The sequence below is a fragment of the Anomaloglossus baeobatrachus genome, chromosome 2 (genome assembly GCF_048569485.1).
Source record: "Anomaloglossus baeobatrachus isolate aAnoBae1 chromosome 2, aAnoBae1.hap1, whole genome shotgun sequence".
NCBI classification, from domain to species: domain Eukaryota; kingdom Metazoa; phylum Chordata; class Amphibia; order Anura; family Aromobatidae; genus Anomaloglossus; species Anomaloglossus baeobatrachus.
In genome coordinates, this window is record NC_134354.1 from 275,885,490 (window position 1) to 276,029,668 (window position 144,179).

Consider the following 144,179-nt stretch of genomic DNA (forward strand, 5'->3'; position numbering starts at 1 on the left):
GTGTCACTTACTGAGCTGTTTGCTATATCTGCAGCAGAGAAAACATTGATTTTAGCAAAAGACAGCAATTATACAGAGCTCATGAATATGCTGGACTACCTGGCAGCACGCCAAGCAGTCCTGTAATGATAATCTACTGCTGATTAACAGTGATTTTATCAAAACTATACTAAGCAGCCCAGTAAGTGACACACTAGTACAAGTGACAGCATTTATAGAAGACACCGATCGATCCGCTTGAGCTGCTGAGATGACACTGCTCTACACTACTGCCACCCGGCTCACATTGTAGTCCTCACTGCATCCCTCAGTCTCTGAGCCATCATTGGCTTCAAGACATCCTAGTAGCACATCTTCCGTCAGCCAGACGTGAAGCAGGGTTTACACACAAAGGCTCAGAACTGCTGATGTAGGCACTGCTCTCTTAATCAAAGAGCAAAAAGGTCCCAAGCCCTGAAAGCTAGCATCGCCCTCACCAATCATTGACGGGACACATTCCATTACCACCGTGTACATCAGCAAACATTAGTCAATTAGTACAGAGTCAGCCTTTATGAATCAGGGCCATACGTCCAATTGTTTCAATAAACCGCTTACTGGAAAAGACAGACAATATGGCCCTGATTCATCGAGTGGCTTTTTGTACGGCATGTAGGAATAACATGAAGCAAAGAGGTGCACAACAAAAATTAACTAGTAACTAGAGTTGAGCGAGTATCTAATTATTCGTAGTCTCTATACTCGTAACGAGTACTGGCTAATACTCGCGTATTCAGGCAAATAGTGTGTGCAATGCAAGTCACTGGGGAAAAGTCAATGTAAAGAGAAACCCAAATGCTGTACTATTCATGCGAGTAGTGAATAGTGCGGAATTCGGGTTACTCGTTACATTGTGAGTGTTTCCCCATTGACTTGCATTGAAATTTGGAATGAATATGCGAGTATTAGACAGTGCTCGTTATGAGTATAGAGTACGAATAGGTAAGTACTCACTCAACTCTACTAGTAACCTTTGTGCCATTAGAAACGTTGCCGCTTTCCATTAATTTGAGGGGCGGGTGGATCAGTGCCCTACCCCCTGCTCCAGCTTCAGCTGCCCATCTTGGAAAAGCTACTTGAAACTTGTGTGAAAATGGCAATAGCAACAGCATTTTTACAAAACTCTGTTGTGCGACCATTTTGTGACTTCATGTCAGTTTTCTGGTGTGAACACTCACCTATCGGCCTCTAGAAGTCTAAAATAGCTCCAGTGGTCAGTGTGAAAATAAAAAGATAAAAATGGTAATGGTGTTAATAGAGAATAATAAAAAAAAATAACCTTTTTTTTAAAGGTTTAAAAACTCTTGTAAGTCGATACCTGATAAAAAAAAATGGTATTTTTCCGATGACATTGAAAAATAATGTAGAGGTTATTGTTTTAAGAGAATAAGTAAACTAATCTAAGAAAGTTATCCTAGAAGGAAGGAGCTCAGGAGAATAAGGAAACAACAAATATATTCTATTAAGTATATGAGATAAAACAAGGTTTTAAAATAGCAAAGCGGTAACTACAAAAAAAGGGGACAAAGCCACTACAACATATTATACATTGTAATCAGAAAGCGTGGCATGTACTAATATATAGAATTATTCAAAAGTTGTCACAATAACCATTCAGTTGTGAACAGCACTATATCTATATAGGTATTGCACTAGAGCCCAATATAAAGTGCAATGTATATGGTTGGCGACCAATCATCATATAATGTGCAGTGAATGCATATACATGGTAAGTTAGTGAGGACCACCCAAATATTGCAGTATGCCAATATTAGTTGTACAGAAATTGCGTATAATGGGGCATGCACCAATACAAATACACCTGCATATGCAGATAGGATTATTCCACTAAGCCCAGGTAAAAATGTGCATCGGATTCATATGAGACATATATTATTGCTGTGTATAACTACAGTGCTGGCCAAAAGTATTGGCACCCCTGCAATTCTGTCAGATTGCAATAATTTTCAAGAAGAAACTGAGTATTATCACAAATTCTTTGGTATTATTATCTTCATTTATTTCGCTTGCAATGAAAAAACACAAAAGAGAATGAAACAAAAATCAAATCATTGATCATTTCACACAAAACTTCAAAAATGTGCAAGACAAAAGTATTGGCACCCTTAGCCTAATACTTGGTTACCGGAAGTGGTTGTTCGCAGTTATTTTGGCTAAAAGTTGTGCAACCATCAATGAGTTTCTTATAATGCTCTGCTGGAATTTTAGACCATTCTTCTTTGGCAAACTGCTCCAGGTCCCTGAGATTTGAAGGGTGCCTTCTCCAAACTGCAATTTTGAGATCTCTCCACAGGTGTTCCATGGGATTCAGGTCTGGACTCATTGCTGGCCACTTTAGCAGTCTCCAGTGCTTTCTCTCAAACCATTTTCTAGTGCTTTTTGAAGTGTGTTTTGGGTCATTGTCCTGCTGGAAGACCCATGACCTCTGAGGGAGACCAAGCTTTCTCACACTGGGCCCTACATTAAGCTGCAAAATTTGTTGGTAGTCTTCAGACTTCATAATGCCATGCACACGGTCAAGCAGTCCAGTGCCAGAGGCAGCAAAGCAACCCCAAAACATCAGGGAACCTCCGCCATGTTTGACTGTAGGGACCGTGTTCTTTTCTTTGAATGCCTCTTTTTTTTTCTTGTAAACTCTATGTTGATGGCTTTTCCTAAAAAGCTCTACTTTTGTCTCATCTGACCAGAGAACATTCTTCCAAAACGTTTTAGGCTTGCTCAGGTAAGTTTTGGCAAACTCCAGCCTGGCTTTTTTATGTCTCGTGGTAAGAAGTGGGGTCTTCCTGGGTATCCTACCATACAGTCCCTTTTCATCCAGACGAAGTCGGATAGTACGGGTTGACACTGTTGTACCCTCAGACGGCAGGGCAGCTTGAACTTGTTTGGATGTTAGTTGAGGTTGTTTATCCACCATCCGCACAATCTTGTGTTGAAATCTCTTGTCAATTTTTCTTTTCCTTCCACATCTAGGGAGGTTAGCCACAGCGCCATGGGCTTTAAACTTCTTGATGACACTGCGCACCGTAGACACAGGAACTTTCAGGTCTTTGGAGATGGACTTGTAGCCTTGAGATTGCTCATGCTTCCTCACAATTTGGATTCTCAAGTCCTTAGACAGTTCTTTGGTATTCTTTCTTTTCTCCATGCTCAATGTGGTACACACAAGGACAGAGGTTGAGTCAACTTTAATCCATGTCAACTGGCTGCAAGTGTGATTTAGTTATTGCCAACACCTGTTAGGTGCCACAGGTAAATTAGAGGTGCTGTTAATTACACAAATTAGAGAAGCATCACATGATTTTTCAAACAGTGCCAATACTTTTGTCCACCCCCTTTTTTATGTTTGGTGTGGAATTATATCCAATTTGGCTTTATGACAATTTTTTTTTTTTTTCATTGAAGACAAATTAAACGAAGATAATAATACCAAAGAATTTGTGATTGCAATCATTTTCAAGAAGAAACTGACAGAATTGCAGGGGTGCCAATACTTTTGGCCAGCACTGTATATGCCTTGGATAGGTCTGCACTGTTGGACCCAATCGTAAATACAGTAAATCTATTGCACTGTGCCTTTGTTATATGAAGGCACAGATATACAAACAAAAGATGCCCTGGTGTACATACAAAAATGCATGCATTTGGACAAAGTGATTGTTATAGTATTTTTAGGTTTTACATACAAAATATGCAGTCAAGAGGTGCACAGTAGGTACAATAGTATGATGCGATTTGTGGGGTCAATACTGATTAGATCCAAAAATATGAAGTGTAAAGGTGCACAATAGGTACAATAGTGTAGAGTGGTCTGTATAGCCAATGAAGGGAATATGCTCTTCTAAGCACTGTAAGGATGGCAATATAATGAAGTGCCTATTTCTGTGAGTTGAAATGGCCAACTCCCCTCCATGCCGATGCGCATTTCGCCCCACTTCTTCCAGGGCAGTCTAATTTACAAAGACACAGACAATGGAGATGTTTAACAAATTGTGTTTTCAATTTTTTCCTCACCTGTACGAGAATCAGAGCACAATAAATGATAATCTGCTCAAACTCTAAACAGCGTTTAAGCCAAGTGTCATTAGCATAATTGTTCTCTCTTCCAAGAGAATCAGCCCATACGCTCGTGAGGACTCTGCCACACTTGTATTGTCCACAATCTGGCTTTTATGGAAGAGTGACAAGAAAACATTTTTTTTAAAGAAGCCATAAGAGGTCACATTTGCAGTGTGCAAAAAGCTATGTAAGAGACAAAGCTAGCATGTAGAAGCTGTTGCTCTGGTCAGATGCGACCAAAGTGGAACTTTTTTTTTTTTTCTAAACCCCACCGTCAAACATAGTGGTGGCAGCATCATGCTGTGGGGATGCTTTTCTTCAGCAGGGACATAGAAGCTGCTCAAAGTTGATGGGGAAACAGATGAAGTTAAATACAGGGCAAGCGTGGTGGAAAACCAGCTAGAGGCTGCAAAAGGCTTGAGACTGGTGTGTAGTTCATCTTACAGCAGGACAAAAACCCTAAACATACTGCCAGAGCTACAACGGAATGGTTTATAGTAAGCATATTCATGTGTTTGAATGGACTAGTCAAATCCCATTGAGAATCTGTTGCAGCAAAACTTGAAAATTGCTGCTCACAGACGTTCTCCATCCAATCTCACCGAGCTGCAAATACTTAAGTATTGACTCCGGGGCTAAATACAAAGGCACATCACTATTGTCAGATTTATATTTTTTAAAGATTTTAAAACCAATGTATCATTTAATTTACACTTTACAAATATTTGCAACTTTAAGGGTACGTGCCCACAATGAGGACCCACTACATCCTGGATGCTGCGGGTCCTGACCTGCAGGGCAACAAGTCTCTTCCGCAAGAGACCGCAGCTACTCGTGTCCAAGATCAGAGTTAAACCCGGTGCAGTCTCTCTTCGCACAGACAAGCCGCTCCGCAGGTCAGTTTACGCTGAGGGCAGTACAAGAACAGTGGGCATGGAATTTCTAGAAATCCCATCCACTATGCTTGTACTGTACATCACAGCGTTTTTGGATGTAGCTGAAGCATGCTACATCCAAAGTGCTGTGAACACTGATCGTGGGCACGCACCCCAAGTTGGTATTTCCCAATCCCAATAAAATGAATTTGTTTATGGATGTAACATGAAAAAATATCCTGTGAACTTTTCCACATTTTATTCAAGTAATAGACTTAAGGCCCTGTCACACACAGATAAATCTGCGGCAGATCTGTGGTTGCAGTGAAATTGTGGACAATCAGTGCCAGGTTTGTGGCTGTGTACAAATGGAACAATATGTCCATGATTTCACTGCAACCACAGATCTGCCAAAGGTTTATCTCTTTGAGATGTTAATAGGCCCTGTTACACACAATCAACTTTCCAGAGGAGACTGCGAGAAGCAGGCCGTACAGGAATCCTGTCAGGTGCAATATGCACTGAGAACCACGAGCAGTTCTGGATGCATGTTAGTGATTCCTGCCTAGCAGTCCCTGTATACACTAGCATAAATAAACAGATCTTTAGAAAAAGTATTTCTAAAGATTGCTTATTATATGCTAATGAGGCCAGCGACTAGTCACAAAGGCATTACTTCCCTTGCCTAGTCAGCCCACATAGCATGTTAGCACGCCCCTCTGGGCGTAATAAGCTAATCAACGTGCAGCGACGCCACACACACCTCACTCTTGATGGCAGCCGGCGGAGGATGGCTGTGCACTGCACATGATTCGGAGTCCCTGGGACTTACAATCATGTGCAATAAACTGATGCAGAGTATAAGCTTCCCGGCTTCAGTGAAGTATAGTGTGCATGACCAGGAACAGAAGTGCTGGAGATTCCAGATCATGTGCAGTGTGCATTCATTCTCCACAAGCCGCTTAATCGGATCGAGAAAACAATTGCAGCATGCTGCGGGTGGAATCCGATCAGTTTTCACTCGCAGCTATACAAGTCTATGGGTGCAAGTGAAACATCGCACTGCACTCGGATGATACCGGAGTACAGTGCGATAATCGCATCAGCTGGCAACAGAGGAGATAGGGCAATTAATCCCTCCTTCTCTTCCCCACAGCTGTGATCTGATCACAGGATCGGATTACAGTGTCATGACACTCAGCTTACACTCGCAGCACAGTGGGAGCTGAGGGTCGCAGCCGATGCACTCATCGGATGCCATACGCTCGTATGGCCCCAGCCTAATGGTAAAATTATTAACAGGTGCTTGATCCATGAATCGCCCAATAAATTTCAGGGTTCATTTAAAATTGGTATTTAAACAGTTCTGCTCATCATGTTGTTCAGATTTTGACATCATGAGACAAAAAGACAACACCCAACAATTGATCAACAGTACCTTGCCATTGAGAAGCTTCAAGCAGGATGTTATCAGATGGACGTGTCCAGTGATCTTAGAGAGATACAGTGAGTGGAAGAGTTACAGAAAGGCATAGAAGTGGACATACATTGGCTATATTCCACACTGATGACCGCTTCATTGTGAACAATGCCCTTCGGAATCGGATGATTAATGCCACACAACTCCAGGCACACAAGAGAGGTGAGAGGCACCCAAGTGTCACATCAGACCATTCGACACCTTACATCAGCATGGTCTGCATGCTACATGACCTGTAAGGGTGCCTGGCCACACCACCAGGCACATGCATCATCTTGCTGGAAGAGGGACCAGTCGGCCTGAGGGCTGTTCACTGATGAAAGTCATTTCACATTGTGCAGAAATCATGGCTGCCAACAATGTTGGAAACTTAAGGAGAGTGCTATGCATTAGCCACTGTTGTTACCAGACAAGCCTTTGTTGGTGGTGGTGGTGTTACAGGTGTCTGGTCAATACAGACCTGCCCATTGCCCTACACTTTGTGGCTGGTACAGTGACAAGCACCTACTACTTATCATTAATTCTGACATTGTGCCTCTGCATGTACAACACAGGAATAACTTCATTTTCATGGGTGACAATGCTCCAGCTCATCGAAGTTGCATCATTAGAGAACGGCTGCTGAAGATTGGGGTACCTCAAAATGGAGCGACCTACAAGTATACAAGTTGTTTAAACATTTTTTTGAGGGGTGTACCCATCACGGTTGTTGGAAATCACCATTGCATGCTTCTATTTACATGCCCTACTTTCATAATATATCACTGTAGTGTGAACTTTTTACATAAATTTCACCTGAAAGTCACATATCGCTAACTTTTTGTGAGCAGTGTATGTACAAGTTTGGCATCACCCTAATCTTACCGACCTGGAGAATCAGGATTCCAGTTATATTTCAGCACAGTGAACACTGTTACAAAAGAACACCCAAGAAACCTATTGTGCATTGTTTTTGCGCATTGGTTCCATTTAAACACTACAACTTGCCACACATGAATAGTTACGGCTCTTGGAAGAAGGGGATGAAAAATCGAAAAAGCAAAAATGGTCAATAAGAAGTTAATAAAGACGATCACTTCCGTATGGCATTGAGGACAATAATACATTAGGCGAGACCAATTCATTTCATTTCGGGATCATTTCACAGCGGGTTAGGTGAAATAAAGAACAAACAAATTTTCCAATTCACACATATCAATCCTTTTTAATAAAGCAAGTTATATATATATTTTTTTTAAACTTTATTTTGGATGAACTACTCCATGATATTTATTGAAGTCAGCATTTCATTTATAATATAGCTCTGAAAAATAAACAATTCCAACTCTAAAATCATACTTGTATTAAAATATGACATGGGTATTATATTATTTTACACGCTTGTAAGCCGTCATATACTTTGGTAAATTTTAAAATTTGACAACACACCACAATAAAAAAACAACTGAATTAAGCAAACTTGTACTACATGACAGTCTATAGACATGGGAATAGCGTATAATAGAACATGCTCTAGTTCAGTAATTTGGCACAATGAACCCATAATGACCACTGTATGAAGGGTTTTTTTTATTAAACAGCAAAATGGATGAAATTCACAGATTTATTTTTTTTTTCTAAACCCATCAGAAAAGACTAGGACTTGCATATAAAAACTGGTGCAAATAAAAAGTGTAGCAGATGCCTAATACAACCAATCAGATCCATTCTTTCATTTATTTAAACTGAAAAGGAAAAAAAAAAATGAAAGCTGAATTTGATTGGTTACCATGGAAAACCACTTTCTATTTACTGTATTTTATACATGAAAACTCCCATTTTTAGAAAGTATACAACACTTCCTTACAGAATCAGTAGGATTAGTATAGGTAGTTTGAGGCTATGAATGGGTGGTAGCCTCTGACACGGCTCAGATGAGATATGGCACGATCATAGGCCACCTGCACAGACTTGCGGATGCTCGTTTTTCGGCCTTCTAGCATTTTCAGCTTGTCCACTGTATCATCAGCTCCTAAAGGACGAACCTTATCACTTGGAAGCCATTGCCTAGAAGAAAAAGCAGATATATTTTATATTGCAGCTTCCATGTGTTATACATTTTACAAATAATCTTGAGAAGTCCAAATCTCGTGAAATTATACACTAGTAGACACTATACAGAGCGACAAAAAGCCTAAAATGCTTAATTCCTTAAAGGGAATCTGCCACCAGGTTTTTGCCACTTAATCTGAGAGCAGCATAACGTAAGGGCAGAGACCCAGATTCTGGCAACATGTCAGTTACTGAGCTGCTTAGTGTAGTTTTGATAAAATCACTGGTTAATCAGCATTAGATTATCATTAGAGGACTACTTGGCATGCTGGCAGGTAGTCCAGTATATTCGCAACCTCTGTATAACTGCTAGGTCGGCAGCAGAGAAAACATTGATTTTAGCAAAATGACAGCAAACAGCTCAGTAGGTGACATCACTATAATCAGGATTGCTGCCCCTATGTTATGCTGCTCTCAGATGCGGTAGCAAATACCTGGTGACAGACTTCCTTTAAATGTAGCAGAGCTCCGAAAGCGAACCCCGCCCACACTACAGCTGTGTACACTGTCTATTGACAATGATTTTCTTATCAGTTGAGGAGGCTTGGTGGGTCTAGCAGGTGCTGGGACCTAATTCGGGCAGTCAATATCTGTTGGTGATAAAATGTTCATTGTAAGTAAACAACAGCACACAGCGTGCTAAGTGACATCACTGAATGCTGTGTTTAGCCCCTATATCCTGCTGTCTTTAATCTACATAGCAAAAACCTGCTCTTAGATTCACTTTAAAAGGGTTGGTCCGAATCTAAATTTTATTTTTCTCTAAAATCTCTAATGTATAATCTAACCTTGTTTCTATTATAATTTAATTAAAAATCCCTATCATTCACTCAGTAAATAACTGCTGTAATTTTTTTTTTTCAATTACTTCCTCTTTGATGATGCTTCATTTGACAATTACAGTGCATGCTGGGAAACTCAAGTGAGCAGTCCCATATTGTATTAAGCGCCCCACTACAGTAGGATGCAGCCCCCTATAGTGTTATACACCCCCATACAGTATCATGTGCCCCACTACAGTAGGATGCAGCCCCCATACAGTATTAGGCGCCCCCATATAGTATTTTGTGCCCCCATATAGTTTTATGCGCTCCCATACAGTAGGATGCAGCCACATAGTATTATGCAGCCCCACATATTATGCGCCCCCATCTAGTATTTTGTGCCCCCATATAGTATTATGCGCTCCCATACAGTAGGAAGCAGCCACATAGTATTATGCAGCCCCACATATTATGCGCCCCCATCTGTAAGAACCAGGCACTATAAAATAATATCATTATTCGTCCCATAAGGTGAATGCCGCAATAAAAAAAAGTATTTAAAAAAAAAGAAAAGAAGGGAATTTTGTTACTTACCGTAAATTCCTTTTCTTCTAGCTCTTATTGGGAGACCCAGACGATTGGGTGTATAGCACTGCCTCCGGAGGCCACACAAAGCTATTACACTAAAAAGTGTAAGGCCCCTCCCCTTCTGGCTATACACCCCCAGTGGGATCACTGGCTCACCAGTTTTAGTGCAAAAGCAAGAAGGAGGAAAGCCAATAACTGGTTTAAACAAATTCACTCCGAATAACATCGGAGAACTGAAAACCGTTCAACATGAACAACATGTGTACCCGCAAACAAACCAAAAATCCCGAAGGACAACAGGGCGGGTGCTGGGTCTCCCAATAAGAGCTAGAAGAAAAGGAATTTACGGTAAGTAACAAAATTCCCTTCTTCTTCGGCGCTCTATTGGGAGACCCAGACGATTGGGACGTCCAAAAGCTGTCCCTGGGTGGGTAAAGAAATACCTCATGTTAGAGCTGCAAGACAGCCCTCCCCTACGGGGAGGCAACTGCCGCCTGCAGGACTCTTCTACCTAGGCTGGCGTCCGCCGAAGCATAGGTATGCACCTGATAATGTTTGGTGAAAGTGTGCAGACTCGACCAGGTAGCCGCCTGGCACACCTGTTGAGCCGTAGCCTGGTGTCGCAATGCCCAGGACGCACCCACGGCTCTGGTAGAATGGGCCTTTAGCCCTGATGGAACCTGAAGCCCCGCAGAACGGTAGGCTTCAAGAATTGGTTCTTTGATCCATCGAGCCAGGGTGGCCTTAGAAGCCTGCGACCCCTTGCGCTTACCAGCGACAAGGACAAAAAGTGCATCCGAACGGCGCAGGGGCGCTGTGCGGGAAATGTAGATTCTGAGTGCTCTCACCAGATCTAACAAATGTAAATCCTTCTCATACCGATGAACTGCATGAGGACAAAACGAAGGCAAAAAGATATCCTGATTAAGATGAAAAGAGGATACCACCTTCGGGAGAAACTCCTGAATGGGGCGCAGCACTACCTTGTCCTGGTGGAAGACCAGGAAGGGAGCCTTGGAAGACAACGCTGCTAGCTCAGACACTCTCCGAAGAGATGTGATCGCTACCAGAAAAGCCACTTTCTGTGATAGCCTAGAAAGTGAAACCTCCTTCAGAGGCTCGAAGGGCGGCTTCTGGAGGGCAACTAGTACCCTGTTCAGATCCCATGGATCTAACGGCCGCTTGTACGGGGGAACTATATGGCAAACCCCCTGTAGGAACGTGCGCACCTTAGAAAGTCGTGCTAGACGCTTCTGAAAAAAGACGGATAGCGCCGAGACTTGCCCTTTAAGGGAGCCGAGCGACAAACCTTTTTCTAACCCAGATTGGAGGAAAGAAAGAAGGGTAGGTAATGCAAATGGCCAGGGAGACACTCTCTGAGCAGAGCACCAGGATAAGAATATCCTCCACGTTCTGTGGTAGATCTTAGCGGACGTGGGCTTCCTAGCCTGTCTCATGGTGGCAACGACCCCTTGGGATAAGCCTGAAGACGCTAGGATCCAGGACTCAATGGCCACGCAGTCAGGTTCAGGGCCGCAGAATTCCGATGGAAAAACAGCCCTTGGGACAATAAGTCTGGTCGGTCTGGTAGTGCCCACGGTTGGCCGACCGTGAGATGCCACAGATCCGGATACCACGCCCTCCTCGGCCAGTCTGGAGCGACGAGTATGACGCGGCTGCAGTCGGATCTGATCTTGCGTAGCACTCTGGGCAGGAGTGCCAGAGGTGGAAACACATAAGGGAGCCGGAACTGCGACCAATCTTGCACTAGGGCGTCTGCTGCTAGAGCTCTTTGATCGCGAGACCGTGCCATGAATGTTGGGACCTTGTTGTTGTGCCGGGACGCCATTAGGTCGACGTCCGGCCTTCCCCATCGGTGACAGATTTCCTGAAACACGTCCGGGTGAAGGGACCATTCCCCTGCGTCCATGCCCTGGCGACTGAGGAAGTCTGCTTCCCAGTTTTCTACGCCGGGGATGTGAACTGCGGATATGGTGGAGGCTGTGGCTTCCACCCACATCAGGATCCGCCGGACTTCCTGGAATGCTTGCCGACTGCGAGTCCCTCCTTGGTGATTGATGTATGCCACCGCTGTGGAGTTGTCCGATTGAATTCGGATCTGCTTCCCTTCCAGCCACTGCTGGAAGGCTAGTAGGGCAAGAAACACTGCTCTGATTTCCAGAACATTGATCTGAAGGCTGGACTCTTGCTGAGTCCACGTACCCTGAGCCCTGTGGTGGAGAAACACTGCTCCCCACCCTGACAGACTCGCGTCTGTCGTGACCACCGCCCAGGATGGAGGTAGGAAGGACTTTCCCTGTGATAATGAGGTGGGAAGAAGCCACCACTGCAGAGAGTCCTTGGCCGTCTGGGAGAGGGAGACTTTCCTGTCCAGGGATGTCGACTTCCCGTCCCATTGGCGGAGAATGTCCCATTGAAGTGGACGCAGATGAAACTGCGCAAACGGAACCGCCTCTATTGCCGCCACCATCTTCCCGAGGAAGTGCATGAGGCGTCTCAAGGAGAGCGACTGACCTTGAAGGAGAGCCTGCACCCCTGTCTGTAGTGACCGCTGCTTGCTCAGTGGAAGCTTCACTATCGCTGAGAGAGTATGAAACTCCATGCCAAGATACGTTAGTGATTGGGTCGGTGACAGATTTGACTTTGGGAAGTTGATGATCCACCCGAACGCCTGGAGAGTCTCCAGTGCAAAATTCAGGCTGAGTTGGCATGCCTCCTGAGAGGGTGCCTTGACCAGTAGATCGTCCAAGTAAGGGATCACAGAGTGTCCGTGAGAGTGCAAGACTGCTACCACTGCTGCCATGATCTTGGTGAACACCCGGGGGGCTGTCGCCAGACCAAATGGCAGAGCTACGAACTGAAGATGTTCGTCTCCTATCACGAAGCGCAGAAAGCGTTGGTGCTCCGTAGCAATCGGCACGTGGAGATAAGCATCTTTGATGTCTATTGATGCTAGGAAATCTCCTTGGGACATTGAGGCAATGACTGAGCGGAGGGATTCCATCCGGAACCGCCTGGCGTTCACATGCTTGTTGAGCAGTTTTAGGTCCAGAACAGGACGGAAGGAGCCGTCCTTTTTTGGAACCACAAAGAGATTGGAGTAAAATCCTCGCCCCCGTTCCTGAGGGGGGACAGGGATCACGACTCCTTCTGCTCTTAGAGAGTCCACCGCCTGCAGCAGGGCATCTGCTCGGTTGGGGTGTGGGGAGGTTCTGAAGAACCGAAGTGGAGGCCGAGAACTGAACTCGATTCTGTACCCGCGAGACAAAATGTCTGTTACCCACCGGTCTTTGACCTGTGACAGCCAAATGTCGCAAAAGCGGGAGAGCCTGCCACCGACCGAGGATGCGGAGGGAGGAGGCCGAAAGTCATGAGGTAGCCGCCTTGGAAGCGGTTCCTCCATTTGCTTTCCTGGGGCGTGAGTGAGCCCGCCAGGAATCTGAGCTCCCTTGTCCTTTCTGAGTCCCTTTGGACGAGGAGAATTGGGGCTTGCCCGAGCCTCGAAAGGACCGAAACCTCGACTGCCACTTTTTCTGTTGAGGTTTACTTGCTCTGGGCTGTGGCAAGGAAGAGTCCTTACCCTTGGACTGTTTTATGATTTCAGCCAATGGCTCACCAAACAGTCTGTCCCTAGATAATGGCAAGCTGGTTAAGCATTTTTTAGAACCAGCATCTGCTTTCCAGTCCTTTAACCATAAGGCTTTGCGCAAAACCACAGAATTGGCGGCCGCCATAGAGGTACGGCTCGTAGATTCTAGGACAGCATTGATAGCATAGGTCGCAAACGCAGACATTTGCGAGGTTAGGGACGCCACCTGCGGCACTGCTGGATGCATGATAGCATCCACCTGCGCTAAACCAGCTGAAATAGCTTGTAGTGCCCACACGGCCGCGAATGCTGGAGCAAAGGACGCGCCGATAGCTTCATAGACAGATTTCAACCAAAGGTCCATCTGTCTGTCGTTGGCATCTTTAAGTGAAGCCCCATCCTCTACTGCGACTATGGATCTAGCCGCAAGCTTGGAAATTGGGGGATCCACCTTTGGGCACTGGGTCCAGCGTTTGGCCACTTCAGCGGGAAAAGGATAACGGGTATCCTTAGAACGCTTAGAGAAACGCTTGTCTGGATGAGCGTCGTGCTTCTGGATTGATTCTCTGAAGTCAGAGTGGTCCAAAAAAAGCACTTAATTTACGCTTGGGATACAGGAAATGGAACTTCTCCTGCTGTGCAGCTGCCTCCTCTGCAGAAGGGGCTGGGGGAGAAATATCCAACAGCCTATTAATTGCCGATATAAGGTCATTAACCATGGCGTCACCATCAGGGGCATCCAGATTGAGAGGGCCCTCAGGATTAGAATCCTGGTCACCGTCCTCAGTCTCATCACAGAGAGATTCTTCTCGCTGAGACCCTGAGCAGTGTGATGACGTCGAGGGTCTTTCCCAGCGAGCTCGCTTAGGCTGCCTGGGACTGTCATCTGAGTCAGAGACTTCAGCTTGTGATGCTTGAGACCCCCTCGAAGTACGGACTAGTTCCAACTGAGGGGGACCAGATAGCATAGCCACAGCAGTGTCCATGGTCTGGGGAACTGGCCTGGCCTGCAAGGTCTCCAGGATTTTTGTCATAGCCTCAGACATTTTATCAGCAAACACTGCAAAGTCTGTCCCCGTCACCGGGGCAGGGTTCACAGGCGTCTCTGCCTGGGCTACCACCACCATAGGCTCTGGCTGACGAAGTGCCACTGGGACTGAACATTGCACACAATGTGGATCATTGGAGCCTGCCGGTAGATCAGCCCCACATGCAGTACAAACAGTGTACACAGCCCGTGCCTTGGCAGCCTTGCGTTTTGCGGATGACATGTTGCTGCTTCCTCAGAGCAGTACAGGGTGTCCAGCCAAGAAGCGACCTTACAGTGCAACTATATATATATATATATATATATATATATGGTACCAAGAAAAAAAGTACACTAATATATCACTGAGGCACTAGTGGGGCCAGCACTACTGTGCAGCTTACCGCCCGCTTAGGAGCGGTGTGTGGTCGCCAGAAATCCCTCTAGTCTGGGTCTCCCAGAGCCTGCTGCCTCTCCCCAGCCAGATCGCATGTGTAATGGCTGCCGGCGTCCTTGTGGAGAGGGGGGGCGGGCCCTGGGCGTACACCGACGAAGAGCGGGAAGTCTGCTTCCCCTTGTGCCTAGTGAGAGGGCTGGAGCATGTAAATAAGGCTCCAGCCCTCGGCGCTGCCATTGAGCAGCGTCTCTCCCCTACCCTGATTGACAGGGTGGGGGCGGGAACGAAACGGCGCTAGGCCGCAGAAGCCGGGGGCTAAAGTTAAAAGCGCCGCCGCCGTAAAAGCGCGGTCGGCGCAAAGCCCCCGGCGCACCACAAGTCGCAGCTGCGCCGCCGCTCCAGGAGCGGTCGGCGCAGTAGTTCCCAACACAAAAACGTCACTCAGCAAAGCTGCAGTGACCTAACCCCCAGCGTACAGCGCCACTGTCCCCGGCGCACTACAACGCTCAGCAAGCCCTGAGAGTGTCCGTGCCTGCCGGGGACACAGAGTACCTGAAAGTTGCAGGGCCTTGTCCCTGAACGGCACTCCCGCTCCCAATCCAGCAGGTTCTATGGGTCTGTGGATGGAGCCCGGCCCCAGGGCTTGGGGGCCGGCAAGATCCCACTTCCACAGAGCCCTCCAGGGGATGTGGAAGGAAAACAGCATGTGGGCTCCAGCCTCCGTACCAGCAATAGGTACCTCAACCTTACAAGCACCAACCGCGGGTGAGAAGGGAGCATGCTGGGGGCCCTATATGGGCCCTCTTTTCTTCCATCCGATAGAGCCAGCAGCTACTGCTGACTACAAACAGTGGAGCTATGCGTGGATGTCTGACCTCCTTCGCACAAAGCCGAAAACTGGTGAGCCAGTGATCCCACTGGGGGTGTATAGCCAGAAGGGGAGGGGCCTTACACTTTTTAGTGTAATAGCTTTGTGTGGCCTCCGGAGGCAGTGCTATACACCCAATCGTCTGGGTCTCCCAATAGAGCGCCGAAGAAATAGGAAAAATATTTACAGAAAGAAAAAAAAAAAAAAAAACTTTTTCATCCTGAAATGATACAAATAAAATATACAGCTTATGCCCCAAAAAAACAAGCCCTGCGCTCAGAGCACTATAAATGTGATTATGTCAACCCACACTTTAAAACTATAATCAGTATTTATCTCCCAGTGAACACTGTAAAAGAAAACAAAATGCTACAATTCGGTAATAACTAAAAGTGAATCTGAAACCACATCACTATAGGTAAACGTGTATGTAATTAAATAACCAGAAATGCCAATTCAAATGAAATTAGAACCTACATATACTCAGTGTATGCAAGAGTAATAATATGAATCCAAGTAATAAAATCCAACAGGTATAGCTATAAAAATAATCCATAAATGGTCAGAAAAAATCTAAAAACACCCAAGTAAAATATGTTTGGGGTTTTTTTTTTCTTTCAGAAAAATGGGTCAAAAAAGGAGCACATTCATTGTAGACGAACATTCCACAACCATTAGTAACTTCATACATAAGATGACAGGGTGTGTAAGCGTCTGTATTCTGCTAATGGTGCTCATACTTTATGCTGAATAGTGATTTTTTGAAAATGTAATTAAACATGTCTGTCGATCCAGTGATTTCTATAATTCCACGACTTTTCTTCTTGGTGTTGCAATTTTAATGTTGAAGCGGGTGTAAACTGTTATGGAGAAATCAAATTAGGCTACATTTTGCATAAAGGGGTTGTCCAAGAATTAGATAAAATGGTCCCTGATATAATTCAAACTGCAATGCTGCCTAGTCACAAGTCAGCATAAGGGTCTGTGCGAACGTTTCCTTTTCTCTTGCGTTTTGGTTGTGTTTTAAACTGCACCGTGTCAAATGACAAAATGTATGCGCTGTGCTTCCCCAGTCTATGAGAAATCAGAATTTCCATTCGCACGTTGGTTTTTTTTTAGGCAGCGTTTTGTTTGACAAATATTTGTCAAAATCGTTGCCAAAAAAAATAATAAAAAAAAAAAGCAGCATGTCACTTCTTCAGTGCGTTTTGGTTGCATTTTCCACCCATTGACTTCTTTATAATGCACTGTTTAAAACGCGGCAAAAACGCATTGAAAACAATGCGTTTTTTACCGCTTTTTTTGTCAAACGCAGTGTAACATTTGTCAAAACACTGCAGTTTAGTTGTCAAGCCAGAACGCAGACGTGCGCACATAGCCTAAGAGCTGTGTCACACATACCTCAGTCAGAAGGCGGGAGCAGGGTGAAAAAATATGTTTTAATCCACATTGTGCTGTACGACAACAGTCTGACAGCATCATAAAAGTGCACAGAGATTGACTACACTCAATAGAAGATCAATTAAACATTGAGGAGAATGAACCTGTGCTCATGGAGGAAGAGATACGTTTCCTCACATGAGAGCCTTGCTCCCTACCGACTGTAGTACGTGTGATACAGCACATGTGTTAAAACACAGAACTGCAGCCAGTACTGAGGTGATTAGGACGAGCTGCAGTTTGAACTATATTGGGGACACTATGTTCTCTTATTGTCTGAGAAGCCTTTTGACAAAAAAAAGTTTCAGTTATATTTTGAAAGCCATAGCTATTGATTTTTCCGTTGACAGCTTAGTGTGAGGATTTATTTATATTTTTTTTTTTGCATGATGAACTGTAGTTCTTTATTGGCAAGTACAACATTTTGATCTTTTTATTCTATTTTCTAGAGAAGTGAATGTTGTTTTTTTTTTTGTTCTTTTTTTTTTATTTAATTCAGCATTCCTGTACTGGAATACGTATTTTCATATTTGTGTATCACTGCTAATGAGTTTTCTTGTTTGTACTATATTAAAGGAGTGAAATCTCACTGGTTCACCTGTACAATCTTGAGTGCAGTGTATCAAAATACCGTATTTTTCGGACTATAAGACGCACCCTTGTTTTAGAGGAGGAAAAAAAATAGAAAAAAAAATAAAATTAAAAGTAAAAGAATGTGGTCATGACACACTTATTTTACTGATGACAGTGTTACTAAGGTAATAATATCCCCAAATTCTGTCCTCATATCCCCCATTCTGGGCAAAAGCTGAAGGAGAATAGCCACCCACAAGTAGAACCGAGTAAGAACCGGAACAACCGGAGACTCTGTCCACGACAACAGCCGGTGATAACACACGGAACAAGAAAATTGCCAACAGGCAACAGGGAGGGAGCTGGGTCTCCCAATACGGAACTATAAGAAAAAGAATTTACGGTAAGTAACAAAATTCTCTTTTTCTTTATCGTTCCTTTGGGAGACCCAGACCATGGGACGTTCCAAAGCGGTCCCTGGGTGGGAATAAACAGAAAAAACTAAGAAGTAGGCGGAGCCTAACTTCACAAGTGGGCGACAGCCGCCTGAAGGATGCATCTGCCCAAGCTCGCATCTGCCGAAGCATTAGCATGCACTTGGTAGTGCTTCGAAAAGGTATGCAGGCTAGTCCAAGTGGCAGCCTGACAGACTTGTTGAGCCGTAGCCTGGTGCCTAAAAGCCCAAGAGGCACCGACAGCTCTGGTCGAGTGTGCTTTGATCCCCGGCGGGGGAGGCACCTGAGTACTCTGGTAGGCGTCCGAAATGCTCGATCTAATCCAACGGGCCAAGGTCGGCTTAGACGCAGAGAGACCCTTGCGCCGCCCTGTGGTTAGCACAAAAAGAGAGGTGCACCGCCTAAGCGCAGCGGTGCGAGACACATAGATCCGGAGAGCATGCACCAGATCTAGAGTATGCAGCGCTTTCTCAAAGCGATGAACAGGGGCCGGACAGAAGGAAGGCAAGGAAATATCCTGGTTAAGGTGGAAAGGAGAGACCACCTTAGGAAGAAAGTCCGGGGTCGGACGGAGAACTACCTTGTCTTGGTGAAAAACCAAAAAAGGTGACTCCGAGGAGAGCGCAGCCAAATCAGAGACTCTCCTGAGAGAAGTTATGGCAACTAGAAAGGCCACCTTTTGAGAAAGACGATACAAAGAAACCTCCCTAAGGGGCTCGAAAGGGGGTTTCTGCAATACCGTGAGAACCAAGTTAAGGTCCCAGGGATCCAAGGGCCGCCGATAAGGCGGAATGATGTGAGACGCACCTTGCATGAAGGTGCGGACCTGAGCCAGCCGGGCGAGACGCCGCTGGAACAGCACTGATAGAGCTGAGACTTGTCCCTTGAGAGAGTTGAGGGACAGTCCTAGCTGCAGACTGGACTGTAAAAAAGACAGAAGGGTCGGCAACGAGAATGGCCAAGGAGAATGGCCGGAAGAGCGATACCAGGACAGGAAAATTCTCCAAGTCCTGTGATAGATCTTAGCGGAGGAAGACTTACGGGCCCGAGTCATAGTGGAGATGACTTCAGGAGGAATACCAGAAGCCGTCAAAATCCAGGACTCAAGAGCTACGCCGTCAATTTGAGTGCCGCAGAATTAGGGCGGAAAAACGGACCTTGCGAGAGCAGGTCTGGACGATCCGGAAGATGCCACGGCATCTCCACGGACAGTTGGAGCAGGTCCGGATACCAAGCTCGCCTGGGCCAGTCCGGTGCAATGAGGATGACTCGACGGCCCTCCATTCTGATCTTGCGCAGGACTCTGGGCAAGAGAGCTAGAGGGGGAAACACGTAGGACAGACGAAACTGGGACCAGTCTTGAACCAGAGCGTCCGCGGCGAAGGCCTGAGGATCGTGGGAGCGAGCCACGTAAACCGGAACCTTGTTGTTGTGACGGGATGCCATTAGGTCCACGTCCGGAGTGCCCCACTTGCGGCAGATTGACTTAAACACTACAGGGTGCAGGGACCACTCGCCACCGTCCACGGATTGACGGCTGAGATAATCTGCCTCCCAGTTTTCTACGCCAGGGATGTGGACTGCAGATATGGTGGACTTGGAGTCCTCCGCCCATTGAAGAATGCGTTGGACCTCCAACATTGCCAGGCGGCTGCGTGTCCCGCCTTGGTGATTGATGTAGGCAACCGCTGTCGCGTTGTCTGACTGGACTCGAATGTGCCTGCCCGCCAACAGGTTTTGAAAGGCTAGGAGAGCTAGAAGCACAGCTCTGGTTTCCAGCACATTGATTGAAAGGGCTGACTCGGACGGAGTCCAAGTGCCCTGTGCTCTGTGGTGGAGATATACCGCTCCCCAGCCGGATAGGCTGGCATCCGTGGTGAGAATCACCCACCCCGGAGTCAGGAAGGAGCGCCCTTGGGACAGGGAGAGGGGTCGAAGCCACCACTGAAGAGAGCTCCTGGTCCATGGCGACAGAGCCACTAACCTCTGTAAGGAGGAAGGCCGCTTGTCCCAACAGCGGAGAATGTCCAGCTGCAGAGGATGCAGATGGAACTGGGCAAAGGGAACCGCCTCCATGGAGGCCACCATTTGACCCAGCACCTGCATCAGACGCCTGAGGGTATAACGGCGGGGCCTCAGGAGAGAGCGCACCGCCAACCGGAGTGACAGCTGTTTGTCTAAGGGCAACTTCACAAGTGCCGGCAAAGTCTCGAACTGCATCCCTAGGTACGTGAGACACTGGGTCAGAGTCAGAGTGGATTTGGGAAGATTGACAATCCACCCGAATTGGGCTAGGGTGGCGAGAGTGAGCGAAACACTCCGCTGACAGTCTGCGCTGGATGTACCCTTGACCAGAAGGTCGTCCAGATAAGGAAGCACTGCTAACCCCTGGAGGTGCAGGACCGCAATCACTGCCACCATGACCTTGGTGAATACCCGAGGGGCCGTGGCTAACCCGAAGGGGAGAGCCACGAATTGGAAATGATCCTCTCCTATCGCAAAATGTAACCAACGCTGATGTGACACTGCGATTGGCACATGCAGATAGGCATCTCTGATGTCGATGGACGCCAGGAACTCCCCTTGGGTCATAGAGGCAATGACTGATCGCAGAGACTCCATGCGAAAATGCCGCACCCGGACATGCTTGTTGAGAAGCTTGAGATCCAGGATGGGCCGGAAGGTACCGTCCTTTTTTGGAACTAGGAAGAGATTTGAGTAAAAACCTCTGAACCGTGTTCCTGAGCGGGAACTGGGACAATCACTCCGTTTGCCTGCAAGGATGCCACGGGCTGCGAGAAGGCGGCGGCCTTGGAGCAGGGGGGAGTTGAGAGAAAAAATCTGTTTGGAGGGCTGGAAGAGAATTCTATCCTGTAGCCGTGAGATATGATGTCTCTCACCCACTGATCGGAGACTTGCTTTAACCAAGCGTCGCCAAAGTGGGAGAGCCTGCCACCGACTAAGGACATGGCTGGAGCGGGCCGAGAGTCATGAGGAAGCTGCCTTAGTGGCAGAACCTCCTGCGGTCTTCTGCGGACGCGCTTTTGGGTGCCAGTTGGATTTCTGATCCTTGGCTGAGTTAGCGGACGAGGCGAAAGGCTTAGAGGATGACCAGTTGGAGGAACGAAAGGAACGAAACCTCGATTGATTCCTACCCTGGGCGGGTTTCCTGGTCTTGGTTTGTGGCATGGAAGTACTCTTCCCGCCAGTAGCTTCTTTAATGATTTCATCCAGCTGTTCACCAAACAGCCGTGAACCAGCAAAAGGGAGCCCAGCAAGAAACTTCTTGGAAGAAGCATCTGCCTTCCACTCTCAAAGCCACAAAATCCTGCGGATAACAAGAGAATTAGCTGAAGCCACCACAGTGCGGTGAGCAGCCTCTAGCATGGCAGACATGGCATAGGATGAAAAAGCTGAAGCCTGAGCAGTTAAGGTAACCATCTCAGGCATAGATTCCTTGGTGAGGGAATGCATCTCCTCTAGAGAAGCAGAGATGGCTTTGAGAGCCCACACTGCTGCAAAAGTCGGGGAAAACATGGCCCCCGCAGCTTCATACACAGATTTGTCCAGAAGGTCAATCTGACGGTCAGTGGAATCCTTAAGTGAGGTGCCGTCAGCCACCGACACAACGGTCCGGGCTGAGAGCCTAGACACCGGAGGGTCTACCTTTGGGGAGTGAGACCACTCCTTGACCACCTCAGGTGGAAATGGAAACCGGTCATCAGAACCACGTCAGGGCAGGCCCTGGGTTTGGTCACAGCAGTCTGAAAACTGGAGTGGTTAAAGAACACACTCCTCACTCTCTTAGGCGAGGTAAACTGATGTTTTTCTGCCAAAGAGAGTTGCTCCCCTGACACTGGCGGATTGAGATCCAGCACAGAATTAATAGAAGCAATCAAATCACTAAGATCTGAGTCACCCTCAGAGAAATCGATGGGATACATAGCCTCCGAGCCCCCAGTGAGGGCATCCTCCTCATCTTGAGAGTCAGCTCTTGAGGCAGAGCCGTGGGATGGGGAGGGGGAGGAAACCCTGCGCCTTCTCTTAGAAGGACGGGGTCTGGGATCAGATGATGAATCCTCCGTGAGCTCCGATGGACGGAGGTCAGAGGATAGGAGTCCTCTGTCAAGAGTATTAGAGGCACCCTGTGAGGGGGGCTGATGCATATTCATCAAAGTCCTGGACAAAGGTCCCATGGACTCAGCAAATGACTGGGATATGGACCTAGAAAAGGACTCTACCCAAGCCGGGGGTTCAATCACAGGTGCAGCAGCAGCAGCCTGAGAGACCACTGGGGGTGAGACTCCAGGCTGTGGCACCGCCAAGTTAGAGCAGACATCACAATGTGGATAGGTGCTCGGCTCAGGCAGCAGGAGCTTACATGCAGTGCATGCAGAATCAAGCTTTGGAGCCTTGCTCCTTGTGTGAGACATGCTGCTGGAGTGGGGGCTTTGCAGAGAATGAACCCCAGGGAGAATATACAGAGGTCCACAACCGGAGACCAGCTGTGGCTTACCAGACCGCTGAGCGCGGTGTTGTGTGCCCTCCAGATCCCGAAGCCCGGTCCCCCAGTCGCAGCACCTCAGAAGAGATGCAGAATGCAGGATGTCCCAGAGCAGAGTGAACTCTGCCTGAGACGAGGGCGTTCCTATAAAAGAGAGGGAACTGGAGGGCTATAGAGACCTGCAGGGAAGGAGGGACGCCCCAGCTGTGGGGAGTGTCCCTCCCCTGTGTAGAACGGCCGCCGGGAGGAGCCGAACCTGTCCCTCTGCATGAGTGACATGCGAGGGCAGGAAAATTAAACTAGGCCTCCGGCGAAGCCAGGGCCTAAATTTAAGCGGCGAGGCCGACAAGCAGGCACCATCGGCGCGGTTCTCAGGCAAAAGCTAGAGAACCCGCCGGAAAAGTTAAAATAATCACATACAGCATACTCTCCCCTTACAATAAAGAACCGGGACCCCCAACATAAACGTCTCAGGTACTTAGCTGCTGAGACGCAGGGCCATGTCCCTGGGGATGAGTGCTCCGGTCCAACAGAATCCTCAAGGGGCTGTGGATGGAGACCGGACTCCTGCCAGGCATGGAGACCGTGCTGGCTCCCACTTCAAGCCAGAGCCCAGAAGGGATGGTGAAGGAGCGCGGCATGTAAGGCTGCAGCCTTGTAAATCAACCTTAACAACACCGCCGACACAGTGGGGTGAGAAGGGACATGCCGGGAGTCCAGACATGGACCCGCTTTTCTTCAAACTCTTTCCAAAAGTCAAACAAATCAGATGAGAATGCATGTGTGGATGTATGCCTCCTGACACAAAGCAATAAACCGGCTAGGACTGGCTACCAGGGGGTGTATAAGCTCAGAGGGAGGAGCTACACTTTTAAGTGTAGTACTTTGTGTGTTCTCCGGAGGCAGAAGCTAAACACCCATGGTCTGGGTCTCCCAAAGGAACGATAAAGAAATATTATATATATATATATATTATATATATATATATAAAATCCAACCCCAACCAGGTGTTCAGTAATGCCCATACTATATTATTTATTGCCTTACTTTTTCAGATGTGCTGCTCATCATGCTTCAGTTTGGTCCTGGCATTACAAACAAAGTCTCCCATATCTCAAGGACCTGCAGTGATGTAATGAAGAGGCAGGGCACTGTGCTGTTCTGGCCCACCCCTCTGCATTACATCACTGTAGGTCCTTGTCAGCTACAGGAGACTGAGCAGAGGAAGCAGGAGCAAAGTGAAAGTAATGTTTGCACTCAGCACAGAGACTGCGGCTGTGCTGTGCAGGTATGCCATGCTCTGGCCTAGACACTGCAGTGATCTGCACTTCCCCCGGGCCAGACATGACTGCAGCGGCACCCTGCTCCTGCCTCCTAAACAGTGGACACACAGTTTCCCCAGCCTCTGCAGGAAGCCGGCGGCTGGAGAACCCACGTGTGTCCGCTGTTTACATTAAACTATTGATTTGCTGCTCCTCACCCCCGCTGACTGCAGAGAGAGGTAGGTGGGGAGCAGCTAATGAATATTCACTTACTTTAAGCAGCGGGCACACGTGGTTTCTCCAGCGCCTGCTTCCTGCAGCAGCGACCCTCCCTGCCTCCTCTGATCCCACTGCATAGCGCTTACTCCCCACAGCTCCCTACCCCGCAGCTATAGACCGTAAGACACACCCCACACTTTCCTCCCAAATTTGGAGGAAAAAAAGTGCGTCTTATGGTCCGAAAAATACGGTATGTTATTACTTTGGGCAAATATGCATGATTAAACTCCTTGCTGATATGTACACTTACATAGTGTACAAAAGCTCAACACCAAATTAAAGCAAGGCTGATACATACAGTATTTCTGCAAAAAGTGAAGTTTTTCTTTATTTTATTTTTTTTTATTTTATTCCAATTCGGCACCACAGGAATTATCCAACATCTCGAGCTATTGGAGATCTTTCTCAAGGATATCTGTGTCAAGAGAGTCGTGGTGTAAGCAAATGGATAAAATTAAAGGGTTCATAAAAAGGGGTGCCAAGTGGGATATGGCAGCATAAAACTGCAAAGGATCCACCGTGTGGGTGCTGAGCGTCAGGTGTCACCTTGCTTTATTTTGGTGCTGAGGTTTTTCTGTCTACTAATAGAAGACAGTCCTTTCCTCGAGCATAAACCCCGTTTCACTCCTATTGCATAGTGTCTAAGGCGGGCTTAGGAGCTCAGTTTGCACCACACCAGGCAGATGTCGACTGTCGTACGCAAACATGTACCTCAATCAGCAGTGATCAGAGCTAAGCCAAGCATGAATTGCTGCTGTTGACCGCTTAAATGCCATTGTAAACAGATTGAAATACTCTTGTCGTATAGTATACGTTGGAAAGGCATCATACACAATAAAAGTGCAAACAGTAATCCTTCATTAGATGAGAAAAACTAAATCAGAATAGAGCAATAGCTAAGCAAGAAAATGGAAAAAAAAAAAAAACAAACAGGAGAAATACGTGTAGTATGACATGTCTGAGAGGAGACACAAGGTCTTTGATTTAAAATGGTTAGTACTAGAAGAAATTAAAAGGCAATAATAAGTAAAGTCAGACATGCTTGCGGGAAGGGGAAACAATTTCTGAACTTTACAATAGGATCTTTGTATTCTGAAGGGTAGAACGAAAAGTCTTAAAGTGCTGAGTGTCCCATCGACTGTAATTAGCTTATCAACTGAAAGCTATTACAGGAAAGACCGTGATACTTTCATAAATATAAGAAGGGAGTACAGGTATCACGTTTTATTGCAATTACTTGATGGAGTATTCTGATCATAAGTAATATTAACCCAACAGTGTGGAATAGAATGGACTGGACCAACCCCAAGACATTCATTCTGGTGAACATGTTAGCATTGCTTCTCTGTATACATGGTGGATTTAGATAAGTATAAAGATTTTTGCACTCCTGTATAGTGTTTGCATTTAGTGTTGGCTAAGGCTGCATATATATATATTTGTGAGAGTCGCTAGACTGCGTTTATCGCGAATTATGAATTACAGATCTAATCAGTTCATAAATTATTTTGCCAGAAAATCTCAAAATTTTTATAATAAGTACAGTTTGGAATGTTTAGTGCTGAAGTGCACATTTAGTGCTGGCTTTTTGTTTTTTCTTCAGTTCATAAATTAGTAGTAATAAACGCTGAAATCTAGCTAATTCCAAAAAGGTTCACATACTTTTTTTTTTCTTGCAAATTAAATTTGCTAAATATTAGTGTGTGTATTAGTATAGCAAATCGCCATCATAAAGTAGCTTTCTCACCAGGTTCTTTTATTGTCGAAAAATAAAACCAGGAAGAGTTTCTGGCCAGCATTTTCCAGCTGCCGCTGCTCCCCCAGCTTCAGCACATCTAACGGTGGCACAGGGATGGGGATTCCGTTGTGAAGCAAGCCCTCTCTAGGCATATTCGGATCAATAATCTGAAGTAAAAATAAATATATATATATAAAATAATAAAAAAAAATATTAAACAGCACGTTTAACAATTCAGGACTGACATTCAAAATTAAGTTTTCCCTTACCAAGGCAGGATAAGAGGGATATCCGCGGCATTTAGCCCAAACTAACTGAAGAGGCTTAAGTTCTGCGCAACTATCATATGTCATCTGGCGACTGTCTGTTCAGATAAATGTACAGAATAACAAAAGTTTAAAAACATTTCAAAGTAATAAAAGATATAGAACTTTTAGCTCTTCCTTAAAAGGTATTGTCTATGACTGGGACAACCCCTTCTCCATTGCTATATTCTCCTATGTAAAACAAGAACAGCCTACGCTCTCCTCCGGTGCCATTCCAGAGACTTCAGCCTCTGGTCTCCTGAGGCTCATAGGACATTGTTATGCCACAAGAGCCCTGCAGCTAATCATCAGCTGCTTCACTCTTAGTTCGTTTGGACGAAAGTCATTTGGAAGACGCGAGAGCTGGTGCTGGTCTTCGATTTCCTTCGGATGTCAATTTTGTTTCAAGGAAGTGAGAGTGAAGTGGGTGCTCACTGGTTGCAGGGCTAACGTAGCAAAACAAAGTCATAACAGCCACAGGATACCATGTGCCAAATCCCTGGAAAGGCGCCGATGCAAGTTTAGACTATTTTACATGGGGGGAGCATGATGAGTAGTGGACAACCCCTTTAACCCAATACCGCCGAAGCCCGTTTTCAACTTCCTGACCAGACCAAAATTTTTCAATTCTGACCAGTGTTACTTTAAGTGGTAATAGAATATAAAATGCTTCTATATATCCCAGGGATTCTGGGATTGTACTGCATGTTAGTGTTAAATTTAGGTCAGTGCGATTTGCATTTATTAATAGTGAAGGGCAAACACAAACGCTCGGATGCGCGTTACTCAAATCAAACAGATCTGAAATTGTTCAACTCGATTAATAAGTGTACTAGAAGTCAATGATTGGGCAGTTCGTGTCTCTGCCCACATACAGCCAGTCATAAAGAGAGCGGAGTATATTTGAAGTGATTTTTGGGACCTCATGTCAAAAAACATTCAAAGGTGACCCCATTTTAAAAACTGCACCCTTCAAGTTATTCAAAACCCCATATAGAAAGTATTAACCCTTCAGGTACTTCATAGGAATTAAAACAAAGTCGAAACAAAAAAATTAAAAATTACTTATTTTCCCCCAGAAATGTTGGTTTAGCCCCAAATTTTTTATTTTCTCAAGGATAACAGGAGAAAATGAACCATACCGTTTTGTTGTGTAATTTTTCCTGAGTATGATGTTACCCCATATGTGATTGAAAACTACTGTTTGGGTGAATGGCAGGGCTCAGAAAGGAAAAACACACTATTTGATTTTTTTTTAGCACACATTTGCCATGTTGCATTTAAAAGGGCACCAGAGGTACTAAAAACTAGAAAGACCCTACAACTTACACCATTTTGGAGACTACACCTCTAAAGTTATTCAACAAGGTATGTGGTGAAAATCTTGAACCCCACAAGTACTTCACAGAATTATATAACAGAAGGGAAGGAGCGCTATTTGAATTTTGGAGCGTCATTTTGGCTGTAATGGATTCCAGACGACAAGTCACATTTTAAGATCCCCTGACATGCCAAAACAGCGGAATTCCCTTTACAAGTGACCCCATTCCAGACACTACACTTCTTTAGAAATTCACAAAGGGTGTAGTGAGCAATGTTAAACCTCAGGTGATACACGTAATTGTATAAATTTGAGTTATGAAAAATTAGTTTTCCCACTAAAATGTTGCTAAAAAAATTTAGATTTTCAAAAAGGGTAATAGGAGAAAACGGACAGTACAATTTTCGACACAATTTCTCCAGAGTTCAATGCTAGCCCCTATTTGGTAAAAAAATTATTTTGAGGCTCAGAAAGGAAGGAGCACCATGTTGAAGTTCAGATTTAGTTGGAATGGTTTAGGGGTGCCATGTCACATTGGCAAAGCCCCTGAAATGCAAGAAGAGCAGACCCCCATAAGTAACCCCATTTAACAAACTACACACCTCAATGAATTCATCTAGGTGTCCAGTATATTGACACCACAGGTGTGCCACAGAATTTTAGAACATTGGTCGGTGAAGAAAAAATAATTACATTTTCACCACTTACATGTTTTAGTCCCAAGTTTATAAATTTTATAAAAACTAAAGAAACAAAAATGGATGGCACAATTTGCTGTGCAATTTCTCCTGAGTGCACCAATACCCTCCATGTAATTTGGGACTACTTTTGAGGCATCGTGCAAAGCTCAGAAGGAAGGAGCGCCATAGTGGAGTTCAGATTCAGATTTTGCTGGAATGGTTTGCGGTGGCATGTCACATTGGCAAAGCCCCTGAGGTACCAGAACAGCAGAAATCCCCCACTAGTGATCGCATTTTACAAAATGCACCCATCAAGGAATTCATCTAGGGGTGCAGTGAGCATACTGACACCACAGGCGTGTCACAAAATGTTATAATATTGGGCGGTGAAGAAAAAATTACCTTTTTACCACTAAAATGTGGTTTTAGCCCCAGATTTCCAAGGGGAAAAGGGAAAAAAAAAAAAAGCCCTATAATGGGTTACACAATTTCTTCTGAACGTGGTAATACCCCACATATGACTTTACTGTACCGTTTAGCCAAATGAAAAGGATCGTGAGGGAAGTCGCACTAATTGACTATTGGAGCACATATTTTCCGAAAATAGTTTGCAGACTCCATTTGCAAAGCTCCTAATGCCAGAACAGCAGAAACTCCCTCAAATAATCTCATATTGGAAATTACACCCCTACAGGAATTCATCTATGCGTGTAGTGACTATTTTGTCTTTTGAAAAAAAAACATGAGTCAAACGCATGAATGTTGTAGAATAAAAAAAATTGCAGATCTGCCATTGTAGTGCCCAATACATTGTAGTGCCTATGATATTATGCTCAGTTTGTGTTTCTGGAGACAGAGCCCATGAATTAAGTGGTTCTCCTCACTACAATAATGCCAAACATGTAGATGCCATAGTGGTTTAGGCACATTGTGGTGCTCAGAAGGGGGCATTTGGATTTTGGAGTGCAGATTTTGCTGGATTTTTTTTTAGGGGGAAAGTGGGCACAGTGCATTTCCAGAGCATTTCTGATCGCTGCTGCTATACAGATGCTGGCTGTGTAACACACTTAGCATCTGCCGGGTATACTGCGAGCATAACTCCTGTGATTGCCCAATAAATGTGCACACACAATGTGCCCTCTGCATATAAGGCAGATGTCGGGAATGGGTGCAAAAATCTCCACTATTCTCAGGAATGGAGGGATTTTACATTTTATAGGTTACTGATGGCCGGTACTCTGTAAGTGCAGAGCTTACAAGCTTTTTTTCTAATTGCTTGTAAGCACTAATCTATAGCTAGCTGAATTCAGCCAGATCAGTGTCCCTTCTCTCCTCTGAAGCTGCAGGGTTATGGCTGCCTCTGCTTGCAGCATCGGAGAGCATTCCTTTTGGGCCACTGGAGTACGGCTGCCACTGGTCTAAACTGTCAGTTAGGAGCGCACTGCTCCCCTGCAAACAGGATAATGGAACGCCGAGAAGCACACAGGTCCATGGCTGCTAGCAAAGCTTCAACCAGAAGGAAACAATAAAAAATTGCAAGCAGAGATGTGGACAACAGAAAATATACTGCAAATCGCATATCTTTTGTTCATGTTAGGCTTTGTTTCCCAATACAGCCATTACTTACCTTGATTGTCATCACCATTCAGGGTTTCCAACAGAGGTATGTGTGAAAGTGCCGGTTTTCCTAGAGGAATTATACTCCTGAAATAACAAACATTGCATAAACTAACGATAAAAACTGACATTTCCTCAGTGAAATCCACAAAGTACATTTTGGAGCAGTTTTTTTTTTTTTTTTTGGGGTGGCAGTTTTCTGCAAAAAAACTGCTACAAATCACCTGTGTATATTTTAAATGTATGTTCACATATTGCTTATGAAATGCAGATTATGCTGATGAATTTTCTGCAAGTGTCCAATTCATCTAACATGTCTATGACTGAAAAATGCTTAGGTCATCTGAATGGGACAACTGCAGAACTTCCCACCCAAAAAACGCAGCCAACATGCAACACATAGATGTATCAATATGTGGGACTCTGGGTTACACGCTCATACTGTAAAATGCACATTCATTGATGGGAAATGTGGAAGTCAAGGGTTACCAGATGTGTGTGTATGTCTACTAAAGGAATCCGCACCGTTGCATTTACAATCACGAAATTTTGCACAGCTGCCTCATTTGACTCAGGGAACATCATAGACTATGTTTCGAGGGGAAAAATTTAACCCCGTGCATTACAGTTATTCGCCAAAAACACACACACAGTGATCTAAGTGTATGCACTACCACATGTTTAAATTCCTTTCCGGCATGTGATTGATCAACAGGTTGTGCAGGGAAATTTGCAGCTAGCAGTGACCGCAGCCACAATTCACATGCGACTTCTCGCTGCTGCATTCAGGTGCTCAGAGCGAGCTCTTCTGGAAATGCCCGTTTTGACGTTTTGAACAGTGGGGGGCCTGTGGTGGAGGTATGACAGATAAATCTCCATACCCGCCCCTGATGCAGTTAGAACCACTGCAGGCTGTATCTACAGCCTACAGCAGAACAACAAAGTGATGGTGACCTGGAGGAGTCGTGAACTCCTTACAGCTTTGTTTCTTGAAAAAGTAATGTATCTTTGTAAATGCGAATAGATTTTTATTTCTAAACCAATTGGCCAGCATTTAATTCTGACAAAATCCTTTTAACAAACAATAAATGGAAAGTATAGATTCTGGAAAATGCTAATTTAGAGAAATGGAACAAAAAAAAAAAAAAAAATTGTTTCTACTGCATCTGTTTATTGGAAAGTTGGTATATATAGAAATGTGCTTATAAATCAGAAAGCATTACCTACCCGGAGGAATGTAAGGTTGATTCTCCAGAGCATTCAGAACTCTTGAGTGAGACTGAGCCACTTCCAGCACCTCCATTACTGGCTTCTGTGGGAAACAATTTAGGTAGAAAAGGTAAGAATATGGTAGAATCATGTAAAAATAAAACAAAAAAGGGACAATGCAATATTTATATCTATGCAAAAGAAACTCCAACCTTAAATAAACCCTTTACAATCATTTTGTTTATACCAATTCACATACAAATTACAAAAAAAGGACACCTTCTGGAAAAGCTAGACTTCAATGTACCCTGAATGCAAAAATAAAATAGAAAATGTGTCCAACAAATTAACTCTTGCTTGTACATAAGACCCAAAAGCCCCACTGGAGCACTAGTACATTACTAACCAATATCGACTAGGTTAAGCTAAAATGACTCAATACTGTGCAGTATATCATTTTTACAATAGTACCCTAGGGGGATGGATGTCCTGTATGGTATCCATCACTTGCGAGTGTTCATATCCGACAGTGGCCAGGCCTTCTCTGTAAGGCCTCGCTTTAGAATACTGTGGCTAAAGGACTCAACCTTGAACGACTGAGAACGGTCACTGAGCACAAGGCGAGAGCCGAAATTGCCCATTATTGAATTACAAAAAGGATTGGATTATGAGTTCTACATCTACAGTTCTGTACAAAAGCTTTATTCAGGTGTGGAAAAATCGCTGTAAAGTAAGAATGCTTTCAGAATTAGAAGTGTTCATGCTACGCTCCCATGAGAAGGAGTACTTGGTGAGGTTTTGATGTTGCATATTTCTGCACTTATTAGTAACTTGCATTTTTTTATTGTATTTGTATGTTTTTTTACATGCGGTTTTATCACTTTTTTTACAATGTGCTTTTTGCCTCTTTTTGGTATGCCATGTTTCAAATAAAGCGGATTTATTTTTTTTAATACTTTCTGTTATCGTCAGTGGATTACATCCATTTTTGCAATGGAAATGCACTAGAACGCATATGCGTTTTTACGTTGCGGAAATTTCTACAATTCTATGGGGAAAATCTGCAAATAGAGCTCAAAAAGGTCTCAAATTTATTATATTCAGGTACATGAGTAACCAAATATATAAAACCGGTGATAAGGATCATCATCATTTTCATAAGTAGATGGAAACACAGTCACTAACTGAGCCAGCACTGTACTGTAGGTGGCTTAAAATGGGTGACGAACTGATAAACTGTTACAAAGGTGAGGTTGTGGAAGACAGTGTCAAGTCACAGGTCACACACTATTTCAAGACTGAGCACAGCAAGAAGATACAAGGTAGTTATATCTGCATCAGCAAAGTCTTTCCCAAGCAAAGACTTCAAAGCAGACTGTGGTTTTAAGATGCAACTGACCACCAGTGAATGAGCAACATTGAGGACTGTGGGCATAGTGATCAGCCAAGAAAACCTATTGTAGGAAATAAAATACACATTATGCTCAGATCAGAAGATGTGTCCAGCAATGCCATCAGCTCAGAACTGGCAGCAATCAGTAGGACCCAGCTACAGTCATCCACTGTTTGGAGATCAGCCAGAAATGGTCTTCATGTTAGGATTGTGGCCAAAAAGCCGTATCTTCCACATGGATACAAGGTCAGGTGACTCAACTATGCACAAAACATAGGAAGTGGAGCACAAAAAAATGGTATTAGGTGCACTGGACTGAATAGTCAAAATGTGCAATATTTAGCAGCAACAGGAGGCAGTTTGTTGGCCAAAGGACAAGAGTGGTACAAGAATGAGAGTCTGTAGGCAACAGTGAAACATAATGGAGGGTCCATTAAGGTTTGGGGCTGCATTTCAGCAAATGGAGCTGGGTACTTGGTAATGATTAATGGAATCCCCAAAGCTGAGAAATAAAGGCAGATACTTATTGATCATGCAGTACCATCAGGGAGGAGACGGGCTCCAAATATATTCTGCAGCAGGACAAGGACCCCAAAACATACAATGTCATTAAAATAGTATTCAGTTTTGGTAAAAAGGTAATAAAAATAAACATTTTATTAGTATCCATGTTGACTACATACCGTAAACTGATTTTTTCGTAATTTCCATATAGTTCTTTTCAATCAGCAGCTGAATATTCACAGCAGGTTGCACCAAGTTTGTATCTCCCCCTCTACCCCTAGTTATTTTTTGGATTCTCATCTCTCTCACTCACCTGTGTTACGTCATCTGCAAAATGGTAAAAATGTGTTCTGGGCCCTTTCTTATTCCATTTTATCTTGTTTGCTCCAAGTTTTATTCTCTTTTATATAAATTTGTTCTCCTTCCTCACAGCTTGATCTGCCACTATGCCTATGATTACTGTGCTGTGATAGCTCAGCTAAACCAGGCATAGCAGCACTGGGCTTAGACACAACCACGGGTCACCCATGTCCTGTATGGCCCATCAGACTGAATGCAGTAGATGCCCTCCCTGAAAGTGAACAAGCATTTTGTCTACATCCTATACACAGATCACATTCCATCAACACAGCAGGGCTATATTCTAGAGAAAGCCAGAGACTAGTGATGAGCAAGCACCACCATCTGGCTCTGTTGACATCACATCAACCAGTCACATGGGTCTCTGGTAGTGATGAGCAAGGATAACCATGCTCGGGTGCCTGTTTCTCTTAACAAGCAGTTTGACACTTGGACAGGATCAACTCGTATACCGAGTATAATGGAAGTCAATGGGAAACTCAAGCTCTTTTTATTTTTCGAGTTTCCAATTGACTTTCATTATACTTGGTACACGAATGGAGCCCGGTCAACTGCTCGTTACGAGTACACAGCATGGTACTGTTCACTCATCACTACCAGAGGCCCATGTGACTGGTTGACGGGATATCATTACAGCCAGATCACAACAAGAGAGTTCATTGTCAAGAGTGTACTCCAAAAGACTGACAAAGACCATACAAATGTAAGTTGAGGAGGGTAAATGGAGGGGGAATAATGTAGACAAAAAGCCAAAAAATGGACAACCTCAAAGAACAATTTTCAATGTTAAGAAAAACATGGAGTCTTGGAAGAGCTGATATGGCTCCAACAGAGCCCTAATCTCAACATAACCAAGTATGTGTGGGATGACATAAAGAGACAGTAGGATTTGTGCATATTTACACATACAGATCTGTGGACAATTCACCAAGGTTTTTGGAAGAACCTCCCTTCCACGATCATATAAAAACGGTTTACCTAGGAGAAGGAAGGTCACACCAAATACTTATTGGATTACATTTCTCATTTTTTCCTTCACTTTGGATTTTAATGTGATAAAATTAACCTATTATCTACATGACCAAAGTATTTTTTTTTCTAAAATATATAAAAAAAAAAAAAAAAAAGAAGAAACCCCCCCACTACCCGCCACGATATTTACTTCTTGCTTAGGTGCTGTTGCAGCAATGTCAGTGTTGGGGCTAGCGTGACCATGTGAGCCTTACAGCCAATCAGCAGCCACTATTGGGCTGCTGCACTCTGACTACTTGGACGACATTCAGCCAAGAAGAGTGAAAGTGCAGCAGTGAATTGCGGACACTGCATAGTAATACCACACAAGCACCGGCGGACATCGCTGAATGGCTAAGAGAGGCGACTAGCTGTTATTTTTATTTTACAGATAAAGTGCTTAAAATAAGAAGGGGCTGTCCTGGAAGTGGACCCCTTTTAGCACTTCGATTTTTAAAGCATTCTAACTTTGCAGCATTTTTGCACAACACTGTATATCAGAGGCCATTGTAGAAAAATGATGCTTTGATACCCAGACTTTTACTCTACAAAAGGAATACACAAATTCCAGTGTTCTATAATTAGCTATCACCCTGCCCCCCACCATATATTAACAACTAGCATGGTATACGATTACAAAGTAGAATAGCACCTGTAGGCGGATGAAAGGTCTCTTTCTCTTCATCACTTTCATTGCTACTAAAAGATTGTCGCGTTTTCACAGATGTGATTTTTGTGTTATTCTGGGGTTTTCCCAAAGTTAAAGTCGTCCTTCTCAAGTTCTGCACGGGCGAGAGATTCTTTGCCTGTTTCTGGACCGGATTGTGCGCTATACGTTGCAGAGAAGGAGGGTGCTCGTGAGCAGTGGCATTTTGTATCGGTTGACTTGGATTTGCTGGTTCAAGCATAGGAGGATTCATTGATTTGCCTTCTAAAATAAATAAATAAATAGATAAAATAATAGATTAAAAAAAGCCCTATAAGTCGTAGCACACATACTCCGATTACTGAATTTGCAGTTTCATATATACACAATGTGCAGAGTCATTAGGCAATTGAGTATTTTGACCATATTGTTATGCAGATTTTCCAACTCCAAGCTATACAAACCTGAATGTTTATAGTATGAAGCAGATCAGGGGGATGCAGATTTGTGTGATGAGGGAGGATCAGCTTGGTTTCCTTAAGCAAAATTAACCAAAAGAGATTTAACTGACTGAAAAGTCAAAAATTGTTGAAAGTCTCACATAGGGATGCAGCCACTTTAAATTACTAAAGATATCGGGGCATAATCAAAGTCCATCAAATATTCGTTACAAATTTTCAACAAGGTTTCAAATAAAAAATGCACATTAATGGCTAAAGATTTGAGAAGAATCAAATGTGAAGTGACCAGGAAGCCATTATCCTCCAGGGCTGTCATATCCTAGAACTGAACTGCACAGTCATTGGAGGGTCCAAGTGTATGGTGTTCAGCGCTCAGACACAGCCAAGGTAAGGAAGGATGAGAACACGATCACCACTGAGCAAGACCCAGAGAGGAAATGTCAAGACTGCGACAAAAAATATCTCAAGACAGATTTTTCAAAGGTTTTATGGGCAAATGAGATAATAGTGACTCCGGATGGACCAGATGGATGGGCCAGAGGCTGGATCAGTGCTGAGCACAAACCTCCACTTTGACTCCGATGCCAGCCAAGTGGTGGTGAGGTACTGCTGGGCTGGTATTATTAAAGATAAGCTAATTCGTCCTTTTCAGGTTGAAGATGAACTTAAAATCAGCTCCCAAACCTACTGCTGGTTTTTAGAAGTAACTTTGTTCAAGAGGTAATACAGGAAAAAGTCTGCATCTTTCAAGAAAACCATGATTTTTTTTTATCCAAGACAATGCTCCACCACTTGGCTGCCAGTAAAGGCCTTAAAGATGAAAGAATAATGACATAGCCTCTTCCTCACCTGACCTAAACCCTATTGAGAACCTTTGAGCATTTCTTAAACAGGAGATTTATGGTGAAGGAAAACAGTCACCTCTCTGATCGCTATCTGGGAGTCCGAGGTAGATGCTGCCCAAAAAGCTGATCATGAATAGATTAAGAAACTGACAGACTGCATGGATGGAAAACTTCTAACTTATCAAAAGGAAGGACGGCTATATTGGTCACTGATCTTTAATTTCAAATGGCAGAAAAGTATTTTGTAAATTTTGAGTTGTTAGGTTATTATTTTCACTTTAACAGATCAAAATATACAGTCGAGATGGGAAAATGTATATTTTTCATTTAGTTGCATCATAATTCTGCCACAAATAGTTGCTCAATAATTCTGCACACAGATATTCTCCTAAGAAAGGAAAAACCTCCTTTTACTTTCGTAAAACAAAACAGGTTTCAGGTTTATTAACCATTCCATTAACAAACAGCACTGTAGCTGTTCAATAATAAAATGAATCATCAAAAATGCAAACGAACAAATAATTGTGCACAGATAGATGAACCCTGTAGTGGGTGCACTTGTCCGGTTCTATATCACAACCAATCCATCACCTTGGACAACACCTTTTCTTGCTCCTACTATTGACTACAAAAGAGGTAAGAAAATAAAGACATGATGGAATATAATTAAATGATGAGCGAGCATTCCCATGGTCGGGTGCTCGGTTCTCGTAAGGAGTAGGCGCGACTCGTGTACTGAGTATAATGGAAGTCAATGGCGACAGTTTTTCCAGAAGATCTTCCGAATCAAGCTCATTCAAGTGTACAACCAGGTACCGAGCACACACGCACAGTAGTGATCACTCATCACTAAATATAATACCAATTTCTTTTTAATACTAACCTTATAATTAACCAGCGCTTTGTTAAAGACACAGTAAACACAAAAGAAGGGAATTTTGTTTACTTACCGTAAATTCCTTTTCTTCTAGCTCCAATTGGGAGACCCAGACAATTGGGTGTATAGCTATTGCCTCTGGAGGCCACACAAAGTATTACACTTAAAAGTGTAAGGCCCCTCCCCTTCTGGCTATACACCCCCAGTGGGATCACTGGCTCACCAGTTTTAGTGCCAAAGCAAGAAGGAGGAAAGCCAATAACTGGTTTAAAGACCAATTCAATCCGAGGAAACATCGGAGAACTGAACCATACCACATGAACAACATGTGTACCCGAAAAAACAGAAAAACCCAGAGAAAACAGGGCGGGTGCTGGGTCTCCCAATTGGAGCTAGAAGAAAAGGAATTTACGGTAAGTAAACAAAATTCCCTTCTTCTTTGTCGCTCCATTGGGAGACCCAGACAATTGGGATGTCCAAAAGCAATCCCTGGGTGGGTAAAAGAATACCTCATGATAGGGCCGTCAAACGGCCCTCTCCTACAGGTGGCCAACCGCCGCCTGAATGACTTATCTACCTAGGCTGGCGTCTGCCGAAGCGTAGGTATGCATCTGATAATGCCTGGTAAAAGTAAGTAGACTCGACCAGGTGGGTGCCTGACACACCTGCTGAGCCGTAGCCTGGTGCCGTAATGCCCAGGATGCACCCACGGCTCTGGTAGAATGGGCCTTCGGCCTTGAGAGAACCAGAAGCCCAGTAGAACTGTAGGTTTCAAGAATTGGTTCCTCGATCCCCCGAGCAAGGGTGGATTTGGAAGCTTGCGACTGTTTACGCCGACCAGCGACAAGGACAAAGAGTGCATCCGGGTGGCGCAGGAGCGCCATGCGGGAAGTAGAACCTGAGTGCTCTCACCAGAACCAACAGATGCAAATCTTTCTGAAATTGATGGACTGGACGAGGACACAAAGAAGGTGAGGTGATATCCTGATTGATATGAAAGTGGGATACCACCTTAGGGAGAAATTCCGGAACCGGACGCAGAACTACCCTGTCCTGGTGAAGGACCAGGAAGGGAGTTTGTATGAGAGCGTTGCTAGCTCGGAAACTCTCCTTAGAGACGAGACCGTTACTAGAAGGCCACTTCCCGTGAAAAGCGGGAAGGGAGACATCCTTCAAAGGCTCGAAAGGCGGCATCTGGAGAGCAATTAGAACCTTGTTCAGATCTCAGGGCTCTAACGGCCGCTTGTACGGAGTGCTGAGAAGACAACTCCCCGTAGGAACGTGCGTACCTGAGGAAGTCGTCGTTTCTGAAAAAATACAGATAGCGCTGAGACTTGTCCCTAAAGGGAACTGAGCGACAACCCATTTTCCTACCTAGATTGCAGGAAGGAAGGAAACATAGACGATGCAACCGGCCAGGGAGAAACACCCTGCGCCGAGCACCGAGATAAGAACATCTTCCACGTCCTGTGGTCAATCTTGGCGGACGTTGGTATGCTAGCCTGTCTCATGGTGGCAACCACGTCCTGAGGTAATCCTGACGACACTAGGTTCCAGGACTCAATGCCACACCATCCGGTTGAGGGCCGTAGAATTCAAATGGAAGAATGGCCCTTGAGACAGCCAGTCTGATTGGTCTGGTAGTGCCCCCGGTTAGCCTACCGTGAGGCACCACAGAACCGAGTACCACAACATCCTCGGCCAATTTGTAGCGACGAGGATGGCGCGGCCGCAGTCGGTCTTGATCTAGCGCAGTACTCTGGGCAACAATGCCAGAGGTGGCACCTAAGGTAGCTGGAACTGCGACCAATGCTGAACTAAGGCGTTTGCCGCCAGAGCTCGATGATTGTGAAACCGTGCCATGAAGCTGGCACATTGTTGTTGTGCCGTGACGCCATTAGATCGACGTCCGGCCTCTGTCAGCGGCGCCAGATCTCCTGAAACCCGTCCGGGTGAGGAGACCATACTCTTTCGGCCACACCTCAGCGACTTAGGAAGTCAGCTTCCTAGTTTCCACACTTGGGATGTGAATTGTGGATATGGTGGATGCCGTGTCTTCCACCCACATCAGAACCTGCCGGACTTCCTGGAAGGCTTGCCGGTTGCGCGTTCTTCCTTGGTGGTTGATGTATGCCACCGCTGTGGAGCTGTCCGACTGAAGTCGGATATGCTTGCTTTCCAGCTTGCAGCCCGTAGTGAATGCTGTTTGTCTAGCGGAAGCTTCACTATCGCTGAGAGAGTAAGAAACTCTATGCCTAGATATGTTATCGATAGGGTCGGGGTCGGATCTGACTTTAAAAAGTTGATGATCCACCCAAAACTCTAGAGAGTCTCCAGCGCAACGTTCGGGCAGTGTTGGCATGTTTCCTAAGAGAGTGCCTTGACAAGTAGATCGTCTAAATACGGGACCACAGAGTGACCCTGAGAGTGCAGGACTGTGACTACTGCTGCCCTGACCTTGGCGAAGACCAGTTGGACTGTCGCTAGCCGGAAGGTAGAGCTACGAACAGAAGGTGTTCGTCTCCTATAACGAAGCGTAGAAACGCTAGTGCTCTGGATCAATCGGCACGTGTGGATAAGCATCCTTGATGCCTAATGATGCTAGGAAATATCCTTGGGACCTTGAGGCGATGACATGGCGGAGGGATTCCATCCGGAACCGCCTGGTGTCCACGAGCTTGCTGAGCATTTTTAGATCCAGAACGGGACGGAACGGCCCGTTGTTATAGGTACCGCAAAGAATTTGGGGTAAAAACCGTGACCTTGTTCCTGAAGAGGAACGGGGGTCATCACTCTTTCTGCCTATAGAGTGCACCCTGTTTGCAGAAGAGCAGCGGCCCGGCCGGGAGGTGGAGAAATTCTGAAGAATCGAGTTGGAGGACGAGAAGTGAGCTCTATCCTGTACCCGTGAGACAGAATGTCTCACACTCAATGGTCATTGACCTATGGCAGCTAAATATCGCCAAGGCGGGAGAGCCTGCTACCGACCGAGGCCGCAAGTCATGAGGAAGCCGCCTTGGAAGCGGGTTTTCAGACTGTCGCTTTTTTGGGCGTGACTGAGCCCGCTAAGAATCTTAGCTCCTCTGATCCTTTTGAGTCCACATTGGACGAGGAAAAATGGGACCTGCCCGAGCCTCGAAAAGGCCGAAAACCCCGACTGCCTCTTGCTCTGTTGGGGTTTGTTGTGTCCGGGCTGAGGAAAGGATGAATCCTTACCCCTGGACTGTTTAATGGTTACATCCAACGCTCACCAAACAGTCGGTCAGCAGAAAAAGGCAACTGGTTAGGCAACCTTTTTTTTTTTTTTTGGAAGCAGAATCTGCCTTCCATTCACTTAACGAGCAGACCAGGCTCTGCTTAAAAACACGGAGTAGCGGAGGCTACCGCCGCACGGTTCGCAGAGTCCAGGACAACCTGAATCGCGTAAGAAACAAATGCAGACATTTGAGAGGTTAAGGATGCCACCTGCGGCACAGATGTACGTGTAACCGTGTCAATCTGTGTAAGACAAGCTGAAATAGCTTGGAGTGCCCCAAGGGAGAGAATGCCGGAGCCAACGGTGCGCCGACAGCCTCATAGATGGCTTTCGACCAGAGATCCATCTGTCTGTCAGTGGCATCTTTGAGTTTGCAGTTCCATCTCCCACTGCAACTATGGATCTAGCTACAAGCCTGGAGATTGGAGGATGCCGCTCGGGACACTGGGTCCAGTCCTTGACCAAGTCAGGGGACAGGGATAACGTGTATCCTAAGCCGTTTGGAGAAGCGCATATCTGGATAAGCGTGGTGTTCCTGGACTGCCTCTCTGAAGGCAGAGTGGTCCAGAAAAATACGTGAAGCTGACTCCTCCCCTGGAGGAGCTGTGAGAAATAACCCACATTCTATAGATGGACGCTATAAGATTATTTACTATGGCGTCACGATCAGGTGTATCCAGATTGAGAGCGGTCTCAGGATCAGAATCCTGAGCCACTACTTCCGCCTCATTACACAGCGAGTCCTTCTGCTAGGACCCTGATGAAACCAAGGCCGCTCATAGTGAGCCCGCTTAGGCTGTCTGGGACTGACGTCCGTGCAGAGCCGTGACTCTGGGATGCGTGTGACATTCCCGGAGCTGTTAGTTATTCACACTGAGGGGGGCCATGGATCAATGATTCAACAGTGCCCATATTGTGAGAGACATGTCCGGACTGCTAGGCTTCTAGTATCATAGCCATAGTCTCAGAAAAACTGTCAGTAAATACTGCAGACACCGTCCTCATCCCCTGGCCATTAGTGCATACAATGGGAGTCTATGTAACCTGCCGGCCGTATAGCCGTACATGCTGTACCAGCTGTATAGAAAAACATGTGGTTCTGCACCTTTGTTTTACACAGAGAATATGCTGATAACTCCTCCGCATAATCCAGGAGGGTATATACAACGTGCGACCAAACAGTGCAATGTATATAGTACAAGCATATCTATAAGTGCACTTCTGCACTAGTGGGGTCAGCACCACAGGTGCTGCTTAACGCCTGTTGCAGCGATTGTGTGACTATCAGAATGCCAGGGTCTTCCACACTTGTCTCTGTATCGTACAGAAACTGACACTAATGGCTGCCGGCGTCCTTGTAGAGAAGGAAGCCGTGGGCGTGCCTGAGAAAGTGCGGGAATCCGGATTCACAGTGCACACAGTGAGAGGGGTGGAGTATGCAAAACATACTCCAGCTCTCAGCGCTGCTGTGCTATGCAGCGTCACGCCCCTACCCTGACTGTCAGGGCTGTGGGCGGTAACGAAGGGAGACTAGGCCCAGAAGCCGGGGACTCGAGTTAACAGCGCGGCCGTCGTAAAAGCGCGGGCCGCGCTGAAGTCCCCGGCGCACCACAAGTGCCAGCCGCGCCGCAGTCCCAGCGGCCGGCGCGACCGATTCCTAGAAGTGGCCAGCGTCCCGCCCCTCTCCTGACTGGCAGGTCTGGGGGCGGGAACGAACGGAAGCAGGCCGCAAAAGCCGGGGACTCTAGTTATCAGCGCGGCCGCCGTAAAAGCGCGGGCCGCGCTGAAGTCCCCGGCGCACCACAAGTGCCAGCCGCGCCGCTGCCAGCGGCCGGCGCGACCGATTCCTAGAAGTGGCCAGCGTCCCGCCCCTCTCCTGACTGGCAGGTCTGGGGGCGGGAACGAACGGAAGCAGGCCGCAAAAGCCGGGGACTCTAGTTATCAGCGCGGCCGCCGTAAAAGCGCAGGCCGCGCTGAAGTCCCCGGCGCACTACAAGTGCCAGCCGCGCCGCAGTCCCAGCGGCCGGCGCGACCAATTCCCATAAGTGAGCCTGCTTCAGCGAAGCTGAATGAGGCCATGGCACAGGCGCCGCAGCGCTGATGTCCCCCGGCGCACTACAACACCCAGCATGCTGCGGTGTGAGCGCCAAATGCACGGGGACACAGAGTACCTTGAGGAAGCAGGGCCATGTCCCTAATGTACTCCGCTCCATCCAGCATCTTCTCCAGGGGCTGTAGATGGAGCACGGTCTCAGTGCCTGGAGACCGGTAAATCCCACTTCACCCAGAGCCCTGTAAAAAGGGATGGGGAAGGAATCAGCATGTGGGCTCCTGCCGCCGTACCCGCAATGGGTACCTCAACCTTACAAACACCTCCGACATACAGTGGGGTGAGAAGGGAGCATGCTGGGAGCCCTTAGTATGGGCCCTCTTTTCTTCCATCCGACATAGTCAGCAGCTGCTGCTGACTAAAAAGTGGAGCTATGCGTGGATGTGTTGCCTCCTTCGCACAAAGCACAAAACTGGTGAGCCAGTGATCCCACTGGGGGTGTATAGCCAGAAGGGGAGGGGCCTTACACTTTTAAGTGTAATACTTTGTGTGGCCTCCAGAGGCAATAGCTATACACCCAATTGTCTGGGTCTCCCAATGGAGCGACAAAGAAATGCTTACTTTTCTTACAAGGTTGGTCATTGCTACCACAAGGAGAATGCTTGGTCAATGAGTAACAAGCCTTGTGAAAGAACTCATTTACATTTTTTTTTTTATTATTTCTTTATTCTTTTTTTTTTTTAAGACATTTTGAAAACGATTACCAGGATTAAAGTACTGAAGGCAAGTCCATAGAACAGGCCAATAATATGTAACTATTTGGGATACAACCCCTGACAATTGTAACAAAGCCACCATAAAAGCACAACCCCGCCATTGTAGGGAAAGAGGTTTATCCATAATTGCGGCTATGGCTTTATGTTCCGTTAATCACCTGAGTTCTGGGGTTAAACACCCACAAATGACAAGAGCCATTTGGTATTTTATTATTTCCAAAGACTCTAATGGAGCAAAAGCACACGTGTGCTGGCACGGTACTATTTGGACAGGGGTACAAGAGACTTCCGTTCTGGCAATCGGTAGAGTAACCAAAAGGTTGGACCCCCAGAGTTCAGGCAGTATATTGCAGATAAAGTCTTAGAAATAAAAAAACCTCTTTAAGAAGGACAAAAAGGCAAATTTTAAAAAATAATCATTCACCTGTGCATGCCTCCAGCACTTCTTTGTTACACGGTATAAGCCTTTGTCGTAGAGTATTAATTTCCCTACGTAACAACCTCAGGCGCCTTGTGCGAGCTCCACTAGATCGCATGTTGCTGACTATGTCCAGTTTCTCCAAGAGTTCCTTCAGTTGGTATTCGGGAGGCAGGTGGGCCCTGTTTTCTGGACACAAGAGCTCATCCACTGAAACCATACAGAACATAGCAAGTTACTCCAATTCTGTATATAACTAGTAGTTACCGGAACAATCTCTCACCTGTTCAGCATCTAGTAGTACTAGTCATACCGTAAGAGAAAAAGCACATGAGGCCCAGCAGGGACAGACACAAAGATACTGTTCTTAGCTGTAGAGTCAGCCTGTATGATCGGCATACGGCAAACCATACAATTTACAATCGGGAATATATTACATTTTAGAATTTTAACCATATTAATAACAAATGTTCATTTTAATTGGACCAAGCAGGTTCTTAGTTTCAGTAATAAACCACAGACGACTGCATAACAGCCTGAAGAAGAATATAATGGGGACCATCATTTACCAGCTGGAAATACACCTTTTGGGGTTCATTCAGAGTGAGGTTTACTTGTCTGTTAGAGAAGTTCTCCTTGCACATGTTTCACCTGACTTATACACAGGGTTGGGAACCAACAAGAAACTCCTAAACAGTCTGTAAAAACAGGTCATTTCCACTCTCCCACACCCTTCCTCCGTCAGAAAAAAAAAAAAAAAAAAAATATAAATATAAATGTAAATATATATATATATATATATATATATATATATATATATATATATATATATATATATTTATATTTATATATATATAAAAATTGTTAGAAGTTTTTTTTTTTTTTTTTTTTGAAGCAAAAGAAAATTACTCATAGGCGGAGGAGGCTGGCTCTGCTGTGTCGAGGAGTTAAGGGTGCTTTACACGCTGTGACATCGCTAACTATATATCGTCGGGGTCACGGTGTTTGTGACGCACATCCGGCGCAGTTAGCGACATCGCAGCATGTAACACCTCTGAGAGACCTAAACCGATCGCAAAAGAGGTAAAAATTGTTAGTATTGGAGAGGTCGCTCCAACACCAAAAATCGTTGACAGGTGAGTAGCAAGGTTGTTTGTTGTTCCTGCAGCAGCACACATCGCTGTGTGTGACACCGCAGGAACGAGGAAACTCACCGTACCTGCGTCCCGCCAGTAATGAGGAAGAAAGTAGGTGGGCGGGATGTTTGGCCCGCTCATCTCCGCCCCTCCTCTGCTATTGGGCGGCCACTTAGTGACGTTGCTATGACGCCGAACGAACCGCCCCCTTCGAAAAGGAGGCGGTTCGCCGGTCACAGCAACTTCGCTAGGCAGGTAAGTATGTGTGACGGGTGTAAGTGATGCGCACCACGGGCAGCGATTTGCCAGTGCCGCACAACCGCGGGGACGGGTACGCTCTCTAGCGATATCGGTACCGATATCGCAGCGTGTAAAGTACCCTTTAGTCAGCCAACCCCTTATATACCCAGCACAGCTCATGCTGTTTCTTAGTATACTGGAATATTTCAAACTTAAACATCCTTTAAAGAAAAAAAAAAAAAAAATTCTCGCTGGACAGCAGATTTAACTCCTGTATGACACAGCAATGTTTGGTATTTCTGCCTTAGTTTTTCCATCCACCCTTTCTTCATTTGTCCACTAACAGACCCCCTGGAGGGATTTTTTGTATATATAATAAATAAATATATTGTATATATATTTTTTTTTAATTTAACCCCTTAATGACCACAGGCAGTAAAGTTACATCCTAGCGGTCAGTGTTCATGCTGCTGCTGCTGCAGGCGGGGATCCGCACACATCTCAGCTGATTTATACAGCTGACATGTGTGCCTGCTAGGCAACAGTGGAATCGTTATCCACCCTTGCCTTTTAACCCCTTATATGGCTCTGTCAAGATGTGACAGCGCCATATTAACGGCGATATCGGCACATCCGTACTCACCACCCGATACCGGAAGTCACGTGACGTGATCACGTGGATCCGGTGGTTGTCATGGTAGCACAGGGTCATGTGTTGACTGCTGTGCTTACATGACTCAGATACTGTAAGAAATAGCCGAGTGCTATGCAGCAAATGTTGATTAAATGCGCTGTACTTGGGAGGTCGCTTTTTCAGCCTGTAACCAAAGTGGGAGCATGGAGGTCGAGTAACAATGGATTTATGGTTTCAATGAAGAGCAAGTCAATACGGATTAGGAACCCATTAATCAAAAACTCCTATAACTTTCATATTTTTCAGATCATTTTAAAATTACTTTTCTTACCTTCTTCCCATGAAAAACGATAGTAGTCATCACTATGAGGCTTCTCGGGAAGGTGCACCAGTGTGCCGGGATCATAGCCAATGCTTTCTGCTTGGTGCCTCGCATTACATAGTATTGATGTGCCCATTTGGTGAAGACGTAGAGCAGCTTGATGAAACACAGTATCCCGCGAATTATAACGTAAGCAGTTAGAAACCATTAAATTAAAGTCATTCTCAAAGGCTAGAAAGGAGGGATACTGGTGACATTCTAATTTGTGGCGCATTGTTGAAAAGTCCATGGGGTGCAGAACGAAATCCATGTAGTCTGGCACCTAAGAAAAAAAAGTTGCATTTTTACAGAATTTTTACATCACAATTTAGTTAGCAAATAATGGGCTATTCCCACCTCCAAGATCCTATCCCAAGATGTGGTAGGCTTCATAGTTACATAAGTTGGAAAAAGACCTAGGTCCATCTAGCTCACCTTCCTCCACCAATTATATATTTCATCACTAAATCATTTATAACCAACAATGTTGTGTGTACTGAGGAAATCATCCAGCCCTTTTTTAAAAGCTGTTATAGTATCTGCCATTACTACCTCTTGTGGTAGGGCATTCCACAGTCTGACTGCTCTAACTGTAAAGAACCCTTTCCTATTTATCTGCCAGAATCGCTTTTCTTCCACTCGCAGTGAATGCCCCCTGGTCCTTAGTACTGTCTTTGGAAGAAATAAGTCATGTGCCAATCCTTTATATTGACCACACATGTATTTATACATATAAATGAGATCTGCTCTGAGACATCTTTTTTCTAAGCTAAACAGATCTAACTTTTCCAACCTGTCATCATATGGGAGGCCTTCCATTCCTTGTAGTAGTCTAGTTAGCCGCCTTTGAACTGATTCTAACTTCTGTATGTCCTTTTTAAAATGTGGAGCCCAAAGCTGGATCCCATATTCTAGATGTGGCCTTACAAGTGATTTATAGAGGGGTAACAATACGTTGGGATCTAATCTCTCTTTTTATACACCCCAGAATCTTGTTTGCTTTTGCAGCTGCTGCTTGACATTGAGTGCTGCTGCTCAGCTTATTTGTAATGAGAATACCCAAGTCCTTCTCCTGTTCTGTAGTCCCGAGTTTACTTCCATTTAATGTATACGCAGTTATAGGATTACTCCGTCCTAGGTGCATTACTTTACATTTATCAACATTAAATCTCATTTGCCAGGTATCTGCCCATTCTGACATCTTATCCAGATCTTTTTGTGATATTGTACTATCAAGGTCAGTTTTTAATTTCCTACATAGTTTGGTGTCATCAGCAAAGACTGACATTTTACTATCAATCCCATCCAGAAGGTGTAATAAGAATATTAGCAAAGACCTCCAATTAGAATTGTAGTATAGATCTGATATAGTGATGTCTCTTACCTCATGTGCAGCGCATTGTAGCATAAGTATCCATGGTTATGACCATTTATTTAGTGACAGTTACTTAGTTGCCCGTGGTCGCAACCATGGATACCTAAGCTGCAATGCCCTGCACATGAGGTAAGAGGCATAGCTATAGCAGATCCATACTACATTTCTAATTTGAGGCATATGCGAATATTATACCTACTGGGGATAGGAATAACACATTAAAAGAAAAGAAGTACATTACCTCCTTGAGATTAACAGGTTCATTAAAAATATTGGCAGAATCTTTTTCCTGTAACAAATCTAGGGTGGTCCGGAGGAATACATTGAACGGAGTCAACTGCAATTCCATAGCTGCTTGGTGTAACTTTACCTGAATTATAAAGCAAAAAACAGAGCATAACAACTGGGAAAAAGAGATAAACAGGTCTCTAATTCAACACATTACCATGTAGTACTGATCCCGAGGAAGTCAAAACCACCGCCATGGCAAAGATGACAATTTTCCTCACATTTTCGGGGTAGGGGAGTAAATCCTTTAGGAGACCAGATACAGTCAGTGATATGATAATGTAAACTGAATGACCACCCATCTTCAGCAGTCTAGTAGATAACAACAAGAACAAGGCTCTCATAGACTTGTATTGCGTTGTGACCTACGGCCCACTCCATGAAACACTGGAGCTGCTGGCAGGTTACAAATGGCTATAGAATTACCGGAGTGGAGGGGATATGAAGACGAGGGGGTGTACAATACAGGGGATGCATATTTAAAGTACCACTCCAGGGGTGAAAAAGTAGAAACGCTGAAGTGGTGCTTTAATATATTGATACACAGCTATTTGAAAGACCATACAGCTAAAAGAAATTTGTCATGTCAAAAACCACTATCTGACTGGGGTCACCCTAGCGTATGGCATATATGGATGCTATATACTAATGACACTCTGCTGCGAGCGTGAGCCGAGTGTCATTATACTGTGATCAGATCCTCTCGCATGTGATAATCGGATTACAGGTGAGGAGAAGGAGAAGGATTAATTTTTCCATTTTCTACATGATGGAGGTCATCTGAGTGCAGTCCGATGTGTCACACGCACCCATAGACTTGTATGGATCAGAGACTTGCTGCCAATAGCACCATGCAGAATTTTTTTTGCTCATGCTGAATCAGCATAAGAAAAAAAAAAAAAAAGGCAGATCCACTCTGTCTCATTGACAAACACTGGCCTGAGCGCAATGCGTGACTTTCTCACATTGCACTCTCCTGATTTAAATGCTAATGTAAGTGAACCCCTAACACGCGTACATGTTGTTACTCTGCAGGTTAATATCATCATAAATGAACTTTCTTCCTCCCAGCAGCCTTTCAGTCACCGCTCAGTACATAATGATCAGCAGCTGGAACCACGCCCCGGCCCTGACTGACAGCCGGATCTCTACTGATGCACTATGGAGCTGAATGTCAGTCAATGCCAGTGTGTGGTTACAGCCGCTGATCATTGTGTACTGAGCAGTGACCGAAAGGCTGCCGGGAGGAACAAGGTACTTTCCCTCCTAATAACCTAGCAGCGTATCAACCGTACAGCTTTAACAAACTGATCTGCTAATTAACCCCATATCTACAGGTTAATGGTGTTTTCTTTGACATGACAAGTTCCCTTTAATTATAAAAATAAGGGGATAAAAAGAAATGACATACAAAATATGCAAGACAGATTTTTATGGGACTCCAATGCCATAAAAAAAAAAAAAAAAATTAAAATTAGCTATGACTTCCCATACGGTGAGTAGTGTATGAGCACCCCCAAGGCACAGGTTTCATTACAATCAGCACTTGGACTCGCTAATCTGAAATATCTGCTTATCGCCAAGGTATCATTCATTGGCTAAGTACCATGAAGATGCTCAAGATCTCAGCTCACTGATCACTTCATTTCTTACAGTAATGTCACTCACTTGTTCTCTTTTTAGCTTCTCCCGCTTGCGAATTAGTTCTGTAAGCAGTCTGGCTCTCTCAAGGTCGTGCCGCAGCTTTTGCCAGTACTTGATTGCCTCCTTGACTGATGAAGACTGAGGGTTTCTTTCTTTCTGCAGGTTAATATACATGCAGGGCAAACATTTCAGAAATGGGAATGTGCTACTATGGCAGGTGGGGCCTACAGAGGTCCCCTGCCGCCACCATCCTGGTATTCCTAGAAGAGTTAAGCAGGCTTTACACGCTATGATATTTCTAGCAATTGCTAGCGATATCGTATGCAAAAGCACCCGCCCCCGTCGTGCATGCGATATCGTGTTTTCGCTGCCACAGTGAACATTATCGCTACGGCAGCGTCACACGCACTTACCTGTTCGGCGCTGTGACTGCCGAACAATCCCTCCTTCAAGGGGGAGGTGCGTTCGGCGTCACTAAGCGGCCGGCCAATCAAAGCAGAGGGGCGGAGATGAGCGGGACGAACATCCCGCCCACCTCTTTCCTTCCTCATTGCGGGTGGGACGCAGGTAAAGTGAGGCTCCTCGCTCCTGCGGTGTCATACACAGCGATGTGTGCTGCCGCAGGAACGAGGATCATCATCTATAAACAACCATTAACAAGTTTTGGTTTTAGGACGACCTCTCCATGGTGAACGATTTTCACCACTTTGGAGGACGTTTAAGGTCGCTGGTAAGTGTCACACGCTGCGATATCGTTAATGACGACCCCGACGATAAAACATTAACGATATCTTAGCGTGTAAAGCCCCTTTTAGTCTTCATTTTACTATATGCTTATACCTTTTCTACCATGAAATGCAAGAAAATGTGTTAACATCTTCTGCACTATAAAAATTTAACAATAAAAACTATAAAATTCTTGTCGTGCAAAAAAGAAAAAAAAAAAAAAAACAAGCCCTGATAAAGGTCCATCATCGGACAAATAATGTTATGGGTCAAGGACAAAGTTTTTCTTCTTCTATTTTTACTTCATTTGGGGTTTTGCGTTTTACAAAATTTTGATGTCTCTGCAATCATACGGACCCATAGACGGAGCTTTTTAGATGATCTTTACCATGCACTTAATATGGTAACAATGACACACAAACAAAAGTGTAGATTTTTTTCTCACCAATTCATATGAAATTTATTCAAATCTACAATACATCCAGAAAGAAAAAAAAAAGAAAAAACAAAAACTAGCTCAGCTTGTCAACAGAGAAATAAAAATTTGTTAGGGCTCTATGAACAAGGCAAAGAAAAAATAAATGTGTAAAAACAAAACTCGAAGGGAATGGGTTAAAACAAAAAATATTGATTAGAAATTCTGATAAGAGAATGCAAGCCTTTTTGTACTGCTTTATAAACAGGTTGGAGTGTAATTGTCAACCACAGTGTGCTACGCTTTTGTACCGTTTCGTTACTGCTGATCTGAGCTGGCAAAGGAGTGCACTGTCATTGTGCACATTGCACAGCGACTAGCCCAGCCCCTGAAATGCGAGCCACTGATGAGGGAAGGATAGACTATGGTACTAAACAGATAAGGATTTAGGATGAAAACTACTTTGGACCACCCTTCTAATCTATTATGGATCAGGGATTTCTATGTTTTTTGTTCACCACCTTCTTAAAGCCATAACTTTATTTTTCCATTTACATATTGGCAAGTTTGTCTTCCAGTACTATCCTTATGCTGACGACGCACAACTATACACCTCATCCCCTGAGCTCACCCCCGCAGTTCTACAGAACACCAGTGACTGTCTGTCTGCAGTTTCAAACATCACGTCTGCTCCTTATCTGCACGTTTGATAAACAGAACTTCTCCTCCCTCCGTCTACCAACCTCCCTAAACCTGACATCTCCCTCTGCTTGTGACACCATGATAACGCTTTTGCCACAGGCTTGCTGTCTGGATATTATGCTTGCTCTTTCCTTCACCTCCAATATACAATGTCTCGTCCGCTCTTGTCGCCTGCATCTGCAGAACTCTAGAATACACCCCTTTCTCACCATGGAAACAACAAACACCCTCACTGTGGCCCTGATCTACTCCCGCATTGATTACTGTAATTCTTTCTTAGGCTAGTTTCACACTTGCGTTGAACGGTATCCGTTGCATTGCGTTGTGTAACGGATGCAACGGATGTGTTGCATATAGTGGCACAACGGATGCTGCAAAACAACGCAATTAGTTTTGATTTTTTTTTTTTACAGTTTTACCAGCGGCAGACTATTGTGAACGATCAGCTGATCGCTCCCTGCAGCCGGCCGCCGGGTGATCAGCTGATCGCTCCCTGCAGCCGGCCGCCGGGTGATCAGCTGATCGCTCCCTGCAGCCGGCCGCCGGGTGATCAGCTGATCGCTCCCTGCAGCCGGCCGCCGGGTGATCAGCTGATCGCTCCCTGCAGCCGGCCGCCGGGTGATCAGCTGATCGCTCCCTGCAGCCGGCCGCCGGGTGATCAGCTGATCGCTCCCTGCAGCCGGCCGCCGGGTGATCAGCTGATCGCTCCCTGCAGCCGGCCGCCGGGTGATCAGCTGATCGCTCCCTGCAGCCGGCCGCCGGGTGATCAGCTGATCGCTCCCTGCAGCCGGCCGCCGGGTGATCAGCTGAGCGCTGTGACTTGCCGGCGGCCGGGCATGCCGGCGGCCGGTCGCTCAGCTGAACGTTCGGCCACCGCGAGCCAAAATAAAGTTTGATTTAAAAAAAAAAAAAAAAGAAGAAGAGCATGCGCAGTGAAATCCAGAGGATTCCGCTGCTCAAAACATCGTTACATGCTGCGTTCCTCCCGCTGGGCGGAAGCAACGGAGCGTCGCCCAGCGGAAGCAACGCAGGTCCTTTTGGTACAATACATCATACGTCATACAAGTCTATGGGAAACAGCGGAATCCATTAACGGATTCCGCTGTTTTCCAAAAGGGCGGATTGTAACGGAAGGAAAACAACGCAAGTGTGAAAGTACCCTTAATTGGTCGCCCACTCACTAGACTTTCCCCTCTGCAGTCCATCCTTAATGCTGTAGCCAGAGTCACCTATTTGGCTAATCATTATTTGGATGCTTCCACTCTGTGCCAGTCATTGAACTGGCTGCCCAGACATTATAGAATCCAATTTAAATTGCTTGCTCTCACCCACAAAGCTCTTCACAACATGGCACCCTACTACATCTCCACCCTTATCTCTGCCTATCACCCTACCCCTTCTCTACGTTCCGCAAACGACTGTCAACTAACAGCCACACTAATCCAAACCTCCCACTCCCGGCTCCAAGACTTCTCCCGAGTTGCACCAATCCTCTGGAATGCTCTACCCAAGAAAACAAGATGATCCACAACTTGCACAGCTTCAGATGCTCCTTCAAAACACATTTTTAAGGTGGCCTATCACCCTCCCTAATCAAAGTCAATTCATATATTTCCTCTCCACTTTTTCTCAGAACATTAATTCTCCCTCAAACTACACTGTACACAAAGCACTACGAAGATTGGCTGTCTACTGGTTCATGCAGCCTTTAGCCATCTCATTTTTTGGAGATGGCTGGACCACCATTGTAAATAAGTACTTGAACCTTGTGTAACCCCCTCCTCACTCCATTATAGATTGCAAGCTCTTACGAGCAGGGTTGTCTTTATTTTTGCTTTAATTATTGTATCTTCTATAACTGTTACTTAGGTTTGTTTGTATAGGAATTGTATGGTCTATGAATTGTAAAGCGCTGTGGATTATTATTAATTATAATTATTATTATTAATATTATTATTATTATTATTATTAAAAATGTGAAAAACAGTCAAATGGGATGAAATGGTGAAACTACGCAATTACACCATTATTAGTTTGATTAAGGTGATACCAAGCATGCAGCTGCTGTTTATATTTAAGGGATGGAAAAAAAATCATCTGACAGTGTCGTTTAAATGGTTGACAGCCAAAATTTGGTGCCAGTCGCGGCTGTAAACAGACAGAAGGCGACTATGTAATATAGCTGGTATCTGTCATTTATTGAAGACGCTCAGCTCCTGAGCCCCATCCACACCTGAGGACCCGCTTCCCTGGACGTTTAGGCTGTGTGTGTGCACTAGAAAAAGGATTTTTCTCAAGAAATTTCTTGAGTCTGAAAGATTAGCGCACTTGCGGTCAAACAACGCACCAATAACGCACAGACAACCGCATGCGTTTTTTGCAGCAGGTTCGTCCCTGTGGTTTTTTACCATTATCTATGGCAAAAAACGCAGGTACCTGCAGAAACAAAAGTGAGATGCTCATTCTTTTACTCAAGAAATTCTGCAGAAAAAATGTTGAGGAAAAAACGCAGTGTGCGCACAGCTATTTTTTTTCCATAGGTTACAACCATTTTTTCAAGAAATTTCTGCAGCAAAAACGCAAAAAACAAGGCCTAATACAAAATCCTTTTGCGGGATAGGGTTAATATGGTTGTGGCTCAGGGAACAGACACCTAGAAATCCTAGGTCAGGCTTAATATAGAGCAGACTCACTACTGACAACAATCTTCTGGAGTTCGGGATCTCACCTGTCCGCCTCCTCTTTGGGACTGCGAATAAGAGTGAAGTCGTCGGATAAGAGGTGCTCCATTCCTGGACTGGCGTTTCAGCAGCCAATAGCTATGGAGATGTTGTAGGAACTGAGTCTTTTTCTGCAAACATACTCCATTAGATATCTTAATTAACCTTAAAAAAAAAAAAAAAAAAAACACAACTTATATTGTAACCAGCAAAAAATTTATATATACTGTATACACGGCCAAAATAATTGTTAATATTCCTAATAGTTTCTGCCAAAACTCCAAGGCTCCTAAGAGGTCTCCACCCCTGCATGTAAACACTGTAGAAGACTATGCTGATAACTGTGGGGCAGATAAACCAGGGAACTGACACATTCTGGGTCCCATGGTTGGCACAAGGAGAACCTCAATACACTGCATTTCATTGGAGAGGTTTTATTACATTTATTTTGTTTTTATGCAGCAAAAATAAATAAGTAAAACACCCAGGTGAAGAGATCTTTGATGAACTCACCCGTGTGTATTGTGTGTGTCCCAAGTGCATGTTTATGAGCCATATAAAGAGCTGCATGTCTGCAAGGCTTAAGCAGCAGGTAATCAATATGTGACATGCCAGGAATGGTGCTCTTGTGAGAATCTCGGACTGTAATTCAAGCATTTCTGAGAGTGGGATCTCCTCGCTGAGCACAGTCATCACTGGAAGTTACAAGATCAGAAATGCTTGGATTAAGAATAGGAGGGTCTTCTCCAACACAGACCTTCATGATTTAGTTATGGAGTTTTTTATTTAAAGAATAAAGTCAAACAATGAACATGAGACACAAAGAGCGATGCTCTGTATAGCCTAAAGTGCTACAGCAAGCTAACTGGAAAACCAGCAAGACAATAACAGACCATCCATAGAGACGGTCGGGCATATGCCAAGACAATAACAGACCATCCATAGAGACGGTCGGGCATATGCCAAGACAATAACAGACCATCCATAGAGACGGTCGGGCATATGCCAAGACAATAACAGACCATCCATAGAGACGGTCGGGCATATGCCAAGACAATAACAGACCATCCATAGAGACGGTCGGGCATATGCCAAGACAATAACAGACCATCCATAGAGACGGTCGGGCATATGCCAAGACAATAACAGACCATCCATAGAGACGGTCGGGCATATGCCAAGACAATAACAGACCATCCATAGAGACGGTCGGGCATATGCCAAGACAATAACAGACCATCCATAGAGACGGTCGGGCATATGCCAATACAAGAAACGTCGTTATGCTGTCACAAACACCAGAGACAGGAAAGCGGCAAACTGGAGGGCTAGTGATTTTTTATTTTAAGTAGCTTTCACTAGTGATAAGCGAGCGTGCTCAGTATAAGGCTATGTGCGCACGTTGCGTACTGCTGTGACAAATATTCTGCAGCGATTTGGCAGTGCATGTGCGCTTCAAATTGCTGCAGAAACACTGCGTAATAGATGCAGTGTGTCTGCAGAATAGATGCCGATTTCATGCCCTATGGTTGCTGCCCCCACCATAGACAGAGTGGGAGCAGCATCCAAAGCACAGGCAATAAGTGACATGTTGCTTTTTTGAGCGCAGCGATTTGGATCAAAATTTCAGCATCCAAATTGCTGCGCTCTCAAACGAAACGTGCAGATGGATTATGCACAATCTTCATAGATTGTGCTGGGGACGCAGGACGCATGCATTTACATTGCAGTGCAATATGCAACGTAAACACATGAAATTACGCAACATGCGCACATAGCCTAACTTGTTACTCGATTGAGCATCGGTGTGCTTGGGTACTCTCTGAGCTTGACAGAGTACCACAGGTGCTCAGATGTGTCGTCTGTGAAACAAAGACCACAAAGCACAGGATTGCTTCACTGCATGATGTGTTTTTGGCACCACAGTGAGAGCCATTCATACTGGGGTCAAAACAACATTTTTGGCTGTAGTGTATCAAAAGAAAAAAAAAAAAACAAAAAAAAAAAAACCACTCCCTCCCTCCGGAAATGCTGTTTATGGTTGGCTGTATGTTGGCGGAGAGCCAAGCTGCCCAATTACTGACTTCCATTATACTCATTACTCGAGTTGAGCCCTTTCAGAGTGTCTGACCAGCTCGACTCAAGGACCGAGCACCAGAGCATTTCAGTGCTCGCCCATCTCTAGCCATCACAGCTAGCTTAAAGGGATTTTTTCAAAGAGGACAGTCCCTTTGAGGGCTCACTGTTTCAAGACCTGGCTATGATACTTTTGCTGTTTAGGCTGTGTGCACACGTTGCGTTTTTTACCGCGGAAACGCTGCGTTTAGAACCGCAGTGTTTCAGTGGCAAATTGCATGCATTCAGCTTTCCCAGCAAAGTGTATGAGAAAGCCGAAAAATCAGGCAACACGCTGCGTTTCTAAACGCAGCGTTTTGGATGCCAAAAATCGGTGCGGAAAGACAAGCAGCATGTCACTTCTTTTGTGTGTTGTAGCTGCGTTCTCTCCCCCATTGAAATCAATGATGCGGGTCAGACCGCAGCTACAACGCAGTGAGCTGCTTTTTTGTTGCGGTCCGCGGACTTTGTCGGCACACAGAACGCAGGCATTTACCTGGAAGTGAGGTCAAGAGGTTTCCTGTTGACATCACTTCCTGGCAAAGTTCAGGAAAACCCCCGGTGTCGCCAAAGTGCCCGCCCCGACCCCCCCCCCCCTCCCGAAAATCCAACATGGCCGCGCGCACAGCAGCGCACCGGCCGCCCTACTCCTCTGTTTCTGTCGCATGTGCAATAACACATGCGACAGAAAACTGCTCCCCAGGCCCTGCCAGGTCACCCCCTATTCCCCCCGGTAACTCCCGTACCTGTCACAGCGCTGATCCCCCGCGGCCCCCTCCTCCTTCACAGCAGACGCCGGCCGGTCACATGTGCCGAGCAGCTGACGGCTTCCTGTGTTCAGTGTGAGCTGCGCTGGCTGCTGCTGCTCGGCACTGTGCAGCTGTGACCCGGAGAGAGTGGGTGCAGATTCTTTGCACCCACTCTCCTCAAATGGCGGGTCTGCACTACTAGAGAATGGGGGACACGTTCCCTGAGCGTGCCCCCCATATTCTAGAAGGTCCAGAGGCGACGTGGGACGTCAAAAATGGATACTGCGGACCCAATTTTTTTTCTTTTCAATAAATTGGTGAAAGAGGATATGTTTTTGGGGAGTGTTTTTTCAAATAAATTTTTTTTTGGTTGTCAATTTTTTTGCTATTACTGTCAATTAGTTATGTCTGGTATCAAATAGACGCCGTGACATCACTAATTGCTGGGCTTGATGCCAGGTGACATTACACATCTGGTATCAACCCCATATATCACCCCGTTTGCCACCGCACCAGGGCGCGGGATGAGTTGGGGCGAAGCGCCAGGATTGGCGAATCTAATGGATGCGCCACTTCTGGGGCGGCTGTGGCCTGCTATTTTTAGGCTGGGAAGAGTCCAATAACCATGGCTCTTCCCATCCTGAGAATACCAGACCCCAGCTGTCAGCTTCACCCTGGCTGGTGATCTAATTTGGGGGGTGACCCCACGTGTTTTGTTTTTTTTTAATTAATTATAAGTTTTAAAAAAAAAAACAACAACTTGGGGAGCCCTCCAAATTGATCACCAGACAAGATGAATCTGTCAAATTATATTATTTTTTTTGGGCTAAATACAAGGCTAGGCACCCTTTAGTGCCACATAAAAGGCACTAAAGGGCGCCAGCTTAGAATATGCAGGGGGGTGGGACGTTATATATATGTTTGACATCCATTGACACATTTTAGGCTGTGTGCCCACAATCAGGGTTTGCAGCATTATGGGCGCAGAGTGTTTTCCCTGTGTCCATAACGCTGCGTTGTACAGTAGAAGCACAGTGGAAGGAATTTTAGAAATCCCGTGCCCACTGGGCTTCTCTTCTCCGCAGCATAAACTGACCTGTGGCGCAGCTTCCACAGCCTCAGCATGTCAATTTATGCTGCGGAGACAAGAGTGTTCTCTGCAGGTAGCATAGAGCTCCACAGCAGCCTGAACCCAAATCGTGGTCATGGGCAGCTGCGTTCTCCCGTGGACAACACTCACATCTCTGTAGGAAGGCTGGCACTGTGTACTGGATGTACTGTGGCACTGTCACTGGATCATGTGGTCAAAAACGCACCTGAAGAAAACGCATGCGTTTTTCGTGCGTTTTTCCCAAAACGCATTGTTTACAATTCTCCCCTCTGCCAGTGGGTGCGTTTTTTTCCGCGCTGAAAAAACGCAACGTGTGCACATAGCCTTAACCCTAGAACGCGCAACCATAGAAATCTACAATAGAAAACAAGTAATCTAGCAGGCCTGCGAGGCCCCAGGTATGCGTTCTTGGGTTAATAGGATAAAAAGAGAATTTTGTTACTTACCGTAAATTCTTTTTCTTATAGTTCAGTCATGGGAGACCCAGACCATGGGTGTATAGCTACTGCCCCCGGAGGACACACAAAGTTACTACACTTAAAACGTGTAGCTCCTCCCTCCTAGCATATACACCCCCTGCTAGCCAGTCGGCGGGGAAGGCACTTGAGTACACTTGTAGGTCTCGAAAATGGCCGACCTAAGCCAACGAATCAGGGTCGGCTTAGATGCCGAGAGACCGCTACGCTGACTAGAGTCAGCACCAGAGAGAGGTGCACCGCCTAATAACGGCGGTGCGAGACACATAGATCCGGAGCGCCCGCACCAGATCCAGGATATGCAACGCTTCCTCAAGCGATGAACAGGAGCCGGACAAAAGGAAGGCAGGAAAATTGCCCTGGATAAGGTGGAAGCAGTAACCACCTTAGGGAAAAAAGTCCGGAGTCGGACGAAGACCACCTTGTCTTAATGCAAAAGACCAAAAAAGGGGGTGACTCCGAGAGAGTGCAGCCAGAACTCTCTGGCGGGAAATTATAGCCACTAGAAAGACTACTTTCTGTGAAAGATGAAACAAAGAAACCTCCCCAAGAGGCGCAAAGGGGGGTTTCCGGGAACCGGGAGGACCGGATTAAGGTCCCAGGCTCCATAGGCCGCCGGAAAGGCGGAATGATGTGAGATGCGCCCTTAAAGGAGCGCACCGGAGCCAGCCGGACGATACGCCGCTGGCACATACTGACAGAGCCGAGACCTGTCCCTTAATGAGGGATAGTCCTAGCTGTAGACCGGACTGTGGAAGGGACAGGAGGGTCGGCAAGGCCAAAAAGGTCAAAGGACACTTTGGAGCTCGAGTCATAGCGGAGATGACTTCAGGAAGGATATCAGAAGTCGCCAAGATCCAGGACTCAAGAGCTACGCCGTCAATCTGAGAATCCAGAATTCTGACGGAAAAAACGGACCTTTTGAGAAAAGGTCTGAACGGTCCGGAAGATGCCATGGCAACCCAACGGACAGAAGGAGCAGGTCAGAGTACCAAGCCTGCCTGGGTCAGTCTGGAGTATGAGAATGACCCGACGGCCCCCTTTACTGATCTTGCGCAGGACTCTGGACAAGAGGTAGAGGGTGAAATACGTAAAGAGACGAAGCTGGGATCAAACATGAACCAGTGTGTCTACCGCAAAACCTGAGGATTGTGGACCACGGTTGGACAGCTGAAATAGTCTGCCTCGCAGTTTTCACATCTAGGATGTGGGCTGCGGATACGGTGGACTAGGAGTCCCTTGTCCACTGAAGAATGTTGAGCCGCCAAGATTGCCAGGCGGCTGAGTGTCCCGCCCTGGAAGCTGATGTAGGAAAACGCTGTCACGTTGTCCGACTGGACTCGAATGTGCCTAGCCGCCAACAGATGGTGAAGGCTTAGAGAGCTAGAAATACAGCTCTGATTTCCAGCACATTGATCCAGAGGGCTGATTCGGACAGAGTCCAAGCGCCCTGCGCTCCACGGTGGAGATATACTGCTCCCAAGGCGGATAGGCTAGCATCCTGGTGAGGTCAAAACGTAGCCAACGCTGGTGTGAAACTGCGATTGACTCCTGCAGATAGGCATCTCTGATGCCGGTGGCTGCTAGGGAATCTCCTTGGGTTCTTGATTGATCCGGTGAAAAACACACGGAACAAAACCGAGACTCCATGTGAAAACGCCACACCTGACTATGCTTGAAAAGCTAAAGATCCAGGTCGGAAGGCACCGCCCTCTTCGGGGACTAGGAATAGATTTTAGCAAAAATCTCAGAACCGTTCCCAGTCGGGAGCCGGTACAATTACTCCATTGGCCTGCAAGAAATGCCACGGCCTGTGAGAAGGCGGCGGCCTTGGAGCCGGGAGGAGTTGACAGAAAAAATCTGTTTGGCGGGTGGACAGGATTCCATCCTGTAGCCATGGGAGATATAATCCCGCCCTCACTGAACGGAGACGTGTTAGAACCCTACGTCGCCAAGTGGAGAGAGCCTGCCACCGACCAAGGAGGTTGTTGGCGTGGCTAGATAGCTCGGAGGAAGCTGACTCAGTGGCAGCATCTCCTGCGGTCTTCTGAAGACGCAGCTTCGAGCCATTTGGTTCTATGAACCTAGGCCGAGCTAGAGGACGATCAGATGGAGGAACGGAAACCACCGAAACCTCAACTGATTCCTGCCCTGGACAGGTTCCCTGGTTTAGGTTTGTGGCAAGGAAGAACACTCCCCGCCAAGAGCTTCCTTAATTTCATCCAGTTGGTTCCGAGGAAACTGGTCCCTCCGAAGCCACAGGAGCCTGCGGATAGCGAGGAAGGTAGCCAAGACCACCGCCGTGCGGTGTCCAGCATGGCAGACCTGGCAGAGGATGAAAAGACTGAAGTCTGGAAGTTCAGGCAACCGTTTTGGGCATAGAGTCCCTGTGAGGGAATGCATCTCCTCCAGAGAAGCAGAGAAGGTACAAAAAAAACCGCACTGCTGTAAAGCTGAGGAGAACGAAGCTCCTGCCGCCCCCATACCGACTTGGCCAAAAGGACAACCGGGCGGACCGCAAAACCTTAAGTGAGGAGCCATCAGCCACTGACATAACGGTCCGGGCTGAGCCACCTGAGGTGAATGAGCCCACCTCTTGACCACCATTGGTGGACAGGGGAAACACAGTCCTCAGAATCACGCTTCATGGGAAGCGATGTCAGAGCGGACCCTGGGCTGGTCACAGGGGCCTGAAAACTGGAGTGGTTAAGGAACACACGTTGTGTTCACCTAGATAAGGTAACTCCGGCGGATTGAGGTCCAGTACAAAATTAATGTACCGTGGGATCCTTATAGAGATGCCGTCAGCCACTGATACAACTATCCGGGCTGAAAGTCTAGACACCGGAGTGGCCACCCTTGGCGAATGAGTACACTCCATGACCACCTCTGATGGGAGGGGGAAGACCGGCAGCAGAACCCCGCTGTGGGGTCTGCAGGACAGGCTGTGGGCTTGGACGCAGCGGGCTGAAAACTGGAGTGGTTAAGGAACACACTCCTCGTCCTGTTAAAGGTATACTGATGCCTTTCTGCCAGCGGGGAATAGTCCCCTTATACAGGCGGATGGAGGTCCAGTACAAGTATAATGGACGCAATCCAATCATTCGCATCTGCGTCACCTACGGACGGATCAATGTACATAAGGTAGCGTCCGAGCCCCTGGTAGAGACATCCTCCTCGTCCAGTGAGTCAGCTTGTAATCGGAGCTGCGGGACGGGGAGGACAGGGGACCCTGCGTCTCCCTGTCAGGAGGACGGGGTCTGAGCCCAGAAGGAGAGTCCCTTGTGAGCTTCGCTGAGCGAGCTGAAGCAGAAAACGCCCTGAGAAGGGGGCTGCATGCTCAGCAGATGCTGGGACAGCCGACCCCTGGAAATAGGATTCCCCCAGGGGTCAGCCACCGAAACCGGAGCAGCTGGAGGGACCATTAATGAGCCTCCAAGCTGAGGGGCCACAGTGGTTATGAGCTCGGTACAGCCGTACGAGACTACCTGCAGTGGACAATAAAAACAGCCTGCAGCCTCGCTCTGTGAGACATGCTGCAGAGGTGGGGGCTCTGTCTAGAATGTCTAGAATACCCAAGACAGGGGTTCAGCCTGGGGAGACTCCAGGCTGAGGCACCACCACATAAGAACCATTACAGTGTGGGTCTGTGCCGGTTCAGGCAATATGAGCTTACATGCAGAACATGTAGTGTACAGCCCTGGAGCTTTGCTTTTAGTGTGAGACATGCTGCTGAGGAGGAGGTTCTATAATAAAGAATTAACTCCTTCAGAATGCCCTGAGAGTGTATAATAGTGCACAACCAGAGGTTGTGACTTATCAGGCCGCTATATGAGTGCCCTCCGGATTCCAAGCCTGGACCCCCAGCCAGATATTCACTCCCTCTGCACTGCAGAGCAGCCAGCGCCGACCAGTGTACTAAGAACGCTGAGAAAATGGCTCCAGAGTGGGGGGGGGGGGGGGGGGGGCGGGGGTTAACCCAGGAGCGGGAATCGGAGGGCTAAGGAGATGTACAGGGGAGGGAATCATCTCCTCAGATAGGAGTGTCCTCCCCTGTGCAGAGCGGCCGGCGGGCGGCGCTGCAGTGTCCCCCTGCATGACTGACATGCAGGGGAACGAAACGAAACTAGGCCGCGGCTGAAGCCGGGGCCTAGAGTTAAGCATGCGGCCGACAATCAGGCATCATCGGCGCGGTTCTCAGTAAAAACCGTGGAACCGGCCGGAAACACAGTAAAAAGCAGCATTACCAAAGTAAATCACTGTCCCCCCCCAATAAAAGTGCCCCACATTGCAGAAGGACCCTCTGAATAACGTCTCTATACTTAGCTTTACGACGCAGGGCCCAGTCCCTGGGTGGGGTGGGGGTTCAGTGCTCCGTCCAGCAGGGTCCTGCAAAAGGGCTGCGGATGGAGGTCGGTCTCCTGCCAGGCAGTGAGAACCGTGTTGGCTCTAACTTCAAGCCAGAGCCCCTAAGGGATGGTGAAGGAGCGCGGCATGAAGGGCTCCTGCCCTGAAGTCAACCTTAACAGCACCGCCGCCAGTGGGGTGAGAAGGGACATGCCGGGAGTCCAGTGGACCCGCTTTTCTTCCAAATCTTTAGAAAAAATGAAAAATCAAAAAAGGATGCATGTGTGTGTGTGATTCCTCCTGACACAAAGCATGAAACTGGCTAGGACTGGCTAGCAGGGTATATGCTAGGAGGGAGGAGCTACTCGTTTTAAGTGTAGTAACTTTGTGTGTCCTCCGGGGGCAGTAGCTATACACCCATGGTCTGGGTCTCCCATAGGAACGATAAAGAAAATAGAATTTCTGAGTATGGGGCTAAGCACTAACAGGCAAGTAGTGGCCAACTACCAGTCTGTGCTACCCGGCACAGATCTCTACCCAGCTCAAAGTGGTCACAGACTCCTGCCGGCGATTTCCCTGCTTCCGCATGTCATGTCGACATAGCAGCATCTTGTCCACCGATGTGTTGCAGTCCTGCTGATTGACACTTGGCTCCCCACAAATAACTACAAGGAGCCTGCTCTTAATCAAGATGTCTGCAGTGATGCCCCATCAACCGAGCAGAGGAGAAAGGAAGAAGCTGCTCTACTGTCGAGAGGCAAAGTGAAGCAGAGCAATTGCAAGCCGAACGGGCAGATCGTCCCTGTGCAGAATGAGCAGGTAATTAGCACCTACCTGCCTCTTATTTCTTGGCCCCTTCCTCGAGAACCCTTTTAGAGGGAAGATATCATCAGAGCATGATCTATGGTTTATAGTTTTTGTGTTACATGGATTTAAAAAAAAATAAATAATAATGTTACCAATGATTTTAGTTCATACCACCATTTTTGAGAGAAAAAAAATAAAATAATAATTTAATAATCTTGCAATTTTCACAATGGCCACTGGGACTTTTTTTAAAGTCATACTTCCTAACTAGAGTTGATTGAATCCGCCAAAATCCAGGACCAGCGGATCACTGCCGGATTGAAAAAAAAAAAAAAATATCCGGATCCGCTCCGGATTCCGGTGCCCATATAAGTCTATGGGGACCAGACTCCGGAAATTAAAACGTTTGTGGAGGGGACGGGGGCTAGGAGCGCATGCGGTATACTCACCCAGGCTGTGTCATGGCGGCAAGCTGCTTCTGGGTCACGCTTTTATCTTCCGGAGCCGACAATTCAGTATTCATTGTTTTCCCCGCCCACTGGCGTGTGTAATTGGTTGCAGTTAGATGCGCCCCCACCCTGAGTGGCAGCGTGTCAACTGACTGCAACCAATCATAGGCAGCAGGACGGCCGGTGGGCGGGGAAAGCAGTGCAAGTGTCTGCGGTCAGTATGGTGAATGTGCATGTACACACAAACACATGCACGCTCCTGTCAGAAGTGTGCGGCTGTGCCGGTGATGCGCTGTCACTCATACAAGTCTAACAATAAGGAATAACGTTTGGAACACCATTCTAAGTCTGAACTGGGTGCAAAAACCTAAAAAAACATCACTATGGGGAGATAAGGTATGCACACCAGTGACTATGTAAGGGGAATACATGAAATAGCAGAAACTGCTGTGTGAATACTGACTTGAAAAATCCAATAGCTATATGTAAGAGTGAAAATGTGAAGTTTTTTAACTGCATGAGAGGACACACACAAGCTAGGGACCCCAACGTAGAGAAATACTTTGGCGTAGTGTTGGGGCTCTATTGCATTGATCAATTCAGTAGCTAAATTTCTCTTGATTCATATGTTCATGGCAGTAATGCAGATTCCATTTTTCACATTTTCACTCTTACATATAGCTATTGGATTTTTCAAGTCAGTATTCACACAGCAGTTTCTGCTATTTCATGTATTCCCCTTACATAGTCACTGGTGTGCATACCTTATCTCCCCATACTCATACAAGTCTGACATGACATCAGCCGGCACAGCCTGTGCTATCACTAACCCTAGGTTAGTGATACTACAGGCGTCTATGAGATACCTGCATCACACTAACCTGTAAATGATAAACCCGTAAAACCTTTTTGATACGATGAACGAGCGCAAAAGCGTCGTTATCGTATCATCGCTGTAGCCTCCGACATTTCCATAATGCCGGTGCAGCGACAGGTGCGATGTTGTTCCCCGCTCCTGCGGCAGCACACATCACTGTGTGTGAAGCCGCAGGAGCGAGGAGCTTCACCTTACCTGCCGCCGGCTGCAATGAGAAGGACGGAGGTGGGCGGGATGTTTACATCCTGCTCATCTCCGCCCCTCCACTTCAATTGGCCGCTTGCCGTGTGACGTCGCTGTGACGCCGCACGACCCGCCCCCTTAGGAAGGAGGCAGGTCGCCGGCCAGAGGGACGTCGCACGGCAGGTATGTGCGTGTGAAACTGCCGTAGCGATAATAATCGCTACGGCAGCTTTCACTAGATAGTCCCGCCCCCGCGCACTTGCAATATCGCTGCAGCATCGGTAACACATTGTTACCGATGTCGCAGCGTGCAAAGCCCGCCTTAAGGCCAGGTCTCACTAAGCGACATCGCTAGCGACATCGCTGCTGAGGCACGGTTTTTGTGACGCAACAGTGATCTCACTAGCGATCTCGTTATGTGTGACATCCAGCAACAACCTGGCCCCTGCTGTGAGGTCGCCGGTCGTTGCTGAATGTCCTGGACCATTTTCTTCAAAAGGCGATGCCCTGCTGGGCAGGACGCATCGCTATGTTTGACACTGTGTGACAGGATCCCAATGACAGCAGAGATCGTTATACAGGTCGCTACTGCGACGTTGGTAAGATCTGACTGTGTGACATCTCACCAGCGACCTCCCAGTGACTTACCTGCAATCCTTATCCGGTCGCATCGTTTTCGGGATCGCTGGTATGTCGTGACAGGGGCTTTTAGGTATACTCAATCAAACAGTGTATGTTTGGGTCAGAAGTGGATTAATGCATAGTGCACAGAAATAACAGCATCCTGCATGTAGTTTATTGCATTTATGCAACAACATTGTAAAGAAATTCTCATTTTACTTAATATTTCCCATTGGGCACAGCTCACCTTCTATATTAAACATTTTATTATAAAACCCGCTTTGTAGAGGTGCTTGAAACAACATTTTATATTTAACCTTTGCATTTTGCCATTCCCTGTACCGGTAAGGGTCAGAGAAAATACATCGCTTGAGGCAATACCGTAACATACTACACAACGGTTTTCATTTAGTGGTAGTATTTTTTGACAAATGAGGGGGGATGCGATGGGCACTCGCCCCACCCCCAGTTATGCTTATCTATTTATAGGGCGTTTCACGTCCCTATTGACTGCACAGTCTCTTCTACCATTGGGTTATTTTGCAGGTGTTCTACAGACCATTTTCTATGTGGTCTGGTGCTCTTGACGAGGATAAGAAGTTTATACATGACGCATCTATCAGGGATAAGCAGGTTACCATACAAAGCACCCAACCATACAGTGCCTACAAGTAGTATTCAACCCCCTGCAGATTTAGCAGGTTTACACATTCGGAATTAACTTGGCATTGTGACATTTGGACTGTAGATCAGCCTGGAAGTGTGAAATGCACTGCAGCAAAAAAGAATGTTATTTCTTTTTTTTTTTTTTTTTTTTTTTAAATTGTGAAAAGTTTATTCAGAGGGTCATTTATTATTCAACCCCTCAAACCACCAGAATTATGTTTGGTTCCCCTAAAGTATAATGAAGTATTTCAGGCACAAAGAACAATGAGCTTCACATGTTTGGATTAATTATCTCTTTTTCCAGCCTTTTCTGACTAATTAAGACCCTCCCCAAACTTGTGAACAGCACTCATACTTGGTCAACATGGGAAAGACAAAGGAGCATTCCAAGGCCATCAGAGACAAGATCGTGGTGGATCACAAGGCTGGCAAGGGGTACAAAACCCTTTCCAAGGAGTTGGGCCTACCTGTCTCCACTGTTGGAGCATCATCCGGAAGTGGAAGGCTTATGGAACTACTGTTAGCCTTCCACGGCCTGGACAGCCTTTGAAAGTTTCCACCCGTGCCGAGGCCAGGCTTGTCCGAAGAGTCAAGGCTAACCCAATGACAACAAGGAAGGAGCTCCGGGAAGATCTCATGGCAGTGGGGACATTGGTTTCAGTCAATACCATAAGTAACGTACTCCACCACAATGGAATCCGTTCCAGACGAGCCCGTAAGGTACCTTTACTTTCAAAGCGTCATGTCAAGGCTCGTCTACAGTTTGCTCATGATCACTTGGAGGACTCTGAGACAGACTGGTTCAAGGTTCTCTGGTCTGATGAGACCAAGATCGAGATCTTTGGTGCCAACCACACACGTGACGTTTGGAGACTGGATGGCACTGCATACGACCCCAAGAATACCATCCCTACAGTCAAGCATGGTGGTGGCAGCATCATGCTGTGGGGCTGTTTCTCAGCCAAGGGGCCTGGCCATCTGGTCCGCATCCATGGGAAGATGGATAGCACGGCCTACCTGGAGATTTTGGCCAAGAACCTCCGCTCCTCCATCAAGGATCTTAAGATGGGTCGTCATTTCATCTTCCAACAAGACAATGACCCAAAGCACACAGCCAAGAAAACCAAGGCCTGGTTCAAGAGGGAAAAAATCAAGGTGTTGCAGTGGCCTAGTCAGTCTCCTGACCTTAACCCAATTGAAAACTTGTGGAAGGAGCTCAAGATTAAAGTCCACATGAGACACCCACAGAACCTAGATAACTTGGAGAAGATCTGCATGGAGGAGTGGGCCAAGATAACTCCAGAGACCTGTGCCGGCCTGATCAGGTCTTATAAAAGACGATTATTAGCTGTAATTGCAAACAAGGGTTATTCCACAAAATATTAAACCTAGGGGTTGAATAATAATTGACCCACACTTTTATGTTGAAAATTTATTAAAATTTAACTGAGCAACATAACTTGTTGGTTTGTAAGATTTATGCATCTGTTAATAAATCCTGCTCTTGTTTGAAGTTTGCAGGCTCTAACTTATTTGCATCTTATCAAACCTGCTAAATCTGCAGGGGGTTGAATACTACTTGTAGGCACTGTATCTACCTAAAATAAAGACTAGAACCACGACTTTATTGCAGGAATGGCCACAGTTTTATTTAAACCGTATATATGTATACCAAAACTCGTGGCTCAACATGCCACTCAATTGTTACTTAAACCTTATACATATATACCCGTATAATCATACACACCGATAGATCCGTCCAAGAGGCCAACCATCCTTCATAACCCCCCGGCCGTAACCTCCAAACCGGCCCAGAGGACCACCTCGGCCGTAACCACCCGGCCCAAAGGTGAGGGGTAACAACGTTCCATCGTTAATTACCCCTTCCCAGAACCTGCGGGACCTCCGCCCACAAGTTCCCATCCAATCCGAAGCCACTCCCCTTGAGCGACTTCGTACCAACCAACCGTCGGTACTCCCAACCTCTCAGACGGACCTATCACCCCGCCACAGACCGGCCAAGTGACCCCTTACTTGGCCCGGGCCCCCCACACCCCTAGTGCTTGCTCCAGGCCATCCCTCAAACCCAACATCCATAAATCCAGACCCACATCGGTCAAGTGAACCCCATCTCTCCTTAGATACTGCTCCGTGGACTCCTCCAATTCTCTATGCCGCACCACCAACCCACCATTCCTCGCCACAAACCTACCAATCGCCCGGTTCAGCTTGCTCCGAGCCCTATTAATCCGGTCCACCGACCTACCAAAACGCCACTGCGTCCGAGCTATAATGTCTGACCAAACGATAACTATGCCCGGGAACGCCCTCCACAAATGTAACAGGTCCAGCTTTATGTCCCTTTTTAATTCCCTTGCCGACCTTACTCCCAGATCGTTCCCACCCACGTGCAAAATTAACACATCAGGGTCACGATCCATACGGCTATAATAAGCCACCTCTGGGCGCACTCTACCCCAGGTCATGCCCCGAATTCCGAGCCACTTTACTCGGGCTTCCGACACCGACACTCCAAGCTGCCGACCGTCACGACGCACATCCGCTCGCAACGCTCCCCAATACACATAGGAGTGCCCGAGGATCCACACAAGGCATGGACCTACAAATACAAAACCACGAATAAAAACAGCAATAGAACAAGAAAATCACAACAAACCAGCATCAACACAAACCAGGAATCCCCCACCCCTGACCATCACCTGACTAAGTGAGGCCTAATGTACAAGCGAAACCTGGAAGACTCCCACCTCCCAATCCGCCGGATACAATCCTCACTCAAACCCCACCTGGCGGCCTCCGTCGCCGCCCCAATCCGGAAGGAGTGAGACCCGTACTCACGTGGCTCCTCCCCCACCCTTACTAAAGCCATCTTCAGCACCGCATTGAATTGGTACCGCGACAAAGCCAATCCATCCGCATGTCTAAGAAAAACGCCAGGGAAACCGCCGCGCACCTTTAAAAACTCTGACACTTGAACCACTGGGCACAACTGGTGCCCCGGTAAAGCAAACAACACTACTAAGCGCCCCCGGCCCCTCTGATCCGTCTTCGAAAATCAAAGGCGACATTCCACTCTATCCTCCCCCAGCATAACATCCTCCAACAGCAACCCACCCATCGCTTGCTTGGTCGGGCTGACCAATTCACCAATGCGAAAGGCCCCAAAAAACGCCAATACAAAAGCTACCGAAAACAACACCCGCTCATAAGGAGACGAACACAATTCCCCCAAACACCCCACTAACCGACCCAACAATGGCAATGACACCGGCCGCCTCATGTCACGCGACTGGGCCCCTTTTCGAAAACCCTTCATTGCCTGCCGCACCAGAAAATCCTTAGTCGCGTCCCGAACCCCTTGCATCTGAAACAAGAAGGCCAATGCCGCCAACTTGCAACCAATCACCGAAACGGACCGACCTGCCGAAAAATCCCCACTAATGAACACCAGGACCCCCAACACTCGGCCCTTGTAACCCGACTCCATAAAATCCCCTCTTTCCAACTCCGCCCATTCCTTCCACACCGCCTGATATCGGCACCAAGTAGCCTCAGACACCGATCTCCTAATCCCCTCAAATGCTACACCGATGCCAGGTCCCACAGCCATTCCGGACAAGGTTCTCCATCCGCGTCCGCTCCCGGCACCAGCTTCCTGAACCTGCAAAACTGAAATCGTGATAGCGCGTCAGCCACCTCATTTCGAATCCCTGGCACGTGCCGGGCCACCACACAAATGTTCAACTCCAAACACCTCAACACCAAGTGCCTCAAATACCCCACAACCGGCGGGGATTTTGCCGACAGCGCATTGATGGAATGCACCACCGCCATGTTGTCACAATGCATGCAAACCCTTCTTCCGGAAAAAACAGGGCCCCATAACTCCACTGCTACAATGATGGGAAACAATTCCAGCAGAGCCAAATTCCTCACCAGACCTGCTTCCACCCAAAGCCGTGGCCACTTTCCAACACACCAGTGCGTCTGAAAAATTGCCCCAAAACCGGTCGCTCCAGCCGCATCCGTGTACAACTCCAACTGGCTATTGGACAAAGCCTCGCTCATCCAAAGGGTCCGACCGTTGTACCGGTCCAAGAACCTCTCCCAAACCAACAAATCCCCTTTCATCACTTTGGTCACTCTGACAAAGTGATTTGGAGCTTTCACCCCCGCGGTTGCACTTGCCAGCCTCCTATTAAAGATCCGCCCCATTGGCATAATGCGACAAGCGAAATTCAATTTTCCAAGCACTGACTGCAAATCCCGCAACCGCACCTTCTTGGCCTGATACAAAACCCGCACCGACGCCTTCAAATCCAGAAGCTTCCCCTCCGGCAATCGGCATTCCATTGCCAGTGTATCAATTTCGATCCCTAAGAAACATAGGGCCGTCGCCGGCCCTTCTGTTTTTTCCTTTGCCAACGGGATACCTAGGCTCCGCGCGATCCGCTCTAACGTGAACAACAACAAGGAGCAGACCGAAGAGCCCGCCGGACCCACGCAAAAGAAGTCATCCAGATAGTGAATCACTGAATGGACTCCTGCCACCTCTTTGACTACCCATTCCACAAAAGTACTAAATGCCTCAAAATGAGCACACGAAATGGAACAGCCCATCGGCAGGCAGCGATCAACATAGTATTCACCATCCCACATACACCCTAAGAGATGAAGGCTCTCTGGATGCACCGGGAGTAAACGAAAAGCTGCTTCCACATCCGCCTTGGCCATCAGGGCCCCCCGCCCGGCAACCCTTACCAGCTCCAAAGCCTTATCAAAAGATACATAAGAAACTGCCGACAACTCTGGCGATATCCCATCATTCACCGACAATCCCGCCGGATAAGATAAATGATGAATGAGCCGAAATTTGTTCGGCTCCTTCTTAGGCACCACCCCAAGGGGGGAAATCCTTAAATTGGAGAATGGCGGGTCCTGGAATGGACCCGCCATCCTCCCCAATTCCACCTCCTTTTGCAGCTTTTCCTTCACCACCGCCGGATGTTCTTTTGCGGACCTCAAATTCCCCGGGCGAAACACCGGCGCCTCAGATTCAAACGGAATCCGAAAACCTTCCGTAAAACCACTTGCCAACAACTCCGCCGCCCTAACATCCGGATACCTATTTAAATAGGGAAGTATCGCCTCTACTCTCACTGGCGTCCTCCCTTTTTCCAGACCCCTCCCCCGCCTTTCCTTTTCCTTTTTTGAAGCACCTGGCCAAGGAGTGGGACCCTCCACATCCGGAACACTCGTCTTTAAACCGACACGAGGCCCCAAACTTACACTGTCCCTCGTTATACTGCCAACAAGCCCCCTTTTTCTGTCCAGCCGAGGACCCGCCGCTCGCACCCGGGCTCCCGGCACCCCCTCGAAAGGGCTGAGCCGGAGCCGTCATTAACCGCATCCACAAAGAAATATCCTTGTGGCCCCACTGGACACCCTGCCGCAGAGCCTTCCGTTGCCGGAACTGCTCATCATATCTTAGCCACCCTAAACCGCCATACACTCTATACGCCTCCCCTATCGCGTCCATATAACCAAATAGGGCGGAACAATGCTCCGGCTCCTTTTCCCCGATCACGCTGGCTAAGATCGCAAAGGCCTGTAGCCAGTTAGTGAACGTCCTCGGGATCAATCTATACCTTCGTTTTTCCTCATCCTCTTTCTCCTTTTTTGTATCACTGGGTTTCACCTTATCCAAATTAAACTTCTCCAAGGGAAGCAAGGAAAAAATTTCCACATACTCCCCCTTCCAAATCTTTTCCCTCACCTCCTTCTTCAAGTGAACCCCTAACTGCCCTTCAAAACACACGTAAATTTCACTCCGTGCCCTATCATCCAACCGCATAACCTCATCCTCCTTTTCTTTTTCCTTTTCCGCCTCCTTGCTCGCACCCACGTCAGCCGCCCCACTGGCCGCCGTTCCCGCACCTACCGCCGAGGCAGGGTCCCGCACCGTCACCCCGCTCACCGCCGCCTCAGTCTGCACCACCTCCGTGGGGCCCACCCACGCCCCCACCGGAGCCCCCGGCCCAGTCCGACTAACCCGCTCCGCCGACAACCCCTGCAACGCTCCCAAAAGTTGCCCCCAAAACTCCGGGCCCGGGAAACCAGCCTGACCGACCCCACTCGCCCCCTGTGCCACACTTCCCGCGACGGAACCCCCGCCCCCACTACACACAGCATTAAACATGTCAGTCGTCTGCTCACCAGGCTGCCGTGGAACCGACGCCGGCACAGCCGTACCACGATCTTCCTGCTGCCGCTCTGCCCGACCTGCCGCTGCCATTGCTCCATCGTCACCGCCGGAATCTGACGTGCTGCCGAAGTCTTCAGGGGGGACCAGCGAGGGGACAGCCTGCACCTGGCGGCCGTCAACCCCCACGGTCACCGCACCCTGCTCCTCCGGGCGCCTCCTGCTCGACCTTTTTCGTTTTTCACGCCGTGGCGCCCTGCCGCCGTCGTTCCTCGCTGTCTGCATGGGCACCTGCTGCGCTGCTGTTGTTGCCGCCGTCCTCAGTGGGCTCCCTCCCTGCCGACTGCAGGAAGGCCGTGCTGCATCTGACCGTCGCTGGGAACCCCCCCCCCAGCCCGATCCTTGCTGGCGGGGACCGTGACTGTGGACCTCATCCGTGCCTCCGGGCCACCGTACCCCTCCTCCACGCTCCTCACGTCGCCGCTCCCCTCATCACCCATCCTCCGACCTGTCGCTCTCCCCTGCCGTCTGCAGGGAGTCTCCGTCCGTGATATACCCCGACGAGCGCCACCCCCAGCCGGCACTTCACTGGGGGCTGCTGTGATCGCTGCTCCGGACCTGGACTGTGCTGGCCGCGGACCGGAAGTGGGCCCCGCCGAGGCTCCGCCCACCCCCGACCCGCGGGATCTCCGTCGAGGATTCCTCCCGGCGGCCGGCAGCTCCCCCTGGTAAGATGGAGGGCTCCGCTGTCCCGGAAGGTCCCCGTAGGGGCTCCTAGATCTCTCTCTCCCCCTCCCACTGGGGGAGTAGCGCTCCGGCGGTCGCGCCCGCCGAGCACGTAGCAGCGGTCCGGGCGCAGGAGTAGCAGGCTGTACCGCTCCAGCTCCACAGACCGCCACCAGCTGCTGCCGCAGAGCGTCCACGCCGAGGACCTCGGAGGCCCCCCGCACCATCTCCAACAGCGCATTAAGGTCAGTCATAGCAGCGGCAGCACAACGTCCTGGGGCCACAACTTTTCAGCGACGAAAGGGGAGGTAATCAGTCCACCCCCCTCTCTTATACCCCCCACAACCCCCACCCCTTCCCTGCTCCCCTCCAATCCCCCTACAGCTTCCTTCCACCAATCCAATAGTCCTAACTATCCCCTATCCCAGTTCAACCAATTAACCCCCTCCTAACCTTGCACCCTCACGATGGTCATGGGGTCCATTCACCCCTATGGGGCTCACTGCCCTTCTTTCCCTTAACACTAAGCCGGGGTCTTCACTTTACAATAAATCATTCACAATCCTGGATTTCTGAATATGAAACTCTTTTGTGATGAAGTTTATTTACATTTCTAAAGCTATGACGGTAATCAGCATTAAAGTGCCTTTATGACGTTAATATCGGGGTATAAAACCACGATGACCGGTTCCTTTTAATCACGGGAAGTACAGATATCATCCGTGTACGGGCAAGAGATTTTCACGGATCCATGGACATGTATGGGTAATTTTGGATCCAATACTCCAATCAAAAACTAACAAGTGTCAGTGATTTTTTTCAGCACCGTACACTTTAATGGGTCCATAAAAATACTGATATAGAACATGCACAAGATACACCAACGTCTGAATGAGGCCTAAGGCTAAATTCACACACTGCGTTTTTTTGACGCTGCGTTTGTGCGTTTTTTGCGGCAAAAAGCGCACAAAAACGCACCCGCGGCAAAAAACACACGCATTTTTGCCGCAATTTGGTGCGTTTTTTGCTGCGTTTTTGCTCACTGCGTCTTTATGCGTTTATCAGTGAACAAAAAAAAAAAAGTCTGATGTAATTTCCTTCTTCAATATGTTCTTCATTCTCCACTAGTGTATGCAGGAGAGCAGACAGCTGCAGAACTACAAGGCTCAGCATCCTCCATCCAATAGTGTATGCAGGAGAGCAGACAGCAGCTGTCGAACTAAAAGGCTCAGCATCCTCCTTCCAGGACTGTATGCAGGATTTCTTTGCCCCCCCCCCCCCCCCCCCCCCCCCCCAAACAAAAAAAAAATGACGTGGACTTCGCCATATTTTTGTATGCTTGCCGGGTACAGCAGGCAGGTACGGGCTGCCCCCAACCCCCAGCTGCCTATTTGTACCCGGCTGGGAACCAAAAATATAGAGAAGCCCTTTTTTTTTTTTTTAATTATTTCATGAATTTCATGAAATAATTAAAAATAAAAAAAAAAAAAAAAAAAAAAAGACGTGAGCTTCGCCTAATTTTTGTGTCCAGCCGGGTACAACTAGGCAGCTGGGGATTGGAATCCACAGTGCAGGGTGCCCATGCTTTCTGGGCACCCCCGCTGCGAATTGCAGTCCGCAGCCACCCCAGAAAATGGCGCTTTCATAGAAGCGCCATCTTCTGGCGCTGTATGCAACTCTTCCAGCTGCCCTGATGCCGGGTGGCTCACTGGGTAATAATGGGGTTAGGGCTAGCTGTATATTATCAGCTGGCCCTAAGCCCGAAATTCATGGTGTCACGCCAATATTAGACATGGCCACCATGAATTTCTAGTAAACATAAAAAAAAACACAACAAACAGAAAAATATTTTTATTAGAAATAAAACACAACACAATTAGTGACTCCATCTTTATTGAAATAAAGAACCCCCCTCCGCAGTAATCCTGGGTCAAGGGTCCCGCACTGTCCAATCCGGATCCAATAGCATCTGATCGGTTTGCTGGAAGGCAAAGCGATCAGATGATGTGTCAGGATCAAGTGCCTGAATCACATCACACATCAGCTGCTTGTATAAAAGCCGTTTATACAATCAGCAGCTGCATCGGTGAAAAAAAAAAAAAAAATACTCACTTATGTGCTGATTACCGGCAGCTCCTAGAGCGAGTCTGATCCCGTCCGATCGCTGCAGGAGCTGCCGGTAATCAGGGATGAAGTCTCCTGACGCATCCGCTGATCGGTTAAACCGGCCGGCCGCTGGCATCACCCCGAGACTTACGATCAGCTGATGCGTCAATTGACTGCATCAGGTGATCCATCGCCAGGTCCTGCATCCTGCATGCATACGTACCCGGGGAGACTGCACACACCCGGAGCAGCGGTACCGGGAGGAGGAGCTGGGAGCGGGCATGGCACCGGGAGTCTGCAGACAGGTGAGTACGACCTTTTTTTTTTCTACTGTTCACTTTTGATTTCGCAGCCGCTTCCACCTCCTGCCTGTACATGACGCCGCACGGCAGCAGACATGCACAGGACGGCAGGTGGACGCAGCGGTGACGGTACCGGGAGGATTCACGCTTCTGTGTTTACTGACAGAAGGAATCCTCTTCCTGTACATGTCCCTTTACTACCCACCTCCTGCGTTTATAGCTGCGTTTTTGGTCTTAGAAACGCACTAAAACGCACCTATTTGTGTTTCTCATTGCGTCTTTCAACATCCCATTGCACTCAATGGATGAAAAGCGCAGTGAAAAACGCGGGAATAATTGACATGCTGCGTTTTTGTGGCACCACAAAAACGCAACTGAAAAAAAAAACGCTGTATGCAGACAGCAAAAATGAAAACTCATAGATTTTGCTGGGGAAGCAAAGTCATGCAGTTTTCTGAGCAAAAACGCACCCGAAAACTGTGCAAAAACGCCGCGAAAAACGCACTGTGTGAACTTACCCTAAGGATGGCAGAAGAAACTTTGGCAGCAATGCTTACTTAAAGGGAACGAAGAAAAAAAATTATTCAGCTCACCCGTATATGTATCCGCTCAGTTCAGGTGGGATGCAGGCAGTCCACCGGACAGGCAGGTCCGTAGAGGCAATAGCAAGGAGGAAGGACGTGACTCAGCACCAATTCCAGGATAGCAAAAAATATAAATCCAACGAAAAATATATAAAAATGTAGAAACTTTATTCAATGATTAAAAATCCAAGAAAACCATCATCGGTTCCATGAAAACATCATGGCTTGATGCGTTTCGGACAGTTGGAATATAGATAAGTCCTTAGTCCTTATGATTAAGGACTTATCTATATTCCAACTGTCCGAAACGCATCAAGCCATGATGTTTTCATGGAACCGATGATGGTTTTCTTGGATTTTTAATCATTGAATAAAGTTTCTACATTTTTATATATTTTTCGTTGGATTTATATTTTTTGCTATCCTGGAATTGGTGCTGAGTCCCGTCCTTCCTCCTTGCTCTTACTTAAAGGGAACCTGTCAGGTCCCATATGACCTGTAACCTACAAGCAGGGCGATGTGTGGCCTAAAAACCCCTTCCTACCCCCATCCCTGTGTTGTAATATTGTGTAATATGAATTTATAAAAAAAAAAAAAAAAAAGTTTTAAAACTTACGTGTTCCTGATGTAAATGAGCAGAGGGACCAGGGTGTTGCTTCGCCCTGTGGGCGTGATACCATGGATTTACATGAACGACATGCTGTCAGCATCTGGAGATCCCGCACGTGCGTGCTTGCTATTCGAGCAGCCTTCATATCCGGGTGTTTACTTGCCGACTTTAGACACGTTTTGCGCATCGTCACAACCGCAGGAGTCTTCTGATCATATAGAAGATGTTTTTTTTTATAAAATCATATTACACAATATTACAACACAGGGATGGGTAGGAAGGCGTTGCGGGCTGAGAATACCAGCCCCCAGCTGGCTTTATCTTGGCTGGGTATAAAAAATTAGGGGGACCGCAGTTCCTTTTTTTTTTAATTATTTATATTAAAAAAAAAAAAAAGGCCCATTGCACTCGCTCTTAGGCTAGAGTCACACTTGCGTGGGACTTGGATGAGTTTGACATCACATCACCGGCACAGCCACACACACTTCTGACAGGAGTGTGCATATGTTTCTAGGTATATGCACGCTCATGTTCAGAGAGCGGCAGGCCGTGCCGGGTGCTGTCATGTCAGACCTGCACGATTCTGACAGCGCATCACCGGCACAGCTGTACACCCTGACAGGAGTGGGCTGTATGTGTTTCTGTCTACATGCACGCTCAGCATAATCACCCGCAGACACTTGCACTGCTTTCCCCGCCTACCGGCCATCCTGGCACCTGTGATTGGTTGCAGTCAGCTGCCACTCAGGGTGGGGGCGCACCAAGCTGCAACCAATTACACGCGCCGGTGGGTGGGCAAAACCATGAATATTAAATTGTCGGCTCCGGAAGGGAAAAAGTGTGACACGGAAGGAGTTTGCCGCCATGACAGCGCCACATTGAGTACACTGCATGGGCACCAGATTCTGGAGCGGATTGGGTTTTTTTTTTAATTGAGCAGTGATCCGCCGATTCCGGGTTTTTTTGCCAATCCGATCAGCTGTAGTTTCTAGGCCACACATTATCCTGCTTGTAGATCAGAACGCATATGGGACCTGACAGGTTCCCTTTAAGATTTTTATTCTGTTCTTAACCCCTTTACCCCCAGCCTGAAAACACCTTCCTGACCGGCCATTTTTTGCAATTCTGACCATTTTGACAGATTATAAAACTCTCGAGCTTCAACGGATCCTAGTGATAGTTGTAAATTTAGCACGATATTTTTTTATGTTAATTTGTGGGGGGGGGGAGCGGATCAGAAATTTTGGGAATTTTTCGCAGTTTTCAAATTTTTATGACCTAATACCAGAGACTTGTGTCACACAAAACAGTTACTAAATAACATTTCCCACATGTCGTCTTTACACCAGCACAATTTTTTAAACATTGTTTTGTTAGGAACTTAGAAGGGTTCAAAGTTAATCAGCAATTTCATTTTTCCAACAAATAAAAAAAACAAACAAAAAAAAAACATTGTTTTTTTTAGGTACCACATCACATTTGGAGTGACTTTGAGAGGTCCAGGTGACAGAAAATACCCAAAAGTGACATCAATCTAAAAACTGCACCCCTCACACTGCTCAAAACCACATCCAAGAAGTTTATTAACCCTTTAAGTGCTTCACAAGAACTAAAGCAATGTGGAAGGAAAAAAAAAAAAAAAGTGTTTCACTTTGTCTCACAATAAAAATGTTATTTTAGCCCCAAATTTTGCATTTTCACAAGGGTATCAACACAAAATGCACCATGGAATTTGTTGTGGAATTTCTCCCGAGTAAAGCCTGCTTTACACGTTGCAATTTCGCATACGATATCGTATGCGATTTGCAACGCCCCCATCGTATGTGCAGCACATTCAATTTGTTGAATGTGCTGCACAAACAATTAACCCCCGTCACCCATACTTACCCGTCCATACGACCTCGATGTGGGCAGCGAACGTCCACTTCCTGGAGTGGGAGGGACGTTTGGCGTCACATCGACGTCACGCGGCAGCCGGCCAATAGAAGCGGAGGGGCGGAGCTGAGCGGGACGTAAACATCCCGCCCACCTCCTTCATTCCGCATTGTGGGCCGGGAGCCGCAGGAGGCAGGTGAGATCTGTTCATTGTTGCCGGGGTGTCACACACTGCAATGTGCGCTACCCCGGGTACGATGAACAATCTGACGTTCAATTCGTCAGGAATGAATGACGTGCATGCGATGAACGTTTTTTCCTTCAATCGCAATAGCACGTCGCTGTCACACGCTACAACATACCTTACGATGCCGGATGTGCGTCACTTACGACGTGACCCTGCCGACACATCGTAAGATATCTTGTAGCGTGTAAAGCGGGCTTAAGTCGATACTTTCCATGTGGTGTAAAACTAATGTTTGGGAGCACGGCAGGGCTCAGAAGGGACGGAGTGCTACTTGAATTTTATAGCGTAAAATGGTCTGGAATAGATAGTGGACGCCATGTCGCGTTTAGAGAGCCTCTGATGTGCTTAAGCAGTGGAGCTCCCCCACAAGTGACCTCATTTTAGAAACTAAACCCCTTAAGGAATTTATCTAGATATTTGGTGAGCACATTGAACCCCTAGATGCTGCACAGAATTTTAGAACATGAAAATAAAAATATACATTTTTACCACAAAATTGTTACTTGAACCAGATAGCTTTTTATTCACAAGGGTATCAGGTTGAAATAACAATTTTGTGGTAAACGTATATTTCTATTTTCACGTTTTAAAATTCCGTGAAGCACCTAGGGGCTCAAGGTGCTCACCAACCTGTAGATAAATTCCTTGAGGGGTCTAGTTTCCAAAACGGAGTCACTTTTGGGGGAGCGCTGCCGTTTAGGCACATCAGGGGCTCACCAAATGTGACTTGACGTCCACTAACAATTGCAGTTATTTTAGCAGTCAAAATGTCAAATGGCACTCCTTCCCTTCCGAGCCCTGCTGTGCGTCGAAACAGTAGATTTCCACCACATATGAGGTATCCGTGTACTCAGGAGAAATTGCACAATAAATTGTATAGTTCACTTTCTCCCGTTACCCTTGTCGAAAGCCTACAAGCTCTTTTCTATTGAGCTTGTAGGGACTGCTTTGAAGCTTTGATGGCTAGAGCCTAATTCAAGTCTACTTAAAGTGCAGTGCTTAGCAACTTCACAGCAGTAGTGGCTGGTCTCCTAGGCAACAATAAGCAAACTTATATGAAAGAAAAAAAAAAAAAAAAAAAAGCATTCGCAGCGGTTAACACTTTTTTTTTTTGCAGTGACTGAGTCCTGCATTCAAATCCCACCAAGGACAACATCTGCAGGGAGTTAGTATGTTCTCCCTGTGTTTGTGTGGGATTTCTCCAGTTTCGTCCCGCACTCCAAAGACATACTGATAGGGAATTTAGATTGCGAGCCCTGGAGGAAATTAATCTTAGCATAGACCCCCTATACAGTGCCTACAAGTAGTATTCAACCCCCTGCAGATTTAGCAGGTTTACACATTCGGAATTAACTTGGCATTGTGACATTTGGACTGTAGATCAGCCTGGAAGTGTGAAATGCACTGCAGCAAAAAAGAATGTTATTTCTTTTTTTTTTTTTTTTTAAATTGTGAAAAGTTTATTCAGAGGGTCATTTATTATTCAACCCCTCAAACCACCAGAATTCTGTTTGGTTCCCCTAAAGTATTAAGAAGTATTTCAGGCACAAAGAACAATGAGCTTCACATGTTTGGATTAATTATCTTTTTCCAGTCTTTTCTGACTAATTAAGACCCTCCCCAAACTTGTGAACAGCACTCATACTTGGTCAACATGGGAAAGACAAAAGGAGCATTCCAAGGCCATCAGAGACAAGATCGTGGAGGGTCACAAGGCTGGCAAGGGGTACAAAACCCTTTCCAAGGAGTTGGGCCTACCTGTCTCCACTGTTGGAAGCATCATCCGGAAGTGGAAGGCTTATAGAACTACTGTTAGCCTTCCACGGCCTGGACAGCCTTTGAAAGTTTCCACCCGTGCCGAGGCCAGGCTTGTCCGAAGAGTCAAGGCTAACCCAAGGACAACAAGGAAGGAGCTCCGGGAAGATCTCATGGCAGTGGGAACATTGGTTTCAGTCAATACCATAAGTAACGTACTCCACCGCAATGGTCTCCGTTCCAGACGAGCCCGTAAAGTACCTTTACTTTCAAAGCGTCATGTCAAGGCTCATCTACAGTTTGCTCATGATCACTTGGAGGACTCTGAGACAGACTGGTTCAAGGTTCTCTGGTCTGATGAGACCAAGATCGAGATCTTTGGTACCAACCACACACGTGACGTTTGGAGACTGGATGGCACTGCATACGATCCCAAGAATACCATCCCTACAGTCAAGCATGGTGGTGGCAGCATCATGCTGTGGGGCTGTTTCTCAGCCAAGGGGCCTGGCCATCTGGTCCGCATCCATGGGAAGATGGATAGCGCGGCCTACCTGGAGATTTTGGCCAAGAACCTCTGCTCCTCCATCAAGGATCTTAAGATGGGTCGTCATTTCATCTTCCAACAAGAAAACGACCCAAAGCACACAGCCAAGAAAACCAAGGCCTGGTTCAAGAGGGAAGAAATCAAGGTGTTGCAGTGGCCTAGTCAGTCTCCTGACCTTAACCAAATTGAAAACTTGTGGAAGGAGCTCAATATTAAAGTCCACATGAGACACCGAAAGAACCTAGATAACTTGGAGAAGATCTGCATAGAGGAGTGGGCCAAGATAACTCCAGAGACCTGTGCCGGCCTGGTCAGGTCTTATAAAAGACGATTATTAGCTGTAATTGCAAACAAGGGTTATTCCACAAAATATTAAACCTAGGGGTTGAATAATAATTGACCCACACTTTTATGTTGAAAATTTATTAAAATTTAACTGAGCAACATAACTTGTTGGTTTGTAAGATTTATGCATCTGTTAATAAATCCTGCTCTTGTTTGAAGTTTGCAGGCTCTAACTTATTTGCATCTTATCAAACCTGCTAAATCTGCAGGGGGTTGAATACTACTTGTAGGCACTGTATAGTCCCAAACGTCCTGTAGCTTGCTCTCTTTGCTCTTGGACCAACGTGAAGCATGACCAACATAGAGGGATAGTGTTAGTGTTGGGTGGGCTGTAATGGTGTGAGTGTTTTAACCAATGTGGGTGGTATATTTGGTAATTGTGGATTTAATGGTGTATTAGTGAAGGTATGCTTTACTGGTGTTTTAATGTATTGTAATTGTGTATAATTTAGTATAGGCTTGTTATGCTGATTCGTATAAGTATTGACATGTGCTACTGTTATATTGTGAATCACGCATAGTCTTGTTAGCGAATAAACGTGTTATATTTTATTAGTATAACAAAGTGTCGCAAGTCTGCACTTGTATAGAATACACCCGATAGGGCAAAGCAGTAATAAGAGAAAACATACCCTTGGGCATTTATCCTTCTTTGGAGGGAATAATATATCCATGTGTTGGAATAATTCCCTATTTTCCGGCGTATAAGATGACTTTTTAACCCCTGAAAATCTTCTCAAAAGTTGGGAGTCGTCTTATACGCCATGTGTCTTAAAGGGCGTATAATTAGGTCATTTATAAGCCCTCCCTGTCTCCAAGACTCTGCCCCTCAGATCTGGCTCCTGAGGACTGCAATGAAGTGGCACATGTGCGAGATCTGAGAGGCAGAGTACCATATATACTAGCGTATAAGCAAAGTTTTTCAGCCCTTTTTTTATGCTGAAATCGCCCCCCCCTCGGCTTATACTCGGGTGAAATTCCCACAAAAAAAAAATATTCTCACCTGTCCTCCGTTCCTGTGGTGCCCTCAGCTGCTTCTTGCAGACCGCAGGCCCATAGACCTCTCGGTGATCTCGTCCGGTGCATGGAGCCGCCACTGCAGGCTGCCATCATGGCTTTACCACAGTTGAATGCTTTACAGCGGCGGCGAAAAGCATTCAACTGCAGTAAAGGACTGACAGCAGCGGCGGCCCTGTGTATTTGACGCGATCAGAGGGGTATTTGTGCCTGCGGTCTGTAAGAAGTACCCCTTGATGATCACGTCCGCTGCACGGAGCCGCCGTTGCTGTCAGTGCTTTACAGCAGTTGAATGCTTTACGGCACCACCACCGTAAAGCATTCAACTGCAGTAAAGCCATGATGGCAGCCTACAACGGCGGCTCCATGCACCGGACAAGATCACCGAGGGGTCAATGGGCCTGCGGTCTGCCAGAAGGAGCTGAGGACACTTCGAGAACGGAGGAGAGGTGAGAATTTTTATTGTGTGTAAACAACAACATAATAGGGGACAAGAAGGGGATCAGTAGGAGGACATTACTGCAGGGCACATTACTAAACAATGGGCACATTACTAGAAGGCCCAAGGAAGGGGTACTAGGATGGGCACATTACTACAAGGGATGACAAGAATGGGCACATTACATTTTAATGGGATTAATTTTTATATTTGAAATTTTCCAGTAGCTGCTGCATTTTCCACCCTAGGCTTATACTCGAGTCAAAGGTTTCTCAGTTTTTTGTGATAAAATAGCGGCTTCGGCTTACACTCGAGTATATACAGTATATCTCAAACTCAATATTTTAACTGGAAAAGTTGGGGGTCATCTTATACGCCCAGTCATCTTATAAACAGGAAAATACGGTAATAATAATATAAGAGGTAATTTATTTCCCCTCAATAACCAAATATGGCTTGACAACAAAACTGAGAGAAACAGGCAAATGAATGAAAATGTACAAGAAACGTTGACAAACTTATATCCCAAAATACATCAACATCAACTTACCTACACAAAGGAATCTGTATGACCGTCATAAGTGGCACAGGACCTCTCCTACGCAACGAATCCATGCTGGTGTTTTCAAGGATCTTCTGAAAGAACTTCTTGCTACTTTTCCTCTTCTTATTTTTCTCCTCTTTATCCTTTATTATGCTGTCCTGGTCGTTGACTTCTTCAAGATAACTTTTGATGGGTTCCTTCTGCTGAGTGCCAGGGGGACAATGAGCCTCACAATATGCGGTCTTGCGGACAGTGTAGGTGGTGCCATTAAGCCCAGTTTCGCGTAGTGGTTCCACCTTCATAAACAATCCAGCTTTTTGTGCACATGTGACATGAAACGCTGCATAACAGTTCACCTTGTGACACTGAATGGATGCACCGTGTCCCTTTTGTTTACAGATGTAACAGGTCAGTTTCCACCGAGCAGGTGGAATGTTATCCACTCCTTCAATGGGTTCCAGAAACACTGTATTAGCAAAGCAAACCTCAGGAACCCAGATTGCACATACTACATGAGCCCATCGTCCATCAGTAGTTTGTTTAAATGCACCGCCCTGATTGGGGCAAAGAACGCAACTGACAGGTTTGGATGGTGACTGCAGACAGCAGCGGCAGAGCCACTGTCCTTCCGGGATGTATGGTACACCGTAGCACTCTTGATGAACAGCAAGGTTGCACATGTCACAAAACAATATAGCATTACTATTATGGCACTCATCATCCAGGCATACACAACAAAATGCATTTTCATCGATTGGTGAATGTGTCATACCAATACAGCGATTTTGAAGATAGGACTCCTTTTCCAACTTGTCCAACAAAAGTTCAAATGTGTCAGCAGGTACCGTAGAAAAGCCATCATTCTGACGTTTCTCATTGATCATATCCAACCAGGCCAGATCAGTCTCATCCAGATCATACTCAACATCTTTGTCTATCTCTTCCACAGGACGTTCGATAAACTGATAAAATTTGTCAGGCAAAATAGGAGCTTCCAGTGTATCTTCTAAAGAAACGGTCTCTACTACACGGAACACGGGGTGCGGTAGTTGTTCCAAATTGGCATTCACTGCATGTTGTGGGCAAAGCTCCCGCTTTTTACCTTTGGTGGAGGTTTTCCGACAGTTGATAGAAAGTGTTAACTCAGTGTTTTCCTTATTGCTATTGCACTCGGTTATGTCTTGAGCTGTAAGTTCATCCTCGGAAACAATCCGAAGAGGTTCAAAAATGCTGATTCGGTGAAGGCGCCCTTCGATTTCAACATCTACCATTCGCTGTGCTTGAGCGTAAGTCAGAGTCTCTCGGGTGGGTGAGCATGAAAAACAGCAAGGAGATGAAGAATGTGGCCCACTGACATCTTGATGTGTTTTGCGCCTTGGTTTTCTCATGTCCGTAAAGTGAATTTCTGGAAAAATATAAAAAGATAAATAAATAATAGAAGGAGACAGATTATAAGACTAGGTACAACGGACTCTAGAAAGAGGAGTCTGATAAATGCCAATAAGCTGATTTTATAAAGGTCAGAAGCCCCCTGGAAACAAAGCATAAGGGGTTTTGATGCTTCTCAGCACCAGACTCTCAATTGCTGCTTTCAGACTTTTTTTTAAATATAGATTTGAAATGCTACAATGAAGACATCTACGTGTTCTATAGTCACATTTTGTGCACTACTCAACACGGACAGGTCACAGTAAATGCTTTCATTATTTCCAATCTGTAGGTTCCACACTTTATATGAAGAAAGCCATTACATAGATTATATTACACGCTTAACCTGCAATTCTTCATGTTAGAGAGGGCTAGGTTTTGCACATCATTTATTCCCATTGCTCCTAAGAATTCCAGTCTGGTTTTTTTTTTTTTTTTTTTAAATCCTCCACAAAGTTTCAGAGCCTTTTTCATTGTTATGGTCTTTACAAAGAAGAGCAGCTCATACTGTAATTATGCATAACAGCCTAACGACACTCCCCCAGAGACCCTGCGAGTCACAATCCCTTGGAAAAGACCATAAGGCTATGTGCCCACGCTGTGGAAAATTTGCGGAATTTGCCGTGATTTTTTAGCGGAAATTCTGCGGATTTTTCAAAAATCCGCAGTACAGCGAGTCCCCAGCCATTTCTATGGCATTTGGGGAGTGCTGTGCCCATGCTGCATTTTTTTCCGCAGCGGAAATAATGCGGATTTCCAGGGCTGTGGAGTCGGTAAGCCAAACCTTCGACTCCGACTCCTCAATTTCTCTTGCACCGACTCCGACTCCTACATATATTGCTTATAGTTAGGTGAAAAATGTATTGTAGTACATGAACATGTGTATGTGAACATCAGACATTTAATAATTTTTATGATACAATAATCAAGATATTTGGATAGAACATAAAATATATTTATTGGATACAACTTCAGAACACAAAAAACTGTAATAAATTGTAAATATGTAATACACTATGTAATATACAGTAGATTACATATATATCATTATATATATATTACATATTTACAAATTATTAGTTTTTTGTGTTCTAGAGTTGTATTCTAATAAGTATATTTTATGTTCTATCCAAATATCTTAATTATTGTATCATAAAAATAATTAAAATGTCTGATGTTCACATTGTACTACAATACATTTTTCACTTAAATATAGGCATTATACTAAAGGTTATTATTTAGTAAAATATTCAGCACATTCTGCATTGCACTACTGTCCCCAATTTATTATATATTTTAGGAGTCGGAGTCGGTGCATTTTATACTGACTCTGACTCCACGACTCCGACTCCACAGCCCTGCGGAAAAATCTGCAGCATGTGAATTATTCCTACGGTTTTTCCGCACGATCTTATACTTACCTGCTTTGATAGAAGACACTGGAGTCACTTCCCCCGGTGCAGAGGAGCACAGTGGAGCCAGGAGCAGGAGGTGGGCGGAGCCTGCACGAGCTGCGGTCATGTGACAGCCAGAGCTAGCTCAGGCCCGCCCACCTTCTCCGGCAATGTGCAGACGCTGACAGACACGGCCGGAAAGTGAAGTGCTGTGTGATGGAGGTAAGTATGAACTCCGCGATCACTCAGCACTTGTTCTGCATTGAGGGTGCAGTGCCCAAGCCAGGGTACTGTATCCTCAAGCAGCACCATATCCGTAGGATATTCCGCAATAAAACCGCAGCATGTAAACAGACAACGTTGTGCTGCGGTTTTCTGGGAGCTCCTGCAGAATGTCCAAAGGACACTTACCCCGTGGGCACATAGCCTAAAACTCAGCAGTAAAACAAAAAGCTCCATATCTCTGAAAGTGTATGACAGGCAGAAGAATAAAATCCCTACTGTTTAGTGGTATAAACTAAACTATTTTCTAATATACTTGTATTAAAAATTCCCTGTCCTTCCCCAACTACTTTTCTATTTTTTTCTCTGCTTCCAATGTGATGACGCTTTGTTTGAGGATGTGTCATCAGGGAGAAAAAGCTGCACAGTTCCAAGAAATGAAGCATCAACAATGATGCTCGCTTCAGGGGCTGGGAGATGTACTCATGGTGTACATGTGCATGGTGTGCGATGTACACAATGACAGCACATGCTCTATTGTTGACTCAGAGGAGCAGTAATGTGGCTGAAAAAGACTGAAGTCAGGATTTCCAGTTTGTAGAGACCAGTGACGACACTTGCGAGGGAGGTGCTGGTCTCAGCACGCTGGGTATTCAAACTGCCCTCAGTTGCCGCTGATCTGAGCCGACAGAGCATGCACTGTCATTGTGCACATCGCACAGCACGCAGGGACTAGCCCAGCCCCTAATAAGAGTGTCACTGATGATGCTTCCTTTCAGGGAGAGGGCAGAGGCTGCAGCAGTGACCACAGTCTCAGCCCCCTGATGACGCTTTGTTTGAGAATCCCAGTGCATGTTGACACACAAACAAAACCATCAAAAAGAAAGCGGTGAAGAGAAAAAAATTGGAAAGTAGTTAGCGTATTTAGGGAAGGAGATTAGAAAATAGTTTATATTATGGCATTAAATAAATAGGGATTTAGGAGGAAAAGAAGGGAATTTTGTTTACTTACCGTAAATTCCTTTTCTTCTAGCTCCAATTGGGAGACCCAGACAGTGGGTGTATAGCTACTGCCTCTGGAGGCCGCACAAAGAACTACACTTAAAAGTGTAAGGCCCCTCCCCTTCTGGCTATACACCCTCCCGTAGGAGTACGGATTCCTCAGTTTTAGTACCAAAGCAAGGAGGAGGAAAGCCAATAACAGTTTCAAAAACAAATTCAATCCGATAACAAGATCGGAGAACTTAAGAAACAACATGAACAACATGTGCACCCGAAAAACGAAACCCTAAGAACAAATAGGGCGGGTGCTGGGTCTCCCAATTGGAGCTAGAAGAAAAGGAATTTACGGTAAGTAAACAAAATTCCCTTCTTCTTTTTCGCTCCTAATTGGGAGACCCAGACAGTGGGACATCCAAAAGCAGTCCCTGGGTGGGTAAAAAGATACCACATGAACGGGCTGTCAGACAGCCTCTTCCTACAGGTGGGCCACCGCCGCCTGAAGGACCTGTCTACCTAGGCTGGCATCTGCCGAAGCGTAGGTATGCACTTGATAGTGTTTGGTAAACGTGTGCAGACTCGACCAGGTAGCCGCCTGGCACACTTGCTGAGCCGTAGCCTGATGCCGCAATGCCCAGGACCCATGTCCCTGATGTACTCCGCTCCATCCAGCATCTTCTCCAGGGGCTGTAGATGGAGCACGGTCTCAGTGCCTGGAGACCAGTAAATCCCACTTCACCCAGAGCCCTGTAAAAAGGGATGGGGAAGGAATCAGCATGTGGGCTCCTGCCGCCGTACCCGCAATGGGTACCTCAACCTTACAAACACCTCCGACATACAGTGGGGTGAGAAGGGAGCATGCTGGGAGCCCTGTATGGGCCCTCTTTTCTTCCATCCGACTTAGTCAGCAGCTGCTGCTGACTAAAAACAATGGAGCTATGCGTGCGTGTCTGACCTCCTGCGCACAAAGCTAAAACTGAGGAATCCGTACTCCTACGGGAGGGTGTATAGCCAGAAGGGGAGGGGCCTTACACTTTTAAGTGTAGTTCTTTGTGCGGCCTCCAGAGGCAGTAGCTATACACCCACTGTCTGGGTCTCCCAATTAGGAGCGAAAAAGAAAGACAAGATATCACTTTATTCAACTTTCCATGATCTTCGTGCCCATTTCTGCTGCTCAGGAGGGTGGATCCTACTGACAGATTCCCTTTAAGCATTTCAGAAAAATAAATCGGGCTGGCCGAGCTGTAGAAAGGCAGACTTCCATGCAAAGTGACAGCACTTGCTACTCTGGCCACAGTATGGTTTGTTAGCGCCTATATGCAAATCCCATTATTTCTTTACATCACCTATAGTTCTACAGATCTATCAATGTATGCTATATACGTCACCAGATGGTAAAGCAAGGGAAGACTGGGAAGACGATTGTTTTTCCATTATCTCATTATTTTCTCGAAGGTATATAAGGAAACCTCCGAATAAGTATTCTATGTGAAGTGAATTAGTCCTCTGTAGTGCTGTGCAGATATGGCCGCTAACACATGACGTATACATACACATGGCAGGTAACAAATTCCGCATACACAGCAGATATCACATGACAGATAACCATTAGACATTTCAGGCAATGCGCAAGCGAGCACAGCGGACATGTCAGGTGACACACGGCGTACACACAGTAGATATGGTAACACATGATGTACACACAGCAGATATGGTAACACATGATGTACACATAGCAGATATGGTGACACATGGCGTACACACAGCAGATATGGTGACACATGGCGTACACACAGCAGATATGGTGACACATGGCGTACACACAGCAGATATGGTGACACATGGCGTACACACAGCAGATATGGTGACACATGGCGTACACACAGCAGATATGGTGACACATGGCGTACACACAGCAGATATGGTGACACATGGCGTACACACAGCAGATATGGTGACACATGGCGTACACACAGCAGATATGGTGACACATGGCGTACACACAGCAGATATGGTAACACATGGCGTACACACAGCAGATATGGTGACACATGGCGTACACACAGCAGATATGGTGACACATGGCGTACACACAGCAGATATGGTAACACATGGCGTACACACAGCAGATATGGTGACACATGGCGTATACACAGCAGATATGGTGACACATGGCGTATACACAGCAGATATGGTAACACATGGCGTATACACAGCAGATATGGTAACACATGGCGTATACACAGCAGATATGGTAACACATGGCGTATACACAGCAGATATGGTAACACATGGCGTATACACAGCAGATATGGTAACACATGGCGTATACACAGCAGATATGGTAACACATGGCGTATACACAGCAGATATGGTAACACATGGCGTATACACAGCAGATATGGTAACACATGGCGTACACACAGCAGATATGGTAACACATGGCGTACACACAGCAGATATGGTAACACATGGCGTACACACAGCAGATATGGTGACACATGGCGTACACACAGCAGATATGGTAACACATGGCGTACACACAGCAGATATGGTAACACATGGCGTACACACAGCAGATATGGTAACACATGGCGTACACACAGCAGATATGGTAACACATGGCGTACACACAGCAGATATGGTAACACATGGCGTACACACAGCAGATATGGTAACACATGATGTACACACAGCAGATATGGTAACACATGATGTACGCACAGCAGATATGGTAACACATGATGTACGCACAGCAGATATGGTAACACATGATGTACACACAGCAGATATGGTAACACATGATGTACACACAGCAGATATGGTAACACATGATGTACGCACAGCAGATATGGTAACACATGATGTACACACAGCAGATATGGTAACACATGATGTACGCACAGCAGATATGGTAACACATGATGTACACACAGCAGATGTCAGGTGACACATGCCGTATGCACAGCAGATATGGTAACACATGATGTACACACAGCAGATGTCAGGTGACACAAGGTGTATACACAGCAGATATGGTAACACATGATGTACACACAGCAGATGTCAGGTTACACACGGCGTATACACAGCAGATGTCAGGTGACACATGACGTATACACAGCAGATATGGTAACACATGATGTACACACAGCAGATATGGTAACACATGATGTACACACAGCAGATATGGTAACACATGGCGTATATACAGCAGATGTCAGGTGACACATCGCGTATACACAGCAGATATGGTAACACATGATGTACACACAGCAGATATGGTAACACATGGCGTATACACAGCAGATGTCAGGTGACATGCCGTATGCACAGCAGATATGGTAACACATGATGTACACACAGCAGATGTCAGGTGACACAAGGTGTATACACAGCAGATATGGTAACACATGATGTACACACAGCAGATGTCAGGTGACACATGACGTATACACAGCAGATATGGTAACACATGATGTACACACAGCAGATATGGTAACACATGATGTACACACAGCAGATGTCAGGTGACACAAGGTGTATACACAGCAGATATGGTAACACATGATGTACACACAGCAGATGTCAGGTGACACATGACGTATACACAGCAGATATGGTAACACATGATGTACACACAGCAGATATGGTAACACATGATGTACACACAGCAGATGTCAGGTGACACAAGGTGTATACACAGCAGATATGGTAACACATGATGTACACACAGCAGATGTCAGGTGACACATGACGTATACACAGCAGATATGGTAACACATGGCGTATACACAGCAGATGTCAGGTGACACATGACGTATACACAGCAGATATGGTAACACATGGCGTATGCACAGCAGATATGGTAACCACATTGTATACACTGCAGATATGGCATATAACACGACTTATACATACACATCAGCAGCTGCTTCCTTTCCACACTGAGGGATGAATAGTTTTCAGTTCCTCCTTACAATGAACAATCGCATTAGCCCTAGAAGAGAGGAGCCGGCAGGACACGGAGGAGCGGTCAGCTACAGCAAGGCAGGGAAAACATGGCCGGCCACACACGGGGGATGTGCAACTGCTCTCATCTGAGCACGGCCAGAGGGCAGACACAATACAGGCTGCAGGGAACTAACATGGAAGGAAGGGGCAGACCGTCCACCACAGCGGCACCAGCGGGAGGAAACGGCCATTTACGTGCACGGGTCACATGATCCGGTCACGCACGGTACACAGTCCGCACACTAAGCAGCATCCAATATAAAAGTGCAAATGACATCAGCAGCCACGGAGCGGTACACAGCGAAGGGGGAGCCCGGGAAAGGGGAGGAGCCTCAGAGGAATGCAGGGAGGAAGAGCTGGGCTCCGGCCGTGGCCATGTTTCCACTTCCGGAGCAGATGGTATACGCCTGCGTCCTGATACGCTGTATCTCCCGCCCATACACTGCGGCCACTGCTGTCTGTGGGCGATAATGCAGTACAGGACGTGGAGAGCTGTGGTGTCAGGAATATTGTGGATTCCTGGCCTCGCCTGATCTATACAGCCCCCTAGTGGTCAGAGCTGAGAAGTTATCCCTTCCAGCAGACATGGTTTCCGTGCACTATGGGTATGGGCTGTTACTACAGTCATGGCCAAAAGTTTGAGAATGACACCAAAATTATATTTTCACATGATCTGTTGCCCTCTGGTTTTTAATTGTGTTTGTCTGATGTTTCCATCACATACAGAAATATAATTGCAATTATATTATGAGTACCAAAAGGTTATATTGATAGTTAGAATGAGTTAATGCAGCAAGTCAATATTTGCAGTGTTGACCCTTCTTCTTCAGGACCTCTGCAATTCTCCCAGGCATGCTCTCAATCAACTTCTGGATCAAATCCTGACTGATAGCTGTCCATTCTTGCATAAGCAATGCTTGCATTTTGCCAGAATTTGTTGGTTTTTGTTTGTCCACCCGTCTCTTGATGATTGCCCACAAGTTCTCAATGGGATTAAGATCTGGGGAGTTTCCAGGCCATGGACCCAACATCTCTATGTTTTGTTCCATGAGCCATTTAGTGATCACCTTTGCTTTATGGCAAGGAGCTCCATCATGCTGGAAAAGGCATTGTTGGGCACCAAACTGCTCTTGGACAGTTGGGAGAAGTTGCTCTTGGAGGACATTCTGGTACCATTCTTTATTCATGGCTGTGTTTTTAGGCAAGACTGTGAGTGAGCCGATTCCCTTGGCTGAGAAGCAACCCCACACATGAATCGTTTCAGGATGCTTAACAGTTGGCATGAGACAAGACTGGTGGTAGCGCTCACCTCTTCTTCTCCTAATCAGCTGTTTTCCAGATGTCCCAAACAATCGAAAAGGGGATTCATCTGAGAAAATGACTTTACCCCAGTCCTCAGCAGTCCACTCCCTGTACCTTTTGCACAATATCAGTCGGTCCCTGATGTTTTTTCTGGAGAGAAGTGGCTTCTTTGCTGCCCTCCTTGAAAACAGGCCTTGCTCAAGCAGTCTCCGCCTCATAGTGTGTGCAGAAGCACTCACACCAGCCTGCTGCCATTGCTGAGCTAGCTCGGCACTGCTGGTAGTCCGATCTCGCAGCTGAAACAGTTTTAAGATACGGTCCTGGCGTTAGCTGGTCCTTCTTGGGCGCCCTGGAGCCTTTTTGGCAACAATGGAAGCTCTCTCCTTGAAGTTCTTGATGATGCGATAGATTGTTGACTCAGGTGCAATCTTTGTAGCTGCGATACTCTTCCCTGTTAGGCCTTTTTTGTGCAGAGCAATGATGGCTGCATGTGTTTCTTTAGAGATAACCATGGTTAACTGAAGAGAAACAATAATACCAAGCACCAGCCTCCTTTTAAAGTGTCCAGTGGTGTCATTCTTACTTAATCATGACTGATCGCCAGCCCTGTCCTCATCAACACCCACACCTGTGTTAATGGAACAATCACTAAAACAATGTTAGCTGCTCCTTTTAAGGAAGGAATGCAATGATGTTGAAATGTGTTTTGGGGGTTAAAGTTCATTTTCTTAGCCAATATTGACTTTGCAAGTAATTGCTGTTAAGCTGATCACTCTTTATGACATTCTAGAGTATATGCAAATTGCCATTAGAAAAACTTAAGCAGTAGACTTTGTAAAAATTAATATTTGGAGCATTCTCAAAACATTTGGCCATGACTGTAGAACGTATGGGGTCCTGGCAGGTCCTCCTGCAGCACATACACTATCCAGTACAGTAGTGATGGACCTAGAACGTATGGGGTCCTGGCAGGTCCTCCTGCAGCCCATACACTATCCAGTACAGTAGTGATGGACCTAGAACGTATGAGGTCCTGGCAGGTCCTCCTGCAGCCCATACACTATCCAGTACAGTAGTGATGGACCTAGAACGCATGGGGTCCTGGCAGGTCCTCCTGCAGCCCATACACTATCCAGTACAGTAGTGATAGACCTAGAATGCATGGGGTCCTGGCAGGCCCTCCCTGCAGCCCATACACTATCCCATACAGTAGTGATGGACCTAGAACGTATGGGGTCCTGGCAGGTCCTCCTGCAGCACATACACTATCCAGTACAGTAGTGACGGACCTAGAACATATGGGGTCCTGGCAGGTCCTCCCTGCAGCCCATACACTATCCAGTACAGTAGTGATGGACCTAGAACATATGGGGTCCTCGCAGATCCTCCTGCAGCCCATACACTATCCAGTACAGTAGTGATGGACCTAGAACATATGGGGTCCTGGCAGGTCCTCCCTGCAGCCCATACACTATCCAGTACAGTAGTGACGGACATAGAACGTATGGGGTCCTGGCAAGTCCTCTCTGCTGCACATACACTATCCAGTACAGTAGTGATGGACCTAGAATGTATGGGGTCCTGGCAGGTCCTCCTGCAGCACATACACTATCCAGTACAGTAGCAATGGACCTAGAACGTATGGGGTCCTGGCAGGTCCTCTCTGCTGCACATACACTATCCAGTACAGTAGTGATGGACCTAGAACGTATGGGGTCCTGGCAGGTCCTCCTGCGGCACATACACTATCCAGTACAGTAACGATGGACCTAGAACGTATGGGGTCCTGGCAGGTCCTCCCTGCAGCACATACACTCTAAGGCCCCCTTCACACGTCCGTTTTGTACATCCGTGTGCTGTCCGTGTTTTACGTCCATGTGACATCTGTGAACGGTGTCGGGTTAAAAATGGATGATGTTGTAATTAAGGGTTTTTATGTTGAAAATGTGTGTCAAATTAGTATTTAAAGACCTGTGTCCACGCGAGGGCAATTCTTTCCAGCAAAATCAGCAACACACGTCCATGAGAAAACACGGATATTTGCAGAGACCCATTGATTTCAATGGGTCTGCGTATGTCCGTGTCTCCAGTACATATGAAAACCGACGTCATACGTACCTGAATCACGGACGTGTGAAGGGTGCCTAACCAGTACAGTAGTGATGGATCTAGAAATGTATGTGCTTCTGGTAGGTCCTCCCTGCAGCAAATACTCTCTAACCAGTACAGTAGTGAAGGCTCTAGAACGTATGGGTTCCTGGCAGGTCCTCCCTGAAGCAAATACACTCTAACCAGTGATGGTTAACCTATGACACGTGTGTCAGAGGTAACACACCGAGCCATTTTTGGTGACACACACGCCAGGGGCCTGCGGCTGCATCCCAATCTATAAGACAAGCCGCGGCCACCGGTAATTTAACTAGAACTGCATTTGCGGCTAAACTGTTCCGAAATGACCGGCCCGGGAGGGGGGCCGCACATGAAGTTCTAGTTAAATCACCGGCGGCCGCGGCTTGTTTTATCTATCTGGATGCAGCCGCCTATGATTTGTGTTCTGTACCTTTTAATCAGGGTCCTGAGTGAGGTGTGCGTACGTACCATGCAGTACGTAACACACCTCTCTCTCTAACCCAGGGATCTCAAACCCGCGGGCCGCATGCAGCTCCTGAGGCAGCTTCTTGCAGCCTGCAGGCCTCTTAACGATCGCAACCCTATGTCGGGGGCCGCAGTCACTTGAGCATTACTTCAGATGATTGATTTCCGCCGCCACCACGCACAGAAACTCTCTGCATAGCCTCATCAAAGGCAGCCACCGGCCAATCACAGGCCAGCAGTATGACATCACCTGCTGGCCTCTGATTGTCCAGTGGCTGCCATTAGTGAAGCTCTGCAGAGTTCCTGTGTGCGGCAGCAGAAATCAATCATCTGAAGTAAAGCGCAGATGGCTGCGGCCACCAGCATAGGGCCAAAATCGTCAGGGGGCCTGCGGACTGCAAGAAGCAGGAAAGAGGACACCGAGGGAACGAAGGACAGGTGAGAAGAACCTTTTTTTTTTTTTCTATGTGTATGAAACGGCATAATGTGGCATAATTAGGGGACATTACTACATGATGGGGCATTCCTAAAAGAAGCGGACAAGGATGGGCACAAGATTGGACACATTACTACAAGGGTGACAGGATGGGGACAAGAAGGATACATTACTATAGCATGGGCACATTACAACAGGGGACATGGATGGGGCACATTACTACAGGATGGGCACATTAGTACAAGGGACAAGAATGGACACAATACTACAGGACAAGGATGGGGCACATTACTACAGGGGACAATGATAGGCATATTACTACAAAGGTGACAAAATGGGCACATTACTGTAGAGGATAAGGATGGGGAACGTTACTACAGGGGACAAGAATGGACACATTACTACAGAGGACACAGATGGGCACATTACAAGGGTGACGGGCACATTACTACAGGGGATAAGGGTGGGCACATTACTACAAGGGTGATAAGATGGGCACATTACTACAGGGGACAAGGATGGGGCACATTACTACAGGGGACAAGGATTGGGCATATTATAATGACTGGGGGGAGAGGAGATAGAGACTGCTGGAGGGAGGGAAAGAGGAGATAATGATCATCTCCTCACCCCCTCCTCCCAGAAGTCATTATCAGATGAGTTTTTGTAATTAGAGCTACAAATATCACAAAGTTATGGATTTTTCGAGAAGTGACACACGACCCAAGTTATGCTAGTTTTTTTTTACAGATTTTGACACACCAAGATCAAAAGGTTGGCCATCACTGCTCTAGCCAATAGATTAGTAATGCACCTAGAACATATGTGCTCTTGGCAGGTCCTCCCTGCAGCCCATGCACACCAGCCAATGCATTAGTGATGGATCTAGAACGTATGGGGTCTTCGCAGGTCCTGCCTGCAGTCCACACACTCTAACCAGTAGATTAGTGATAGATCTAGAATGTATGTGCAATGGGCAGGCCCTCCCTGCAGCTCATACACTCTAACCAGTACAGTAGTGATGGATCTAGAATAGTGATGGGCAGTCCGGCTCTTTTTGGTGATCCGGTTCCCATGGCTCCGCTCACCAAAAAGAGACGGATCTTTCAGATCGTTCTCGGCTCCTTATTAAATATGTGTTCACCCCAGGTGAACACATATTTAAGATTATAGTGACGCTGCTGAAACCCTGCCCACCCACGGCTAAACCCCGCCCACTTACAAGTGACCAATTAGATTGTTGAGTAGGCGGAGTTTAGCCGCGGGTGGGCGGTGTTTCATCGGCAAAAAGAGCCTTTTAGAGATTTTATTGGCTTACACTAGTGATCCAGCTCCTGTCGGTCACTGCAGGGAGCCGGATCTTTGTGTCAGATCGTTCGCGACCGACACATCACTAATCTAGAATGTATGTGCTCCTGGCAGGTCCTCCCTGCAGCAAATACACACTAACCAGTACAGTAGTGATGGGCCTAGAATGTATGTGCTCCACCCAATGGTCCACTGCGGCTACTCACAAAGATCGCTACACGCTGGACTTCATCTTCAGTCGCCTCTGTTCCCTATCTAACCTTTTTAACTCACCTCTCCCCATGTCTGACCACAACCTACTCACATTCCCTTCCCTCTCTTCTCCAAATACACATCCCCCTCCACAAACGTTCGCACCCTCGCAGAAATCTCAGACACCTTGATTTACACTCACTTTCTCAGTCCCTTCTTCTTCTCGCAGACATTGCTTCCTTACATGACGCAGATGCTGCTGCCACTTTATATAACATCACAATTTCTGCAGCTCTCGAATCGGCTGCGCCCCTCATGCATACCATAACTCGCACGATCAACAGGCAACCTTGGCACACGAGCCAATTTAAAGAACTGAGACGGGCTTCCAGAATTGCTGAGCGGAGATGGAAGAGGTCTCATTCCACTGAGCATTTCATTGCATATAAACAGTCCCTCACCAATTTCAAGACTACACTCACTGCTGCAAAACAAACTTCTCATCTCTCATATCCTCCCTGTCTCACAACACTAAACAGCTATTCAGCACTTTCAATTCTCTACTCCATTCCCCAGCGCCACCTCCCTCTCCTCTCATCTCATCTGAAGACTTTGCCTCTTTCTTCAAGCAGAAGATTGGTAACATCAGAGCAAGCTTTTGCCAACAATCCCCACAGCCCCTCCTCACAACTACTCAGCCCTCTTCCTCCATATCCAGCTTCTCCACCATGACAGAAGATAATCTTTCCGCTCTAATCACATCTCACCACCTGTGCACTTGACCTGCTCCCGTCCCACCTCATCTCCAACCTTACCCCAGTCCTCATCCCGACTCTAACCCAACTTGTCAACCTATCACTAACAACTGGTGTATTCCCATCATGCCTTAAACTTGTCTCCATCACTCCCATCCTAAAAAAGTCCTCCCTTGACCCATCCTCTGTGTCTAGCTATCGCCCCATATCACTTCTCCCCTATGCCTCAAAACTACTGGAACAGCATGTCCATCTTGAACTGTCCTCCCTCTTCTCCCTCTTTGACCGGTTACAATCTGGCTTTCGAGCTGCATCACTCCACTGAAATTGCCCTAACTAAAGTCACCAATGACCTACTAACCGCCAAAGCCAAGTGACACTACTCTGTCCTCCTCCTCCTGGTCCTGTTCTTGCCTTCAACACATTGGACCATTCCCTCCTATTACAGATTCTTTCATCTCTGGGCATCACAGACTTGGCCCTATCTTGGATCTCTTCATACCTAAATGACCGAACTTTCAGCGTCTCCCATTCTCATACCACTTCCTCATCTCGCCCTCTATCTGTCGGTGTCCCTCAAGATTCTGTTCTTGGACCCCTCCTCTTTTCCATTTACACCTTTGGCCTGGGACATCTCATAGAGTCCCACAGCTTTCAGTATCCCCTCTATGTTGATGATATGCACATCTACCTCTCTGGACCCGACATCACCTCCCTACTAAGCAAAATCCCATAATGTCTGTGTGCTATTTCATCCTTCTTCTCTGTGCGATTCCTAAAGCTTAACATGGACAAAACTGAATTCATTATCTTTCCTGTTCCTCTATCAACCCCATCCAACAAGCCTATCCATCAAAGTTGATGGCTGCTCACTATCCACAGTCTCACAAGCTCATTGCCTCGTAGTAACCCTTAACTCTGCCCTATCCTTCAAGCCACACATCCAAGCCCTCTTCACCTGCCGAAAACAACTCAAACATAGCTCTCAGATTTGTGCATTCCTTAACCAAGAATCAGCAAAAACACTTGTGTATGCCCTCATTATCTCCTGCCTCGGATACTGCAACCTCCTGCTCTGTGGCCTCCCTTCCAACACTCTTGCACCCCTCCAATCTGTCCTAAACTCTGTGGCCCGATTCATCCACCTCTCCTATCGCTATTCCCCAGCCTCTCTTCTCTGCCAGTCCCTTCACTCGCTTCGCCGTGCCCAAAGATTCCAGTTCAAAACACTAACCATGACATACAAAGCCATCCACAACCTGTCTCCTCCATAAATCTGGGACCTAGTCTCTCGGTACCTACCTGCACACAACCTCGGATCCTCACAAGACTTCCTTCTCTACTCCCCTCTTGTCTTCTCTTCCCACAATCGCATACAAAATTTCTCCCACGCCTCCCCCATACTCTGGAACGCTCTACCCCAGCATATCAGACTCTCACCTACCAAGGAAACCTTCAAAAGGAACCTGAAGAGTCACCTCTTCCGACAAGTCTACAACCTACCATAACTTTCAGACCAGTACACCACTGCGCAACCAGCTCTGTCCTCACCTATTGTACCCTCACCCATCCCCTGTAGACTGAGAGTCCCCACGGGCAGAGTCCTCTGTCCTCCTGTACCAATCTGTTTTTGTAATGTTCATGATTGTTGTACTTGTTTTTATGTATACCCTTTTAAAGCACCATGGAATAAATGGCGCTATAATAATAAATAATAATAATCATAAAATACATCCACAATTATTATTTTTTTTTATGGGAACCTGGCAGTAGTGATGGGTCTAGACAGTACATACTCGCACATACACAAATACGTACACATACAGGCATACTTACTGTATATTTACATATTTGAAGTCAAATTAACATAAATACATATAAACAGACATAAATCTATACAGTCATATACACTGACATACATAGATACACACATCATAAATGCACACATAGACACATTAGAGATATTTTTAAAATGGGGACGTCAGCAGCAACCTCATTCACCTCCTCCACTTGTTTCCCTTTCAGCTCCTCCTGGGCATGTGGCTGTGCAAAGCACGCTGCACGTGATGGCCGTCACTTTAACAAACATGGCTGCACAGTGCATAATGAACATAACCTAAACAAACTTTCCTATCACCGGAAAGGGGTCCACAAGAATATAAAACCTAAAATATGTAGCCCCAAGATATCAATAAATTAAGTAAAGGTGGGGATACAAAGAGAAAGGACCACGAATAATCAAAGTGAAATACAGACTTTATTAAATATAAGGTGATACAGGGTGCACAGTAGTTGCAGGCTAGATGGAAAAAGCCTGCCAGAAACAGCCCACAGCAATACCAGGACAAACCACCAGATGGAAAACCTGATGACAGGCAGCAATATAATAAAGGATTATGCAGAGTGTATAATAGCCCGTAGAAAGTCAAATAGGGACAGTGTAAAGTTACCAGTTTATGAGGGAGATCTGTAGAATCTCACAAAAGTCCCAATACCAAAGGGGGCATAAATGGTTAACAAATATTACCTTGCGTCATGTCAGAGCAGGTATGGTGGATGTGTCCAGGCGTGGGGGCGGGGCCTCAACGCGCGTTTCACCAAAGGCTTCGTCAGGAGGCGTAGCTATGAGTGATGAGTGAAGGGTATAAGTAGGGAAGTGTAGGAGCCCATTAGAAAATCGGCGAGCACAGCGTCATGTTGCCACGCCCCCCGACGGCAGGGCACGCCGAGCCCCCGGGTCATGAGCGTGAGAAGGAAGTGACTTCATTCCCACGTTCAGCATAGGGACCCGCCCGGGCCCAGGCCGCAGGGGAGAGGAGGCAACGCATGACGGAGGCGCGTCTGTGCCAATCAGGTAAATGAATCAGTCATGTAACAGAGAGTGGGGGAAAAGCCAAAAACGTCATGGGGAGCTGATAGTAGGGCACGAATGTGTAAACACAGCAGTGTGAACAACAGACGTGCAAAAATAGAAAAGTCGGTATGTGCTACAGCATATTGCTACGGGGAAGACAGTATATGTCCATATGGAGGAACAGAACCTGTCATAGTCAGAATATATAAGAGGGACAAAAGTTACATATGTGTATATCACGCTCTAGGTAAAAGAGGAAGAGGGAAAGGATGTGTAAACAGAATGTGTGCATGGGAGACATGCTCACATGAACCATAAATCCAAGCACACATAAATGTACCAGAAAATGGGGGTTATCCATATATCATAAATAAAGGTTAGTGTGTAATAAATAAAAAGGCCATGGAACATGTACGTATCATGAAGGCATCAGCATATATATACACACACATTTGTACACGGAAAATGAATACATATCAGAATATTCAATATCAATAATGATGTGTGCAAGATTACAAACACAGAATTAATAATACAATCGTGCAGACATCTATCCAATCCAGGATAAGGATGTGAAAAAAGGTTCCATATGAAGCAGCACTCCACAAGGCAAATACTCCCAACGTCCTGAGCATGACATCATAAACTGCAAAGAGAGATGCAGATGGGCGCCTGAAGAAAGAGAATAAAATTAGAACCCAAAAAGAAAACACAAAGACCCACCATAAAATTCGCGCTGTTTTACAAAAAAGACTTAAAGCTAACCGCCTCATTGAGACCCAATGGAGCAACAGTTCCCAAAATCGTCATCCATCTTGTCTCCTTTTGCAAGAGTTTACGCTTAACATCACCCCCCCTGGAGCCAATGTAAACGCGGACCTGGAGCTCTTTGCAAGAAAATTAACATTCAAAAAGTATTTTTTTTCAGATGTTCCATCGTCCTTTTCTGATATAGAGCTTCAGGCCCTCAGGGACCTTGAGTCCTTGGCCCAAGAGCATGACAGTCCTTCTAACTCCTCTGTCCCTACGCATCTGCACCGCCACTCGCAGCATTTCCCGCCTAAATATGGTTGCCCTCAAATTGAGATTTTTGTATGGTTGGTCCGATACGAGTTTTCTCGCTTGCGGACCCATATTCGTCATGATAATCTATCTCATATTGAAAGGGCGGCTCTCCGTTCACTAAAGGGACTAACTGACACAGTGATAAAACCTGCGGACAAAGGCGGGAATGTTGTGTTGTGGCCGGTGCGCATGTATGAGGACGAGGCCTTTAGATTGCCTAATGATAAACAGTGCTATAAGCGTTTATCTTGTTCTCCCTTAGCTATTTTCTATCAGGAGTTAGGATCCCTCCTTGATGATGGAGTTGAGTCCCAGGTCATTACATCCAAAATGCGGGATGCCTTGTACCCCACTTGTCCTACCATTCCTACCTTTTACCTCCTTCCCAATCTCCACAAGGACCCCCGGTCCCCACCTGGGAGACCTATAGTCTCAGGGATCGGGGGTCTTTTTGAGCCGGCTTGTCAGTTTATTGATTTTTATTTGCAGCAAAGTGTCCTGACTTTACCATCTTTTGTTCAGGACACTAATGATGTTCTTAGGAGGCTAGATGGCGTTGTGCTTGAGGACGACATGTGGCTTGTCAGTTGTGATGTGGAGTCACTCTACACATCCATCCATCATGAACAAGGTGTAGCAGCATCCCAGTTTTTTCTCAACATGACCAACTTGGAACCGGAGTTGAGGGAATTCATTATTCTCCTCCTTTGGTTTATCCTCAGCCATAATTTTTTCGTGTTCAAGGACCGCCCCTTCCTACAGCTCCAGGGGACGGCTATGGGGGCTGCCTGCGCACCCTCATATGCCAACCTTTTCCTGGGCCTGTGGGAGAGGGATAGGGTCCTTGACACTGAGGGACATGGGGCGGTCATCTCCTGGATGCGCTACATAGATGACATTCTGTTTATCTAGCAGGGCTCCACATCGCAGCTTGACACCTTCCTTGGCCTCCTCAATCACAACGATAGGAACATCAGACTTACATGGAAATATAGTCGAGATACAATTGACTTTCTGGACTTGGCTATTTCTGTTATGCCCGATGGCTCATTACACACTGACATTTTTCGTAAGAGCACCACTACCAACTCCCTCCATTTTTCTTCATCACATCCTCTGCAGCTCAAGCATTCTATCCCTGCCGGGCAGTTTCTCCGGGCTCGGAGAATTTGTTCTGATGACACTACATTTCATCAGCAGGCATCAGTTTTATCGCGCCGATTCCGCGATCGAGGCTATAGACCTATAGATATCACTGCCGGTTACCAACGTGCAAGACAGTCTTTGCTCTCCAGGAATCGATCTCGGGGTGGTTCTGCTGATCAAACCATTCGGTTTATTACTATGTTTAACGCAGAATCCCAGGAGATTCAAAATGTTCTGGAGAAACACTGGTCTGTCCTACTTACCGACAAGGACCTCCGCTTGGCTCTCACCCCACACCCAGCCATCACATGGCGCAGGTCTCGTAATCTCAAGGACATGTTGACTAAGAGCCATTATATTCCTCCTCGTAGTAAATTTATTTTTGATAGCTGTGGCCCTCCTTGGGGCTCGTCACCCTGCGGCACATGCTCTGCTTGTCCTTTCATTTCTAGGAAACTAGAATTTATGAGCTCATGTGGTAGTAAGACCTTCAAAATTGTCCACTCCATTTCTTGTGGTACGGAGGCAGTTATTTACCATCTTACGTGCCCATGCGGTCTTATATACATTGGCATGACAACACGTACTCTGCGTGTCCATACCCAAGAACATGTGCGGGACATTAGGAATGTGGCCAAGTCCTTAGAACCCGAAAAACTAAAGACTATTCCCAAACATTTTCGGGCTTGCCACGGATGTAGTTCCCGAGGCCTCTGTGTTGACGGCTGACGTAGAAAGCCTTTATACCAGCATACGTCACGATGATGGGCTAGCTGCAGTTCGTTTTTTTCTGGGAGCTGACGGTCGGGATGGTGAGATGGGCATGTTAATCCTCGAGCTGCTCCGCTTTGCTTTAACCCACAACTTTTTTCTTTTCAGAGATCAATGTTACCTTCAGAGGCGTGGCACTGCGATGGGCGCGGCCTGTGCGCCTTCGTACGCCAATCTTTTCCTAGGATATTGGGAACGGACCATCTTTGGCGACGAGGGCGTGGGGGCCAGCGCCCATGTGCAGTGCTGGCTAAGGTACATTGATGATATTTTGTTTATTTGGCAGGGTACAGTGGGGCAGCTTGAGGATTTTATGAAATTACTGAATATTAATGATTATAACATCAGGCTTACTTTTAGGCACAGCAGCAGTAGCATTGATTTTTTGGACATCAAGATAGAGGTCGGAGATGATCATATGGTACAAACAGATGTCTTCCGTAAAGATACCTCGGTCAATGCTCTGCTGCATGCCTCATCAGCCCACATGCCTTCTACCATAAGAGCCATCCCCACCGGTCAGTTCCTACGGATGCGACGAATTTGCTCCTCTGGCAACAAATTTGAGGCCCAATCAACCGATCTCAGGCGTCGTTTCCAGGATCGGGGCTACAGTGGTAGAATGATCAAGAGGGGATATCTTAGAGCAAAAAACACACCTAGGACACAACTCCTCACTTATAGACCCAAAAAAAGTCTCACGGAAGGTGAACTCAGGTTCATTGGAACCTACAATCATGAGTGGGGTACGATGAGAGACATACTTTACAAACATTGGCCGATCTTAACATCTGATCCGGTACTTTCAGGTCTCATCACTGGTACCCCACTCATGACAGCTAGACGGGCTCCCAGTATTAGAGATATTGTAGTGAGGAGCCACTATGTGCCTAATATACAGAATCCCTTCAGCAATCGTGACCCACTTGTTGGATGTTTTAAATGCGGACATTGTCTAGCCTGTAACAACATCATTCGCAGCAAGACCTTTACCTCCTCGGATGGCAGAAGAACCTATACCATCCGTAAATACATCTCGTGTGGCACCACACACGTGGTGTATTTCGCCACGTGCCCATGCTCCCTGATCTACGTGGGGCTTACTTCCCGTGAGCTCCGCGTCAGGGTCAGGGAGCATGTGCGTGACATCACAGCAGCAACATCCGTGGAGGATTGGTCTCTGCTGAAAACCCTCCCCCGCCATTTTAAAAAACATCATGCATGCGATGCCACGCTTCTCCAAATACGTGGCATCGATTCCATCAATGGTGGATCTAGGGGTGGGAACCTAAAACGGTTATTGGCCCAATGTGAAACCCGATGGATCTCCACGCTTGACACTCTGGTTCCAAAAGGGTTAAACGAAGCTATCAGCTTCGTTCCCTTTTTGTAGGTCTCATAATCTGGTTATATAGATCTAGTTCCTTCGTCCTTTTCACCCTCACTTGTGACCTTTTTATTTGCTTTTAAAACATGTATCCACATAATTCTTATGGTCTTATTATTCACATTTATACATATGTATTTATATATATATTCATTTCATGGTCATAATTCATGTTCCATCCCCCCCCTTTTTCTCTGTGATGGCTGCTATGCTTAATGATGGGTACTAACCATATATATATTTTTTCAATCATATTTACAGCTGTTGATTGTATTAACACACTTTCAATAAATGGATCAAGTGCGGCATATGATCTGGACATATTTTCCGATTTTTCTTGATGTCACCATATATGGACTTTATGGATCTACATGAGGAGATTCCACTCCAGCATATTATATGGATCATGGTAGCCTCTTGAATGTGGACTTTCCAGTACATTTACTTCGGTAACAGAATAAACAGGAAACGTCCTATTGTTGCCGCCTCCTCTTTCTGTCATGTGATGTTTACCCGGTCACCTGACCTCCTTGTTCACCGCCCACCGATCGCGCTCCGTGGCCGTGCCCGCCTCCTTCACTGCCGTGATCGCGGTCACCACTGACCATGGCGTCAGCGTGGGACATGGGTGACGCGTCCCCACTCCCCCGCTCGTACTCCTAGGTCTGACTGCGCTCGCGGCGGTGTTTTGGGGGCGTACCTGGTCTCGGCGCGCGTCACTAGGGGGGCGGAGCACCCGGAAGTCAATGGCTGATAGCATTCAAAAGCAGCCTTCCAAATGCCAAACATATCGCCTATTCCTGATGAAGCTGGAGCCACTGTGATTACACTACCAAGCGAAACGTACGTTGAAGGATGGCCTCAGGGTAGATTGGATGGTTATATCCCCTTGGGAGCTCTCTTTGCCTCTGACAGCACCTTGCCTTAGGACAAACTACCTCAGTATTATTGCTCATGGTATTTATTATGTTATGATTTAGCACATGCACTTTACCAGTTTTAATATCCATTTCTATGATGCTTTAATGAGCAATGATTTTTCCATACTGAATGTGTTACTTTTTACTTCATGGATGGTTTTTTGTCCTTGATATTCTATAACTGGTATTTTTCCCAGGCAATCCGAGCCCCATAGAACACTTACCCCTCTATGTGGTTTTATATTGTGGTTTTATTCTGACCCTGATGATTTTTTGTGTGTCATTTTAATCATGCACTATAATAAACTTTGTTATGATTTTGCACCTTATATACTCTGTTTCTCCTGTGTATTCATGTGTTTCAATGAGTAGGTGCTCACCACAGAGCCCCTCACTTGAGGTAGTCTCTGGTGGTTATACAATATTATAATGGTTATGAGGTTTTTTGGTTTTCTCATTTTCGGGCTTGCCACGGATGTAGTTCCCGAGGCCTCTGTGTGCGTGGAATTGACCGCGTTTACATTGGCTCCAGGGGGGGTGATGTTAAGCGTAAACTCTTGCAAAAGGAGACAAGATGGATGACGATTTTGGGAACTGTTGCTCCATTGGGTTTCAATGAGGTGGTTAGCTTTAAGTCTTTTTTGTAAAACAGCGCAAATTTTATGGTGGGTCTTTGTGTTTTCTTTTTGGGTTCTAATTTTATTCTCTTTCTTCAGGCGCCCATCTGCATCTCTCTTTGCAGTTTATGATGTCATGCTCAGGACGTTGGGAGTATTTGCCTTGTGGAGTGCTGCTTCATATGGAACCTTTTTTCGCATCCTTATCCTGGATTGGATAGATGTCTGCACGATTGTATTATTAATTCTGTGTTTGTAATCTTGCACACATCATTATTGATTATTGAATATTTTGATATGTATCATTTTCCGTGTACAAATGTGTGTGTATATATATGCTGATGCCTTCATGATACGTACATGTTCCATGGCCTTTTTATTTATTACACACTAACCTTTATTTATGATATATGGATAACCCCCATTTTCTGGTACATTTATGTGTGCTTGGATTTATGGTTCATGTGAGCATGTCTCCCATGCACACATTCTGTTTACACATCCTTTCCCTCTTCCTCTTTTACCTAGAGCGTGATATACACATATGTAACTTTTGTCCCTCTTATATATTCTGACTATGACAGGTTCTGTTCCTCCATATGGACATATACTGTCTTCCCCGTAGCAATATGCTGTAGCACATACCGACTTTTCTATTTTTGCACGTCTGTTGTTCACACTGCTGTGTTTACACATTCGTGCCCTACTATCAGCTCCCCATGACGTTTTTGGCTTTTCCCCCACTCTCTGTTACATGACTGATTCATTTACCTGATTGGCACAGACGCGCCTCCGTCATGCGCTGCCTCCTCTCCCCTGCGGCCTGGGCCCGGGCGGGTCCCTATGCTGAACGTGGGAATGAAGTCACTTCCTTCTCACGCTCATGACCCGGGGGCTCGGCGTGCCCTGCCGTCGGGGGGCGTGGCAACATGACGCTGTGCGCGCCGATTTGCTAATGGGCTCCTACACTTCCCTACTTATACCCTTCACTCATCACTCATAGCTACGCCTCCTGAGGAAGCCTTTGGTGAAACGCGCGTCGAGGCCCCGCCCCCATGCCTGGACACATCCACCATTCCTGCTCTGACATGATGCAAGGTAATATTTGTTAACCATTTATGCCCCCTTTGCTATTGGGACTTTTGTGAGATTCTACAGATCTCCCTCATAAACTGGTAACTTTACACTGTCCCTATTTGACTTTCTACGGGCTATTATACACTCTGCATAATCCTTTATTATATTGCTGCCTGTCATCAGGTTTTCCATCTGGTGGTTTGTCCTGGTATTGCTGTGGGCTGTTTCTGGCAGGCTTTTTCCATCTAGCCTGCAACTACTGTGCACCCTGTATCACCTTATATTTAATAAAGTCTGTATTTCAGTTTGATTATTCGTGGTCCTTTCTCTTTGTATCCCCACCTTTACTTAATTTATTGGTATCTTGGGGCTACATATTTTAGGTTTTATATTTACAGTGCATAATGAGACTGCTGTATGTGCATCACAAGGGAACCTGGGGGCTACAGTATATACCGTACATTACAGGGGAGGCTTGGGAGCATACACGTTACTGGGGTAAAGAAGCATACAGCTCTGTGGGGCATATATATTACAGGGGGGACAAACACGTTACTGGGGTGGGAAGGCATACAGCTCTTGGGGTGGGCATGCACAGTACTGAGTTGGGGGTATATATCACTCGGGGAAATATGTTACTGAGGTGGGGGGGCATTCAGCTCTGGGAGTGGGCATGCATGGGGTGGGGACATACAGCACTGGGGGGATACATGTTACTGGGGTGGCGGGGCATTCAGCTCTGGGGGTACATTTAGCTTTGGGGAGACATTTAGCTCTGGGGAGACATTCAGCTCTGGGGAGACATTCAGCTCTGGGGGGGACACTCAGCTTCTGGGTGGGGCATAGACGTTACTGGAGTGGGTCAGCATATAGCACTGAAGGGGCATGTATGCCACTGGGCTGGGGGGGGGGTCATTCAGCTTTGGGAGGAGGTATTTAGCTCTTAGGGGGGCATAAACGTTACAGGGCCAGCATCAGCATCCAGTGAAAAATCAAAAGAATCATGTGTTAAGAGGCCGAGATGATGTGGAGACACCGGCATATAATGGAAGCGACCGGGTGGGTGGGCATAGGCGGACGCTGGTGCTGAGGCTCCTCTACACCTGTGGAACGGGATCACATCATGTGCTAGATCTGCCCACAGATGAATTTCAATGTACCAGCATGCATCCTTCAGCAGTGAACACTGCGTGCAAGTGTGGATTTAAAGGGCTGGCAGCCAGCAAAGTGCGGATGCTAACCCAAGCACTGCAGTCCCCGGAAATCTGCCCGGGGGCCACAGAATACATCACCGCCCCTACCGTCGATGAGTGAGCCCCTGGTCTGCCCAGGGGGCTGGTAAGTGCCCAAGTGCTGACACCAGTCCTAAGGGATGGACCTAGAACGTATGTTCTCTTGGCAGGCCATACTTTCTAGCCAATACATTAATGATGGATCTAGGATTTATATCGTCCTGCAAGGTCCTCTTTGCAGCACATACAGTCTAGCCAATACATTAGTGAAGGATCTAGAATGTATGTGCTGCTCATAGGTCCTCCATGCAGCATATACACTAGCCAGTACAGTAGCTATGGGTCTTGTATGTTTGTGCTCTTGGCAAGTCGTCCCTGCAGCCCATACATTCTAGCAAAATCAATATTGATGAATCTAGAACATATGGGGTGCTGGCAGGTCCTCCCTGCAACCCCATACACTCTAGTCAATACATTACTGATGGATTTAGAATGTATGTTCTCTTGACAGGTCCTCCCTGTAGCCCATACACACTAGACAATACATTAGTAATGGTCCTCCCTGCAGCCCATACACTCTAGCCAGGGCAGTAGTTTTTAAGGTTGAAGGGAGACTTCAAGAAGTTGTCCGACCATAAACTCAAACATTTTTTTTAAGCTAATCTGTGCTGTATTGTCATCTAAAACTTCCCTACATTATTTTTTTTTTTTGTTTTTAACTTTTGTTCCTCTTCAATTATCAATTTATTCTCTGAACCCACTTTATTTACATGCAGCTCAAGCAAACTTGACATCTTCCTTTGCTTGACTGCCAAACTTCACAGTCAGAGCTGGCACCGCCCAGCCTCACTGTCCAGCCCTCCCCCTGCCCGCCCTCTGCACACTCATTGTCTGTCAGTATTCTGCCCAGCACTGACCTCTCATCACTTCAGCATTGTAAATAACAGCCCCACATAGCGCTCTGCACCCCCTCACATAGTGCTCTGCACCCCCTCCACCTAGCACTTCACACAACCCCACATTGCAGGCCCCACATAGCGCTGTGCACTCCACACATAGCGGTCTGCACCCTCACACATAACGCTCTGCACCCCCCCACAAAGCGCTCTACACTCCCCCCCCATAGTGCTCTGCAGCCCATTACAGCATTATGTGCCCCCACTGTATAATGAATAAATACATACCTCTCCTCGGTCCCCGCCACTGCTCCTCTTTCGCCCGTTGTCTGTGCTCTATACATCTTAGCACAGTAGTGACATCACCGCTGTGCTGAGCTGTCAGAGAAAAAAACACATTATATCTCTCTAATGTGAACAGGTGCAAACTGAATATGAGACATAGTGATAAAAAGGAGACAGTTGCACTCTGTAGCACTAAGATATGTGGAACAATTTATATGTCAATATAGACTTTCATTACAGCTATGAATAAAACATGAAAAAATTGAGATACTTAGCACAGTAAATTGGCCACATTATATGTGAGCCCAACAGCTATTGGCAAGGCGACCTCATTTTTGTTGCATCCCTATCAAACTAATGTCTCTGTTTCGGTTAAAAAGCCTACAATTTCTAGCCAAACAGGAACCTGCAAATTGAGAATTAAAATAGCCTGAGGCTGAAGAGCATAACCCTTTAATCTAAAAAAGACTGATAAATAAAAGACTGGGAATATAGACATGCATTACTGCTATGAAAAACATGTAAAACATGTAAAAATTGAGATGTCCCAGCAGGAGTGGTCAGATGTCCACTCTCAGCCTGGGAAGAGGGGCTGACAGCACTGCAGGTACGTAGTTGCTATCTACCTACCTGCCCCTATGGAGCCCAATAGTGAAATAAACAAAAATAAGCAAAATAAACCAGATAACCCCTTTAAGTCCACTGAGTTCAACCTATTGTTGAACATGTTGATCCAGAGGAAGGCAAAATCCCCATGGGATGGTCAGTAGGCTCTAATTAGGGGAAAAAATTCCAATATTCAACTCCAGATATGGGAATCAGACTAGTTCCCCCAGATCAAAGCCGAATCGCATAATCTAGTGCATATAATCTGTAATATTATATTTCTCAAGGCATCCAGGCATCTCTGAATTCTGAATCAAGATAGCAAACAAAGAGTAGTCATAAATGGTAAATTCTCTAATTGGGCTGTAGTCAGCAGTGGGGTGTCGCAGGGATCTGTGCTAGGACCTATTCTTTTTAATCTCTATTAATGACTTTGTGGATGGGATAGAGAGTAAAGTGTCAGACTTTGCTTTATAACACCAAACTATGTAGGATATTAAAAACGGACCTTGATAATACAATATTAAGGCTCCTTTACACTTTGCAACATCGCTAGCGATATCGCTGTAATGTCACCGGTTTTGTGACGTAATAGCGACCTGCTCAGTGACATTGCAGTGTGTGAAACGCACCAGCGACCTAGCCCCCGCTGTGTGATCGCTACAGGAATATTTTTTGGTCGGCCAGGTCGGGATCGCTGGTGGGATAGCTAGAAAGTCTCAGTGTGTAAATGGGCCTTTACAAAACTATGTGGACAAGATGTTGGAATGGGCAGACACTTGGCACATGAGATTTAAGGCCCCGTCACACACAACAAGATCGCTAACGAGATCGTTGCTGAGTCACAGTTTCTGTGACATAGCAACGATCTCGCCAGCGATCTCGTTATGTGTGACACAGGCCCCTGCTGTGAGATCGCTAGTCATTGCCGAATGGTCCGGACCATTTTCTTCAAAGGTGATGTCCTGCTGGGCAGGACGCATCGCTGTGTTTGACGCCTATCAACGACCTTCTAACAGGGTCCCACCGCCGCCGAGATCGTTATACAGGTCGCTCATCGTTACTGCTTCCTTGGTAAGGTCTGACTGTGTGACATCTCACCAGTGACCTCCCAGCGACTTACCAGCGATATTTATCAGGTCGAATCGTTGTCGGGATCGCTGGTAAGTCGTTGTGTGTGACTGGGCCTTTAATGTTGATAAATGCAAAGCAGCTAGGACGGACTAATCCTATTACTGCATATACATTAAATGGAAGTAAACTTGGGACTACAAAACAGGATAATGACTTGACTATTCTGATTACAAGTAAACTGACCATCACCACTCAATGTCAAGCAGCAGCTGCTAAAGCAAACAAGATTTTAGGATGTATAAAAAGAGAGATTAGATCCTGTAATACCAACGTATTGTTACCCCTCTATAAATCCCTTGTAAGGCCACATCTGGAATATGGGATCCAGTTTTGGGCTCCACATTTTAAAAAGGACATTCAGAAGTTAGAATCAGTTCAAAGGCAGTTAAATAAACTACTAGAAGGAATGGAAGGCCTCCCATATGATGAGGGGTTGAAAAAATTGGATTTCTTTAGCTTAGAAAAATAACGCCTCAGAGGAGATCTCATTTATATGTATAAATACATGTGTGGTCAATATAAAGGACTGGCACATGACTTATTCTTTCCAAAGACAATACTAAGGACCAGGGAGCGCTCACTGCAAGTAGAAGAAAAGCGATTCCGACAGCTAAATAGGAAAGGATTCTTTACAATTCAAGTAGTCAAATTTTGGAATGCATTATCACAAGAGGTAGTAATGTCTGACACTATAAAAACGTTTAAAAAAGGGCTGGATGATTTCCTCAGTACACAAAACATTGTCGGTTATAAATTATTTAGTGAAAAAATATATAATTGGTGGAGGAAGGTTGAACTAGATGGACCTAGGTCTTCTTTCATCCTACATATCCATTACAACATTATGTGGCAGAGAGTTCCATAGTCTCACTGCTCTTGCTGTAAATAATCTGCATCTGCAATTATGATTAGGCCACCTCTCCTTTAACCGTAGTGGATGCCCCCTTGTCCCCGTTGCAGGCCTAGGTGTAAAAAGATCATTAGAAAGGTCTCTGTACCATCCCCTCATATATTTTATATATTGTAATAAAATCACCTCTAAGATCTCCGGTTTTTACAAACTGAATAAAGCCAAGTTTAATAACCTGTCTTGGTATTGCAGTCCACCCATTTTATTAATAACATTGTTGCTCTTCCCTGCACCCACTCTACAGTAGATCACCTATGTCCTTCTTATACACAGTAGGCCAAAATTGTACACAACATTTTAAGTGTGGTCATACTAGTGACTTGTATAAGGGTATAACTACAGTGCCTTGCAAAAGTATTCCGCTCCCTTGAATTTTTCAACCTCTTCCCACATTTCAGGCTTCAAACATAAAGATTAGTGATGAGCGAGCATGCTTGTTACTACTCGGTACTCGCACGAGTATCACTGTACTCGGTCTACTCGGCGGGGACCGAGTAATCTCGCGATACTCGTGCTGTACTCGTGGTCTTCATTTCTGCATGTTGGCGCTCTTTTGAGAGCCAGCCCTCATGCAGGGATTGGCTGGCAGACCACTGCAATGCCACAGCCCTGTTAGTTGTGGAATTGCAGTGATTGGCCGGCCTGGACAGCGTGACCGAGCCTTTATACCGGCCGGCGTGCTGTGCTCTGCTCACAGCTATCCAGACAGTCAGTGCAGGGAGAGTGTCGCTGATTCAGGGAAAGCTTTGCGGCCCTTTATAGCTTTTTCAGTTGCAGGGCTGCAAACAGTGTGACCAAAAGTCCTTCTCAGGACTATTCTAGTTGTATACAGGCAGGCAGGGTATAGCCAGGTCGGAGTACAGTAGCAGAGTCCTTCTCAGGACTATTGTTGCTATATACAGTCAGGGTATAGCCAGGTCTGAATACAGGCTAGTGACCAGAAGAGTCCTTGTCAGGACTATTGTACCAGTATACAGGCAGGCAGGCAGGCAGGGTATATATAGCCATTCCTAGTGGTGACCGTATACCAGCCTTCATCATATCTGGGGCTGGTGTACACAGTCTAAAACAGTCCAGATAGTGTCTGACTTGTCTGTAATTGTTGCTCCCCAAAAAAACCTGTTAGGTTCTTAGTGCGTCCGTGCTTGGTTTTTAAAACCGCACGTGTGTGCCTGTCGGTGGCAGCGTACAGGTGCACTTGTGTGCAATTTCCACAAACTTTGATATAACGCACAAGTAGTGAATACACGTCAGCACAGCATTGCAAAATGCGCAAGGGCATTGGCAAGGAACAAGGAAGTGGACGTGATGGTGGTGCAGGCAGAGGCCGAGGTCGTGGGCAAGCTCTAATTTCGCCACAACAAAGGGCCACATCTAGTCGCTCGCACGTCCTGTCCCAAATTCTTGGGGACCGCAGCAGTACACCGCTCTTGAACCAAGACCAGTGTCAACAGGTTGTTAGTTGGATAGCAGATAATGCTTCCAGTCAGATTGGCACCACCACAAACACTCTGTCTTCCACACGGTCAAGTGTCAGTAGCCGTGATACTGCACCGCACATTTCTGAACCTGATCCTCCTTCCTACCACCAGGCTGAGTACACGTCCTCCTCGGACATTAATGATCCCACATTTGGACACTCGGAAGAGCTGTTCACGTTTCCATTCACACATTCTGGCCTCTCGCCAGCTCATATTGAAGTGGGTCATGAGGAGATCGTCTGTACAGATGGCCAAATATTTGAGCAGCCATGTTCTCACGAAGTTGGCAACGTGTCTCAACAAGTGGTGGACGATGATGAGACACAATTGTCAGGAAGTCAGGAGGAGGAGCAGGGTGCGGAAGAGGAAGACGACGTGGTGGATGATCCAGTAACTGACCCAACCTGGCAGGAGGATATGCAGAGCGAGGACAGCAGTGCACAGGGGGAGGGAGGCGTAGCATCACAACAGGCAGTAAGAAGAAGGGTGGTGGCCCCAGGCAGAAGTCAGGCAACCGTTCCCCGGAACAACACGATGACACAAGGTGCCTGTACAAATGTTAGGTCTTCCCGAGTCTGGCAGTTTTTTAAGTTGGCTCCAGATGATTCTAAAAAGGCCATTTGCAACACCTGCCGTGCCAGCATCAGCAGGGGTACCAAAACTAGCAGCCTGACCACCACCAGCATGATCAGGCACATGTCAGCCAAGCACCCGACTTTGTGGGAAGTACAACAGAGTCGAGGAGCAGTGCTTGCTGATGTCACTGCTACGTCTTCGCTGGTTGTGCATGCGAGCCAATCCCCTGTCCATGCTGCCTGCGAACAAGCCTCCTCCACTCCTGCACCTGCAGTTGCCTACGCAGAAAGAACACCATCATCAAGCACGTCCTTGTCCCAGCGCAGCGTTCAGTTATCCATTCAGCAAACCTTTGAACGCAGGCGCAAATACACTGCCAACACCCCTCATGCCACAGTTCTAAATGCTAACATTTCGCGACTGCTTGCACTGGAAATGTTGCCTTTTAGGCTGGTGGAGACAGAAGCATTCCGCGACCTGATGGCGGCAGCTGTCCCACGTTACTCGGTCCCCAGCCGCCACTATTTCTCCCGGTGTGCCGTCCCCGCGTTGCATAACCACGTGTCACAAAACATCACACGTGCCCTGAACAACGCTGTTTCACCCAAGGTCCACCTAACCACAGACACGTGGACAAGTGCTTGTGGGCAAGGCCGCTACATCTCGTTGACGGCACACTGGGTTAATATTGTGGAAGCTGGGACCCAGTCTGAGCGAGGGACGGAACACGTCCTTCCCACACCAAGGTTTGCAGGACCTACCTCAGTCAGTGTTTCACCCACACTCTACAGCTCAGGAATGTCATGCTCTTCAGCCTCCTCCTCCTCCTGCGCATCCTCATCCACTGTACCCTCCACACCAGTCCCAAGCTGGAAGCACTGCAGCACTGCCTCGGCGAAGCGGCAACAGGCTGTGCTGAAGCTAATCTGCATCGGTGACAAACCCCACAATGCAGAAGAGGTGTGGACAGCTCTGAAACAGCAGGCAGATCACTGGCTCACACCTCTGAACCTAAAGCCAGTAAAGGTCGTGTGTGACAATGGCCGGAACCTGGTGGCGGCTTTGAGGCGAGGCCAGCTGACACATGTTCCATGCGTGGCCCATGTGCTCAACCTCGTGGTTCAGCGGTTTCTAAAGTCATACCCAGAGCTGTCTGATCTGCTGGTAAAAGTTCGCCGCCTGTCTGCACATTTTCGAAAGTCACCTACTGCTTCAGCCGGCCTTGCCGGCTTTCAGCGCCGTTTGCATCTTCCGGCTCACAGACTGGTGTGTGATGTCCCCACGCGTTGGAATTCAACTCTGCACATGTTGGTCAGGATATGTGAGCAGAAGAGGGCAGTTGTTGAGTACCTGCATCACCTAAGCCGTCGGGAAATGGGTCAAACTCCACACATAACACCTGAGGAGTGGAGATGGATGTCAGACCTATGTACCATCCTCCAAAACTTTGAGGACTCCACCAAGATGGTGAGTGGTGATGACACCATTATTAGCGTCACCATACCGCTACTCTGCCTTCTAAAATGGTCTCTGCTGAAAAACAAACATGATGCATTGCAGGCGGAGCACGATGAGTTGCAGCAAGAAACAGTAGTGGGTGTGTGTGATAACACACAGCCCAGCCTCGTCTCATCACAACGTGCAGTGGAGGACTATGACGAGGAGGAGGATGAAGACATGGAGCAACTCTCCGGCCAAATTGAGGATATGACATGCACACCAGTCATATCCTCGGTTCAGCGTGGCTGGCCAGAGGACAGGGTAGATGAGGAGGAGGAGGAGGAGGAGGAGGAGGACAGCATGTTCAGTCATCTTGTTGGTCAGGCTACTGAAGTCCTGGCTGTTAAGAGTCTGGCGCACATGGCTGACTTTATGGTAAGCTGCCTGTCTCGTGACCCTCGCGTTAAGAACATCTTGGCCGACAATCATTACTGGTTGGTAACACTGTTAGACCCACGCTACAAGGAGAACTTTTTGTCTCTTATTCCCGTGGAGGAGAGGTCAACCAAAATGCAGCAGTTCCGGAAGGCCATAGTCACGGAAGTAGGCAAAGCATTCCCCTCACAAAACGCTAGCGGCATAGGTCAGGAATCAGTGGACAACCGAGGCGTACAGCCGAGAGAGGCACAAGTCCAATCCGCCAGAGGTAGGGGAACAGTCTTTAAGATGTGGGACAGTTTTCTCAGCCCCTCACGTACCACAGCCCCTGAGGTGCGGGGTAGTGCCACAAGAAATCCTAAGTTTGCCCAGATGCTGAAGGAGTACCTTGCAGATCGAACAACTGTACTCCGACATTCCTCTGTGCCTTACAATTATTGGGTATCCAAGCTGGACACGTGGCATGAATTGGCTCTCTACGCCTTGGAAGTCCTGGCCTGCCCTGCCGCTAGCGTTTTGTCAGAGCGTGTTTTTAGTGCCGCAGGTGGAATCATTACAGATAAACGCACCCGCCTGTCAACTGAAAATGCTGACAGGCTGACTCTGATCAAGATGAACAAGGGTTGGATTGGGCCAGACTTCACCACACCACCAGCAAATGAGAGCGGAATTTAAAGTTTGCCATGTACCTCCAGTCACCCATGGGTACACACTTCTGGACTTTGGATAATCGCTGGACTGCTCCTCCTTCTCCTCATGCGCCACCATGATGACCGTTACAAATTGCAATACTTAGGCCTTTGTTTCAGGTATACCCCCAGTGGTAAATTTTTTCGCCCATTCTTTGCAGAATGGACATTACAACGACAGGAGACCCGCTCCTTTGCAATGGGAACAATGTTTTGAGGCCCTCATGCACGTCTCTACCCAGGGACAACGTGGAGCCTCCCAATTTTTGGCTGCCCTGCCTAAGGGCTATACTATAATACACCCACTTCCTGACAATGGACACTTAATGTTTTGAGGCCCTCATGCACGTCTCTACCCAGGGACAACGTGGAGCCTCCCAATTTTTGGCTGCCCTGCCTAAGGGCTATACTATAATACACCCACTTCCTGACAATGGACACTTAATGTTTTGAGGCCCTCATGCACGTCTCTACCCAGGGACAACGTGGAGCCTCCCAATTTTTGGCTGCCCTGCCTAAGGGCTATACTATAATACACCCACTTCCTGACAATGGACACTTAATGTTTTGAGGCCCTCATGCACGTCTCTATCCAGGGACAATGTGGAGCCTCTCAATTTTTGGCTGCCCTGCCAAAGGGCTATACTACAATAGACCCACTTCCTTACAATGGGCACTTCAAGTTTACAGGCCCTCATGCACGTCTCTATCCAGGGACAATGTGGAGCCTCTCAATTTTTGGCTGCCCTGCCAAAGGGCTATACTATAATACACCCACTTCCTTACAATGGGCACTTCAAGTTTACAGGCCCTCATGCACGTCTCTACCCAGGGACAACGTGGAGCCTCCCAATTTTTGGCTGCCCTGCCAAAGGGCTATACTATAATACACCCACTTCCTTACAATGGGCACTTCAAGTTTACAGGCCCTCATGCACGTCTCTATCCAGGGACAATGTGGAGCCTCTCAATTTTTGGCTGCCCTGCCAAAGGGCTATACTACAATAGACCCACTTCCTTACAATGGGCACTTCAAGTTTACAGGCCCTCATGCACGTCTCTACCCAGGGACAACGTGGAGCCTCTCAATTTTTGGCTGCCCTGCCAAAGGGCTATACTACAATAGACCCACTTCCTTACAATGGGCACTTCAAGTTTACAGGCCCTCATGCACGTCTCTATCCAGGGACAATGTGGAGCCTCTCAATTTTTGGCTGCCCTGCCAAAGGGCTATACTATAATACACCCACTTCCTTACAATGGGCACTTCAAGTTTACAGGCCCTCATGCACGTCTCTACCCAGGGACAACGTGGAGCCTCCCAATTTTTGGCTGCCCTGCCAAAGGGCTATACTATAATACACCCACTTCCTGACAATGGACACTTAATGTTTTGAGGCCCTCATGCACGTCTCTACCCAGGGACAACGTGGAGCCTCCCAATTTTTGGCTGCCCTGCCTAAGGGCTGTACTATAATACACCCACTTCCTGACAATGGACACTTAATGTTTTGAGGCCCTCATGCACGTCTCTACCCAGGGACAACGTGGAGCCTCTCAATTTTTGGCTGCCCTGCCAAAGGGCTATACTATAATACACCCACTTCCTTACAATGAGCACTTCAAGTTTACAGGCCCTCATGCACGTCTCTACCCAGGGACAACGTGGAGCCTCCCAATTTTTGGCTGCCCTGCCAAAGGGCTATACTATAATACACCCACTTCCTTACAATGGGCACTTCAAGTTTACAGGCCCTCATGCACGTCTCTATCCAGGGACAATGTGGAGCCTCTCAATTTTTGGCTGCCCTGCCAAAGGGCTATACTACAATAGACCCACTTCCTTACAATGGGCACTTCAAGTTTACAGGCCCTCATGCACGTCTCTACCCAGGGACAACGTGGAGCCTCTCAATTTTTGGCTGCCCTGCCAAAGGGCTATACTACAATAGACCCACTTCCTTACAATGGGCACTTCAAGTTTACAGGCCCTCATGCACGTCTCTATCCAGGGACAATGTGGAGCCTCTCAATTTTTGGCTGCCCTGCCAAAGGGCTATACTATAATACACCCACTTCCTTACAATGGGCACTTCAGGTTTACAGGCCCTCATGCACGTCTCTATGCAGGGGCATTGGTGAACCTCACAATTTTGGACTGACCTGGCAAAGGAAAATACTACAAAGACTCACTTCCTCAAAATGGGCATATTAGACTCAGAGGCCTTTATGTACGTCTCTTCTCAGGGACATCGGAGTGCCACACAATGTTTTACGTAAAATCTTTCATGTATTGATCTCAAAAAGTAACATACATTAGCTCTATCTCACTATTGGGTATGTGCCCTTAACATTTCCGCCATGAAAATTCATTTTGGTGTCATTTTGGAAGGTTTTCTGGTGAGTCCGTAAAAATGGCGTAAAACGCGGACAAAATTGTTCACAGCTGTGACTTTTGAGTGATAAATGCTTCAAGGGGTCTTCCCCATGCTGTTGCCATGTCATTTGAGCACTCTTCTGAGACTTTTGTGCCATTTTTAGGGTTTCTACATGCTGCCGGTGGTCATTTCACAAAAATACTCGGGTCTCCCATAGGATAACATTGGGCTCGTTGCTCGGGCCGAGTACACGAGTATCTTGGGAGGCTCGGCCCGAGCTTCGAGCACCCGAGCTTTTTAGTACTCGCTCATCACTAATAAAGATAAAAAATGTAATGTAATCTTATGGTGAAGAATCGACAACAAGTGGGACAGAATTGTGAAGTTGAACGATATTTATTGCTTATTTTAAATTTTTGTAAATAATAAAAAACTGAAAATTGGGGTATGCAATATTATTCGGCCCCTTTAAGTTAATACTTTGTAGCGCCACCTTTTGCTGCGATTACAGCTGCAAGTCGCTTGGGGTATGTGTCTATCAGTTTTGCACATCAAGAGACTGAAATTCTTGCCCATTCTTGCTTTGCAAATAGCTCGAGCTGAGTGAGGTTGGACGGAGAGCGTTTGTGAACAGCAGTTTTCAGCTCTTTCCACAGATTCTCGATTGGTTTCAGGTCTGGACTTTGACTTGGCCATTCTAACACCTGGATACGTTTATTTGTGAACCATTCCATTGTAGATTTTGCTTTATGTTTGGGATCATTGTCTTGTTGAAAGACAAATCTTCGTCCCAGTCTCAGGTCTTTTGCAGACTCCAACAGGTTTTCTTCAAGTATGGTCCTGTATTTGGTTCCATCCATCTTCCCATCAATTTTAAACATCCTCCCTGTCCCTGCTGAAGAAGAGCAGCCCCAAACCATGATGGTCCCACCACCATGTTTGACAGTGGGGATCAGGGGCGGACTGGGCTGTCTGGGGCCCACCAGGAGAATTGACTCCAGGGGCCCACCCTACAGATAAATATAAACACCCATTAGTGTTATCCCCATTATTGTGTTGCTTTGACTGTATACACAGGTGGCTCCTGCACATCTATATTGTGCACCATAACTGGATGTACAATTATAGTCATTTGCAGTAATGGGGTTTTTGGTGAAAACAAGTTATCACCGATCCACAGGGTAGGTTGGTGATAACTTATTGATCGGTGGAACCAGACCAGTGGAAACCGCACCGATCGGAAGATTGGGGAACTTTTTGCAGCAGCAGGTGGGATGTGTGACCGCAGCTCCATTCATCCTCTGTGGGGTGGGATGTGTGACCGCAGCTCCATTCATCCTCTGTGGAGCAGCCAGATAATAACAAGCGCAGCGCTCGCAGCCACTGAGGGAATGAATGGATCAGGGGTCGAGTCGGACACGAGCTCCAGTGTAATGGGGGATAAAAGTTGCACGATCGGTGCAGGTCCCAGCAATCGGTCAACACAGATGAATAAGTTATCACTTATCTTTAGGCCACGTTCACACACTTTTTCTCTGATTTTACTGCTCCTGCTTTTGGCTTCAAATACTGAGGTAAAAAAACTCACTGAATACTCAGTGTGTGAACGTGGCCTTAGTAAAGGTGATTACTTGTTTTCACTGGAGAATCTCTGTAAGTGCATATTTACTGCAGTGTAATAGTCACAGGACAGGGCAGGACAGGGAGGGGAGGGATGAAATGTTTAAGTATTTAATTTCTACTGGAAAAAATCTCCCCCTTATAGAGAGAAAAAGTGACCTCCATACACAACACAATCCAGTATACCAAAATCAATAATACCATATACAAGGGGGAAATACCGCCACACCGCGACCAGACAACATATTACCACCACATAGTGACCAAATACAACCACATACAAGGGATAAATACCGCCACACAGTGATCAGACAACATTTTACCACCAAACAGTGACCAAATACAGCCACATACAAGGGAGAAATACCACCACACCGTGACCAGACCACATATTACCACCAAACAGTGAACAAATACAGCCACATACAAGGGAGAAATACCACCACACCGTGACCAGACCACATAGTGACCGAATACAACCACATACATGGGAGAAATACCGTGACTGACTTACCAGTGACGTCTCTAGCTGACTTTATTCATCTTCGCTTTTTCTCTTCATCCGGCGCTGACCGTCATCACTTCTTCCTGCCATGACGCGACTCTGCAGAAAATAACAGTCACCTATAGCCGATCACTCCCAGAGCACATTCCTCACTATTTCCCCAATTTCTACACCACGTCAGACTCTTGTTCCCCCATTGGAGACAGTATCCTCAAAATTAACTTATATTTCATCAGTAATAATGTCCCCTAATTTGCCCCTACAGTAATTATGCCCCACGTGCCACCATAAACTAATAATGTATGTCCCTCATTCTGGCCCCATATAGTAATTATGTCCCTCATCCTGGCCCCTTTTATTTAATAATGTCTGGGGAAACAAGGGGAATCAGAAGGGGTTGTTAATTGCTTCCTGCACAAAATATCACCCCACAATCCTGCTCTCCAAAATAGCCCCACAAAGTGCCCCTCTCCAAAATGTCCCCCCAAAAATGTCCCTTTCTATAATATCTCCCCCAACTACATCCCTGTATAAATCCCCCCTCCTCATTATACTATGCTGCCTTACAAAATCTTTGATGCCTCATAATGTCCCCCATTGCCCTATAATGTTCCAATTTCTTTCACAACGTCCCCCACTGACCTATAATGCCCCAATTTGCTTCATAATGGCCCCCATTATCCTATAATGTCCTTCCACTGCCCTATAATGTCCCCCACTGCCTTATAATGTCCTCCGCTGCCTTATAATGTCCCCCGCTGCCCTATAATGTCCCCCACTGCCCTATTATGTCCCCCACTGCCCTATTATGTCCCCACTGCCCTATTATGTCCCCCACTGCCCTATTATGTCCCCACTGCCCTATTATGTCCCCACTGCTCTATAGTGTCCCCCACTGCCCTATTATGGCCCCCACTGCCCTATAATGTCCCCCACTGCCCTATAATGTTCCCCACTGCCCTATAATGTCCCCCACTGCCCTATTATGTCCCCCACTGCCCTATTATGTCCCCCACTGCCCCATAATATGCTCCATAAAGTCCCCCACCGCTTCTTAATGCCAGTTGTAAAATAACACTGCTCCTCCCCCACCCGCAGCCCCTCAAATAAAAGTACATCTTCGGCTCCTCTGGAGCGCTTACCTGTGCCTGCGCGTCCTCCTCTTCATCCCTGCAGCTGCGGCCCCGGTGATGATGATGTCGGTGCAGGACTGAGGCGCGCTCCTCTGCAGCCCTGGCTATGACGGTACGTTGCGGGGCTGAGCAGACCTGCTCTCCCTCCTGTCACCGGCCGCACTTTACAAATGTATTGCGCGCCTGAAAGACGCGCATACATCTGAATACCGGCACGGTCGGTGCAGGCCTGGGGACTCCCGCAGTGCACCGCTAGGACTCACATGACACATGTGATGTCACTAAAGGTCCTGCAACTGCGAAAACTTCAGTGATCATACAGAACTTGTACGATCACTGAAGTTTACGATTGAAAGGCTGGGTGCCGGGGCCCACTCAGGCCTGTGCATGGGCGTACCCAGGATCAAAACTGGGGGGGGGGCCAAGCCATGGTCGTTCACATTGTAAAATATTAGAACAGAAAAGGTGAATGAAATGAAAATTTTGAGAATTAAATGTAACTATAGCTCGATTAATGACTCCGCGCCCCTCTCCACACACACACACACACACACACACACACACAATACAATACATCCCCCCCATCACCCACTACATACACACACACAAATACCATGCACCCCCATTACCATCTCCCCACGCACACAATACAATGCACCCCCCATTAGCCCCTCCAAACACACACACACACACACAATACAATGCACCCCCCCATCACCCCCTCCAAACACACACACACACACACACAATACAATGCACCCCCCATCACCCCCCACACACACAATGCACCCCCGATCACCCCTTACACACACACACACTACAATGCACCCCCATTACCCACACACACACACACACACACACACAATACAATGCACCCCCCATCACCCCCCACACACACAATGCACCCCCGATCACCCCCTACACACACACACTACAATGCACCCCCATTACCCTCACACACACACAATACACGCTCCATTATCCCCCCCACACACACACACAATACATCCCCCCATCACCCGCTACACACACAAATACAATGCACCTCCCATCACCCCCTACACACACACACCCACAATACAATGCACCCCCACTACTCCCCACACACACACACACACACACACACAATGCACCCCCATTACTCCCTACACACACACACACACACACAATGCACCTCCCATCACCCCCTACACACACACACCCACAATACAATGCACCCCCACTACTCCCCACACACACACACACACACACACACAATGCACCCCCATTACTCCCTACACACACACACACACACACAATGCACTGTCCATCAGCCCCTACACACACAATGCACCCCGCATCACCCCACACACACACACAATGCACCCCCCATCACACCCAACGCACACACACACACAATGCACCCCTCCATCACCCCCTACATACACACACACACACACACACACACACACACTACAATACAATGCACCCCCCATCACCTTCTACACACAAACACACGCTACAATGCACCCCCATTACCCATACACACACACACACACAATACACGCTCCATTACCCCCACACACACAATACATCCCCCCATCACCCGCTACACACGCACACAAATACAATGCACCCCCCATCACCCCCTACACACACACCCACAATACAATGCACCCCCACTACTCCCTACACACACAATGCACCCCCATTACTCCCTACACACACACACACACAATGCACCCCCCCATCACCCCCTACACACACACACACACACACACACAAACACACACACACAATGCACCCCTCCATCACCCCCTACACACACACACACACAATACAATGCATCCCCCATCACACCCTACACACACACAATGCACCCCCCATCACCCCCTACACACACACACACACACACACACACAATACAATGCATCCCCCATCACACCCTACACACACACAATGCACCCCCCATCACCCCCTACACACACACACACACACACAATACAATGCATCACCCCCTACACACACACACACACACACACACACACTACAATGCATCACCCCCTACACACACACACACACACACACACACTATAATACATCCCCCATCACCCACTACACACACACACACACACACATACAATACATCCCCCCATCACCCACTACACACACACAATACCATGCACCCCCTATTACCATCTCCCCACGCACACAATACAATGCACCCCTCCAAACACACACACACACACACACTGCACCCCCATAACCCCCTACACACACAATGCACCCCTCCATCACCCCCTACATACACACACACAATACAATGCATCCCCATCACACCCTACACACACACACACACACACACACAATACAATGCATCCCCCATCATACCCTACACACACAATACAATGCATCCCCCATCACACCCTACACACACACACACACACACACACAATACAATGCACCCCCCATCACCCCCTACACACACACACACAATGCAGCCCCCCATCACCCCCTACACACACACACAATGCAGCCCCCCATCACCCCCTACACACACACACACACACACACACAATGCAGCCCCCATCACTCCCTACACACACACACACACACACACACACAGTACAGTGCACCCTCCATTACCCCTCCCCCACATACAATACAATGCACCTTCCATTAGCCCCTCCCCAGACATAATACATTGCACCCCACATCGCCACCCCCTGCAGACACAAATTACACTATCCCATCACTACACACTCCTGCCTCCCCCCCTCCCTCGGAATACAGTACTCCTCCTCTGCCTGTCACAAAGCTGTGTCTCCTTCACAAATGTTCCCCGTTAGGCTGCTTTCACACCTCCGGTTTCTGCAATGCGGCACACTCCGGCACTTTGCAGGAAAATCGCAACCGTTTTTTTTTGCTGCCGGTTGCGATTTTCCTGCATAGACTTTAATTAGTGCCGCATTGTGCCGCATGGCCTTGCGTTCCATCCGGTTTTTGCTGCATGTGGCAGATTTAGCCGATGCGGCGGCCGGATGGAACGTTGCCTGGCACGTTTTTTCGTGTGGCAAAAAAAAACCACATCGCGCCGCATTCGGCCGATGCGGCGCATTTTTCAATGCATGCCTATGGCGGCCGGATGCGGCGCGATGCGGCAATAACCGCATCCGGCCGCCGCATGCGGTTTTTGCCACTGCGCATGCTCAGTAGCATGCCGCAAGCGGCAAAAACCGGACTGGCCGCAAAGGAAAAACTTATGCAAAGGATGCGGTGTTTTCACCGCATCCGTTGCATAGCTTGCACAGCCGGATTGAGCCGCAGAGCTCAAGCCGGATGTGTGAAAGCAGCCTTATGTGTCCTCAGCCCCTCCCCACACATCTCCATTAATTACACCTGTCTCTTCGGCTCCTCCATGGAGCGCTCGCTTCCTGATGAATCCAGTGTGGTGCCCGCAGCACTGTGATGGCGTCAGCAATGTGCTGATCTCATCACGTTGCTGCACGTCGAGGGCGGGGCCCAGTCCCAGCGCGCTGTTCAAATGTATTTATGTCTGAAAGACTCAAATACATTTGAATAGGAAGAAGCTGCGGTCACCGGCACCGGCGCGCTCCTCATCAGTGTGTGCATGTCGGGCACACAGCACACAGCAGGGCCGGAACAGCACGGTGCGCTGCCTCCTGCTAGTGTGCCCGGCATGCACACACTGATGAGGAACGCGCTGGTGGCTGCAGATACAGGCAGGCAGGTGACTGGTAAGAAGAAGAGCCCCCCCGCACATACCCCCGGGGCCCCTGCTCGCACCCTGGGGCCCCCGCACACTCCCCCGGGCCCCCGCCTTCTATACTCAGGCGCTGCTGCTCCTGGAAGCCTGGCCTGGGGCTACACCGGGTCCGTCCTCCACCGCGCGGTGCTGCCAGCACCTGCACAGGAAGGAAGCAGTCATCACTCTGAGACTGCCTCCTCCTGCAGTGTCGCTGCGCAGATGAGTCAGAGCGGCACTGACAGTGACAGCAGGCAGAGCAGGGAGATCGCTCTTCCTGCTTGCCGCTGCAGAGGGAATGGGATTGTCACCAATCATATCGGCAATGTGCCGATATGATTAGTGAAATTACCGGCCGGGGGGGGGGGGGGCCCTCTCACACATATCCATAGGGGCCCAGGGGGGTAGGGGGGCAGAGCCTAGGGGGCGTGGCCATCAATAGCAGGGGCCCACCGGGGATTCTCCCGACCTCCTCGTGGGCCAGTTCACCCCTGGTGGGGATGGTGTGTTCAGGGTGATGAGCTGTGTTGCTTTTACACCAAACATATCGTTTGGCATTGTGCCCAAAAAGTTCGATTTTTGTTTCATCTGACCAGAGCACCTTCTTCCACATGTTTGGTGTGTCTCCCAGGTGGCTTGTGGCAAACTTTAAATTACACTTTTTATGAATATCTTTGATAAATGGCTTTCTTCTTGCCACTCTGCCATAAAGGCCAGATTTGTGCAGTGTACTATGGACAGACTCTCCCATCTCAGCTGTAGATCTATGCAGTTCATCCAGAGTGATCATGGGCCTCTTGGCTACATCTCTGATCGGTCTTCTTCTTGTTTGACATGAAATTTTTGAGGGACGGCCGGGTCTTGGTAGATATGCAGTGGCATGATACTCCTTCCATTTCAATATGATCGCTTGCACAGTGCTTCTTGGGATGTTTAAAGTTTTGGACATCTTTTTGCAACCAAATCCAGCTTTAAACTTCTCCACAACAGTATCACAGACCTGCCTGTTGTGTTCCTTGGTCTTCATGATAGTCTCTGTGTTCTGTTTAAAGCACAGAGAGCATCACAGAGCAGGTGCATTTATACGGAGACTAGATTACACACGGGTGGCTTATATTTATCATCATCAGTCATTTAGGACAACATTGGATCATTCAGAGATCCTCAATGAACTTCTGGAGTGAGTTTGCTGCACTAAAAGTAAAGGGGACGAATAATATTGCACTCCCCAATTTTCAGTTTTTTATTTTTTACAAAAATTTAAAATAAGCAATAAATATCATTCAGCTTCACAATTGTGTTCCACTTGTTGTTGATTCTTCACCATAAAATTAAAATTTTTATCTTTATGTTAGAAGCCTGAAATGCGGGAAAAGGTTGAAAAATTCAAGGGGGCCGAATACTTTCGCAAGGCACTGTATGTTCTTCTCATGAGTGCATCCCATTATTTTGTTAGCCTTTGCAGTAGCTACCCGACACTGAGCAGTAAAGTTCAGTTTGCTTTCCACCCATACACCCCAGTCTTTCTCAGTGACAGTTTTACCCAGTGTTTTACAATTAACTACATAATTATAAATTTTGTTTCCTCTCCCCAAGTGCATGACCTTGCATTTATCCACATTAAGCTTCAATTGTCATTTATCAGTCAAAGCCTCCAGCCTACACAAATCTTTAATATTAAATTTTCCTCCTGTATTGATTGCCATGCAGAGTTTAGTATCATCTGCAATTTATGAAATTATACTTACTATGCCACCTACAGTGCTGGCCAAAAGTATTTCTGCAATTCTGTCAGATAATACTCAGTGTCTTCTTGAAAATGATTGCAATCACAAATTCTTTGGTATTATTATCTTCATTTATTTTGCTTGCAATGAAAAAACACAAAAGAGAATGAAACAAAAATCAAATCATTGATCATTTCACACAAAACTCCAAAAATGGGCCAGACAAAAGTATTGGCACCCTTAGCCTAATACTTGGTTGCACAACCTTTAGCCAAAATAACTGCGAACAACGGCTTCCGGTAACCATCAATGAGTTTCTTACAATGCTCTCCTGGAATTTTAGACCATTCTTCTTTGGTAAACTGCTCCAGGCCCCTGAGATTTGAAGGGTGCCTTCTCCAAACTGCCATTTTGAGATCTCTCCACAGGTGTTCTATGGGATTCAGGTCTGGACTCATTGCTGGCCACTTTAGTAGTCTCCAGTGCTTTCTATCAAACCATTTTCTAGTGCTTTTTGAAGTGTGTTTTGGGTCATTGTCCTGCTGGAAGACCCATGACCTCTGAGGGAGACCCAGCTTTCTCACACTGGGCCCTACATTATGCTGCAAAATTTGTTGGTAGTCTTCAGACTTCATAATGCCATGCACACGGTCAAGCAGTCCAGTGCCATAGGCAGCAAAGCAACCCCAAAACATCAGGGAACTTCCGCCATGTTTGACTGTAGGGACCGTGTTCTTTTCTTTCAATGCCTCTTTTTTTTCCTGTAAAGTCTATGCTGATGGCTTTTCCCAAAAAGCTCTACTTTTGTCTCATCTGACCAGAGAACATTCTTTCAAAAAGTTTTAGGCTTTCTCAGGTAAGTTTTGGCAAACTCCAGCCTGGCTTTTTTATATCTCGGGGTAAGAAGTGGGGTCTTCCTGGGTATCCTACCATACAGTCCCTTGTCAGGTTGACACTGTTGTACCCTCGGACTGCAGGGCAGCTTGAACTTGTTTGGATATTAGTCGAGGTTCTTTATCCACCATCCGCACAATCTTGCGTTGATATCTCTGGTCAATTTTTCTTTTTCTTCCACATCTAGGGAGGTTAGCCACAGTGCCATGGGCTTTAAACTTCTTGATGATACTGCGCACCGTAGACACAGGAACTTTGAGGTCTTTGGAGATGGACTTGTAGCCTTGAGATTGCTCATGCTTCCTCACAATTTGGATTCTCAAGTCCTCAGACAGTTCTTTGGTCTTCTTTCTTTTCTCCATGCTCAATGTGGTACACACAAGGACACAGGACAGAGGTTGAGTCAACTTTAATCCATGTCAACTGGCTGCAAGTGTGATTTAGTTATTGCCAACACCAGTAAGGTGACACAGCTAAGTTACAGGTGCTGTTAATTACACAAATTAGAGAAGCATCACATGATTTTTCAAACAGTGCCAATACTTTTGTCTACCCCCTTTTTATGTTTGGTGTGGAATTATATCCATTTTTTTTTCATTGAAGACAAATTAAATGAAGATAATAATACCAAAGAATTTGTGATTGCAATAATTTTCAAGAAGAAACTGAGTATTATCTGACAGAATTGCAGGGGTGCCAATACTTTTGGCCAGCACAGTTCAAGGTCATTAAAAAATATGTTAAAAAGATGAGGGCCCAATACTGATCTCTAGAGTACCCCAGTGTTAACTGTTACACAATCTTAGTGTGTTCCATTGATTTGTTTCCTATCAGTGAGCGAGTTCTTAAAGGAAACCTGTCAGGTCTCCTATGCACCGAAAACTACTAGCAGTTATGGGTGCATCTCTAGAATCCCTCTCTAACAGTCCCAGCATATAGTAGCATACATAAACAGATCTTTAGAAAACATATTTCTAAAGATCATTTATGAGATGCTATTTAGGTTTGTGACTAGGCACCTGAGCATTAGTTTCCTTGATAGTCGACCCAGTTAGCAAGTTATCATGCCCCTGTGGGAGTGATAACCTGCTTTACAATGCTCAGTATCATGGCAGCATGATACAAAGCTGCGCAGCTTTGTACCCGTCAGCATTGAGCTTCTTTGACGCGGGGTGTATGTGTACCTAACTTCAAAGACACATGTGCGGCTTTGTATCACCCTACCATGATGCTGGGAGTTGTAAAGCAAGTTATCACACCCATAGGGGCGTGATAACATGAAAGTGGGCTAGTGTGACTATTCGCAGGGGTGTTAGGTCCCTGGTTGGTCAGCCTACTTAGCATGTTATCACACCCCTGTGGGTGTGATAACCTGCTTTAGTATGCCCAATCGTCATGGCAGCATGATACAAACCCGCGCATGCATGCCGCTTTGTACCTGTCAGCATTAAGCTTCTTTGACTCTGGGTGTATGTGTACCCGGCTTCAAAGACGTTCATTGTTCATGATCAGAAGTCATCCATACTTCCGGCTGGTTGTGTGCCGCCCCCGTGCCGGCAGCCTGCCGCTGCTTGGGTCTGGGCCTTCCGGTGGTGGCTCGAGGGTCTCCGGACCCGGGGGATCCCGCAGACAGCCGGAGACCTTTTATCCCCCTCGGTAGGCTGTTGCTTTCTAATAGGAACTTTGGGTGGGACAGGACCTTTAGTCCTGGCCTCAATCGGTTAATTAGCTGGTTCCCGTCGCTTCTGGTCCCGGCTTCAGGCTCCTAGCCAGTGGCACCAGAGCTCCTACCCTGGCGCCGTTCAATTTGGGGTTTTCGCCTCTGCTGGAGCTGGACACAGCTCCAGCCCACATTCCTCTCCAACTTGAACTCTAAACTCATCTGAACTGAACTGTTTACTTTCCCGCCCCGGGCTGTCCAGACTCCTTGGCGGGCGTCTTCCAACCACCTGGTTCCGCCCCCTGGTGTGTCCATCTAGCCCTGAGGGGGGGTGACTAGGGTTTTAAGGTTGGCTGATGTCACTTGTAAGTGAAAGGTGTTGTGCAGGGGCCTATCTGTGACTACCTGGCCCGGCCAGGGCGTCACAGTTGTATGCATACCCGGCTTCAAAGACACTCATTGCCCATGATTGGAAGTCATCCGTACTTCCGGTCATGCACACTACTCCTCTCGGAACCCAAGAAGTCATGGCAGCGTGATACAAAGGCGTACGCATGCCAGACTTTGTACCTGTCAGCACTGAGCTTCTTTCATGCTGGGTGTATGCGTACCCAGCTTCAAAGTTGTTCATTGCCCATGATCAGAAGTTGTCTGTACTTCCGGTCATGCGCACTACTCCTCTCGGAAGGCGGGACACATACATTCGACTTCTGAGTAGTAAGCATGACCGGAAATGCGGACGACTTCCGACCATGGGCAGTGAGCACCTTTGGAGTCGGGTACGCATACACCCAGCGTGAAAGAAGCTCAATGCTGCCGGGTGCAAAGTATTTGTATCGCACTGCCATGATGCTGGGCATTGTAAAGCAGGTTATAACGCCCACAGGGGCATGATAATATGCTAAGTGGGCCGACTAGACAGGGACCTGATGCCCCTGAGACTAGTCACAAGCCTAATTAGCAAGTCATAAATGATGTCATAAATGATCTTTAGAAATACGTTTTCTAAAGATCTGTTTATGTATGCTACTATATTCTGGGACTGTTAGAGAGGGATTATAGATATGTGCATAGCTGCTCGTGGTTCTGGGTTCACTGGGGACCTGACAGGTTCCCTGTTAACCCAGTTACACATATTTTACCCTATTCCCATTATTCTTATTTGTTGTCCCAAACTTTTGTGTGGAACTGTATAAAGTGCCATGGAAAAAGTTATATAGATGGTCCAGTCTGGAAATTACCTCCTCAAAGATGATCAGATTTATTTTACAGGACCAATCCCTCAGAAACCCATGTGGATAGTGGGTCAATAGCTTGAGATACTCTAGCATCTCATAGGAAACCATCAAGGATTTTACCCACAGTAGAGGTTAAACTTACTTGCCTATAATATACAGGCTCATATTTTGCCACTTTTTTAATATGGGTACCACATTTCCTATGCGCCAGTCCTGTGGTGCAGGATGGAATCTATGAATATTAAAAATAATGGTTCGTTTATCATGTTACTTAATTTCTCCAGTACTCAGGGTCCATGTCATCTGGGCCTGGGGATTTATCTACTTTAGTGATTTTGAGGAAACGCTGTACTTCTTGCTGGGTTAAGCAGGTGATCTTTAATGGGGAATTTATGGTCTCCCTGATCATGTCATCTGTCATGAGATTTTCTTGTATAAATACTGTAGAAAATGGCATTTAGAAGATTGGCTTTTCATTCTTTCTCTTCCCCATTTCACTTAGACTGTTTTTGAGGGGGCCAAAACTATAATTTTTGAGTTTCTAACTGTTTATGTAAATTAATAATATTTTTGGATTATATTTACTTTCTCTGGCAATGAATCTCTGTCTCAATCTTTGCTGCCTTGATTTGCTTTTTACAGAATTTATTTAATCTATAATTATTTAACTTCTTCATGACCAATGATGTACTATTACGTGTCCCCCCCCGATTACCTGATCAGCAGACATGTGCGGCTAACAGGCGTGGGTGAATTAGAGATCCATCCGTGCCTGTTAACCCCTTGGATCGCACTGTCAAACACTGACAGTGCGATTTAAAGGGCTGCAGCAGGGATCACCCTGTTCCCCGTTGCCATCAACAGCCCTATGATGCAATCACGTGGCGCCAATGTGTTGTCAACTGATGACCCCGTGATGCTACCATGACTCATTTCCTTCGAGAGCCGACAGAACAACGGCATTCACAGGAGATGAGTATTTCTCTTGATCAGAGCAATGCTGCAGCATCGCTCTGTTCAGAAGAAGTGATTGGACACTGCAGTCATAAAGTCCTCTAGAGGGACTAGTAAAATCAATAAAAAATGTAAAAAAAAAAAAGTTTTAATAAATATGAAAAACCTAAAAAAACTTAAGTTCAAATCACCCCCCTTTTGCTCCATTGAAAATGTAAACAATGAAAAAAATACACATATTTGGTATCGCCGCATTCAGAAATGCCCAATTCTATCAAAATATAAAATCAATTATTCTGATTGGTACACAAACGGAAAAATTACATTGTTTGGTCACCGCAACAACTGGCAATCAAAACAGTGCATCTACACTCAAATGGTATAATTAAAAATGCAGGCTCAAGATGCAAAAAATAAGCCATCACTGAGCCCCAGATCCCAAATAATGAGAATGCTACAGGTTTTAAAAAATGGTGACAAAAGTGCTATTCTTATTTTGGACACCCCTTAGATAAAAGTAAAAGTATACATGACCTCACTGCTTCACCACCGTGCGGAGCTGCCGCCCCACCACCGTGCGGAGCTGCCGCCCCACCACCGTGCGGAGCTGCCGCCCCACCACCGTGCGGAGCTGCCGCCCCACCACCGTGCGGAGCTGCCGCCCCACCACCGTGCGGAGCTGCCGCCCCACCACCGTGCGGAGCTGCCGCCCCACCACCGTGCGGAGCTGCCGCCCCACCACCGTGCGGAGCTGCCGCCCCACCACCGTGCGGAGCTGCCGCCCCACCTACACCCCACCTACTGTCTCCTCCCCAAAATCCTTTAGGATGTAAGCCCGCAAGGGCAGGGCCCTCTTCCCCCTGTGCTAGTCTGTCTATTGTAACGTGTACATGTATTCTGTATGTAACCCCCTCATGTACAGCACCATGGAATCAATGGTGCTCTATAAATAAACAATAATAATAATAATAATAATAATAATACATGTCTGTTATCTATGAACGTGTACCTACCTGAGACATCAAACTGACATGTCAGTTTTACCATATAGTGAACATGGTGAATAAAAAACAAACAAAACCATTCTGAAATTTCGCTTTCACTATTTCTCCCCATTTGGATTTTTTTTTCCCGATTTCCAGTACACTATATGGTAAAATGGTACAATGAATGGAGTCATTCAAAAGTACAAATTGTCTCGCAAAAAATAAGCCCTCATATGGCAATATTGACAGAAAAATAAAAAAGATATGGCTCACGAAAGATGGGAAGGAAAACATGAAAAGCAGAACATCTCCCAGTCGTGAATTGGTTAATGTATCATCATTGCCCTTACTTTAATTCTCTAAACACTTTATTTATTGTGCCCCTTACAGCTCTATTTAGCTGTAGTGGTTTCCTCCTATTTGTAGCTTGTTTATTCGCATAGCATATATATTGTGCACGGGTCTTATTCAGGATTCTTATAAAAGTGTCCTATTTACTTTGTGTACTTTTATTTTTTAGGAGATAGTGCCATAAATTAGGACAAGGTTTATCCCTTTTACATTGGAAATTCACCTCCCTGAAATTGTGACCTTGTAGCCCCTGTACTGTAAACCTTATTAAAGAATACATGAAAACTTATTATTTTGTGATCACAATTACCCAAGCCTAATATTAGGTCTAGCAGAGGCCCCTTCTTGTTGGGTCCTGAATCAGTTGTGAAAGGTAATTGTCTTTGCTGCACCTGCAGGTTCTGCTCCCCAATTTATTTCAGGGTAGCTGAAATCCCCCATAATAATGCTGATGATGATGATGACTGATTCCTGAATCGCTGCCTCATCTATTTGCTTTGAGGATATTTGCTCAATGCAACGTTTCCATTACATTTGGACACTTCTAACAAACCCCTATAAGTATTTTATTTTTTTTCTCTCTCCCCAATCTCCACCCATAGGACTCTACATTTTCTTTAGCCTCACATATATTATCATGTAGGATGGGTTTCAGGGATGTATATAAACACTCGCCTCCCCTCGCTTATTTATACGCTCATTCCTGAACAGACTATTTCCCTGTAAATTATGAGCCCAGTCATAGCTCTCTTCCAACGATGTCTCCATTATCCCCACCATATCATAATATTCTTCCAACAATATTCCAATTAGCCATCTTGTTGGTGAGGCTTCTGGATACATGCATGTTATGTATTTCCCTGTAGCTCTATTCGTGTTAAGTGTATTAACTGTCCTAAGCCCTTTCCCCATGCCACCCCAGTTTCATAACCTATTCCCAAGTCACTATCTGCACTTCCTTCCCCTCCTGTTGAATAACTTCCCTACTCCCCCCCCCAGTCCCTGGTTTAAACACCCCTCCAACCTTCTAGCCATTTTCTCCCCAAGCACAGCAGCACCGTCCCCATTGAGGTGAGCCCATTGCTAGCATAGGCCCTGAAGCAAAAAAATAAGTTCTCCAGGACTATAAGTATTATACAAACGATTTAACTTTTCACTAGGAAGGACCTGTGTGAGGTCATACCCATGTGACCTGGCATCCAGCTATGTTGGCTGAGGCCCCGCCCCTTCTGATCAAATGGGTATGACCTCACACAGGTCCTGCAACAGACAAAATGAATCGTTTGTATAATACTTATGCTAATTCTAATAGGGCGAGGATATAACTATGAATATATTATCTGCTCCATTGCAACTGCCACACAACAAGCAGCTCATTTTATAAACTTTACTTTCTTGGATTTGAAAGCCTAAATATCCGAGGTGACCACTACAGGTATGTGGAGAATCAGCCGGATAGTGCCAGTATAGCACTGGCTTTAGCTAATATATGAAAATCCTGGTGATTGGTTCCCTTTAAAAAAAAGTTTGGTTTGGGACCTGAACTTGACCCTGGACATCGAACAACAGATATGTAAATAGAGACCCAAACTTGTGTGCTTTAAAATGGTTGTATTAAGGGCTAGGGGGCTGCAAAAGGGGTTGGCAATTACCCTGCAAACAAACGTGAATATGGAATAAATTAAAAAAATATAAATGATGTAGACACCTGCCTATTTCTATTATTTAAATAAATAATTTAAATAAAACCAGCGTTGTGGTATTATCAGGGTGGGAGAGCAATTGGTTATTTGGCCACTCCCAGCCTGAAAACAGCAAGCCGCAACCGCCCCAGATGTGGCGCATCCATTAGATGTGTCAATTCTGGCACTTTGAGCGGCTCTTCCCAATTGCCCTGGTATGGTTGAAATCGGGGTAACACTTTTGGGGTTGATGTCAGCAGTGAATTGACAGCTTGCATCAATACTAAGATTTAGTAATGGCAATGCGTCTGTCAGGCATTGCATTGCTAACCTGGCAAGTGTACAGTTAAAAAAAAAAAAGTTTATTTGATTAAAGACTTTCCCACCTGCCCTCGTTCACTAATTTATTAATAAAAAAAACAAACCTGAAATTCAGACATAATCCAAAGAGTGATGTACCACAGCGTCCATTGATTCCTATGGAGCTGCGTTCTGAGAACATTCTAAGAACGACGCTCCATAGGTTGTTGTCGGTCAGCGGCAGCTCAGAATTTCTCACTAGTTGGTGACGTCAATGTGGCATCACCGCTCGTAAGAAATTCCCAGCTGCCGCTAACAGCAGTGACCTAATCAGCCTCCTTCTGAGTACGTTCTCATAATGCAGCTCCATAGGAATTATGTGTGAACTTCCAGGATTTGTTTTTAAGCTATAAATTGGTAAACAAGGGAAGTCAGGGAGTCTTGTGTTTTTTCTTTCTATGCTTACTGAGTTAGAAATGGGGGTGTCTGATAGATGCCTATCCATTACTAAGCCTTGGGCTTGATAACAGTTGCCAATTCACAGCTGACATATACACCAAAGTATTTCCCTGATTGCCACTACACCAGGGCACTCAGTAAAAGTTGGGTAAAGCGCCAGAATTTGCACATCTAATGGATGCGACACTTCTGGGGCGGCTATGGGCTGCTATTTTCAGGCTGGGAAGGGCCAAACAACTACAGGCCTTCCTAGCCTGATCATACCAGCCCACAGCATCTGTTTTACCTTAGCTTGTTATCAAAACTAGGGGGACCCCACAACGTAAATGATTTGTTTAAACAATTTTAAAAAACTGCTTAGGATCCCCTCTATTTTTGATAACCAGCCAAAGTAAAGCTGACAGCTGAGGGTTGCAGCCCACAGTTGTCTTATTATCTGTGATAGTTATCAAAAATAGGCGGGAGCCCACGTCTTTATTTTTTTCTGTTGTTCATTTTTATTCTTCATAGCAGCAGACAGGCAACTTCCTCATGCAATATATCTGTTGATTGGCTGCACTGCAGCCTTTTAACAAACTTTCTAAACTTACATCCATTACTCGAACTCGGACACAGACTTTTTTTAGTCCGTGTTCGAGTCCAAGACCCAGACACCCGGTATTTGGTACGAATCCCATAGTTTACAGTTCGGGTTCTCTCATCCCTACAAGCAAGTATAGTAGTGTTGGATACAGGATGTATGTGCTCTTGTCAGGTTCTCCCTTCAGCCCATACACTCTAACCAGTTCAGTAGTGAAAGAACTAAAACATATGGGATCCTTGTAAGTCCTCCCTGCAGTCCATACACTCTAGCCAGTACATTAGTGATTGAGCTAGAACGTATGGGGTTCTGGTAGGTCCTCCCTGCAGCCCAAGTACAAGCAAGTACAGTAGTGTTGGATCTAGGATGTATGTGCTCTTATCAGGTTCTCCCTTCAGCTCATACACTTTAAGCAGTTCAATAGTGATGGAACTAGAACATATGGGGTCCTTACAGGTCCTCTCTGCAGCCCATACACGCTAGCCAATACATTAGTGATGGATCTAGAACATATGGGGGTTCTGGTAGATCCTCCCTGCAACCCATACACTCTAGCCAGTACAATAGTGATGGGTCTAGAATGTATGTGCTCTTGGCAGGTCCTCCATGCAGACCATGCACTCTAGCCACTACAGTAGTGAAAAACCTAGAACATATGGGCTCATAGTAGGTCCTGCCTGCAGCCCATGAACTCTAGCCAATACATTAGTGATGGATCTAGAGCATATGGGGTCCTTGCAGGTCCTCCCTGCAGCCCATACACTAGCCAGTACAGTAGTGAAGGGCCTAGTGTCCGGCCTGCAGACTTTGTGATACATTGTAGGCCGTGCCTATACAGTATACAATCTACCTATTACAATAATGAAGTGCCTCGTCAGTATGGGCTCTTAGGAGATCCTCCCTGAAGCTATACAAGTTTTTCTAGTCTTTTATATGTTTGGCTATATACAGTACAGACCAAAAGTTTGGACACACCTTCTCATTCAAAGAGTTTTTTTTATTTTCATGACTCTGAAAATCGTAGATTCACATTGAAGGCATCAAAACTATGAATTAACACATGTGGAATGAAATACTTAACAAAAAAGTGTGAAACAACTGAAAATATGTCTTATATTCTAGGTTCTTCAAAATAGAGATCTTTTGCTTTAATTACTGCTTTGCACACTCTTGGCATTCTCTTGATGAGCTTCAAGAGGTAGTCACTGGAAATGTTTTTTCAACAGTCTTGAAGGAGTTCCCAGAGATGATTAGCACTTGTTGGCCCTTTTGCCTTCACTCTGCGGTCCAGCTCACTCCAAACCATCTCGATTGGGTTCAGGTCTGGTGACTGTGAAGGCCAGGTCATCTGGCGTAGCACCCCATCACTCTCCTTCTTAGTCAAATAGCCCTTACACAGCCTGTCATTGTCCTGTAAATGGTCCAATTAAACACAAACCGGATGGAATAGCATGCTGTGGTAGCCATGCTGGTTCAATATGCCTTCAATTTTGAATAAATCCCCAACAGTGTCACCAGCAAAGCTCCCCCACACCATCACATCACACCATCCTCCTCCATGCTTCACTTTGGGAACCTGGTATGTAGAGTCCATCCGTTCACCTTTTCTGCGTCGCACAAAGACACGGTGGTTGGATCCAAAGATCTCAAATTTGGACTCATCAGATCAAAGCACACATTTCCACAGGTCTAATGTCCAGTACTTGTGTTCTTTAGCCCAAACAAGTCTCTTCTGCTTGTTGCCTGTCCGTAGCAGTGGTTTGCTAGCAGCTATTTTACCATGAAGGCCTGCTGCACAAAGTCTCCTCTTAACAGTTGTTCTAGAGATGTGTCTGCTGCTAGAACTCTGTGTGGCATTGACCTGGTCTCTAATCTGAGCTGCTGTTAACTTGCTATTTCTGAGGCTGGTGACTCTGATAAACTTATCCTCCGCAGCAGAGGGGACTCTTGGTCTTCCCTTCCTGGGGCATTCCTCATATGAGCCAGTTTCTTTGTAGCGTTTGATGGTTTTTGCCACTTCACTTCGGACTGACTGACCTTCCTTTCTTATAGTAATGATGGCCACTCGTTTTTCTTTACTTAGCTGCTTTTTTTTGCCATAATACAAATTCTAACAGTCTATTCAGTAGGATTATCAGCTGCGTATCCACCAGACCTCTGCACAACACAACTGATGGTCCCAACCCATTTATAAGGCAAGAAATCCCACTTATTAAACCTGACAAGGCACACCTGTGAAGGGAAAATAATTTTCGGTGACTACCTCTTGAAGCTCATCAAGAGAATACCAAGAGTGTGCAAAGCAGTAATCAAAGCAAAAGGTGGCTACTTTGAAGAACCTAGAATATAAGACATATTTTCACACTTTTTTGTTAAGTATTTCATTTCACATGTGTTAATTCATAGTTTTGATGCCTTCAATGTGAATCTACAATTTTCAGAGTATGAAAATACAGAAAACTCTTTGAATGAGAAGGTGTATCCAAACTTTTGGTCTGTACTGTAGAATGAAAAAATAAGAAAACTATTTGATGCCTAGTGACTTTATTGAAGGGGTTGTCCACTGCTTGGATAACCTATTCTCAATTAGAGTGTGTGCCCTTCTTAAAAAAACCTTTTTGATTTGCATACGTCCCAGGGGGCAATGCAACTATGATTTCACTGTGTTGAGTGCCTTCGCTGGCTGCCGACAGTGTTTTCTCTGGCTGGTCTCCCCGAGATCAGTGATTGTTTTGTCTTGCTGGTCTACTAGGCATTGCACCCACCTGGCCAGAATCCTACTCCAAGGGGAATACATGTAATAGCAGAAACTGCTGTGTGAATACTGGCCTGAAAAATACAATAGCTACATGCAAAAATGAAAAAATGAGAGTCTAATCTGCATTGCTGCCATGAAATATGAAAAAAGAGAAATTTAGCTATTGGATTGATCAACGCAACAGAGCCCCAAAACATCTTCACGGTATTCTCTTATTTTTGGGGTCCCTAGCTAATGTGTGTCTTCTCATGCAGTTGTGGCGCCCTGGACGAGCCAGGTCGTCACAGGTACTACAACACGACACCCCCCACCCCGAGATAGGCACATCAGCCAGACACAAAATCCTTGTTGCCTCCCTCCAGGGGCTGATGTCCACACCAGGTGGGGTGGAGCCAGGTGGTTGGCCCCACCCACTGAGGAGTTCGCAGTCCTGGAGGCGGGAGAAGGAAGTCAGTGTGTGTGAGAGTAGGGAAGAGTGAGGAGTAAAGTAGAAGTAGAGGAGCAAACCGACTGTGTCCGGGTACGTGGCCTGGGCACTGAGAGCAAGGTTGGCAGATGGTGGTGGCCGTCTGCAGGAGAGGCAGATCAACGCGGAACCGTAGGACCGGGGATGGGTGGTGGCCCGCCGGTATCGAACCGGGGAGCGAAGTGAAGCCAGCACAAACCGGCAGGGCCTGTGGACCCCGACCAGGCTTGGAGTCGCCGGTAAATAGGTCAAATCCGTCAGTGACCGGAACCCCAGGGGTTTCCTAACAGCCAAGATCCGATTGAAGGCAACCGTCCAACCAGCAAAAGGAAATACAGCTACCGACACATCTAGAGTTCCAAGGGCCAGAGCCTGCGGGCAAAAGGCCTCCTCCGGCACATATACACGCTGGGGAGCGGGTTACCAGTGGGAAGCCATCGGGACCGAACATACACAAAGGTGCAGGGAAAGGCAGCCACCACCAACCGTCCGGGAGAAACCACAGCAGCCAGCTGCGGGACCCGTCCATCCAGCCGTTTGGTTTACCAGAGACTTTGCATCCATTTGTGGCTGAGTGAGTACTACCGTGCCATCCGGCACCGCGCTGCGCAGTCCAAGCGACCCTGCACCTTGCCAACCCTGCCTCCCCGTCACCTCACCGGGCCCCGGGACCACCAACCCCCTACCCACGGAAGGGAGAGAAACATCCCAGCTGCTCCCTGCCATCGCTCCCGGGGTTTCCCGTCAATAGCAGCGGTGGTGCCCAACCTCACCACAACTGGTGGGTGGCGTCACGGACCAAATCCCCATACCGAACTACCCCCTTTCACTCACGGGCGAGGAGCGCCGCTCGAGTCCCCGGATCCGGCCCACCACTCGAGCCGCAGCAGCAGCAACAGCGCCGGACCCGAGTATGGTGAGCGCAGCACCCCGCCGCCCGCGACACAGTTAAAAAACTTTTTATGTATGGGAAGCTGAGACCCAGGCTGCATGAGAGGACACACATTAGCTAGGGACCACAAAAATAAGAGAATACCGTGAAGAGGTTTTGGGGCTCTGTTGCATTGATCAATTCAATAGCTAAATTTCTCTTTTTTCATATTTCATGGCAGTAATGCAGCTTCCACTCTCCTTTTTTCATTTTTGCATGTAGCTATTGTATTTTTCAGGCCAGTATTCACACAGCAGTTTCTGCTATTACATGTATTCCCCTTTCATAGTCTCTGGTATGCATACCTTCTCTCCAGATAGTGATTTTTTTTTAGGTTCTTGCACCCAGTTCAAAAAGAATGGTGTTCCAAACGTAATTTATTTATTTAGAATCCCACTCCACACTGATGAGGGGCAATACCCCGAAACAACTGTGTGAGGATGGATACCTGGCCTTGGTATTTCCCTTGTCATATCTTTAAACTCGTCAAGAGCTGGATATTGACTAATAGGGCCACTTAATATGGTGGTTATGGTGGTCTCCTAAAAAGAACCTGGTTGAAATTGAAAGGGTTTTTTAAATGTGGAAACAAGAGATGTACTTGTTGTCAATATGTACACAAAACTAATAAATTCTCTTCATTTCATAATAACAAGGAATATTCTACTAACAATTTTTTGAACTGTAATTCCACTTACGTTGTTTATCTAATTGACTGTACATCATGCTGTAAACAGTATATGGGTTGTACAACAGGAAAATTGAGAAAAAGAATCAGAAGGCACATTTCTGATGCTATTAACCCTTCCACTTTCAACCCATCAGCGGTCTCCAGGCATTTCTCACAATACCATTCTGGCAATTTTGACAGCTTCAGGTTTAAAGCAATTGAATTAGTAACACGATCTACCAGAGGGGGCGATAGAAAACGTAAACTACTTAATAGAGAGTCCGCTTGGATATTTACTCTAGAAACCAGGATGCCGATAGGCTTAAATAATAGACAAGATCTAATCAGAATTTATTAATAATCTAAATATAATGATCCCAATGTTAATAACTATAGCCGGCTCTGTTCTAAGTTCATAAATATAATTCTGTGCTAAAATTATATTGAGGGTCCATTGTTTTTTTTTCTCATTGCATATGTTAATATGGTGAAAGTAATTTCTGTATACATAATCTGTTATATTATGTATTGTAAATTATTTAGAAAAATGACTGCTAGCGTGTCAGCCTTTTCTAGGGTTAATACTTGATTTTAAATAGTCAATGTTATAGGTGGACGCTCAAAAGTTTGATCAATTATGGATTCATTAATTATAGCACCACCTACCTTAGGAGTTTTTCCTTTTTATATCCCAGTAAAATAGCAATGTGTATCATGGCAATGATAAAGATTTAGTTATGCACATGTTGACCCATCCAGATGGTAATCACCCCAAGGAAGTTAAAAAGACAAAGCAAGTGTTTTTGGTGTTATATTTTGGGAATTCTCAGATCTGCTGCTGTGTTCAGATCGTGGTACCACAGCAAGGTTGGGTAGAGTACTGGGTTCTTCTGCCTCTTATTGTCCAGATCTGTTTTCCATATCACTCCAGTCCTATTTATCTTAGGACTCTTATGTTTTGCTGGTCACAGTGGTTGGACCCGTAGCAAAGTTGTTCAGACTCAGCCTTTTTTTTATATCTACAGCTGTAGCACCTAGGACTAGAGATTACTCTTCTCCTGGTCTTGGCAGCAGGGAGCATGTTATCAGCTCACCGCTATTAGGCCACATGCCTTTTGGGTATTTTTTCAGTGTTTGGTGACATTATTATTATTATTTATTATTATAGCGCCATTTATTCCATGGCGCTTTACAAGTGAAAGAGGGTATACGTCC

The 144,179-nt window shown here is 46.5% G+C and overlaps 1 protein-coding gene across 1 annotated transcript; it reads right to left on the minus strand.

The window, feature by feature from the left end:
• Positions 1–7,647: 7,647 nt before the first annotated feature.
• BRPF3 (bromodomain and PHD finger containing 3) lies at positions 7,648–92,202 on the minus strand. Its single transcript, XM_075335813.1, has 13 exons — positions 91,723–92,202; positions 83,765–85,163; positions 54,046–54,202; positions 49,499–49,630; positions 47,784–47,912; positions 46,138–46,450; positions 43,803–44,006; positions 35,120–35,398; positions 31,218–31,302; positions 30,001–30,077; positions 26,337–26,431; positions 26,077–26,234; positions 7,648–8,517 (listed from the first exon to the last, which is right to left on the minus strand). The coding sequence occupies exons 2-13, from the start codon at positions 85,144–85,146 to the stop codon at positions 8,331–8,333; spliced, it is 3,198 nt and encodes a 1,065-aa protein (XP_075191928.1). The 5' UTR covers positions 85,147–85,163; positions 91,723–92,202; the 3' UTR covers positions 7,648–8,330.
• Between the last annotated feature and the right edge of the window lie 51,977 nt (positions 92,203–144,179).

Bases quoted from the DNA above. Each gene is read 5' to 3' on its own strand.
- BRPF3 (XM_075335813.1), bottom strand. From the start codon at position 85,146: ATGAGAAAACCAAGGCGCAAAACACATCAAGATGTCAGTGGGCCACAT. The intron at 44,007-46,137 runs GTAAGAAAAGTA...GTATGGTTTCAG, and splicing joins TCGTTTTTCATGGGAAGAAG to TGGATGAGCTCTTGTGTCCA. The intron at 26,432-30,000 runs GTAAGTAATGGC...TTATCTGAACAG, and splicing joins GAATGGTGATGACAATCAAG to ACAGTCGCCAGATGACATAT.